The 120,186-nt window shown below is 40.2% G+C and overlaps 1 protein-coding gene, 1 long non-coding RNA gene and 1 pseudogene across 5 annotated transcripts; 1 reads left to right on the forward strand and 2 right to left on the reverse strand.

Annotated features, from left to right (window-relative positions):
* The first annotated feature begins 1,158 nt into the window (after positions 1–1,158).
* LOC117020065 (archaemetzincin-2-like) lies at positions 1,159–14,986 on the forward strand (annotated as a pseudogene).
* A 5,886-nt stretch (positions 14,987–20,872) lies between these two features.
* On the reverse strand, positions 20,873–110,875 carry SAP130 (Sin3A associated protein 130). 4 transcript variants are annotated; one of them, XM_033102313.1, is made up of 21 exons: positions 109,915–110,076; positions 109,001–109,118; positions 102,123–102,358; positions 101,223–101,381; positions 99,974–100,085; positions 98,821–98,945; positions 97,074–97,198; positions 86,836–86,983; positions 86,577–86,667; positions 86,267–86,371; positions 73,855–73,996; positions 71,361–71,482; positions 67,243–67,545; positions 66,416–66,593; positions 63,692–63,796; positions 43,695–44,053; positions 38,436–38,684; positions 38,150–38,275; positions 26,571–26,674; positions 25,375–25,488; positions 20,873–25,143 (listed from the first exon to the last, which is right to left on the reverse strand). In XM_033102313.1, the coding sequence occupies exons 1-21, from the start codon at positions 109,984–109,986 to the stop codon at positions 24,985–24,987; spliced, it is 3,252 nt and encodes a 1,083-aa protein (XP_032958204.1). In that variant the 5' UTR covers positions 109,987–110,076; the 3' UTR covers positions 20,873–24,984. The 4 variants fall into 4 exon arrangements, with proteins under 4 accessions (XP_032958204.1, XP_032958206.1, XP_032958207.1 ...); XM_033102315.1 differs by lacking the exon at positions 109,915–110,076 and adding an exon at positions 110,729–110,875 and having other exon boundaries at positions 24,222–25,143; XM_033102316.1 differs by lacking the exon at positions 109,915–110,076 and adding an exon at positions 110,729–110,844 and having other exon boundaries at positions 24,229–25,143; positions 66,416–66,590.
* A 4,984-nt stretch (positions 110,876–115,859) lies between these two features.
* On the reverse strand, positions 115,860–119,374 carry LOC117020062 (uncharacterized). The gene is made up of 3 exons (XR_004422621.1): positions 119,326–119,374; positions 116,760–117,008; positions 115,860–116,043 (listed from the first exon to the last, which is right to left on the reverse strand). It is a non-coding gene; the product is annotated as an uncharacterized LOC117020062 (long non-coding RNA).
* Positions 119,375–120,186: the final 812 nt, after the last annotated feature.

Here is a 120,186-nt window from a genome sequence, read left to right on the forward strand (position 1 = left end):
ATGAAAACACTAATTCTAAAAGACAGATGCACCCCTATGTTTATTGCAGCACTATTTACAATAGCAAAGATATGGCGCAACCTACATGTCCATTGATAGATGAATGGATAAAGAATGGAGAATATATATATATTCTGATATATATATAATGAATATTACTCAGAAATAAGAAGAATGATATCTTGCCATTTGTGATAACATGGAAGGACCTAGAGGGTATTATGCTAAGTGAAATAAGTCAGACGGAGAAAGACAAATATGGTACGATTTCACTTATATATGGAATCTAAAAACAAACAAAACAAAGCAAGAGGTGACTCATGAAACAGAGATCTAATTGATGGTTGCCAGAGGAGAGGGGGTGGGAGAGAGGCGAGGAAGGGAAGGGAGATATAGTCAGTAATGGTGTAATGACTGTCCTGCGGGAGACCCTGCTCACTGCGCCATTTGTTGTGCGGGGCGGCCTGTGGGGCCTCTGGTCCCGCTCCCCACTCCATTAGAACGCAGGACATGTCTAGGCCAAAAAGGAACACCCACGGAGCCACAGATAGGGGAGTCACACCACTATATTCTCTCTGGCAGCCGGGCAAGACACACCCAGTAGTAGCCACACAATCAGCAGTCCGCCATTCACTTCTCTGCCTGCCAACCAACCAACCAATCAAAGCAGCCCCGCAGTTACATCAGTAGCCAATTGGCTAACCGGTTACAGCTGGCGGCCAACCAATCACAGTCAATGGTCATTCACTACCCGAGCCAGCAACTCCCCATGCGAGGCCTGAGAGCCTGGAAACTGCACTCCGGGACTCCGTCCCCATAGCCTTTGCATGATGACAGATGGTTATTAGACTTTAGTGTGTCCAATTACTCTGTTGTACACCTGAAACTAATATAATATTGTATGCTAACTATATTTAAATAAAAAATAAGGGCTGGCCCGGTGGCTCAGATGGTTGTAGCACCGTGTTCCTAATGTAGAAGGCCACTGGTTCGATTCCCACATGGGCCAGTGAGCTGCCCCCTCTACAGCTAATTATGAACAACAGCTCTCCCTGGAGCTGGGCTGCTGAGAGCAGCTGGAGGTTGGCGTGTGTTGCGGTGGGCAGCTGTGTGCTGCTGCGGACTACAGTGTGTCGCCATGTGTGGCTGGTGGCCATCATGAGCGGCTGGCAGCCGGTGAGAGCTGCTGTGAGCGGCCGACCGAAGTCTGGCGACCGGCTGCCTCAGCCGGGGTGGAGTGCAAGGCTCATAATACCAGCATGGGCCAGGGAGCTGTGTCTTACACAACTAGACTGAGAAACAATGGCTTGAACTGGAGGTGCAGAGGAGGAAGAAAGGGGAAGGGGAAGAAAACAAAATAAAACCCTTACATATGCTGCCTACAAGAGACTCACTTCAGAATGAAAGACACACACAGACTGAAAGTAAAGAGATAGAAAAGGATATTTCATAAAAATGGAAACAAAGAAACAAAAGCTGGGGTAGCTATATTTACACCAGACAAAATAGACTTGAAAACAAAGGCTATCAGAAGAGTGAAAGAATGGCCCAGCAATTCCACTTCTGGGTTTATTAAAGAAACTCAAAACACTACTTTGAAAGGACATGTACATCCATATGTTCATTGCAGCATTATTTACAATGGCCAACATATGGAGGCAACCTGGGTGTCCATCAATTGATGAATGGATAAAGAAGAGGCGATACATCTCTATAATGAAATGTTACTCAGCTATAAAAAGGAATGAAATGTTGTCATCTCTAACAACATAGATGGACCTAGAGGGTATTGGGCTGAGTGGAGTATGTGAGACAGAGAAAGACACATGCCGTATGATTTCATTTATATGTAGAGTCTAAAGAAGAAAATAAGTGAACAAACAAAACAGAAACAAATTCATACAAAGAATATTTTGGTGGTTGCCAAATGGTAAGGTGGTTGCGGGTGGGTGAAAAATATGAAGGGATTAAAAATACAAATTGGTAGTTTTTACTAACAACTGTCACCCCAAGAAGCACACAAAGAAGAAAAGTACAGAGCAATATATTTTATAAATATGTACTTAAAAAAAAACCAAATAGCGAATCAAATCCTTTCCTAAATAAAAAGGGGTATACACCATGACTAAATGGGATATAACCAAAGGAATGTATGGTTGGTTTAACATCTGAAAATAATGTAATACACCACTTCAACAGGATAAAAGACAAAATCCACATAATTATCTCAATAGATGTAGAAAGAGCATTTAACAAAACCCAACACGCTTTTCATGATAAAACCACTCAACAAACTAGAAACAGAAGAGAACTTAACCTCATAAAGGGCATCTATGAAAAACCGACATCTAACATCATACTTAGTGATGAAAGACTAAATGTTTTCCCCCTAACATAAGGAAAAACACAACAAAGTTCTCTCACTACATTTACACAATATTTTTGAAAATTATAGATAGGACAATTAGACAAGAAAATGAAATAAAAGTTGTCCAGACTGGAAAGAAAGACGGAATAACTATCCTTTTTTGCACATTGCACAATCTTATATATAGAAATTCCCAAGGAATCCACTTAAAAACTGTTAGAACTGATAAACAAGTTTAGCAAGTTTGCAGGACACACGATCAATATACAACAACCCACTGTCATATCAAAGATGGAACTGTAGGAAGCTCCAGGAATCCTTCCCTCCACTGAACCATTTGCAGGAATTGTCTGAAGCAACTACTTTGTAACTTGTATGTAGTAGAACAGTTGCAACATCTAGGAGAGAGTTTGATGAAGGGGCTGGTAAATTTTTGTCAATTTCAGCTTTGGTGAAATTGGGGGCTACCATTCTCTATCTTCCAGTTCCAGAACAAGCAGCTATGGCTACAGAAGCCCACGTTCCTGGCTGGAGCCAGAGTAGGCAATAAGGACTTTGTCCCTCAACAGTCAGGTTTGTGGTTTCTGATTGCTAGGTTTTTGGTTTGTTTTTTTTTTAAATCAGTGAGTGGCAGGTATGGAGGTTGGCCATTGTCTCAAACCTCATGGGCCAAATTGCCTCCCAGCCATGAAAGAACTTCAACAGACAGGATGCATTTTGTTCTCTCTCTCTTGGGAACCAAACATTTAAGGAAAACTTTGTCAGGCTAACTGTAGTGAAAACAGAAGAGAAGCTTCAGTGAACACACACAAAAAAGAATACACACTTTGCAAAAATAGAATGGAAAGCCAGAAGCAGATGCCTCCAACCATCAACAAACTAAATGCAGCAATCCCCGATGAGTGGGAGAATTACATTTTCTTAGTTTATCACAACATGATGCTCAGAATGCCCACTTCCCAAGAAAAAAATTACAAAACATAAAGAAATAGAAAAGTACGGCCCATTCACAGGAAATAAAGAGTTTGACAGCAACTATCCCTGGGGAAGCCCAGATATTGAAATTATTAGTAAAAGATATTACATCAACTGTCTTAAATGTGTTTAATGAGATAACAAAAACCATGGACAAAGAACTAAAGGAAATCAGTAAGATGATGTCTTAAAATATCGGTAAAGAGATGAAAATTATAAAGAGCAACCAAAAAAGAAATTCTGGAGTTGAAAAGTACAATAACTACAATAAAAATCTCACTAGAGGGATTCAACAGTAGATCTGAGCAAATAAAAGAAAGGATTGATAAACTTTAAGATTAGACATTAAGAAATTACCCAATCTGAGGAGCGGAAAGAAAAAATGAATGAAGAAAAGTGAACAGAGTCTAAGGGGCCTATGGGACACAATCAAACAGACCAACCTAAGCATTATAAGAGTCCCAGAAGGAGAAGAGAGAGAGAAAGGAGCAGATAATTATTTGAAGAAATGATAGGCAAAAACTTCCCAAATATAATAGAAGACATGAATATACACATCCAAGAAGCTCAACAAACTCCAAACAGGATACATTTAATGAGATCCACGTCAAAATGTATTATAGTCAAATTGCTGAAACTCAAAGAAACAGAGAATGTTGAAAGCTACAAGAGAGATGTCACTTTTCATGTACAAAGGATCCTCAATAAGGTCAACAGCAGATTTTTCATCAGAGACCATGAAAACCAGAAGACAGGGGATGACATTCTTTTTTTTTTTTTTTTTTTTTAATTTATTGGGGTGACAATTGTTAGCAAAATTACATAGATTTCAGGTGTGCAATTCTGTATCACATCATCCATAAATCACACTGTGTGTTCACCACCCAGAGTCAGCTCCCCTTCCATCAGCATACATTTGATCCCCCTCACCCTCATCCCCCACCCCCCAACCCCCTTACCCTCTGGTAACCACCAAATTACGTTCCCCAGATTAATTTTCAAACCCGTGGCCATCCTGTGGTCACCAACTGCCCTCCAATCCCCTCACCCTCCCCCCCACCCCCCACCCCTCCCGCCCATCTAGCAACCCTCAGTTTTTCCTCTTTGTCTCCAAAACTGTTTCTGATTAGTTCATTCACTTATTCTTTTCTTTAGAATCCGCAAATAAGTGAGATCATATGGTACTTATCTTTCTCTGTCTGACTTATTTCGCTTAACATAATGTTCTCTAGGTCCATCCATGTTGTTGCAAATGGTAAGATTTCTTTCTTCTTTATGGCTGCGTAATACTCCATTGTATAAATGTACCACAGTTTCTTAATCCAGTCATCTACCGATGGGCATTTCGGTTGTTTCCATGTCCTAGCTATTGTGTATAGTGCTGCAATAAACATAGGAGTGCATAAAGATTTTTGAATTGAAGTTTTGGGTTTCTCCGGATAGATACCTAGGAGTGGAATTACTGGATCATAGGGTAGTTCCATTTTCAGATTTTTGAGATACCTCCATACTGTTTTCCATAGTGGCTGCACCAATCTGCAATCCCACCAACAGTGCACAAGCGTTCCCTTTTCTCCACATCCGCGCCAGCACTTGTTGTTTGTTGATTTATTGATGATAGCTATTTTGACTGGGGTGAGGTGGTATCTCATTGTGGTTTTTATTTGCATTTCTCTGATGGTTAGTGAGGTTGAGCATTTCTTCATATGTCTGTTTGCCATCTGTATGTCCTTTTTAGAAAAATGTCTCTTCAAGTCCTCTGCCCATTTTTTAATGGGGTTGTTTGTTTTTTTGGAGTTGAGTTGAGTGAGTTTTTCATAGATTTGTGATATTAATCCCTTATCAGGTATATCATTGGCAAATATCTTTTCCCATTCAGTAGGATCCCTTTTAGTTTTATTGATGGTTTCCTTTGCTGTGAAAAAACTTTTTAGTTTGATATAATCCCACATGTTTATTTTTTCTCTTACTTCCCTCGAGCGAGGGTATATATCAGTAAAAATCTTACTCCGGGTAATGTCTGAGAAGTTTCTTCCTATATTTTCTTCTAGGTATTTTATGGTTTCAGATCTTACATTTAAGTCTTTAAGCCATTTTGAATTTATTTTTGTATATGGTGTAAGGAGGTGGTCCAGCTTCATTTTTTTGCATGTGTCTGTCCAGGTTTCCCAGCACCATTTATTGAATAGACTGTCATTACTCCATCGTACATTCTTCCTTCCATTGTTGTAGATTAAATGGCCATATAGGCGTGGATTTATTTCTGGACTCTCTATTCTGTTCCATTGATCTATGTGTCTGTTTTTATGCCAGTACCATGCTGTTTTGATTACTGTAGCCTTGTAGTATAATTTGAAGTCAGGTATTGTTATACCTCCCACTTTGTTCTTATTTCTCAAGATTGCCTTTGCTATTCGGGGTCTTTTATGGTCCCATATAAATTTTAGGATTATATGTTCTATTTCTGTGAAAAACGACATTGGCAGTTTGATAGGAATTGCATTGAATATGTATATTGCCTTAGGCAGTATGGGCATTTTAACTATATTAATTCTTCCTATCCATGAACATGATATGTGTTTCCATCTATTTATATCTTCCTTCATTCCTTTCTTCAGTGTCTTATAATTTTCTGAGTACAGATCTTTTACTTCTTTGGTTAAATTTATTCCCAGGTATTTTATAGTCTTTGGAGCGATTGTAAATGTTTTTTTAATTTCTCCTTCTGATGTTTTATTATTGGTATATACAAATGCCACTGATTTCTGAATATTAATTTTGTATCCTGCTACTTTACTAAATTCATCTATCAGCTCCAACAGCTTCTTGGTGGAGCCTTTAGGGTTCTCTATATATAGTATCATATCATCTGCATACAACGATAACTTTACTTCCTCCTTACCAATCTGGATGCCTTTTATTTCTTTTTCTTGTCTGATTGCTGTGGCTAGAACTTCCAGCACTATGTTGAATAGAAGCGGAGATAGTGGGCAACCTTGCCTTGTTCCTGATATTAGGGGGAATGGTTTTAGCTTTTCCCCATTGAGTATGATGTTAGCTGTGGGTTTGTCATATATGGCCTTTATTATGTTGAGATATGATCCCTCTATTCCCACTTTCTTAAGGGTTTTTATCATAAATGGCTGTTGGATTTTATCAAATGCTTTTTCTGCATCTATTGATATGATCATGTGATTTTTATTTTTCATTTTGTTTATGTGGTGTATCACATTAATTGATTTGCGGATGTTGAACCACCCTTGCATACCAGGGATGAATCCCACTTGATCATGGTGAATGATCTTTTTAATGTATTGCTGAATTCTGTTCGCTAATATTTTGTTGAGGATTTTTGCATCCATGTTCATTAGAGATATCGGCCTGTAGTTTTCTTTTTTTGTGGTGTCTTTATGTGAAGATAAACTGTTGATTAGTGCTGTTTCTTGTTTCTTTAGGTAGGCCTGCAAAGCTATGAATTTCCCTCTTAGGACTGCTTTCGTGGCATCCCATAGATTTTGGGTCGTCGTGTTTTCATTTTCGTTTGTCTCGAGATATCTTTTGATTTCTTCCTTGATCTCCTGCTTGACCCATTCATTATTTAGTAATAAGTTATTCAGCCTCCATGAATTGGTGTGTCTTCCAGTTTTTTTCCTGTAGTTCATTTCTAATTTCATAGCATTGTGATCGGAGAAGACAATTGGTATGATTTCAATTTTCTTAAATTTATCAAGACTTGTTTTGTGGCCTAACATATGGTCTATCTTGGAAAATGTTCCATGTGCGCTTGAGAAAAACGTGTATTTTGCAGCATTGGGGTGAAATGTTCTGAAAATATCGATTAAATCCAAGTGGTCCAATGTATCATTTAAGGCTGTTGTTTCCATATTGATTTTCTGTCTGGAAGACCTGTCCCTTGTTGTCAGGGGTGTGTTGAAGTCCCCTACTATACTAGTGTTACTGTTGATCTCTGTCGTTATGTCAGTCAGTACCTGTTTTATATATTTAGGTGCTCCTATGTTGGGTGCATAGATGTTTACTAGGGTTATGTCCTCTTGTCGGATCGATCCCTTTATTATTATATAGTGCCCATCTTTATCTTTTAGTATGTTCTTCATTTTAAAGTCTATTTTGTCAGATATAAGTATTGCAACTCCAGCTTTTTTCTCGTTTCCATTTGCATGAAATATCTTACTCCAACCCTTCACTTTCAGCCTGTGTGTGTCTTTTGTTCTGAGGTGAAGTCTCTTGTATACAGCATATACAAGGGTCTTGCTTTCTTATCCAGTCAGCCACCCTATGTCTCTTGATTGGAGCATTTAATCCATTTACATTTAAAGTGATTATTGATAGGTACATAGTTATTGCCATTTTTAAATTTGTAGTTAGGTTGTTTTGATCTTTCTTCTATTTACAGAAGTCCTTTTAGTATTTCTTGCAATGCTGGCTTGGTTGTAATAAATTCCTTTAGCTTATTTTTTTCTGAAAAGCTCTTTATCTCTCCATCAACTTTAAATGATAGCCTTGCTGGATAAAGCAATCTAGGTTGTAGGCCTTTGTTTTCCATCACTATGAGTATCTCCTGCCACTCCCTCCTGGCCTTCAATGTTTCTGTAGAAAAATCATTTGATAGTCTTATGGGAGTTCCCTTGTATGTAACCCTCTGTCTTTCTCTTGCTGCTTTTAGGATTCTCTCTTTGTCTTTAAGCTTTGCCATTTTAACTATAATGTGTCTTGGTGTGGACCTGTTTGGGTTAATCCTGGTTGGAACTCTCTGCACTTCCTGGACTTGTATGTTGGTTTCCTTCATCAGGTTGGGGAAGTTTTCAGACATTATTACTTCAAATATGTTCTCAATCCCTTGCTTACTCTCTTCACCTTCTGGTATTCCTATGATGCGCATGTTGTTGCGCTTGATGTTATCCCAGAGGTCTCTTAGGCCATCCTCATTGTTTTTTATTCTTTTTTCTTTCTGTTGTTCCGTTTGGGTGATCTCTGCTACCTTGTCTTCTAAGTCGCTGATTCGGTCCTCTGCTTCATCTAGCCTGCTGGTAATTCCTTCAAGTGAGTTCTTAATTTCGGTAATTGTGTTCTTTAGTTCTAACTGGTTGTTCGTTATGATTTCTACATCCTTCTTTATGTTTTCTCTAAGCTTGTTCGTTATGATTTCTACATCCTTCTTTATGTCTTCTCTAAGCTCCTTAAACATTCTTATCACCAGTATTCTGAACTCTGTCTCTGAGAGGTTGGTTACGTGTGCTTCATTTGGTTCCAGTTGTGAAGGCTTCTTCTGTGCTTTTATTTGGGATGTGTATCTTTGTTTCCCCATTCTGGCTGACTGTGTTTATTTTGATATATTAGGTAGATCCCCTAGCGTTTTTAGTTCTTGCTAGGTTATCTTATGTAGTATGTGTCCTTTATATTTGACTCGCACCACGTCGTCCTCCTCTGCATGTGCTCCAAAGGTGACTCTTGTGTTGTGTACACTGCCCCGTTCAAGAAGATCTTTAATTGCTTTTTGCTTGTAAGTAGGTGGGGTTAACTCCTGGGCTGACCCGTTATGAGACTTGGCTCTGCCCCCCGCAGGGCACTCTGCTGCGTGAGGGTTGACCACCCTAATGTGGTTTGGCCTCTATGAGCTCCAGTGCCTGCAGAGAGCCCCCTCTGGGTGTGTGACCTGCAGGTCAAACCCGGCAGCACTCCGGTTTGGTCTGGAGTTGGCCCCTGGATATGCTGAGTCCCGTGCCTCTCAAGCTGGGCCCCGGCAGTGCAGCCTCAGAACAAAGCAAATCACCAAGCACAACAGCAAGGACAACAGCAAAAAAAAGAAAAAAATCAAGTACATTCACATGCAAAAAAAACAGCCGATAACCCCCGCTCGACACAGGCAAAGATATCAGAGATATAAAGACAAAGCAAAACAAAACAAAGCAAAGCAAAACAAAAAGCAGCGACCGTCTCGGCCTGAGCCCACCAAGCAATGTCCAGGTTGTCCTCTGCTGTACCAAAGAGCCCCCTGCTTATTGCGCAGGCAGAGCTGGTCACCTGGTGCCCAGAGTGACTTTGGGACTGCAGACTTAAATGCGTGGGCCTGAGGCGTCTGGATGATAGTTTTTACAAAGTCAGTGCAGTTTCTGCCCTTGTCTGCACTTATGCACACTGAGAGTAGCACCACCAGCCCCTTGTCCAGAACTCCTGAGTCCTAGGGCACTTCTTCAGTGTGTGTATGTATGGGTGCGGGTGGGAGATTTCTGATCTGCTGACCGTGCCTCACAAGCTGGGCCCTGGCAGGGCAGTTTCAGAACAAAGCAAATCACCAAGCACAACAGCAACAACAACAACAAAGAAAAAAATCAAATCAAATACATTCACATGCAAAACCATCTGATAACCCCCACTCGACACAGGCAAAGATATCAAAGATACAAAGACAAAGCAAAACAAAACACAACAAAGCAAAACAAAAAGCAGCGACAGTCTCGGCATAAGCCCACCAAGCAATGTCCAGGTTGTCCTCTGCTGTACCAAAGAGCCCCCTGCTTATTGCGCAAGCAGAGCCGGTCACCTGGTGCCCAGAGAGACTTTGGGACTGCAGACTTAAATGCGTGGGCCTGAGGGGTCTGGGTGATAGTTTTTACAATGTCAGTGCAGTTCCTGCCCTTGCCTGCACATATGCACACTGAGAGTGGCACCACCAGATACGTGACCAGTACTCTTGAGTCTTAAGGCACCTCTTCAGTGTGTGTGTATGAGTGCAGGCGGGAGATTTCTGATCTGCTGAAAGCCCAGAGCTGCGCCTGCCTCACTGCTGATCTCCGGGTGTGTCTCTGCAGCTGCACCCGCCCCACCCTAGGCAAGCCAGGAAGGGTGGGGGCTGGGGATGGAGGGGTCTTCACTCTCCCAGCCCAGCCGTGCGTCACCCTCTTCCCGAAGGCCAGAAAAGGTGGTGGCTGGGGGTGGAGGCGTCTCTTCTCTCCTAGCGCAGCCAAAATCACGCACACTTCCCAGTCTCCCTGGGTCAGGGCTGCCCGACAGGATTCCCAGAGCCTGAGAAATACGGCTCCTCTGTAATCTGACGCCACTCCTCAGTTCAGGGGCCAGTTTAAGTCTCTGGAAGGACGGAGTAGGATTGGAAGAGCGGGGCGGGGGAGGGGCCCAGGTATGGAGTCTGTGCTCCTTGTTCGCCGCAGGGCGCCCTGGCCGGTTCCCCGGTGGGAGAAATCAGCCGTGGGACGCAGGGAAAGAGCCCCCCTCCTGGTCCCTGCGCTCTCCGTTCCACCCTGGGATCCCGTGCGTGCCCGGCACAGCGGGTTCCACCGCGGTTTCCAGTTTAAGTCTCTGGAAGGGCGGGGTAGGATTGGAAGAGCGGGGCGGGGGAGGGGCCCAGGTATGGAGACTGTGTTCTTTGTCTGCGCTATGGCCCTCTAGCTGCCCTCCCGGCGGGAGAAATCAGCCGTGGGACGCAGGGAAAGAGCCCACCTCCTGGTCCCCGCGCTCTCCGCTCCGCCCTGGGATCCCGTCCGTGCCCGGCACAGCGGTTTTCGGTTTTCGCTCCCACCAGCTGAGGCTCCATTGCGGGCTGGGCTCTCCCGCCGCTGCCGGCCGGCCGGCCGGGCGTTTTCACTCCGCTCCTCTTTTTCCTTCCCCTGCTCGCCCAATTAGCGCACCTTCAAGTACTCCTTAGCTTCAAGTAATCCACGAATCTCCCCGCTATTCTGTGTGATGAGCGAAAAGTTCTTTGATGGGTTATAGGCCTCGTTTGCAACAAGATCCGGAGGAGAACTCAGAAAGTGCGCCCTGCTGCCGCCATTCCTATGACGTCACTCGACATTCTTAAAGTGTTGAAATAAAAAACTGTCACCCAAGAAGTCTATATCTAGCGAAACTATCTTTCAACAATGAAGAAATTAAGGCATTTCCAAATAAACAAAAGCTAAGAAAGATCATTACGAGTGTACCTGCCACAAAAGAAATGCTAAAATGAACTATTCAGGCTGAAATGAAAGAACACTAGACAGTAACTGAAAGATATAAGAAAATATTAAACAACACTAGTAAAGGTAACTTTATGGATAAATATAAAAGCTAGTATTATTGTACTTTTGGTTTGGCTTATAATGTCCCCATTTTCCTATATTATTTAAAAAAAATGCATACTGTAATTATAAATCTACAATAACAGGTATACAATGCATAAACATGTAACCTGTGGTAAGAACAGCGTAAGCAGGAGAGATGCGACTGTATAGGAGCAGAGTGTTTGTATGCAACTGAAACTCAGTGGATGTTACTCAAAGCATATTGTCATAAATTTAGGATGTTAATTGTAATATGCAACGTAACTCCTAAGAAAATAACCTAAGAATATACAGAAAAGGAAAGAATAACGGAATCAAAATGGTACAGTACAATAATCAAGTAACTACAAAAAAGGCAGTAATGGGAGAAACTGAGGAACAAAAAAGCATAGAAGACACCCAGAAAGCCAATAGCTAAATGACAGAAGTAAAACTTTCTTTATCATTAATCACATTAAATGTAAGTGGATTAAACTCTTAATAAACAATAAGAGAGGCTGGCCCTGTGGCTCAGGCGGTTGGAGCTCCTTGCTCCTAACTCCGAAGGCTGCCGGTTCGATTCCCACATGGGCCAATGGGCTCTCAACCACAAGGATGCCGATTCAACTCCTCAAGTCCCACAAGGGATGGTGGGCAGCGCCCCCTGCAACTAAGATTGAACATGGCACCTTGAGCTGAGCTCCCAGATGGCTCAGTTGGTTGGAGCGCGGACTCTCAACCACAAGGTTGCCAGTTCGACTCCCACAAGGCATGGTGGGCTGCCCCCCCCTGCAACTAGCAACTGGCAACTGGACCTGGAGTTGAGCTGCGCCCTCCACAACTAAGATTGAAAGGACAGCAACTTGAGTTGGAAAAAAGGTGTGGAAGTACACACTGTTCCCCAATAAAATCTTAAAAAAATTTTTTAAAAAAAGATAAGAGATTAGCAGACTGGAAAAAAAAAAATCAAACCAAAACAAAAACCCCAGAACCAATCCATATGCTATCTATAACTCATTTTAGAACAAAATAAAGAGCTTGAAAGTAAAAAGATGGAAAAAGATATTGCAAATAATAACCAAAAGAGAGCTGTGGTGGCTATATTATTGACAGAAATAAACTTTAAGTGAGAAAAACAAAAGATTGGAAGAGACAAAGAAGGCCATTTCATAGTGATAACACTTTCAACACAGCAAGAAGCTATAACAATTATAAACATTTGTACTTAAGGATCCCCAAAATATATGAAGCAAAAATCAACAGAATTGATGGGAAAAATAGACAGTTCTACAATAATAGTTGGAGACGTCAATACCCTACTCTTAATAATGGATAGAACAACCAGATAGAAGATGAACAAGGATATAGAAAATTTTGGGGGCTGATGGTGGCTCAGTTGGTTAGAGCACGAGCTCTGGGTAACGGGGCTGCCGGTTGGACTCCTCGACTCCCGCAAGGGATCATGGGCTGCACCCCCTGCAACTAACAATGGCAACTGGACCTGGGGCTGAGCTCCACCCTCCACAACTAAGATTGAAAGGACAACAACTTGACTTGTAAAGTCCTGGAAGTACACACTGTTCCCCAATGAAGCCTGTTCCCCTTCTGCAATAATAAAAAAAAAGAAAAAAAGAAAATTTGAACAACACTATAAACCAATTAGACCTAGCAGACGTATACAGAACACTTACCAAAAGAGAATACACATTCTTCTCAAGTATATATGGAACATTCTACAGAATAGACCATGTATTAGGCCTCAATACATTTAATCAGATAGAAATCATACACAGTATCTTTTCCAATCACAATGCAATTGGAAATAACAGCAAGAAAACTAGAAATTTCCACAAATATGTGGAAATTAAACAAACACTCTTAACCAACTAATGGGTCAATGAAGAATAACAAGGGAAATTAGAAAGTTACTTGAGACGAAAAGAAAACATTACAGCAAACTTGTGGGATGAAACAAACACAGTGATTACAGGGGAACTTGTAACTGTATATGTATATGTTGAAAAAAGAAATATATCCCAAATCAATAACCTAATTGTACATATTATAGAGGTAAAAAAAGAAGAGCAAACTAAACCAAAACTAGCAGAAGGAAATATTAACAGTAGAGCAGAGACAAGATAGAAGAAGATAAAAATCAATGAAATGAAGAGTTGGTTCTTTGAAAAGATCAACAAAATTGACAAACCTTTATCTAGATTGACTAAGAATGAAAGAGAGAAGATTCAAATTACTATAATCTAAAATGAATGTAGGGACATTACTACTAATTTTACAGAAATAAAAAGGATTATAAGGTAATACTATGAATAGTTGTACACCAAATTAGGTAACCTAATATAGATGAAATGGACAAATTCCTAGAAACATATTCTACCAAAACTGACTCAAGAAGAAATGGAAGTGTGCAAGGGCTACCACGGGTGGTGACAGGGTGGCATTAGGCCAGTGGGGGGTGAAGGCACTCCACATAATTGTTCAGCCAGGCCTACACATTCCTGTTCGTGTAACATAAAAACTTCAACAAGAACCCTTCTCTGTAAAGACACAAACAGTATGGCTCTCTGAAAAGAAATTTGAAAGAGCTCTCACCTCAAAGAACCCAGTACCTGTGTAACAGTATGAAAACTTAGATGCTGGTAAACAACATTTGATGAATGAATCCTTCCACCTAGAGAGTGATTTTTTTTGGACTTAATACTTTGCATTTGCAATCAGATTGGATCTCTTCCCATCATAAGTCTCCCAAAGACTTTGAATAGGTTTTTAATGATCCGTACAGAGAAATGCAGTATTTAATATACAGTTCATTGTTATATACTGGATCTCCAGGGAACACCAGAATTCCCAATGAAGAACGTATTAAATGGCACAAGGGTTACTATGAAGCATTTTTCTGTGGCTCTTAGAACTGCTGCCTGTCTCTGCAATGAGGTGTTCCTTTAGAGTCAACAATAACACAACAATAACATCATGGATGGCATATCCTGTAGTTTTTTTAAAAAAAATCTGAAGGTACATTCTGTTTTGTGGGGATAAGAATAATTATCTTTACTCAAGATACTCTTGGAATTTCTGGACAGGACTCTGACAGATGGTGTGAGAATATTCAGCTTTGTCAGGTATGACAATGATTTTGAGAGTTCACAAATACAAAGTGGAGAAGCTCCAAAAAACATCAAGTGAATATTTAACTTCTATTACATTCCTGAAACGACTAATACTTTGCTACAAGTCTTGGCAGACTTTAACCTATGAGACTGGACACATATTTGGATGCAACATGGTCAGGCCTTGGATGCCTAACGCAAGGGTCCAACCACTTGGAAGAAGCCATCGGTGATCCCCGGAACTTTGCCCATCCATTTATTCACGTTGCAGTGTGCTGCTGGCTTCAGCATATTGTGGACAGTTAAAGTGCTGGTGAGGTGGACTGATGATAAATCTGCTGATGGACCTGGACTCAATCTGAAATATGTTTGTGAGGATAATGTGAATTTGCCAAAACTTGTGGAAACCTTTAAGGAATAAAAAAAGTGGTAATAAATGCCTTACAATCCTCCAAAAATAAGCACCATATAAAAGTAAAATACAACACTTACACATTTAAAAAAAAAGAAAATCTGAATAATTTATTCTATGAACTGGATGTTTGTTTCCCCCTAAAATTCATATATTGAAATTCTAAGCTCTAATATAACAGTATCAGGAGGAGGGGCCTTTGGAAGGTAATTAGGTCATGAGGTCAGAACCCTCAGAATGGGATTAGTGTCCTTATAAGAAGAGACACAGAGAGCTTTCTTCCCTTTCTGCCCTCCCCCCTGTGAGGACACAATAAAAAGACGGTCATCTGGAAAGCAGGAAGAGTGGTTTCATCAGACATCGGTATGGTGGCACCTTGATCTTGTACTTCTCAGTTTCCAGAATTGTGAGAAATAAGCCTCCCAATCTATGGTATTCTGTTACAATAGCCTGAATTAAGATAACCTATCATTGCTAAGGAGGTTAAACTATTAGGTTGGGGCAAAAGTAATTGCGGTTTTTGCAATTATTAACCTTTTAAACTGCAATTATTTTTGCACCAACCTAATAGTTATTAAAAACCTCTTTAAAAAGAAAATCACAGAACCCGATGGTTTCATTGGTGAATTCTACCAAACCTTTAAAGAAGAATCAATACCAATTATTATCAAACTCTTCCAAAAAAATGAAGAAGAGGGAACACTTCCTGACTCACTCTGAGGTCAACATTCCCCGATACCGAAACTATACAAAAGTACTACAAGAAAAGAAACTGTAGATGAAAATCCTTTATGAACATAGATCAAATATTCAACAAAATACTAGCAAACCAAATTGAGCAGCATATCAAAAGGATTACCACATGACTAAGTGGGATTTATTTCTGGAATGGAAGAATGGGTCAACATACTAAAATCAATATAGTAAATCACATTACTGGAAGGAAAAATAAAACCACATGATCATCCCAATTGATGCAGAAAAAAGCATTTTAATAAACTTAATATAAAAACATTCAATAAACCAGAAATAGTAGGTAAATTCCTCAACATGATAAAAACCATCTATAAAAACCCCACGGCTAACATCATACTCAATGGTGAAAGACTGAAAGCTTTTCTTCTAAAACCAGGAATAAGGCAACAGAGTCAGCATTCACCATTTCTATTCAACTTAGTTTTGAAATTCAAACCAGAGCAATTTCATAGGTAATAAAAAGAAGTAAAAGACATCAAAACTAGGAAGGAAGAAGTAATGTTATCTTTGTATGCAGACAACATGAGCTGATATGTTAAAAAAGAAAAAAAAATGATTCCATAAGAACTTTTAGAGCTAATAAACAAATTCAGCAAACCTGCAAGATACAAAGTCAACACACAGGAATCAGTTGTATTTCTAAACATTTGCAATGAACAAGTCAAAAGCAAATTAACAAAAAAAAAAAACAACTCCATTTACAATAGCATCAAAAGAATAAAACACTTAGCAATGTAAAATTGTACACCTGCAATAGGAAATAGTATGGGGGTTCCTCAGAAAGCTAAACACAGAATTATCACGATTCAGAAATTCCACTCCTAGATATATATCCAAAGGAACTGAAACCAGGTACTTGAACAGACACTTGCATGCTAGTTTTCATTACAGCATTATTTACAATAAGCGAAAAGTAAAAACAATCCAAGTGTCCATTAATTAATGAAATAAAATGTGATACATACATCTAACGGAATATTATTCAGACATAAAAGGGAATGAAGTTCTGATGCATGCTGCAACCTGGATGAACCTTGAAAAGCATATAGAAAGTGAAATAATCCGGACACCAAAAGACAAAGATTGCATGGTTCCACTTATATGAGGCACCTAAAATAGGCAAATCCATAGAGACAGAAAATGGTTTAGAGTTTATCAGAGTTTGGGGTAGGGAGAATGAGTTTTTGCTCAATGGTTAGAAAGGGGTAATGAAAATACTTTGGTAATAGATAATGGTGATGTTTGCATGTTTATAATGTAATTAATGCCACAAATTATATACTTACATGGTTAAAATGGCAAATTTTATGTTACACCTGGTTCCAAAAAAATGTAAACACATTATAAGAGATGTTATCTATGTATTACTTTTCGAAGTTGAATTGAATTACGGTAGCAATGTGTAGTATGACGTTCGCTCAAAAGATGGCCTTAATCAAAGAATGCTAGCGTCACCATGCAACAGGCAGGGCTGTCAAAGAAAATGGCAGAAGCACGGTTGTCATTCCAGGAGCAAGACCATTTTGAAGTGGTATTTGAAATGAGAATGTTGTTGAAATACAACAATGGAGGCATAAGTATGCATCAGAACCGCCAACACATCTAACAATTGCACGCATTCGTGATAAGTTTGACACGCATGGCACTGTGTGAAGAATCGAAACAGCATGCACAGCGATACAAGTGGACACTTTGGTCAACGTTGCTCAAGCAGTTCACCGTAATCAGAACGTGTCTGAATGCTGATAACGACTTTGAGCACCTCTTGTAATTACAGAAGTCAAACGTAACTTGTATTCATCTTTTGTTATCAGTATATATTATTACAATTTTAATAGTTTTTTCATTTCTTAAAATGTGTATACCTTTTTTTGGCATCCTCTGTATATTTTTTACTACAATTAAAAAAATTAATAGTGTAATATATCAAAAAATCTTGAATTATGTACTTGAAGTGGGTGAATTGTGTGGTATGTAAATTATATTTCAAACTGTTCCAAAATAAATAATACAATATTTAAAAAATAAATTATCTCTATACAGTAGTAATGAACAAAAAATGAAATTAAGAAAGCTATTCCATCTATAGCAGCATCAAAATAATAAGTTAGGAATGAGTTTAACAAATGAAAAACTTTTACTCTGAATACTACAGAAAACTGTTGCAAGAAATTAAATTAGTACTAAACTAATAGAAAGATAGGCTATGTTCATGATCAGAAGACTTAATAATAAGATAGCAAATTTCCCCAAATTTACCTATGGACTCAACACACCTATCAAAATCCCATATGACTTCTTTGCAGAAATTGATAATCTGATCCTAAAATTCACCTTGAAATTTAAGGGACCGAAGACAGCTAGAACAACCTTGAAAAAGAGTAACAAAATGGAGAATTCACACTTCCCAATTTCAAAACTTCAAAATTTCAGTAAATGACAGTGAGGTAGCGACTTAAGCTAGACATGGACGAGTGGACTATAACTGAGAGTCCAGCAATAAGCCTTCACATATACAACTAACATACCTTCAACAAATTGCCAGAACAATTTAATGGTGAAAAAATCTTTTCAACAAATGGTCGTGAGAAAACTGGCTAGCCACGTTCAAAAGAATAAAGTTGGATTCCCCTACAATAAATTAGATACAAACATTAAAATGGATTAAACTTCTAAATGGGAATTACAGTTACAGGTTGCAGGCCTTGTTTTGGGGGCAATATTCTAAAATTGACTGTGGTAATGGATGCACAACTCTGTGAATATAGTGAACGTCAATGAATTGTACATTTTAAGTACGTGACTTGTATGTTTTGTGAATTTTTATCTTTTTAAAAATGAAAGAATGTTCTCACTACTGATCCATGGACATGAAGAGGATAATAAAGGAATACTATAATCAAGTCCATGCTGACTGATTTAATAACTTAGATGAAAATGGCCCAATTCCTTGAAAGATAGAAATCTACCAAAGCTCACACAATCTGAACAGGCTTGTATCTATTTAAAAAATTGAATCAATAATTAAAAATTTTCCAAAACAGAAAGTACAGGATTAGATGTGAATTTGACCAAATATTTAAGGAAGAAATCATATAAATTCTCTACATTCCTTTGCAGAAAATAGAAGCAGAGGACACTTCCTAACTCATTGTATGAGGCCAGCATTACCCTGACAATAAAACCAGACAAGTACAAAAAAGAAATCACAAACCAATATTGCCCATAAACATACATGCAACTAAATATTGGCAAATTGAGTCTAACAATGTGTAAAAAGAGTAATACACCAGAACCAAATGGGATTTATTCCAGGTATGCTGGTTTGGCTGGTATAATAATAGAAAATCAATGAATGCATTCTATCATATCAACAGGCTAAGGAAAACTCAGATCATCGTTATCAGTTATGTAGAAAAAGCACATTGACAAAATCCACCATCCACTTTACGTCAACAACTCTCAGCAAATTAGGAATAGAGGAGAAATTCCTCAACTTGATAAAGAACATCTACAAAAAAACCCTTATAGCTAATGTACATAATGGTGAGAAACCGGACACTTTACTCCTAAGATTAGGAACAAGACAAGGATATTCCCTCTTACCACTCCTATTCAACATCTTACTGGAAGACGTAGCTAGTGCAATAAGACAGGAAAAAGAAGTAAAACTATTCAGATTGAGAAAGAAGAAATAAAAGTGTATTTGTTCATAGATGGCACTGTTTATATAGTAATTTCCAGAGAACCAACAAAAGGACTTCTGTGAATATAGCAACATCACAACATACACGGTTAACAGTATATAAATGTTGTTGCTCTCAACATACAAGGTTAACAGTATATAAATGTTGTTGCTCTCTCATCTACTACCAGTGAAAAATTAGAATTTGAATTAAAAACACAGTACCATTTGCAATAGCACAAAAATATGAAATACTTAGGTATTAATCTAATGAAATATATACAGAGTATATATGAGGAAAACTACAAAACTCTGATGAAAGAAATCAAAGATCTAAATAAATGGAGAGTCCATGTTTCTGGACTATAACACTCAACATTATTAAGATGTCAATTCTTTCCCAACTTGACCTATACATTCCTATGTAATACTAATCAAAATCCTAGGAAGTTATTTTGTAGCTATTAACAGATTCTAAAATTTATATGAAAAGACAGAAGACTCAGAATAGCCAACATAATAGTGAAGAACAAAGTTGGAGAACAGACACTGCTCAATTGTAAGACTTACTATGAAGCTACAGTAATCAAAACAGAGTGGTATTGGCAAACAAACAAGTAGATTAAAAGAACAGAATAGAGAGCCCAAAAATAGGCCCACACAAATATAGAAAACTGATCCCTGACAAAGGAGCAAAGGCAATTTAATGGAAAAAGATAGTCTTTTCAACAAATGGTGCTGGAACAATTAGACATCCAAATGCAAAAGAAACAAAATACTTACACACACCTTACAACTTTCAGAAAAATTACCTCAAAATGGATCATCGTAGACCTAACTCTAAAACATGAAACAATAAAAACTCCTATAACAAAACACAGGAGAAAATTTAGGTGATTTTGGGTTTGGTGATGAGTCATTAGATAACCCAAAAGCACAATCCATGAAAGAAAAAAGTGCTACTGTACTTTATTAAAAACTTCTGCTCTTCAAAAAGCACTATTAAGTAAATGGAAAGATAAGCCACAGAATGTGAGAGAATATTTGCAAAACACATATCTAAAGGACTGGCATCCAAAATGTACAAAGAACTCTTGAAACTCAAGTCAGAAGACAAACAACATAATTAAAATATGGGCAAACATCTGAACAGATACGTCATCAAAAACGATATAAAAACAGTAAATGAACATATGAAAAAATGCTTAAATCATGTATCATTAGGGAACTGCAAATGAAAACAATGATACCACTACACACCTATTAGAATTGATAAAATAGAAAACACTGACAACACCAGCTGTTGGCAAGGACGCGGAGCAAGAGGAATTTATTCATTGCTGGTGGGAAGGTAAAATGGTGCAGCTGCTTTGGAAGACAGTTCAGCAGTTTCTTACAAAATTAAACATAGTTTTACCTTATGATCCAGCAATCATATCCTAGGTTTTTACCCAACTGATTTGAACATTTATTTCCACACACGAACCTCCATGCAAATGTTTATAACAGCTTTATTCATAACAGTAAAAAAATGGAAGCAATCAAGATGTCCTTTAATAGGGAAATGGATAAACAGTTGCATATTCACACAGAATACCACTCAGCAGTACAAAGAAACAACTTATGATACATACAACAAATAGACGAATCTCAACTTGTTGAGCAAAAAAGCCAGACACAAATAAGTGTGGATGGTATGATTCCATTTACATGAAGTTCAAGAACAGACAAAAGAAATCCGTGATAGATCAATGTTTACTCTTGTGGGGGAGGTGTGGGACAGAGGTATACCGACTACAAAAGGGCACTCTTTCTGGGGTTATGGTAATGTCATGTGTCTTTATTCAGATGTTAGCTATGGTTGTATATATTTGTTGAAACACATAAAACTGCATATTTAAGATTTGGGTATTTTACTTTATGCAATTATTATGTAATAAAGTTGGTTATTTAAAAAAAAAATTGAGATACTGGTTATTTTGGAGGGATGTAGAGGATTGTGATTGGGATGGAGCAGTTGCAGGGCTTCTAAGGTGACTAGTGTGGCCCCAATAAGAGTGTATCTGCCAAAAAGGATAACTCATGGTTACTTGAGCTCAAATTTACAACCAAAATCTAGCAGCCATTGTATGCAGAGGTGTTCACACACTCTGCACTTCAGGGAAAATCTATAGACTGGGCTACCAAGCCTCCTGCACAGTGCTCCTGCCATCTGAGTTGACCCTTATGAGAGCTCCTAGGAAAGAAATTTGACCAATCAGAGCTGTGCAGCTATGTCCTCATTTGCATCTTCACTGACAAATCAGAGCAGCTCCATTCGGACCAGTCAGGATGGTGCTATTTGGACTAACCAAACTGTGAGGATTTGGAGGCCTCATTTTCATAGAAATGGACCGATCACGGACCAGGGGTGGGCACTCTTCTCTATATAAGCCAGCTTCACCTCCGCCTCAATGGCACACTTTCATCAGTTTCTATTGCACTCAGTTTCTCAGGCTGGAGCTGTTACATTTGATTGGAGCAGAGTGGAACTGTCTCGCCGGAGCTGAGCTGTGACACCAGAGTTGTAACACCAGAGCCTTCTCACCCAGGTCGCCTTGCCAGAGCTGTCCCACAGTCGAACTGTTCCACAATTGAGCTATTTACACTGAATAGTTTCTTCCCTCACTGCACCCCAAATTGCAGACTCTTTGTTGACAGTGAATTGGCGATGACAACCTTCTGTTGCCAGTAGCCAAGCTCTATTTCTTACCCTTCATGCTCATTTCAAAGTTGTTCTTTTAAGAATTTATGAAGCTACACTTTTGGTTCATGTAGTTTTGTGTATCTGTGCCATATTTGACAAGAAAGTACGAAAAAATACCTTCCAAATGTGCCCATTTCATCACAGGTTGGGTTGGACTATATGACCTCTAAATAACTTTTAAAGCCTAAAATTGGGTGAGTCTATATTACAATGATAAAATCACTGAAAATGAATATAAGGCATTTTCTATTTAATATTTAAAACATCTAGGTTTAAATAAATAATATGAAAGATTTTCTAGACCAAACACACACATGGGATAACACTTTCCCCCCAAGTTTATGCTTCTTTTATTTCACTATAAAGAACAGAAACCAAATCCGAGTCTTAACCTCAAATATATTTCCAATTCTTTCTAATCTTTAAGTATATGAATGATAGTTTTTTGGACCAAGAGCCACTAAGTCTCTCAACTCCTCAGCACTATCTCCTGGTCGTAACTTTCTGGAAAGCACAACTAACATAAAACCACCAATTTAAAAAGTTGTGTACAGGCATATGTCCATACAAAGAACAGCAATGTGCCAAGCAGTTGTACCTGTAATAACCAAAGCTGCTAACAACCAGAACGCTTCCTAGGTGAATGGATAAACACCTTGTGGGATATCTATACAGTGGGATGCTTGCTAACCAGCAATTAAAAAAAACCAGAACTATTGAAACAAGCAACATGAATCTATCTCAGCATAAAAATTCCATTATGCCAAGTAAAAGAAGCCAGACTCCTTCCATTAAAAAAGAATACACTGGATGATTTAATTTATATAAAATTCCAGAATATGCAAATTAGAGTGACAGAAAGCAGATTGTTTACCGGAACATGGGAAGATAGATAAGGGTGAGAAAAATCAGAGGCACAGGCCACTTTTGGGTGTGACAGATGTTTACTGTCTTGACTGTGGTGATGGCTTCAGGGGTGTACACGTATGTCAAATCTTATCAAAACGTATACTTTGAAATGTTTACTGTGTGTCAATTAGTTTCCAATAAAACTTTTTAATGTTGTGCACTAGGCAAGAGTCATCTCCCCCTGCCTCTCCTAACTTCTAATCATATTGTCCTCATAAGGCGAGAGGAAACTGAAAACACTATTCTTCTAACCTCACTGACAAGCTTCCCTTGACCAGGCTTACTTAAGTTTTGTTTAAATGGAGGTCGTGATACTTTGAGGGAGAACGGGTTTGCAGTGCAGGATCCCCAATGTCTGACCCTGTCCTTCACTAGGCAGGAACACAGGATCACTGGGGCAGTACACACAGACGAGACAGGCAAACCCACGGTCCCAGCACTCATACTGCACTGGCACCTCGTAAACAGTCAGTGATCTTCTCAGTTGGCTCCACGCCCCAGTGAAACACTAGTGGCGCAGCCCGACTGTCACGGCCCTTAGGACGAGGCTATGCCGGCCTGCATCCTAAGCAGAGGAAGATGAAGCCTGCTTTCATTCTCTCCACCAGTCCTTTACCAGGTGAGAACTTTCCATTTTAATGTGAGGAAGGCGGTCACAGGTGAGCCAGTCTACAGAGCAAGAGCATTGGTCCCAAAGGCCGTCAGAATTGGCAGATCCCATCTCAAATCTGTTCAGATCAGGGCAAAGGGAAGAGCTCTAGCCCAAAGTTGGCAACTGGAAATAAATGTGTAGCTGGAAGGAAAACATCAGGCAGAAGGGAGATATGTGGCCCCCTTTACCCAAAGCAAGCAGGCCTGGCTACCTCAGCACACCTGACCAGGCTGAAGGAGTAACTGTGAGGGAAACCCACCTTCCTGGAAGCTCCCCCACTACTGCAGCCTTCGTGGTCCTATCTAATGAATTTATACCTGCAATGGGACACAATAGTCTTGTATTTACGATAACCACGAGCCAGCAGACTTCACCACTGTGACACCTTCAAATACCAGGTAAGCAGAACTCTTTCTGTGGAATAACAGAACTTTAACAGAGAAGACTCTCAACAATGTGTGAGAAACCCCGGCAGGGTCAGCACTCAGGTCATGTCCTGCACAGCGCGGATCAACTTGATGAAGATGCACACCGCTCATGTACAAAACCTCCGAGTCCTTTATTAGTACCTGGAGATGCGCAGTACATACACTTACCAGCCTCACACCAGCTACCGAAGTACAGAGAAGCGAGACTGCCCTCAGAACAAGGCTCTCAGAGCAATTTACGGTGCTGTCTGCTCTGAACTTCCACAAAACTGAACTCAGACGCACGCAGGACAGACAACATAATAATTTCACTTTGAAATGGTTCTTAAGCAATGCCATTAATTGATAATTCAAACTTTCCAGAGTGTGAGACGCGGCAGGTCTCTGGGTGCCATGGCACTGCCATAAAAGGCCATCAGGCATTTGAAGGTCAGACAGTAAGAACCGGCGGGCGCGGGGGGAGGTTTGCCTTTCAGTGTAGATAACAGATGGTCCAAGTGGATAACTTCAGTCCAGGCTCAGTATGGGTCCTACAGAAATCCACCAGAGAAACACAGTTTATAAACCAGAAAGCTGGAAAATGCCAGCTATCACTTGTTACTGACTCCTACTGGTAGACACGGAGGCACTGGGAGTCATTTACAACACAGCAAGTTTAAGAGGGAGATGCCTGGAAGAAAGAATGGAATTCACTGTGTCAGATCCACTCTGATCCTCTCGTGACACGGTGCCATGAGTCCCTCTGCTTTCACATGTGAATTAAGAATTGCTTCCTTTATTTCAATGTTCCATTTTGAAAATAACCAAACCCTTCCCCGGACCCCCATCATTCTTCATAAATTCTGTTTGCAAAGTCCTGATTCTTCTGGATCTAGACTTTTTCCTTTCGCTTCAATTTTGATACCTTCTTGACTGTCCCATTCTTATTCAGAAGCTTTAGGACACGGTCTTTATGATCTAAAACCTTAAGCATGGAGTCTCTGGCCTCGCTGATTTGATCCATCACAAGTTTACACCTCTGCATATTTCCCTGAAACAAAGACATGAAATCAGTAATCAGTAATCTCGACTGTGGATTGAGGCCATTTTGAGGCTTTGACATAGATAAACGTTTTAGTGTCTCTTGCTAATGTAGGCTGAAGCAAACACTCGGTTTTTACTTGAAGGTATTAGCAGATGAGGGAGGGAAAAGGAGAAGCAAGATTTTACAGTAAACAACTCCATACAGTGGATGATCAAAAGGGGAAGGGCTCATTCAAACCTGGATTAGCTCATTTATTCGGTGAAGGTCATCATCGGTTGCTGCCTTTTTCTTTGGGATAATACCTTCCTGCAGGTTGGTGAGTCTTTCATAAACATCATGTTCAAGATTCGTCTGCAATACACAAGGGGAAGGCATCGTGACCTCAGAGATACTTTTCTTTCTCAACTGCAGGCAAATACACCCACTTGAATTCCCTTGTAAACCAGTATGAGGGCTATTCGGGTGATGAAATCCTTCTTCTCAATGACTAAGGTTATGGAAGCTTCAGGAACGGAAACTGATCAATAACAATTCACACTACAATTTGCTGTAATTCAGAGCCCATCTCCAAGGGTAAATTTTAAATCCTGCCCTGAATTTATAATTTGTCTGGAAAACAAGTCAAGTTTCACAGAAATGTGCTTCTCTGATAAGTATAAACCTAGCCATGGCACTACTTTTTAAATTTTTTAAAAATATACTTGTAACAAACAATGTTTTTCAGATCACAGCTACTCCAAAAATAGAACTTCACCAGGTTGTCTTGATCGTCTCACCTTCACCTTGCTGATGAAGGCCATTCCTGCCCTAGGGTTCTGGAAATGGTTGAGCCCCCACTGACACTGGAGAGATGAGATCAATCTCAGCTTACTAGCCAGTGTGCTCACAGCCCAAGGGAGGGGGACACTCCATGCCCTCCGTGGCCACGGGCGTTGTATTCAGGAACAAAGTGAACAAGCAGGGGCTCCAGGAGGCAGGCTCTGCAGTGCCAAGAACGAGAGGGCCCCTGGTTCCCAGGAGGATGTGACTTGCTTATCTGAACATCACACGTTGGCAGAGAACTGAAGGCTAACGCTCAGCGAGAAGAGGGAACTGTGCCTGGTCCCCGGGGTAAGGAGAAGAGTGGGTAGGCGGGGCTTCCAGTGAGGCCAGCCGAGGCTCTCCGTTTCACAAGGCCTGACAACGCATAACACTGAAACTTAACTGTAGGTCTCACACCACAGGTATTCAATATATTTTGGTTCTGGGTACCAGAACTAAGATGTATTTAGAGGATAATTACATATTACATAGCACACGTAAAAATTCTATCATCACCCATGTTAACTGGGAATGTTTCAGAATTATTCAGAAGACAATGCTCTGTGAATTCAGAAAGCTAGAGCATCTGTCCCTCTCTTCAGCAGGATGTAACAACTCTAAACTCCACCTACCAGCTGTAGCAACTGGGCAGCACAGAGGTGGACTTTCCAGCCTTGGGCACGACAGGACACTCCTTTCTGATTAGCTATTTCCTGCAGCATAGCTTTCTTCTCCTCTGGAACCACAAAAAAATACAAAGGACAATTCAATTTTTAGAAAGCTAAATGCTTAGTGTTCAAAAAGCCACTGAAGCACTACTATTTTATCAAGAATTTCTTTACTGGGGTCAGCCTGGTGGCTCAGGTGGTTAGAGCTCCATGCTCCTAACTCCGAAGGCTGCCGGTTCGATTCCCACATGGGCCAGTGGGCTCCCAACCACAAGGTTGCCGGTTCGACTCCTGCAAGGGATGGTGGGCTGCGCTCCCTGCAACTAACAACTGGAAACTGGACCTGAAGCTGGAGCTGAGCTGCACCCTCCACAACTACAACTGAAAGGACAACTTGACTTGGAAAAAATCCTGGAAGTACACACTGTTCCCCAATAAAGTCCTGTTCCCATTCCCCAATAAAAAAAAATCTAAAAAAAAAATAAAAAACTAATTAAAAAAAAAAAAGAATTTCTTTACTTAAGTATCTTTAAATAATTGCTTTGCATTTAAGTCATGAGGAATAGAGGTCAACATGAACAAAAGCTCTCTTTTTTTGTGCACTCCAGAGGAATGCTTTAAAGACATGCTGATAATCTAGTGAGTTCAAAAGACAGCGAGTTATTAGTCTAACCTCTTAAAGGAGGGAAAATGATCTTTAGTGGGTAGGAGCCCTGCTCATGTGTGATGCTTGTTAAGCATGTGGAGAGTTGGGCATTAAGTCTTAAAAACTCTTTGGTGTTATCTAGATCTTGGAGAAATCACAGGAATCAAATCTGAATAACGTTTAATCAGGATTGTAGAATATACCGTGTTTCCCCGAAAATAACACCGACCCGGACAATCAGCTCTGCGTCATTTGGAGCAAAAATTAATATAAATCTTATATAATATAAGACTTATCTAATATATAAGATTTATATTAATTTTTGCTCCAAATGATGCATCAGAGCTGATTGTCCGGGTCGGTCTTACTTTCGGGGAAACGGTATTTGAAATGGATCATTTGTGCTAGAGAGAGAGAAAGTAGATTTGAGGGGTACTTGTCAAAAGTGAGTTTAGCTATACCTGGGAAGTTTTAATTATTGTGTAATTAAGACTTAAAATATGTTTACACACTACATGGACAATTAAAAATTATTTTTAAGAATTAAAAAATTATTTTATTATTTAAAAAATTAATCTTTAAAAAGCCAATCTGATTTGTCAAAACCCATAGAATGTGTATCACCCAGACTGAACCCTAGTGTAAATGATGACCTTTGGGTGATGTAACAAACGCAGCACCGTGGTGGGGATGCTGACAGTGGGGCAGGCTGTGCGTGTGGTGGCGGGGCGTGTACAGGAAATGTGTGTATCTTCTGCTCAATTTTGTTGTGAACCTAAAACTGTTCTAAAAAGTCCATCAATTTAAAAAAAAAAACCCCTATCTAGCAGGCAAATATTAGCATGAGTATGATTAAGCAATCTTTAAACTTTCTGAGGTAACTGTGGTCTTTCATGCAGTTGTATGAAATAACAGAGACCCAGTGCGCCCTTAACCCAGTTCCCCAACAGCAACACCCTGCAAACCACACACAGCATCACAGCCACGACACTGACAGTGCGCTGACCTACGGATTTCATGTTTTAGATGTACTGTGTATTTTCATAAGCATTAAAAACACTTTTTAGTTTGAAATAAAGATTCATAGGAAGTTGCGAAGATAATAGATATATCTGATAAGGGACTTTTATCTAGGAATTCCTACAACTCAATAATAAAAAGACAAACCACAGTTAAAAGGGCAAAGAATCCAAATAGACATAAAGACGTTCAATATCATGAGGCATTAGGGAAATGCCAATCAAAACCACACTAAGGTACCACTTCCCACCCACCAGCATGTGGTAAATCAGAAATCATGTAAGTCATGGTGAGGATGTGGAGAAATCAGATGCCTCATGTATTGCTGATGGAAAAGTAAAGTGTATTCACTTTGGAAAAGTCTAGCAGTTCCTTGAAGGTTAAACACAGAGTCACCAAACAGCCCAGAAATTTCATTCCCAAGAGAAATGAAAACAGATATCCACACAAAAATTTGTACACAAATGCTCATAGCATCATTTTCATAATAATTAACACGTGGAAATACACAAATGCCCAAGTGATAAGTGGATAAAATGGGTATATCCATAAACTACATTATTATTTGGCAAGAAAAAAGAATGATGTACTGATACATGCTACAACATGGATGAACCTTGAAAACATTATGCTCAGTGAAATGAGCCAGTCACACAGACTGTGGATTACGATTCTATGCATATGAAATCTCCAGCATTGGGAAATCAAGAAATGGAAAGTAGGTCAGATGCTGCCTAGGGTTGGGATGAGGAAGGAGTGAAGATGGCGGGACTGAGACTGAAGGCTAAGGGGTATAGAGTCTCTTACTGGGATGATAAAAATGTTTTAAAACTGTAGTGATGTGCACAACTCTGTGAATACACTAAAAATGGAATTGTACATTTTAACAGGTGAATTGTATGCTACATAAATTATACCTCAATAAAGGTATTAGAAAAAGACAGTAAAGAGAGGTCAAGTTTGCCCCACTAGTTACATCTTACCTCCTAACTACAGTACAGTTCAAACCCAGGAAATCATTACTGATGTGAAGTGTGAGTGTAGTTCTTTGTAATTTATCATGTGTGCAGATTCATGTGACCACCACTGCAAGAGATTCAGAACTAGTATACAGCAACACAGCGGTCTCCCATGCTACATCTTACGGTCACACCACCCCCTTCCCACATTATCCCCGATCATTCTCCATCTGTATCAGTTTGTCAGATAGGACTCTCATTGTGGGTGTCCCTTAAAGGCAGGCTTTCCCCACCAAGCACAAGTGTATGCCCTCGAGACCGACCCAAGCTGTCCCACAGCAAGTTCTTCCCTTTGCATTCCTGAGTAGTGGTCAATGGTACCAGGTGGTTGAATCATTTGCCTATTGATGGTCACTTGTGTTGTTTTCAGTTTTGGGCTATTACAAAAAGTTGCTATGAACCCCAGTGTACAGATTTTTGTGTGGACACAGGTTTTCTTCTTCTCGGATAAGTGCTCAGGAGTGCAACTGTTAGATCATATAGTAAGGGTATATTTTGTTTTTATGAAACCGCCAAAGAATTTCTAGAGTAGCTCAGCAATGTATGAGAGTTCACTTGCTGTACGAGAGTGCTCTGCTAACTTGCTCCCCAGTGAGACTGGTGAAAATTAAAATAAAAAACCCATCTAAACCCTGGGGAAGGTCCTAAGGGCAAACAGCAAATGCAGAAACATGCTAAAATGTGGTAAGAACAGCAAGTCTGTGGTGTCTGGACAGACTGTTCCCTCTCCTCCTCCCTCCCAGCTCAGTGAGGCAGAGCCCACTGCAGGCAGCTACGCAGGGCACCCCTCCCTCCAGCTGGGCGGAGGGCTTTCTGCCCAGGAGGAACAGCACTTCTTATCCTGCCTCCACTGCATGTACGTCACAGGTGAGTACAATCAAGATGTAGGGGCTCCCTTCTGCTCAACCCCCACTCGTGGAATGGACTGTACCTGAGGCAAGATGTGCTGAGAACACTGGGGCGCCGGGAGCCCTCTTTCTGGCTTGTGAGGCAAGCCGGGAGGCTCCCAGCTGCTCAGTCCTCTGCACCTGCACTCATCACTCACTCACCATCTAGAGAGCTGGGTGTTTATTACTCAGAGAAGGTGACCAGTGTCTCCACCCCCATCTCCATAGACCTAGGTTCAGAGAGTCTGCCTGTGGGGAGAAACAGGCCATAAAACTGGTAGCTTCTAATCTCTTCCCAGAGGGATGGACTCCATTTGCAAAATGGTGTGAAGTTCAAACAGAAAGGTGCTCCCAAGAACAGTGGGAGGTTGTAGTGAACACACAGGAGAGAAAATTCTTAGATCTAATGAAGACACAGCCTAGACTGTGGGCTGACTAGTTTGCAGGAGAAAACAGAGTGGGGAGTGGGAGAAGCCCTCCCGGGGTCAGAACAAATACCAAACACCAACCTCACAAATTACTGTGGCAACCAGCCAGCATCGGACTGGGTTAGTTTGCAGGGGAATTTAATTTGTGTTACAGGGCAAACTCCAGCATGTGCTCTGTTCTAGTAGAGCAAATGACAAGCAATTTGTGAAGTTTATCAGCTGGGTGGAATCCGGAGAGTGGGAAAGAGCCCTCCAGTTCCACTCTTTCCCAGGACGACTGTGGCCACAGCGGATGCTACGACTCCCTGAGGAGGAACATTAGAGGCTGAACACTGGGTGGGGGGGTAGAGGTGGTAAGACTTCATTAAAACAATCCCAGCAGTCACTAAACAAATAAACAGGCAAATAGTAACAATGGGGGGGGGGAGATGAAGACCAGTACCCAGAGATGCTATAAAATTATCTACAGTATTCAGTTTCCAACAAAAAAGACGCATGCAAAGGAAACAGGAAAAGCATGACGCATCCATGGGGCGGGGGGGGGGGGGGGAGGGGGGAATGAATGCAACAGAAAGTGCTTGTGAGAGTGACCACTGTCAGACTTACTGGAAAAAAGATTTGAAAGTAGCCATTATAAATCAATTCAAGGAATGAAAGAAAAGCATGAGTGAAGTAAAAGGTATGATGATGATGTCACATTAAATAGAAAATGTCAAAGAGAAAGGAAAAAAAACAAATGGAAATTCTAGAATTGAAAAGTACAATAAATAAAAATTTACAAAATCCACTAGAGGGGATCAACAGGTCTGAACTGGTACGAAAAGGAATTAGCAAAGTTGAAGACAGATGGACAGATATTATGCAAGCTGAAGAGCTGAGAGAAAAAGACTGAAGAATAATGAACAGGGCCTCAGACAAATGTGAGACACCACTAAGAGCACCAACATATGTGTACTAGGAATACAAGAAGGAAAAGAGAAAGGAGAAGGAAGAATATTCCAAGAAAAAAAATGGCCGAAAACTTCTCAAATTTACTGAACCCCCCCACCCCCCCCACAAAAACAACTTATATATCCAGGAAGCTCAAGGAATTCCAAGTATGATAAATGCAAACAGACACATCATAGTAAAAATCTTAAAAGTAGCAAGAGGAAAAATGATGCACCACTTACAAGGTAACCCCAGTAAAATGAGTTCTCAGGAGAAATAATGGAGGCCAGCAAGCAGTGGCATAACATATTCAAAAAGCTCAAAGGAATGTATGAGAGATCTAGTTTCTCCATATCCTCACCAGCATTTGGCACTATCAGTATTTTATTTCAGCTGTTTTGATAAGTAGTGACATCTCAATTTAAATTTCTCTAATGGCTGGTGAGGTTGAACTTAGGGAAAAACAAAAAAAGAGGTTGTTTTCTGTTCCCGAATCCAATCCAGACACCTCATTACATTTACTTATCTCCCTAGACTCCTCTTGGCTTGATTATTTCTCCGACTTTCCTTGCTTCTGATGACTGACAGTTTTGAAGAGTACTGATCAAGTATTTTGTAGGATGCGGATGTGTCTAATGTTTTTCTTAGGGTTAGACTGTAGTTATGTTTTTGAGAGACATACGGGGAAGTACCATTGCTCTCGTAGCCTGTGATGGGTGCATACTATTTTCACAATTCATCACTATGGATACTGACCAGATCACCTGGCTGAGGTGGTATGTGCCAGGTGTCTTCATTGTAAAGTTACCCGAACCCCAACCTCCTCCACATAGGACAACTTTGCAAAGCCCACACAAAAAGACTATGCTTTAGTTCCCTTGAACATCTCACGTGCTTGTCAACGGTGTATCCTCTTTGGTGAAATATGTCTTTATGCCTTCCTCCATTTCTAATTGGATTATTGTTTTTATTTACTGTTAAGTATGAAGAGTTCCTAATATATATTCTAGATATGAGTTCTGTACGAGATATGTGGTTTACTAATATTTCCACACAGTTTATAGCTTTTCTTTTCATCCTCCTAACAAGGTCTTTCACAGATAAAGTTTTTATGAAGCCCAATTTATTGATTTGTTTTTCCCCTTTATAGATGTTTTTAGTGTTATATCTAAAAACTGTTCATTATGTCCTAGGTCCAGGCGACTTTATACCAGGTATTCTTCTAAAAGTTTTATAGTTTTACATTTCATATTTAAACCTATTCATTTTGAGTTCAGTTTTGTACAAGACGTGAGGATTAGGTGGAGGCTGTGGATTTTGTTTTTGAACTTACAGGTGTCTAGCATCATTTGTTAAAAAGACTTTCCTTCACCACTGAATAGCTTCTGCACTCTGGTCAAAAATCAGTCAAGCATGTTTGTGTGCGTCTATTTCTGCATTTTCTATTCTATTACAGTCATATAAACATCTGTCCCCTGCAAATACCACAAAGTTGTGATTACCGTAGCTGAATCACAGGCTTTAATATTGGTAAGAATGATTCATTTTTTATGATTATTTTACTTATTCTCGCTCCTGTGCCTTCCCACATAAAGTTTAAAATAAGCTTTACCATGTTTACAAAAACCTTTCTGTGATTTTGGTAGGAACTGTATTAAACCTATTGATCAATCTAGGGAGAACTGACACCTTTATGCTGAGTTTTCTAATCCATGAACATTGTATGTCTCTTCATTTATTTAGATGCTTTTTTGTTTCTTTCATAGTATTTTGCAGTTTTCAGCAAACAAACTTTGAACATGTTTTACTAGATTCATACCTAAGTATATCATTTTGGGGAGAACTATAAATGGCATTATGTTTTCAAAATCATAAGGTCATTCCAAGTATCTAAAATTACAACTGATTTTTGTGTGTTGATACTGTGTCCTATGACTTTGCTGAATTTACTAGTTCCTAGAGTTTTTTCAAAGAATCCCTTGGGATTTTCTACAGAGACAATGATGTCATCTGCAAATCAAGACAGTTTTATTTATTCCTTTCCAACCTGTATAGTCTTTTATCTTCTTCTTGCCTTACGGTGCAGCTAGAACTTCTAGTTCAATGTGGAGTAAGAGTGGCGAGAGAGGATAGCCCGGTCTTTTTGTTAATCTCAGGTAGAAAGCATTCAGTCTCTCACCAATAAGTGTAATGTCGACTACGTTTTTTTATAGACTTTATCAAGTTGAGAAAGTCTTTATCTTATTTTTCAGAGTTTTTATCACAAAAAAGTGTTGAGGACCGGCCCGGTGGCTCAGGCGGTTGGAGCTCCGTGCTCCTAACTCCGAAGGCTGCCGGTTCGAATCCCACATGGGCCAGTGGGCTCTCAACCACAAGGTTGCCGGTTCAACTCCTCTAGTCCCGCAAGGGATGGTGGGCTCTGCCCCCTGCAACTAAGACTGAACATGTCACCTTGAACTGAGCTGCCTCCAGGATGGCTCCATTGGTTGGAGCGCGGGATGTCAACCACAAGGTTGCCGGTTCTACTCCCGCAAGGGGGCTGCACCCCCTGCAACTAGCAACTGGCAACTGGACCTGGAGCTGAGCTGCACCCTCCACAACTAAGACCGAAAGAACAACAACTTGACTTGGAAAAAAGTCCTGGAAGTATACACTGTTCCCCAATAAAGTCCTGTTCCCCTTCCCCAATAAAATCTTAAAAAAAAAAAAAGTGTTGAATTTTGTCAAATAATTTTTCTGTATCAGTTAATATGATCATGTGATTTTTCTTCTTTAGCTTTTGTTGTAGGATGAATTGTGTCCCCTGCAAAAGGTATGCTGAATTCCTAACCTGTGGTAGTCATGAATGTGACGTTATTTGTAAGTAGGGTCTTTGCAGATGTAATCAAGTTAACAAGGAGCCATACTGAACCCTAAATCTAATGAGTAATGTCTTATGAGGATGGAGAGGGCTTAGATACACAGGGAAGAACACTGTGTGGAAATGGAGGCAGAAACTTGAGTGATGCAGTTGCAGGCCAAATAATACCAAGGATTGCTGGCAGCCACCAGAAGCTACAAAAAGGTAAGGAAGGATTCTCTTCTATAGGCTTCAGAGTATGATTCTGCTAACCTTGATTTTGGATTTCTAGCCTCCAGAACTTCTATATTCATGAGAAATATTGATAATGTAGGTTTCAATATTTGTATTCTCTTTGATTATCATATCAGGGAAATACCGACTTCATAAAATGAATTTGGAAGTGTTCCATTCTATACTTTGAAAGAGACTGTGAAAACCTGATGTTGACTGTTCATTTAAACATTTGATAGAATTTCCCAGTAAAAGTATCTGAACCTAGAGATTTCTGTTTGGAAGTTTTTAAATAATGGATTCAATTTATTTAATATATATAGGGTTATTCAGATTTTCCATTTGCTTATGGTGAGTTTTGGTAGTTCGTGCTTCTGTAGGTACTGGTTGATTTCATCTGAGTGAATACGGACATAAAGGTGTTCACAGTATTTCCTTATTATGCTTTTAATGGCTGCAGCACAATCTATAGTAATATCCTGTTTCATTCCTGATAGTCATAGTCTGTCTTCTATTTCTTCTTTCGGCAGCATTTAGTGCTATAAATTTCCCTGTTGGCACTGCTTTAGTTGCCTCCCACATATTTTGGTATGCTGTATTTTATTTTCATCTTCATTCAGTTTATGTATTTTTAATAATTTCTCGAGAGTTCCTCTTTGACCCATTACTTAAAAGTGTGCTAATTTTCATGGTTTGGAGATTTTTTTTGGTTATCTCTATTATTGGTTTCTAATTTGATTCCCTTATGGTCAATGAAGACAACTCTGTATGATTTCAGTTCTTTTAAATCTGTTGGTTTGTTTTATGATCCAGGACACAGTCTGCTGCATGGGCACTTGACAGAATATGTATTCTGCTGCATTCTACAAATGTTTATTAGATGTTGGTTTGTGGTATTCAGTTCTATATCCTTGCTGGTTTTGTCAAGTATGAGGTGTGATTAAAAAAAAATATGGTGAATGTTTGTATTAATAAAATTTATTACAGTAAAAGACACAGTGCCATCAATCCCCTTCAAAATACTCCCCCTCACTTTGAACACACTTATCCCATCGTTCTTGCCACTTTCTGAAGCAGTTCTGGAAGTCCTCTTTCATGAGTGTCTTCAGTTGCGCTGTCGTGGCTACCTTGTTGTCCTGAATCGATTCAAAACATTTACCTTTCATGGTCATTTTGACTTTGGGGAAGTGCCAGAAGTGTCAGATCCAGTGAATAAGCACACACTGTGATGAGGACACACTGTAATGTTTTTGACAGAAATTGCTATATACCAGAAATGATGTGTGACACGGTGCCTGTCCACTATGATCAAAAGATACAGTGAATGCTGCTGCTGAGTGCCATCCAATGGAAAGTCAGGGATCTTCAATACGGGAAGCAGCATGTCAAACCTTAGTAACAGTGTGTGACAAGTTTCAACTTGTTCGGCGCAGTCGGGTGTGAGCTACAGTTGAGAGAAGGTGTGTTTTAAAGTGTGCCCTAAATCATCCTCCATCATGACAATGCTCCGTGTCACACATCACTTCCGGTATACAGCAATTTGTCACATAAAAATATTACAGCATGTCCTCATCCACCTTATTCAACAGATCTGGCACCGTGAGCCTTCTGGACCTTCCCTAAAGTCAAAATGATTCGAGGCAGCCACAACAGCACAACTAAAGATACTCATGAAAGAGGACTTCCAGAACTGCTTCAGAAAGTAGCAAGAACAATGGGATAAGTGTGTTCAAAGTGAGAGTTAGTATTTTGAGGGGGATTAATGGCAATGTGTCTTTTACGGTAATAATTTTATTTAAACATTCCCCATATTGTTTGATCACACCTTGTATTTCTACCAATCGCTGAGAATGGATTGTTGAAGTTCTCACTATAAATGTACATTTACCTATTTATTTCTTCATCTCTACTGTTTTTTGCTTCAGGTATTCTGAAGCTCTTGATTTTTGTTGCCTCTTACCTTTTTAAACAGTATATAACGTCCTTCTTTGTCTCTAGTAATTTTCTTTCTTCTGAAGTCTACTTTTACTTGATATTAATAAAGCTACTCTTGCTTTTTTTGATTATTTTTGCGCTGCCTATATTTCTCCATCTGTCAGTCTACCTAAGTCATTAAATTTGAAGTGAACTTCTTATAGACAGAATATAGCTGAATATTTTTTTCCATCTACTCTGCCATTTTGTTTTAATTGGTATGTTCAGACTATTTACATTTAAGGTAATTATTAGTATGTATAGCTAAGTCTGCCGTGCTATTATTTGTTTTCTGTGCCTCTTGATCCTATTTTTCTTTTCTTTCCTGCCTGTGAATTACCTGACCAATTTTTAGTAGTCCATCAGGATTTATTTATATGTGATTTTAAAGCTCCAGCAAAGTAATTCAACTAAAATTTAATAGTCAACAGACTTGGCGCAAAGGTGATTAGTATGTATATATCCAAATGTATAAGATTTAGGAATCATCAATAGTTTCAGTTGTCAAATTACCCTTCTTGATATAGTTATGAAGAGTGAGTCCCAATAAACAATGAGAATTTTTTAGTATGGCTTAACAGGGATGTTACCAGGGAAACCTTTAAATATTTTACTGCTATGATATGGAATTCTTGGGGTGTGAAGAGATGTTTAGTGGTCCATATCCTGCTTCCACCAAAGGTCAACACTCCGTGACCTTTGGTAACCTCACCCTCTTCTCAAACCTCAGGGTATACTTGTCAGACATAAAAGCTGGGAAGTGCTGCCAGCTCTGTATTTCCATTAACTGTCAGGACCTTCAGCTCTGCTCACAGGCAGTCATCAGTCCCTTCCAACTATGACTCAAAATGAGGTTACAAGGAAAACTTCAGAGAAGTTTCCAAGTAGAATTTATGTGAGGGGGTGGGAAATATGACCAAGTCTCTGAAAACTCACACTTCTTTATGCAATGACCATATCTGACACTTCAAGTCCATCAGTAGAAATATTTGCAAAGTACTAGCAGCCATTTTCATTATATGTGGGTTTATTAAAATGTTATTCTTAAGTTCAACAACAAGAACATGTATTGAGGGCTTGCTCTGGACCATTTCTAGAGCTACACATATGTTAAGCCAAAGGTCTTTTGGAAAATAAAATTTCTGAGGGCTTACGATGCATGCACACTGGAGTATCCTAGGGACGAATATGTACTATGCCAAATAACAATCTAGTACAGCTCTTCCCATAACTACTCTGGGGGCTAAGGAGGTCATCTGCCACCACTCGGGGAGCTGGTAACACATGAATTTTACTAAAAACAAGGTTTTAACTTATTCATTAGACTGGGTTTCCAATAAAGTACACAACTTTCTGAAGCAGAAGATAATTTTCCAAATTTTATACTCAAAAACATATTTTGCCTAAGTTAAACACCAAAGTCTCAAGACTTTATAACAAAATAATGATGTTTTTTGGAAACTAGAAAGTTGTGATTCTGTGTTTCTATTCTACTGTGATTGCTATATAGGCAAGTGAAAGACCAATTTCATGCATTAAGAGTGGATGTTTCTGGGGGGAACTAACCTTTCACACGGACGTCACTGTATCGCTGAAAGTGATGGTAAGCAGCTTTCCAAGGATTCCGATAGTGACGGAGCAAAGTAATGGGAGGTCTTGGACGCACTGGGACATACCTCACACCCTCCTCATCTATTCAAAAGAAAAAGAAGACGTTACAAAGCTTACTACATATTTGCAACAATCTTCCAGGTACAGTTCCAGTAAGTGAGCTGTAAACAGCTTCAGGGATGGACTCCCAACTTAAGTGGGAAAGCTGCACATGACAACAGTTAGCCTAAGTGACCATTACCGATATATTCCTTGGGAGGAGACTTGCGCTTCTCAGCCTTCACCAAAAGACTTTTGGCAGTGGACTTCTCATCATCAGTGCTGTTTGTCTCCATCATATCCCCTTCTTCTGTTGAAATCACGTGCTGCTGCTTTCGAGGCTTTTTCCTTGGGGAGGCACCAGGTGGTAGGTCACTTGTAGGCATGGACAGGTTGTTAGCCAGCAGTGCAAGAGATGGAGACATGGTGTTAGCAGCCAGTGGAGGAACTGCTGTCGTAGGAGAAAGAGCACACGTGTGAGAACCCCGACACAATGGAAAGCTTCACTTGATGCCCGGCAATGAGAATGATTAGTTAGACAGAACACAGAGATAACATGTGTTGACTTTTCTTTGTGTTGGGCACTGCGCTAAGCACTCTAATTGCAGCAGAGGCTGCCAACTGCTTCCTAATACCTCAGACCTTCACCTTTGTTAGTACAAGGACCCTCACATTTAGATGGGCACACTGTCACTCAGCTGAAACACTGTATTTACTAGCCTCCCTGACAGTTAGGTGTGACCATATGCAATGAAAATAGAAGTGTTTTGTAGCACTTCCAGGAAGTTTCCTTAAAAGAAAGAAGGCATGATTTTCTCTTCCTCGTCTTCGTTCTATGACTCTGGAACTCAGATGTAATAGCTGGAGTTCTAGCAGCTATCTTGAATCAAGAGAATGAGGGTTTTCTGACAATATAGATTGACCTACAGGGTACTGTGATAAGTGAAATTAAGTCAGAATGAGAAAGACAAATACCATATGATCTCACTTATGTGTGGAATTTAAAGAACAAAATAAATGAACAAAAAAAACCAGAAACAGACTCATAAATACAGATGATGTTTACTAGATGGGAGAGGGGGGTTGGGAAATGGGGGAGAAAGGCAAAAGGTTAAGAAGTACAAATTGGTAGTTACAAAATAGTCATGGAAATGTAAAGTAGAGTACGGGGAATATACTCAACAATGTTGTAAAAACAACGTATTACTGTCAGATGGGTACTAGACTTCTTAGGGGATCACTTCATAAATTATATAAATGTCTAACCACAATGCTGTACACCTGAAACTAATATAACATTGAATGTCAACTATAATTAAAAAAATAGTCATGGGGATGTAAAGTATAGTACAGGGAATATAATCAATAATATTGTAATAACTATGTACAGTGTCAGATGAGTACTAGACTGACTGGATTATCACTTTGTGAGGTACATAAATTTCTAGTTACTATATTGTTTTGTACACCTGAAACAAAAAAAAAGAGCATGATGGTCAAATGGCAGGAGTGGTAGGAGCGTGGGGCCCTAATGATTTTATGGAGTCCACATACCATCTCTGGACTGTCTGCCTCAGGATTTGCTCCAAGGGAGACAAAAATCTTATGTTCAAGTCACTATTTTTCAAGGCTTTTTGCATTAATTCCTAGCAGATAACCTATTAAATCACATAATCTTAAAAATAATATGAAGAAGTAGGCACTGTTTTATTATCCCCAATTTAAAGACAAGAAAATGGTACAAATGACACAAGTAAAGTGGCAGAGCTGGGAGCGGACAGAGGCAGCAGAGCTCGCCCTCTGACTACCACAGTGCACGGCCTTCAGATAAATGGTACTCACAGTATGAAGTAAACATTTGTTTGGGCTTGTATGGATCATACATCCGGGGACTTAAAAATCATGATGAAAGTTCACCTCAACTCTGATTTTCACTCTGTCACTTCCTTGTGCCATCCTTTTCCTCCATCCTACCTCGGCCACCCACTCCCAGTAGGCATACCCTAAACATTGTCATTACATCTCAATTTCTAGAATCTGAGTGTCCAGCCAAAACCAACTCATCTTTCCAGGCCACTTTTCTTAGTAACAAGTCTCCAACAATCCGTAGGCTCCACTAGGAACTATTATTCATTAATCCTTCCTTTTTTTGCTGTCCCTTATTCCTGTAAGTTCCTCTATCACTGGGTTTTGATTCTACCAGCAAATGTATTAGTTTTATTCATCCTTTGTCCCTCCTCTTGCTTCACTGTATTCACTAAGCAAAAGCACAACAGGTGAAAGCCAACTCTCTAACTAGCCTGCACCCATGTAGCTGAATGCTGCCTGAGAAAGATGCACAGCAAAGCTGACTGGTCTCATGAACACGCTCACCAACCACAAGTAGGCCCCTACTGCTATGGGACAAGCCTACCAGATGGGCCAAGTCCACTCTCCACGTGATCATTTCACACTTTCTCCTCACACCTTCAGCACATCCTATACCATCCTTACTCTCAGCTGATGACCTTGCTTTCAACTTTACTGAAAAAAAAAACAAACAAACAAACAAAAACAAACCCAGGAACAATCAGAAGAAAACGTCCACAAATTTATACTACCACATCTACCTAGTTTCTTGCATGGTGACCACGCAATTCCTTTCTTTGTGCTTTCAGCAAAGACTGATCCTTTCACGTACACAACAGATCCCACATACTGTCACCTCCTCAAATAGTGCCCTAGGAATCCTTCTCCTGCATCATCAGTTCTTTCCTCTCTACTGGATTGTTCCCATTAACATACGACACTGTCATTTGTCCCATCTTAAAAATAACTTCCTTTTGACATCATTTCCTTTCAGATATTGCCCTTCCTTTTCCTATCCCTTTATAACAAATTCCTCCAGTGTTGTTTATACTCATTGTCTCCAATACTTCTCTCCAAGTTTCTCTTGAACCAACTCCCAGTCATACCGTGTTGTCCTGAAAATAAGACCTAGCCGGACAATCAGCTCTAACGTGTCTTTTGGAGCAAAAATTAAGACCCAGTCTTATTTTACTATAATATAAAACCAGGTCTTATATAAGACCAGGTATAATATAATACTGGGTATAATATAATATAACATAATATACTGGGTCTTATATTAATTGTTGCTCCAAAAGACACATTAGAGCTGATGGTCTGGCTAGGTCTTATTTTCAGGGAAACACAGTACTCTAACTGATATCATAAAATGAAAACTGCTCTTCTCAACATCTCCAAGACCTCCACATTGCTAAATCCAATGGTCACTGTGAGCTCAGCCCTTATCTTAACTGATCTCTCAGCAGCATGTGACCTGGCTGATTACTCCCTTTCCCCTGAAATATGTTTGTCCTGGCTTTCCAGGACACCACATACTCTAAGTTTTATTTCTACCGCTCTGGCCCCTCCAGTCTCCTTTGCTTGCTTCTGCCTCCTCTCCCTCCTCACAAAGTGCAGTACCCTAGCGGAGCTCCGTCCACAACTGGTTCTGTTTTTCATCGGCACACATTCCTTAAGTGATCCATGGCTTTAAACATAATTTATATATATAAAATTACAACTCCCAAATTTATGCCTGCGACTTCACTTTCTATTCCAAAAGCCAGGCTCATAGATCCAAACTCCTAAATTTTTGACGTCTCCATTTGGAGTTCTATCAGATACGTCAAACTTACCATATCAAAAACTAACTCCTAATTTTCCCTACAAAATGTGGTCCTTCTGCAATCTTCCCTATCTCAGCTGATGGTAACTCCATGCTTCCAGTTACTAAGACCAAAAATATTGTAGTTGATCCTGATGATATTCTCTCACACTCAACATCCAATCTTAAATGAAACCCTCTCAGTTCTACTTTAAAAACATTCCTAGACTCCAACCACTTCATACCACTTCTGTGGCTACTAGCCTAGCTGAAGCCTTCAATGTTGCCTGCAAAGAAAGCAGCAGCCTCTTCCTAATTCCATCCTTGCTCCCAGTCTTTCCTCTACACAGCAGCCAGAGAGGTCTGTTCAAAAGGGACGTGAGCTCCAGCCCCCTCTGCTCAAAACTCCCTAATAGCCCCCCGCCCTCCGAAAGCCCAAGTGCCCCCAGTGGCCCATGGGCTCTCAGTCAGGCTTGATCCTGTTTCTGACCCTGTCATCTAGTGCTGCCTCACGCACTCAGCGCCGCCTGCCTCTGCCCTCTGCTATTCTGTGAGCACACCAGGCACACTGCTGTCTTAGTCTCACACTTAGTGCTTCTCTTCTGGTCCGGAACGCTCTTTCCCCACATAGCCTCACACTCAGCACTTCATCTCTTTAATGTCTCTCCTCAAAGATTACACCCTCAGTAGGCCTTCAAGTCTTTTGGAAATCACAGCTCCAGTCCTACCCTTCCCTTCTGTTTTGTCCCTGCTTTACTGACTGTGTGCCGCCTGTTAGGGTGTGAGCTCCAAGAGGATGGAGGAGCGCCTGTGTACAAGGTTGTGTGAGCAGAACCTTTGCAGCGCCCATAGTTTCAGGCGGGGTTACCATCAGTGCGCTAGAACTGAGAGGCAAGAGGAACAACCCAAAATGAGAGACAAGACGAACAGCAAACTTGAGAACGTTTCATTTCCCCTTCTGGGTTATTCATGGTATCTTTCAATGGAAGTGCTGAGGCAAAGAATGGGTACCACAGAAGGATATTTCATGGCATAATAAATGAAAACAAACAAGCGAAAAAACAGCAGGCTTAGAAAGTGTACATACCGCACGACCACACCTCTCACTGAACAAAGGCAGGAGACACAAAGGCCTTCTCGCCCAAGTGCTCAAAAGGGTAACACTGGGTTACTGGCAAACGAATGACTTGCGTCCCCTTTGGTTTTGTCCGTACTTTATAAATTTCTCACACTGAATTCTACTTTTGTAGTTATGAAAAACAAGATCCACATTAAAAAAAAAAAAAACTCTCCCAAGTGACCTGCCTTTCACAAACTTGAAGTTTACAGTCGAGAAGAAGAGAGAAAAAGGGTAATGAATAGCTTTAAGATTTTACTAATCACATGTAAGTTTACCAAGAGAGTATTTTCAACAACATAAATCTTACTTTATTGCATAACAAGGCAACAAAATTGGCAGGGAATAAATTGTAAATAATCAGAACTTAGGTATGATCGTATCTTGACCTCTTTTACATGGAGATATTTTCTTAATGAATACAAAGAAGTTGTATTTAAGGATATCCTTGGGGAAATACTAATCTTTTTCATGATTTTGGTAAGAAATAAAAATTATAAAAGGGCAGCAAACTGGTTTTAGTTTTCAAAAGGAGCTTCCATTTACTAAAAACTAATGAAACGCAAATTTAAAATGGGCCTGGAGGAGTCAGGCTTCCTGGCTAAGGGTAACACAAGAGCTTGGACTCTGAGGAGAATCAAGAAAAGGGGAAGCACAACCATCAATAGAGAGTATTCGGTGAATGAACTTACCAGAAACTGGCCTCATGATATCCATTGGTTCCACTTCTTCTTTAACTTTTATCTCAGGTACAGGAGGGCCCAAAACAGAGGAGAGACTGCTACCCACAGCTGCTGATGGCGGGGGGGCAGCTGCAATGGTAGTGATGGGTGGAGTGATGGGAACTGCTCCAGGAATGGTTGAGAGGGTGACCGCTGGTTGTGATGGGGGACTAGCTGCTGCAATCATGGTTGGAATGGTTGGTGGAGGCTGCTGAGTGGTGGGAGGGACTGCAATGGTGGGCTGATCATTATTTTGATTGGACACGGTCTCCATGGACACAGTGACTGGAGTGGCCATTGATACGTGGATTTCTGACTTAGGTTTGGCACTAAAACACAAAAGCAAAGATAACGTAGCAAACAACAGAAAAAGGCCTTAATTTGTAACATTTCAGAGGATGCGTATTTGTCCAAACCTTTTTGTAAAACACACAGCAAAACTAAAACAATATAACTTGATTCTAAAAGTTGAAGTTGAAAAAGTAAAAGGAAATTCAAATTTTAAAAGGATCCCCTCCTTGCCCTATACCCATGTTTTTATAAGCAGTAATAAAATTAATTTAGAAAACCAAGAACATTTCAAAGAAATCAAAGTCACATCATCAAAAGACAACCACATTTCATTACATTAGTGTATTTTCCTCCCAGAATTCCTTAAAGCATGTGCTATCTTAGGTTTTTTGATATTACAATTGTACTCAGACTTCATACGTAGTTTCTTCATATATATATATTTTTATGAAAGGAAACTCATGCACATGGCAAAGATACAAAAGAATACAAATTGAAAAATAACTTCCTTCCACTTTACACACTCAGCCCTCTACCCAGAGGCACCACTCAAACTTCCAGTATATTTTACCAGAGACACTCTAGGCATCTAAAGCAGTCACAAATACAGTGTTCAAAAATGTATACCCTATTTTTTTTCAGTTTTATAAGAACAATTCATTCATGTCATTACAAATTCTTAAGCATTATTTAAAAATAAAGTTTCATTTAATAGCTATAAAGGTTTACCTATTTACATTACTACTGCTGAAAATTCAGGATATCAAAAGCAAAACAAAACAATACCGCTCAAGGTGAAGGCCCAAAACAACTTCCATAGGCAAAAAAATTCAACACCAACCTAAACTTCATACCATATACAAAAATGAACGCAACACGAATCATAAAGCTAAATGTAAAATGTAAAACTATAAAACTTTTATAAGAAAATACAGAAGAAAACCTAGATGTAGGTGAAATACCAAAAGCATAATCCATAAAGGAAAAAACTAATAAATTGAGTTTCATCAAAATTAAAAACTTTTGCTTTGCTAAAGACCATTTCAAGAGGTTGAAAAGACAAGGCACAGATTGAAAGAAAATATTTGTCAGACATATCTGTCAGAACAGAATGTACCTGGAGGACATTATGCTAAGTGAAATAAGCCAATCAAAAAAAGACAAATACTGTGCAATTCTACTTATATGAGGAACCAAGAGTAGTCAAATTCATTGAAAAACAGGTGGTTCCCAGGGGCTGGAGGGAGGAAAAATGGGGAGTCCTTGAATAATGGTTACAGAGTTGCAGTTTTTCAAGATGAAAAAGATCTGGAGATTGGCTCCAAAACAGTGTGAATATGCTTAACGTTACAATGTACCCTTAAAAATGGTTAAGATGGTAAAAAAAAAAAAAACACCCAGCAATGACAAAAAAAAAAAAAAAAAGCCACCAAAATTTCTGAAAAAGGAATTATATTCAAAATATATGTATTACCACACACCTATCAGAATGGTGAAAGTAAAATTTAAAAAGCCCAGTAACACCAAGTGCCTGAAAGGAGCAATTAGAGCTACAAAAAAATTGTTAGCAGTAACGAAAGAATTTATTTAGCCAGGCTGCAGGGTGAAAGGTCTCAAATGGTGGATGTGGGAATTTAAAATGGTATAGCCACTCTGGAAAACAAGTTGAAAGTACTTCGTAAATGAAAAATGAAAAATAGATGTACCAAGCAACTCACCAACTGCATTCTTGAGATTGACCTTAGAGAGATGAAAATGTGTGTCTATCAAGAAAGGTGTACATGGAATGTTTGTAATAGCAGCTTTATTTGTAATAGCCCCAAACTAGAAACCCCAACGGACTTCAGTAAGCAAATAGATAAAGAAATTCTGGCACATCCATGTAGTGCAGCACTACCCAATCAAAAAGAACACACTAGTGATACACGCTACAATGAGGATGGGTCTCCAAAGTACTACGGTGAGTGAATATAAGCCAGTATCATTATGTTATTGTATGTAAAATGTTATATATGCAATGCATGTAGTATGTATGTGATAGTTATGAGATTTCACTTACATAAACTCTCAAAATGACACAATTATAGTGGTAGAGAAGAGCTAAATGGCAAGTCACTCGGGTTGGGAAGAGAGTGCACATGAGAGAATATCTCTGTGGTAAATAGTTCCATACTCTGATTATGACACTGGTTTTACAAATCTCTTCATGTCATAAAATTTCAAATTAGTATACACCAAAGGAAAAAGTGCATGTAAAAACTGGTGACATTCTAATAATTCTGTAATTAAGTCAACAGTATTGTAGCAATGCCAATTTTTTCATTCTGAAAATGGACTAGGGTTATGTAAGATGTAATCACTGGGGGAAGCTGGGTAAAGGGTACATGGGAACTTTCTGTACTACTTTTGTAACTTCTTGTGAGTCTTAAATTATTTCAAAATAAATATTTTAAAAATAAGGGTGGGGTAGAGGTAAAGCTTAGTCTGGAATTAAAGTGAATTAAAAGACAAAATAACCAGTCACCAGCAAAAAAACAAGAGTAAGAATCTTTGAAAACTCTCTTTCATAAAAGCAACAAAAATCTGGCAAAAAAGGGCCAGAAACAACTTTTTCTGAACTCTGGAAATCAAACAAAGGTTGCCAACAATACGGTAAAATTATTTAAGAAAATTGGCTGAACCTCGGCAAGAACAGTCAACTTCATTATGTGTTTTAACTTGCCCCATTTCCATTCCTCCATCTCCAACTTTATGGTAGGCTTGCAAACCAACAGTCCACACTCAACAGTGAAAAGCAGCAGCTTGGCAGCTACCAGTGTTAGAGCCACTTCAAACCCTCCTTTTACCAAAGAACTATCATTATATGACATGTCTGGTACTTATTTGCAAGACTGTCTTATTTGACCTGAATTGGACTTTGTCCAGTGCAAACACCCTTTTCCCATGAGGTGTTTGTTGGAAAAATATTAGAGGCAATTGCTTAGCTTCCCAGCTGACTGAGAGGATGGTAACAATTGGAGCAAACAATAAGTTTCCCAAAAAACTTTAAAGGAAAAGCTGGAGAATGAAATACCCATAGGGGCTTTGAAAAGCACCAACATATTTCTGGCCATCTAGGAAGCAACGCGTAGGTAGGACTGCAGGCACCCCCGGGGCTTTGCGGCCCTGCACAAGCCGGAAGAGCCGGGGGAGGCAGAACTGTAAAGCTGCCTGCCCCAATGTTGATGGGGTACGGCAGGACACACACAGAGCCCCTTTGCAAACACAGGGAGACTTATTGGTTCCAGGCTTTCAAGGAAATCTGTTCCATCATCAGCCGACTACAAAGTTATCCAAGTAGAGAATTCAGTGGTCACACAAGACAAACATATAGATTTTTAAAGAATTAATTTAGAAAAGTAAACAAATAACCATAACTACAAGCAGCAATAAGAAATCCCACGGACGGGGGGAAATCTGATTTTCAGAGCTGGTACATGATATAGTTTAAAACGTCCAGTTTTCAACAAAAGATTCTGAGGTATGTAAAGAAACAAGAAAGCACTGGTCAAACACAGGAAAAGAAGCAATTAATTGAACCCCATTGAGGAAGCACAGATGTCAGACTTACGAGAAAAAGAATTTAAGTTAGCTGTTTTAAATATCTTCAAAGAACTAAAGGAGAGATCTAAAGAACATCATGAAAATGATGTCTCAGCAAATTGAGAATATCAACAAAGAGACAGAAATTACAAAAAAAAAGATCAAATAGAAATTCTAAAGTTGAAAAGTGTAAAAGCTGAAAAGAAAAAGTCACTAGAGGGACTCAAAAGCATATTTCAAAAGGCATAAGAAAAAAATCAACAAATATGAAGATAGGTCAATTGAGAATATCCAGTCTGAGAAACTGGAAAAAAAAAAAGAAAGAAAAGAAAAAGAGGGAAAATAAACAGAGCCTCAGAGATCTCTGGGACAGCAATAGAAATACCAACATATGCATAAATGGGAGTCCCAGAAGGCAAGGAGAAAAAGGGGCAGAAAGAATATCTGAAGAAATAATGGCCGCAAACCCCCCAAATTTGATGAAAATCATTAATCTATACATCCAAAAGTTCAAGAAACTCTAAATAGGAGAAATTAAAAGAACCGACACCTAGACATATCATAATTAAATTGTCAAAATGCATAATAAAGTATTTAAAAAGTGAAATTCTGTAATTTAATTGTACCAAGAAAGGTAATAATGGCAAAATGTTAAAACAATTAAATCTAGTTGAATAATATTATTTTCTCTATTTTCCTTCACATTTATAGATTTTCATATTAAGGACTTAAAAATAGAATGCTATTAAGATAAAGTTGAAGATGTCACCCAGAAAGAAAAAGAGTGTTCCAATTTAAAATTCTCCTAGCCATTATACCATGTTTCCCCGAAAATAAGACTGGGTCTTATATTAAATTTTGCTCCAAAAGACGCGTTAGGGCTTATGTTCAGGGGATATCATCCTGAAAAATCATGCTAGGGCTTATTTTCCGTTAGGTCTTATTTTCAGGGAAAGACATTATCATTTAAGAGTGTGGGCAGGACTTACATTTATGGAAAGATGGCACAGATGTACTTTTTCCTATTCTTCCTGCTAAACATCATGAATGTTAATCATGACTATTATATATAAAACAAACAAGCAAGCTGAGGAAAGGTGAAGAGTAGACAGACTTGGCTAGGAATCCCAGGACCCAAGGAATGACACAACAGCGAGTTCCTTGGGTTTCCTTTTTGCCTCCTGTGTCCCACACTGTATGCTAGACAGCAGGCAACCCAGAAATATCAAAGGGCACTGACAAAAAAAAAAGTCCCAAGAAAAGACTGCTCTCTGCAGCCAAAGGAGCAGCTTAGCAATGAAAAGCTTTTAGACAATAACTGCTCTACTCCAGTGAAACACATTACAATTGTGATCCCACCCCACGCCCTCCAGCAGAGGCTGTGGAGAAGGAAGGTACATTTACACACTTGCCGGGCTGTAATGTGGTGCCCCAATCAATTCCTAACCCCACTACGAAAGTGGCATTAAGAGAGACCAAGCAGGGAATGATGACTTCAGCTCCCACATGGCAGTAACAAGACAATGCTTTCCCTTCCCCAGCTGGGTAGTGTGAAAGGGGGACTGCTAAAACAAAAACTATATAAATAAAATTCCAGTCTCATAATACCTAAAATGTCCAGGTCCAAATAGAAAACCACTCGTCTAAAGAAGATTCAGGAAAACTACAACTTGGAAATGAGTGATGTAGGAATTAGCTGACAAGGACTTTAATGCAGATGTCATTCAAACAAAAAACCAAAAATCTCAGCAAAGAAATCAAAGTTAGAACCAAATGGAAATTACAGAACTGAAAAATAAAACGGAACAAATAAACTCAGTGGATATTCCCAGCAGTAGAGATGAGAGAGGACAGAATCAGTGGACTTCAGGACAGATCAGTATAATTTACCTCATCTCAGTAACAGAAAAATAGACTGAAGAGTGAGGGTAGAATAAACATTTTCCTGATATGCAAAGTGTCAAAAATTGGCATCTTATGTACTCTTTCTCTGCTACAAAAGAGCTGTAAGAAATCAAGAGTAAACCAAGAAAAAGGAAGTGTGTGGGCTCCAGGTGTTGAGCTGAAGGGAAGTCAGAGCTTTATGGAAAAAGGACGTACCAGGAATAAACAGCTGGGCATCAAGTCCAAGAGCAACCAATGCAGACTGGAGTAGGAGGACACAAGGCTTCAAAGAAGGATTTGATCCAGGAATAATGGAACCGACAGAGATCTGCTAAATCGGCCTGTACTTAGAGTTCTACAGATATGGTGAAGTTTGAGAAAGAATTAGTGTGATTGGCAGGAAAAACCAAAGAAAACATTAGCAGTAGCCTTGTAGTACTATGTGACTTCTTTTAAAATTCAATTAAAAAACTTATTTTGGGCCGGCCCGGTGGCTCAGGCGGTTAGAGCTCCATGCTCCTAACTCCGAAGGCTGCCAGTTCAATTCCCACATGGGCCAGTGGGCTCTCAAACACAAGGTTGCTGGTTTGATTCCTTGAGCCCTGCAAGGGATGGTGGGCAGCGCCCCCTGCAACTAAAATTGAACACAGCACCTTGAGCTGAGCTGCCACTGAGCTCCCGGATGGCTCAGTTGGTTGGAGCACGTCCTCTCAACCACAAGGTTGCTGGTTCGACTCCCGCAAGGGATGGTGGGCTGCGCTCCCTGCAACTAACAACTGGCAACTGGACCTGGAGCTGAGCTGTGCCCTCCACAACTAAGACTGAAAGGACAACAACTTGAAGCTGAACGACACTCTCCACAACTAAGATTGAAAGGACAACAACTTGACTTGGAAAAAAGGCCTGGAAGTACTCACTGTTCCCAAATAAAGTCCTGTTCCCCTTCCCCAATAAAATCTTTTAAAAAAAAAAAAATTTATTTTGACAGCTTCTGGACTTACTTTTAATATCTACTGTTTTCTAATTTAAAATATTTTAATTTTCCTGAATTTTTTGTTTGTTTTGAATTAGTAATATATTCACACTTTAAAAGTCTCCTCTGTTCCTGAACCAATCCACAACCATCTCCCCACAATACCACTCTATTGCTATTTTTCATTGAACTTGTCTACAAATACACAACACACCAATAGTGTGTACTACCTAACCATAGATTAATTAATGATAGAATATTGACATGCCATTAATTTTAAATCACATATTGATTTCAGAAACATGTATATGCTGATCTTACCTGTATCATACTATGTTTTGCATGGTTTTTATTTGTTTCTTTTAAAATTTTTCTTCACTTTTTTCTTTTCTAGCCTCCGTGTCCACATTGTTTTGTTTTAATTTTGGCTTAATTCTGTGATGGTTTCTTCTAGATCACCTTCATATTGATCCTCTTATTACTCATTGGTGAATGAGTTGGGCAATTCCTAACAACAGCTAGCTACTTACATGAAATTCCTCTTACGTGGGCGTGGGGTGTGAGGAGACTGCTCTTTCAGCTTTTTGTCACTTCCTTCCCGTACCACAGAAATAGACTGCCTACTACGAATAACGTCAACCTGGGTGTCGGGTGGGACCCTACGTCCAGTTTCTCTGAACCATACTAAGGCCAGGAAAGATTCTACAGATAGCCCCTCTGTACCCCGATTTCTACACGTTATTGTGCACAAGGGACACAGTTTTGGGCTTCACAGTGTGTTCTTCATCTTCAGGAACTATATGTTTTTTTCTAGCACTTTAGAAGTTAACTCCATGTGCTACTTAAAAAAAAAGTATTTTAAAGAACAAAAAATAATATATTACGTTTGTAAAAGTTACTATCTAATGTTGGCAAAAATGTGGAGAAAATGGGAACACATATTTCATGAGGATGTAAACAGATATAGTAATTGGAAACCAGAATTTAAGGGCACATTTACCGTAATCCAGCAATGCTACTTCCAGAAATAGAGCCCAGAGAAGTGACTGCTAAAGGACTCAGTGATGAAGAGATCCACTGTAGTATTGATTATGACAGTGACAATGGAAATTCCAAAAGTGTTCATTAACTGAGGACTAATTATGGCACCAATACATCTGGGAAAATCACACAGCACAGGAATAGTCTCCTCTGGTTTTCCACTTCTTGACCTCTAAAGATGGCATGTCCTAAGGCATGGTCCTTGTACCACTTCTATTCACACTCATTGTCAATAGAAGTGGCATCTCTTCCACTGGGATCTCTTCCACTCTCATGATCTTAAAGAAGGTCTACCTGTTTGCAATTTATAAACCTTAATCACCAACGTGGACCTCTATTTTTAATTCTAGAACTGTACACACTTCAGACTTTTATATCCAATCATGCAAATGACATCTCCACTAGGGTGTGTCTAACCACTTGGCTATCTCAAAAGTAAACTGTTTAAAATCAAACTTGATTTCCTCCATTATCCTCATTTTAGAAGGCTAATTCCTTATCTGTAGTTGCTCAGTCAAAACCTTGTAGCTTTCCTTGACACCTCTCTTTCTCTCCACTCTATCAGAAAATTCTGTCAGCTGTACCTTCAATACATGTCCAGAATCTGAACTCTTCTGAACACTTTTACTTCCTCCAAGCTGGTCCAAGCCTCTGATAGACTGAGATACTATCATCTCTCACTTGGGTCTACCTGCTTCCACTCTTGCCTTCTTGCAGTTTATTTTCACCTCAGTAGCCAGAGTAATCCTTTTAAAAATGAGTCAAATCATGTCACTCCCATGCTTTAGCCCTCTGATGGCTCTTACCCAGAATAAATTCCAAACAATTTTGAACGGTTCACAAAGCCCTATAAAATCTGGCCCTCTGACCATCTTGTATAACTCTCCCCTTGTTCTAGGATGCTCTCCCTTGCTGTCCTTTTGAGCATTCATAATACAAAGGCAGTCCTCACTTCACACGATGTTGATGTGTGAATTATACAAACACACACACCACCCTAGATTATACAAATACCCCACCGACACCATTCAAATTTCAGTTACCACAGTGTATTAACTGTAACTGCATACATTGCAAACTTTGCTGCTAGCTCTTCAGTCCACAAATCAGTGTGTAACTAACATACCGTGCTTTATGATCTGTGACCAATCACATCACCTCTTTTGAAGTATGTCACTGACTGGTTACTGCACATCTGTTATTTAGTTCATGCAGACAGCAAAGCATGCATTTGGACTGTCTTGTTTCCCAGTGAAAGCCCAGGTGAAATTTTACAAAAATGGATGAAAGAGAACTGGCCAACAAAGATGAAAATGCACTAAAAAGGGGGATAGTTCTGGAAATAAAATTGGACGTGATTAGAAGATTTAAAATGGTAATAGCAAAGAGAATACAGGAACAGACCTAGGCTCGTATGAAACCATGGTATGGACCACACTGAGAAAGTCCAATTAACATGGGGAAAAAAAAAAGGTAAAGTCGCTTCACATCACTTCTTAGTTTAAACTGTAGTATGAACAGACAGCCATGATGGTGAAATGAAGTATTCACTTCTTCTTTGAAGATTGTTAAAAAAAAAAAAGTCCTAATGATTCAGGCCAAAGTGCTGAAGGCAGCTTCCACACTGAAAGAAAATGGCAATACTAAGGAACATGAAAAACACCTCCTGCTACTAGAGGATAGTTTTACTGTTTTAAAAGTTAGCATGAATTTGGTTAATATGAAACTATCTGACGAAATTGCTAGCTCAGATAAAGAAGTTCTGTAAAATGTGCACCCAGATTCCAAGGATTAGTTAAGGCAGGTGGTTTTGATGAAACAGATGATGTCCCTGGAAGTGGTGCTGGCAAAAAACCTCATGATAAAGGAGCTCTTGGAGATATTTTTCACAACAGTGAAAGAGAAAAGCTAAGATGCCAGAAGCAGAGGTGGGTCCAAGATGGTGGTGTAGGAGAACACTGATTTTGCCCCTCCCAAGAGCACATAGAATGTATACCTGTATTTAGAGCAATACCTCCTGAGACACAACTGAGGGCCAATTAACAGCTTACGCACAACTAACGAGAGAGAGAGAGAGACAGACAGACAGACAGACAGACAGACTGATTGCACAGAGAAGGCTAGGGAACAGCAAAAGCTCTCTTGGGAGCTGAGGGAACTCTCTTATGGACCAGAGGCACAGTGAGTGCCTTGTTCGTATTTCCCCTGAACTTGGATAGCAGGCGGTATCTCTATCTAGGTGGTCAGGCTGATCTGCAGAGCTGCTGTATTGCAGCCCCAGGCAGCCCTTCCACAGCTAGCTCCAGCAAGAAGAGGAGCGCACGTCAGACTGCACGCACAGGGCTTCACCCAAATCCGGATCCTGGTGTCACTGTGCACACCCACTGGGATGCACGTGCCTGCGGGGCCCCCACAGGGAGAGAGTAGGAAGTAGCAAAGCACTGTGGTGTCTGCATGCAGTGCTGCTTTGTCTGGAGAAACTGCGGAGACAGTGGGGTGCTGCTGCACGCACACGTGGGGCTGTGCCTTCCGCAGAAAGTGCAGAACCACTGGGGTGCTGCTGCGAGCCCACAGGGTTGCCCCAACTGGAGCACTCGCAGAACTAGAAAGGCACTGCAATATGCACGCTCCGGGCAGCCCCACCGAGTCGTGGTTGGGCAAAAACTAAAGCAACAGGGCTCCGTCCAAACAGAAGGGCAAGCAACTGTGCACACATCGGGCTGCCCAACTCCAACTATGTTGTGGCCGTGGACAGCAGAACAACAGGGGCGACTGCACACATGTATACCCAGCTGCCCCACATGAAACCCACTTCTCTGTCCATGTGGCATACCAGGCACTGCGAGCGCCTACTCCAGCTATATCCAGCCTGCCAAAAATATCTGCCACACACTCTACAAAGAGGCCACTTTTTTAAGACTGGGAGAGAGCTATTTTATCTACCTCCTAGGAACACAGAAAGTCAAATACAATGGGTAGACAGAGTATGTCCAAATGAAGGAAGAAGAAAATACCCAGAGAAAAACTCTAATGAAATGGAGATAAGTAATTTATCTGATAAGGAATTCAAAGAAATGGTCATAAGGAAGCTCAACAAACTTGACAGTAGAATAGAGGAACACAGAATTTCAACAATTAGAAAATATAATAACCAATCACAGATGAAGAATACAATAACTGAAATGAAAAATACATCATAAGGAACTGACAGCTGATTAGTTAATAGCAAAGAACAGACTAATGTCCTGGAAGACAGAATAGTAAAAATCACACCATTTGAACAGCAAAATGAAAAAGAATTTAAAAAAATGAGGATCGTATTAAGGGACCTCTGTACAACATCAAATGCTCTAACATTCGCATTATAAGATTCTAGGAGGAGAGAGAAAAGGGCAGAAATATATTTAAATAAAAAATTGGCTGAAAATTTCCTTGATCTGGGGAAGGAAATAGATATCTAAATTCAGGAAGCACAGACAGTTCCAAAGAAGAACCCAAAGAGGCCCACACCAAGACATACTGCAATTAAAATGGTAAAAATCAAGGACAGAGAGACAATCTAGAAGGTAGGAAGAAGGAAACAGGTCACATACAAGAGAAATCCTATAAGGCCATCAGCTGATACCTCAGCAGAAATTTTATAGGCCAGAAGAGAGTGGTAGGAAATACCTGAAGTGCTGAAAGAAACCTACAACCTAGAATATTATACCTGGCAAGATTATCATTCAGAATTGAAAAAGAGATGAAGACCTTCCCCAGACAAGGAAAAACTAAAAGAGTTACCCACCACTAAACTGGCTTTGCAATAAATGTTAGAGGGTGTTCTTTGGGCAGAGAAGGCCATAACCAGAAATAAAAAAAATACAAGAAAGAAATGTCACTGGTAAAGGCAAATATATAATGAACAGTGAACCAACCACTAAAAAAGTTAACATAAAGGTTAAAAGACAAAGTAGCAAAACTAACTATAACTAAGGAGATATACAAAACAGAAATATATAAAATATGCCATCAAAACCATAAAGCATGGAGGAGGCAGGAAAAATGTAGACATTTTTTAATGTGTTTGGAGTTAAATGACTATCAGCTTAAAATAGACTGCTACAGATACAGATGGATATATACGAACATCATGATAACCAGAAGTCAAAAACCTGTAAGACATACACAAAAAATAAAGGTAAAGGAAATGGAAAAAAAAAAACTAAGGAAAACCAGCAAATCAAAAGGAAAGATAGCAAGAGAATAAGAAAGGGAACAGAGAGAACAAAAACAACCAAAAAAAAAAAATCAACAAATGGCAACCTATCGATAAGTAATTTAAATGTAAATGAACTAAATGCTCCAATAAAAGACAAAGGGTGGCTTAAAGGATAAAAAATGAGACCTACCTAGATGCTGCCTACAAGAGACTCACTTTAGATCGAAAGACATACACAGAAAGTGAAGGAATGTAAGAAGATAGTCTATGCAAACAGAAACAAAAAGAAAGCTGTGGTAGGTAGCCATACTCAGACAAAATAGACTTTAAAACAAAGAATGGAAAAAAAGAGAAAAAAGGACATTACATAATGATAAAAGGGTCAATCCAAGAAGATATAATAATTGTATATATATGCACTCAACATAGGACCACCCAATTATAAAAAGCAAAAATTAATGGACATAAAGTCAGAAATTAACAGTAATACATAATATTTGGAGAATTTTATACTCCACTTACCAGAATGACAGATCATCCAGACAGATAATTAATAGGGAAATAATGGCCTTAATGTCTACTAAATTAAGTAATGATCTACTTAATTTAGAGTAGATCAACTTAGTAAACATTTATAGAACATTTCATGCCAAAACTACAGAAGGCACATTTTCCTCACATGCACATGAAACATTTTCCAGGACAGACCACATATTCGGTCACAAAATCAGCCTCAACAAATTCAAGATGGAAATTACATCACAATGGTATGAAACTAGAAATTAACTACAGGAAGAAAACAGTAAAAAAAATAAACCAACCCCAAAATACATGGAGATTAAACAACATGCTACTAAAAAAACAATGTATCAAAGAGGAAATCAAACAGGAAATCCAAAAACACATTGAGACAAATGAAACCACAAATTTCCAAAATTTATGTGCCAAAATAAAAGCAGTTTTAAGAAGGAAGTTTACAGCTATTCAGGCCTTTCTCAAGAAACAAGATCAACCCCAAATAACTTAACTTCACACCTAGGAATTAGAAAATGAATTAAATAACCATCTAAAGTAAAAGGAAAAAAATAATGATGATCAGAGCAGAACTAAGCAAAATAGACTAAAAAAATAAAAATTAGAAAGATCAATGAAATGTACAGCTAGTTCTCTGAAAGGATAAAAAAAAAACTGATAAACCTCTAGTGAAACTCATCTAGAAAAAGAAAGCGAGTTAAAATTTAAAAAATTTGAAATGAGAGAGATTACAGAGATACACCTGACACCACAGAAGTACAAAGGATTGTTAATCAATACTATGAACAATTATATGCCATCAAAATGGACAACCTAGAAAAAATGGGTTAACTTTCTAGAAACATACTACCTTTAAACACTAAGGCAGGAAGAAACAGAAAATCTGAACAGACCTATTACTGGCAATGAAATTGAAGCAGTAATCAAAAATCTCCCAACAAACAAAGTCCAGGACCAGATGGCTTCAAAGGTGAATTCTGACAATTATTGAAAGAAAAATTAATACCAATGCTTCTCAAACGATTCCAAACAACTGAAGAGGAAGAAACCCTCATTTTACAAGGCCAGTATTAGTATGCCGATACCCCAACCAGACAAAGACACTACAAAAAGGAAAATTATAGGTCAATATCCATGATGAACACAGATGTAAAAATTCTCAACATAATACCAGCAAACTGAATTGAACAATCCATTAAGACAATAACAACATGATAAAATGGGATTTATACCAGGGATTAAGTAAGGATGGTTCAATATCCACCAAGCAATTAATGAAACATTACAGCAACAAAACCAAGGATAAAAATAGTATGACTGTCTCAACAAATACAGAAAATTGAACATTCATTTATGATAAAACTCTCAACAAGGTAGGTACAGAAGGAATTTGTCTCTACATGACAAAGGCCATATATGACAAGTCCCCAGCTAACATCATACTCAATGGTGAAAAGCTGAAAGCTTTTCCTGTAACATCAGGAACAAGATAAGGATGGTCTCTCTCACACGTGTTATTAAATATAGTGTTGGAAGTCGAAGCCACAGCAATTAGACAAGAAAAAGAAATAAAAGGCATCCAGGTAAGAAAACCAAGATGTAGGTAAACACTGTGTTTACCTTCTCTCACAACCACATCAAAATTACAACTAATCTACAAAACCACCATTATTCAGAATTGCCTAAAATCAAGCTGAACTGAAGCCTTTCAACTAAGGTGAAGAAGCAGCCACCTCCAGACTGGTGGAAGGGGAATAGACATGGAATGGGCTGGTCCCACACCCACGTGTGACCATTAAATATCAGAAGGGATATTTCGGCTGTGTGTGTGGGGGGGTGCCACCCCATTCCCTAGAGGAGCAAAAGATCCCCATCCCACCCCATCCCAGGGTTCCAGTAACAGAGAGAGAAGTCCCCATAATTTTTGGTTGTGAAAACCAGCGGAAATTGTGACTGAGTGAGACAGAGCACAACCGCACTCCCAAGCGCTCCTCTTTAAGGGACTGAGCACGGACGTACCCACCAATGGAATCACTTGATTTGAGCTCCAGCCCTGAGGCAGCAGCTGGAGAGGCGGCACAGACATATGGTGGGGAACTAAGTCATCTGGCTTGGGATGGGGGATGGAAGGGCGGCTTTCTCCTGGACGGGGGAGCTGGCGGAGGCCACTTTCTTTACTGAGCCCTCCCTCTCCCCCACATGTGAACACAGGCAGCCAACACAGACTGTGCCTTTTGTTTGCCAGGCCCTGGCGATTCAAGACCCCCCCCGTCCAACTTTCGGGCACACCCAGGCTGCTTTCAGTGGCTTTTTCGTGCAGAACGCCTGCCCTAGCTCAAGCTACAGACTTTTCTAGGGTCTCTCAAAGGTTCGCAGAATCCAGAAAAGCAGCATCTGGCTTGAGCGTGTCCTGTACCTCTGGCTGAGCAGCCCTAAGCCAGCACTAGCGCAGCCAGCCTTGGTTCACAGCTTGGCCTCTCAAGGTACTTCCAAGCACAGCACGGGCGGCAGCCATCTGCGGATTTCTTTCTGGCTCCCACTGGGTGGCCTTGGGTGGGACACAGGCTTTGACTGAAATAGACCTACAGCAAATCCCCTCCAACGTGGCCTTGGGGCTAGTGCCCCAAGTGGCCAGCTTTAAAATGAACTGGAGCATCACCTAGCAGCCTCCAAGGACGACACACCCAAGGGGCGGACTGGGCAGGGGACCCTGTATGATCAGCCCCTGCACAACTCTTCCACTATAGTCACAGCCTGTCCTCATAAACAGTAAGCCCAAAGGGTCAGTCCCTCCCATTGATGTGCAATTATCAACCAAGACTCAATTGTAAGAGGAGAGCACACACAACCCATACAAGGGACACATCTGGAGTGCATGGCTCAGGTGACCAGAAAGACTGCGTCACTGAACCCCACAGCACACCTACTATATAGGGCCACTTTGCTAAGACCGGAAGACATAGCAGCCCTACCTAATACATAGAAACAAACACAGGGAGGCAGCCAAAACGCGGAGACAAAGAAACATGTCCCAAATAAAAGAACAGAATAAAACTCCAGAAAAAGAACCAAGAGAAAAACAGAGATAAGCAATCTATCAGACGTACAGTTCCAAACACTGGTTATAAAAATGCTCAGTGACCTCAGTGAACTTCAACAGAGAGATAGGAAGCATAAAAATGGAGATGGAAACCATGAAAAAGAACCAGTCAGAAATAAAGGATATAATAATGGAAATAAAGAATATATTATAGGGAATCAACAACAGATTAGATGAAGCAGAGGATCCAACCAGTGATATAGAAGATAAGGCAGCAGAAAACACCCAACCAGAACAGCAAAAAGAAAAAAGAATCCAAAAGACTGAGGAGAGTTTAAGGGGCCTCTGGGGCAACACTGAGTGTACCTACTTTCACATTATAGGGGTACCAGAAGGAGAAGAGAGAGAGCAAGAGATTGAAAACTTATTTGAAGAAATAATGACAGAAAACTTCCCTAACTTGGCGAGGAAAATAGATATACAAACCCAGGAAGTGCAGAGTCCCAAATAAGACGAACCCGAAGAGGCCAACACCAAGACACATCATAATTAAAATGCCGAAGGTTGAAGACAAAGAGAGAATCTTAAAAGCAGCAAGAGAAAAGCAGTTAGTTACCTACAAGAGAGTCCCCATAAGAATGTCAGCTGATTTCTCAACAGAAACTTTGCAGGCCAGAGGGGTTGGCAGGACATATTCAAAGTGGTGAAAAGCAAGGACCTACAACCAAGATTACTCTACCCAGCAAAGCTGTCATTTAGAATAGAAGGACAGATAAAGAGCTTCCCAGACAAGAAAAAGGAAAAGGAGTTACCTTTTACAAGGAATCTTAGAGGGACTTCTTGGGGATGGGTGAAAAGGGGAAGGGATTAAGAAGTACAAATTGATTGTTACACAGTAGCCATGGGGATGTAGGGTATATCAAAAGGAAAACAGTCAATAATATTGTAATAACTAGGTATGGGGCCAGATAGGTACTAGATCTATCAGGGTAATAGATGGGAATGGGGTTGGGGACAGGGTGAAAAAGTTGAAGGTATTAAGAAATGTAAGTTGATAGTTAATACAGTGTGGGGAATATAATCAACAATGTTGTAAAGATCATGTAAGGTGCCAGAGGGGCACTGGACTTATCGGGACGATCACGTCATAGACAGTGTAGATGCCTGACCAATGCACTATACACCTGAAGCTTTAGTAGAGTAATATCGAATGTCAACTACAACTAAATACATAAATATATATAGTCATGGGATGTGGAGTACAACATAGGGAAGATAGTCGATGGTACTGTAATAGCTATATAAGATTTCAGAGGGCAGTAGCTTGGGAGGTGGGTTATCACTTCACGAGAGGTTTAAATATCTACTACTTTGCTTTGTACACCTAAAACTAAAAAAATATATAAAGAAATAAAAATAAATACATAAAAGGCATCCAAATTGGAAAAGAAGAAGTAAAACTGTCACTATTTGCAGAGGACATGACACTATATATATAGAAAACCCTAAAGACTCCACTAAAAATTGTTAGAATTACTAAATGAATAAGTAAAATAGCAGGATACAAAATTAATATACAGAAAACTGTCACATTTCTATATACTAATAGGGAGAAATTAAGAAAATAATCCCTTGGAACAAGACAAACAAATGAAGAAACAAAAACTCATAGAAACAGACAATAGTTTAGTGGTTACCAGAGGGTGGGGGGAGGAAGGTGATAGATGAGGGTAAGGGGGATCCAATATATGGTGATGGAAGGAGAACTGTCTCTGGGTGGTGAACTCTCAATGTGACATATAGATGATGTTATTACAGAATTGTACGCCTGAAAACAATTTAACTTTACTAACAACTGTCACCCCAATAAACTTTAATTAAAAAAAAATAATAATCCCATTTACAACTGCTTCAGAAAAAATAAAATACCTACCGTGTTTCCCCGAAAATAAGACCCAGCCAGACCATCAACTCTAGTGCGTCTTTTGGAGCAAAAATTAATATAAGACTCGGTCTTATTTTAATATAAGACCGGGTATAATATGATACATAATTAATACAATACAATATAATATGATTAACATATGATATAATATAATATAATACAATACAATATAATATCAAGTCTTATAATAATTTTTGCTCCAAAAGACACATTAGAGCTGGTGGTCCAGCTAGGTCTTACTTTCAGTGAAACACCGTACGAATAAATTCAATGAAGGAGATGAAAAACCTATGCTCTGAAAACTATAAGACACTGAAGAAAAAAATTAAAAAGGACACAAATAAATGGAAGGATATACCGTGCTCATGGATTGGAAGGACTAATATTGTTAAAATGTCCATACTATTCAAAGCAATCTACAGATTCAATGTAATCCCTATCAAAATACCATAACATTCTTTTCAGAACTAGAAAAAGTAATCCTAAAATTTACATGGAACCATGAAAGATCACATATAGGCAAAGCAATCTTTAGAAAGAACAAAGTTGGAGGCATTAGGCTCTGTGATCTCAAACTATCCTACAAAGCTATAATAATCAAAACAGTATGGTACTGGCATAAAAACAGACCCATAGATCACTGAACAGAGAGCCCAGAAATAAACCCTCATTTATGTGGTCAAAGGAGGCAAGAATATACAGTGGAGAAATGACATCTCTTCAATAAGTGGTGGTGGGGAAAATGGACAGATATATGCAAAGAAAAAAAAAAAGAAATAAAACAGTAAATTAAAGGCTTAAATGTAAGACTTGTAACCACAAAACTCATAGAAGAAAACACAGGTAGTAAACCCTTTGACATCAATAGTATCTTTTGGATATGTCCCCTCAAGCAGGGAAACAAAAGCAAAAATGAACAAATGAGATTACATCAAACTAAAACGCTTTTGCACAGTGAAGGAAATCATTAACAAAATGAAAAGACTCAAATATGTGGTGATGGAAAGAGAACTGACTCTGGGTGGTGAATACACAATGTGATATATAGATAATGTATTACAGAACTGTACACCTGAAATCTATGTTACTTTGCTAACAATTGTCACCCCAATTAACTTTAAAAATTAAAAAAAATTTTAAAAATTTAACTAAAAAATTTTTTTTAAAAAAGTAAAAGACTACCTACTGCAACATATACTAACATAGGGGGGAATATACTAACAAAGGAGGGGCTAATACCCAAAATACATAAGGAACTCATATAACAAAGAAATAAACAATCCGATCAAAAACTGGGCAGAGGACACGGAGAGACATTTCTCCAGAGGACATACAGATGGCCAACAGACATATGATAAGATGCTCAACGTCACTAATCATCAGGGAAATGCAAATCAAAACTCCAATGAGGTATCGCCACACCTGTCAGAATGGCTACTATCAAAAAGTCAACAAATAACAAATGTTGTTGAGGATGTGTAGAAAAGGCAACCCTAGTGCCCTGTATGTAGGTGGGAGTGTAAATTGGTGTAGCCACTATGGAAAACAGTGTGTAGAGTCCTCAAAACACTAAGAATAGAGCTGCCATATGAACCAGCAATTCTACTTTTGGATTATTTATCTGAAGAAAACGAAAACACTAATTTGAAAAGATACGAGTATATTCTCTTCACACTGCTTTCTTTTTCTTCACACATTTATTCATTCTCTACACTCACTAGAAAGTAAGCTTAAGCAGAATGGACACTTTTTCTGTTTTAATCACTGTTATATAACCCCCAAATTCTAAAATGACACTTGGTATCCTCAAGATATTCATAACTTCTTTCTTGAATGGTTTATGAAGTAGATCTAAATATATTACCATGGTAATATTAGGTTAAATTAAAATTATACAGAAAAATAAGTTATAGAATAATCACTCAGCAAGATCTTGTTTGTAGAACCTAACCATCTATGTATATGTTGGAAAAGATATGGAAAGATACTTGACAAAACTGTTACCCATCAGTATTTTTCTGGGCATTGGGATTGAAAAGGTGGGTGGAGACTAGGACAATGATTTTCACTGTATATTCACTTTTAAATTATTTTTCTGTTGTCTCATTTTTCCCCCAAAATAATTTCACTTTTGGAATTCAGATGATAAAGAATAAAAAAAACGCATGTATTAACTATTGTCGTGAAGCCATTTTTAGCAACAAAAACAACGGGTTGCTTACTATGAGGCAGACTCTGTTCTAAGTATTTTTAATGCATCATTTCATGTAAATACATAAGAATCCCATGAGGTAATTGTTATAAGTATGTCCACTTTATAAATGAGGCAAATGAGGGTCAGAGAGGTTGAAAAATGTGTCCAGGTCATGTAGCTAAAAATAGCATATAAAACATGTGAAATTCATGGTATGTATTAGTATTTCTCCTCCTCGATTACAGCAGGTGGAAGCGAGAGTGGGAACCATCATGCGCTCACCTTGCAGGCCTAGGTGACCCGGATGTAGTGCGCATAGTGCTCTCCACTCGAGGACTCGCCACTTCAGGAGGCTGAGGAGGAATGAGGGTTTTCCGAACTGCCATTCTGAAAGAGACAAGAGGCAAACCTGGAAAACAGCAGTCTCAAAGCCCTAAAAAGATAAGTATGAGACACATATTTGCTAGGCATAGCTATTGCAAAAAAAAGCACTAAACTGAATTTTTAAATTAATTTGTAATATTTAAAATTTTATCAAAGCAATATAGGCATGTTATTTAAGAAGTCAAATAGTACTAAAAGCCTTTCAACAAAATACAGCAGGTCCCTTCCCTATCCCTCCCCACTTCGTGCCCAGAGCTCTCCAGAAAGCCATCACTGTAACTCTTTTAGTTGCTTTTACTAGCATGCCACATCTCCTTTTCACTTAAAATTTAAATCCATATTAAATGTCTACAGTCATTATAACGCCTATGTATTTATATTGACCCGAGCAAGTTCCTGGAAGCCAAGTGAAAAAGGCTGATCTAGGTAATTAGTGACCAACTCTGCCATGCGGTAGAGAGACCATGTATGGCTCAGACTGAGAACTGATCATTGGGCTCAGCAATGTGGAAGTCATGAGCGACCATGACATGTTAGTGCAGGCAGAGTGGTGAGAGCGAAAGTTAGATGAGATTAGGTATGAGAGAGAATTGCTAGAACCAGAATACATCATTTTGCAATGCCCAATAACAAAGGGACCCAGATACTGATCTTCAAGACAGGTAACAGCTCCAAAAGGGTGACCACCAGACACCCTGTCTCCTGGTAAAAGACTAAACCATAGACTTATGAAGTAGTCTTGACAAAACAAAAATTTAAAAACTGAATTTAATCAAGCCTTCAGAGTCAAGTAACAACTAGAGAAAATGGGGAGGAGAGAAGAACAAGTAACACTACCCTATAAGGTTAGTGGTTTGAATTGTGTTCCCTAAAAAGATACATCTCAGTCCTAATCCCTGGCACGTGTGAATATAATAAACAGTCTTTGCGAATGTAATTAAGTTAAGGATCTTGAGCTGAGATCACTCTAGATTCAGGGAAGGCCCTAAATCCAATGACTGCAGTTATAACAGAAAGGAGAGGGAGACCTGAGAAGGGAAAGCCACGTGAACATGAAAGCGGACTGGAGTGAGAAGTCCACAGGCAGGGAATGCAGAGGACTGCCAGCAGCCTCAGCAGCTGAGAGACAGGTACAGGATGGCATGCAGAAGACAGCATTCTGACAGCATTCTGATAGCATTCTGATAGCATGCAGAAGAAGCGACCCTGCAAACACCTCGAATGCAGACTTCTAGCCATCAGAATCCTGAGCATAAATTTCCGTTGTTCTTAGCCACTAAGTTTGTGGTGATTTGTTACAGCAGTTCTAGGAAACTAGTACAAGGTGGATACAATCAACAAAATCCAGGGGAGGGCCGGCCGGGTGGCTCAGGTGTTTAGAGCTCCGTGCTCCTAACTCCGAAGGCTGCCGGTTCGATTCCCACATGGGCCAGTGGGCTCTCAACCACAAGGTTGCCAGTTCGATTCCTCCAGTCCCTCAAGGGATGGTGGGCTCCACCCCCTGCAACTAAGATTGAACACGGCACCTTGAGCTGAGCTGCCGCTGAGCTCCCAGATGGCTCAGTTGGTTGGAGCACGTCCTCTCAATCACAAGGTTGCCGGTTCGACTCCCACAAGGGATGGTGGGCTCTGCCCCCTGCAACTAGAAAACGGCAACTGGACCTGGAGCTGAGCTGCGCCCTCCACAACTAAGACTGGAAGGACAACAACTTGAAGCTGAACGGTGCCCTCCACAACTAAGATTGAAAGGACAACAACTTGACTTGGGAAAAAAGGCCTGGAAGTACACACTGTTCCCCAATAAAGTCCTGTTCCCCTTCCCCAATAAAATCTTTAAAAAAAAAAAAAAAAAATGCAGGGGAGAGAGGGAGGGACTCCACAGGACAAAAGACAAAGTTTCTTCAACAAATAAATTCCAAGGAAAAAAGATGGAGGAAACCTATGTATTAGAAGAGTCTTAAGAGACATATCAACTAATCATAACGTGTGCACCGCATCAGAATACTAATTCAAGTAAATATAAACCAAAACAAAACTTGTGATATTTGAGATCAGTGGATATTTAAACAATAACTAGATATTTGATATTAAGGAGTCATTGTATTTTTTTAATATGTTATCTCTCAACAGACATGCTAAAAAATATAAAAATGAAACGATGTGCTGTTTGAATTTGCTTCAAAATAATATGGTGGCAAGGGGTGGGTGGGAATAAAGATAAAATTGGCCATGAGCTGTTACGTTGATAACAGAAGCTGGATAATGGGTACAAATTCATATGTTCAAAATTTGATTATGTTTAAACTTTTCCATAAGAAATAAACAGAAAAGAAAGATCAACTCCATTACCCACTCCCCAAAAGCAAAAATAAACAAAACAACCTAATGAGATACAGCAGTATAAACACTGAATGACTCAACTTTAAAAAAGTGCCAATAACAAGAGCGGGTAATAATGAATGCAATGATCCCCACAGCTGGCAAGGGTGTAAACGGGTATGAGCACCTGGAAAAACGACTGGCACGATGTACCAGAGCTGAACATAAGCACAGCCTACAACTGGATTAGACCACTCATACCCAGCATGAGCGGTGGCATCTGGCACAACTGGGCCTACTCACCCATCTGTGGTGGGTTTCTTCCGCAGTATACTTGGCCGGGGCGATGAGCCCTGGGCTGGAGCGCTGCTGCTAGCACTCTGGCTGTGGGTCTGCACCACCGTGGTTGCGGCTGGGGCAGCACTGAATGGACTGCTAATGGGGTTGGCTACAATTGTGGCTCCATCTGCCAGGACCACTGCTGGAGGACAGGGAGGGGCAGGGAGAACAGTGAAGAGAGGGAAACGAAAGAAACACTACTAAAATGTCACATAACAAATAAAAAGCAATCAGATCACCAGAATCAGAGCATATATGCTATGACTGTCCAATTTCAAGAAGATAAGGGATAGGAGTCTTTTGGTATGTAATCAATAACCATTTTTCTTTGCTCTATGATCATCACTCCTAATAAATGAGGTAAGATACATAAAGTACACAGTATACTTCAAGAAATGTTCTCCCAGTTTTCGTAAAACACAACTGCCTCTCAATCCCTAAAAGTGGTATGAACAATTCAGTCAATCTTAATTTTACAGCTTTACATACAGCTTAAAAAAATCTTAAATGGAATGAGAATATTACTATTATAAGGTGAATTTGCTCTCTCAACTAAGAGTCCTTTACAGAATGCAGTTCTCACCACGTGTAAATGGCTACTAGGTTGTTTATGTATTTCTAATGCTTACAATGACCCTGACAGGAAAGTTCTAAGCAACTCCTGTTCCAACGAGGAAATGAAAGCCTGGAGAAATTACCTGAGACAACAAAGCCAGCAAGCGGCAGATCAGGATTTAAACCCAATATATCTCTTTTCTTCACACCAACTTCCACGCAGAAAGTAAAATTACCTGACGTCTTTCCTTCGGGTGGAGGCTGCTGAGTACCTACTGCTGCGGGCTGAAGTCCCTGTGTGCTGAGTGGGGTTGCTGAGTGAATTCCCTGTGTGCCAATGGGTGCTGGCTGCATGCCTGGTGTCCCAATGGGGGCTGGCTGGATCCCCTGGGTACTGATGGGCGCAGGCTGGATCCCCTGGATATGTCGAGCATGAGATGCATCCACTGTCATCAACTGCATGGGGTTTAGGTGGACTGTAGATGCCACCCCAACACCAGTCTGAGCTGTTATGGCAGAGTTTGGAGCCTGAGCTGAAACTAAAAACAATGCAAAAAGTGACTACAAGAGTGTTAGCTCTGATTAGACACAGTCCACATAGGAGAAAAGCACTAAAATGAAAATAGAACTGTTCTACTGTACAAGATATAAACCCTCGGTTAAAAACAAAAAAGCACTATACAAAACTACATATCAAGGCTTTTTTCTCCTTTTCGCTTCCTATCAAGTTGCTATGACCTTTCTACAGATTACTAAAAATAGCATTAAAACAAGAAAAAAGCAATCACCTACTAAATTCCAAATGTGAGCCATGCAATTGTGCTAAATAATTAATATAAAACTTCTGAAATACACTCATGGCTCCCAGGTCAAGAATCTTTGTTTTACTTGATAGAACCACTATCATAGACAGACACTTCTGAAATATAAGTCATGAATTTTAAATTCCATATATCCCCTGAAGAGACAGTACGAGCAAGTTTTCTTGTTTCTGTCAAGCAAACACATCATCTATGTGCATATCACGCGCGCACACAGTAGTACTCAACCATACAAAAGGAAATCTTGTTACTTGCAACATAATGGACCTTGAGGGTACCGTGCTAAATGAACTAAAGACAGAGAAAGACAAATACTGTATGATCTCATTTATATTGGAATCTCAGTAAAAAAAAAACAACAAACCAAGCTCACAGATGCAGAGAACAGACTGCTTGTTGCTAGAGGTGGGGCGTTTGGGGGTAGGGGATGAGTAAAATGGCTAAAGGGGGTCTAAGGGTACAAATTTCCAGTTATAAAATAAATAAGTCAAGGGGGTGTAATGTACAGCATGGTGACTATAGTTAATCATAGTGAACTGCTTATTTAAAAGTTGCTATGAGAGATCTTAAAAGTTCTCACTTCACAAGAAAAAAATTATTTTAACTATATGTGGTGATGGATGCTCTAGACTTATGTGGTGAGCATTTTGCAATAAAGACAGATATCAAATTATTATGTTGTACACCTGAAACTGATATGTCAATTATACCTCAATTTAAAAAAGATATAAATGAAAAAGTTTTATAAACCATATAAGATCAATTTTTATTTTGAAGGAGAAAAGTAGAGTGAAAAGTTAGTACATGCAAATTTATACTCACTGCTATATTGCAATTTCCCCCTTGATAAATAAGTAAATAGTCCCAGAGCATTAGTTTCCTCCTGAGAAGTGTACTTCTGTTCAATAATAGTTTTTGGTAGCTTGTCTGTTGTAGACCATGCAGTCTAGTCACCATTCCATGCCTTTTCAAGATCCAATCTTGAAAGGACTACATCCTCACTCACACTGTGCTCCAGCCCAAACCGAACCACTCTGTTCCAAAAACACATTCTATGCTAATACTTGATTCACAGACAGAAATGTGCTTTTCTCTGATCCCACCACAGCTCTGTCCTGTCCATTCTAAGAGATGCTTTCCAAATGCTACTTCCTTTAGGAAAATCACTCCTGACCTCCAACCTTACCCTGTCATGTAGAAATAACCTCTCTTACCTCAGAAGGAGAAAGGCTTTCTTTGCTCAAGCCTCTCTTCTGGGACTTATTATTCTGTCTACTATAATATCTCTTCATGTCTTACTTCCATACTAGACTCTAAGCTTGTTGAAAGCAAGATATGTTTAACAGTCAACTTTAATAATAGAGCCTGGTATAGGACCTTACATACAGTAGGGTGTCAATAAATATTTGTGGAATTAATAAATGCAGGAATGAATAAATGAATACATAAAATGGAAAACACCTCTGAAACAAGTGAAATTTTGGGAACAATTTGAGAGAGATCAATCACTTATAAACTGTAGATTACATATATTCATAATTACATATTCATATCTATATTTAACTAATAAATAATGGGTCAAGATTCCACCTTTATAAGCAACCAGAGACCATGAACAATTAGTCTAATCTGTCACGATCTATGTATTAGAGTAATCCCATATTTGGCAAGATTGGAGCCTACTATATAAAAATTTTTCTGTCCTCTTCCTGATTTGAAAAACATCTGTTTTGGAATTATTTGAAATGAGCCACTGAATCTATAATGCTTGAAACAGGACATTGTAAGCTGGTTCATAAATCATTCCTTCAGTTGTATTCATCCATACATGGGTTCATATGTCTGACAAAGAATGTATTACCTCTCATCTGCACCAACAATGGTGCAGATATTGGTACTGGAAAAAGTAAGTTTTGCTGACTGTACCATTCGTTTTTCTGTGTTAGGATCCATCAGTGCTATTGTCGTGGTGAAAGACACTTGGAAGAATGTAGAAAACCAGGTGATTGGCAGGATCCCCAACACTTCTGATAGTGCTGGTATAATGGATTTTTACAAATGTTTATAGAAAATGACTGGGCTAGCTCAGGAGACACTCTGCATATTCTTTTCAGTTGGCTAGCATTCAGAGAAATAAATCCTGGTCATGAGTCACCTTCTCTAGAAAGGCAAATTGACTGCACTGTTACTGAAGTTTCAATTGGTCAAGGTAGTTGAAGGAACATGAAAGTAAGAGCTGTCACTGATAACAACTTAAGGATTTAGAGCAAAAAGTGTAATACCTTTGGTGACAATCAATTACACACTTTTATCTCTATAAGATTGTCAATAAGGAACACTGCTAGGAATTTCCTTTAAAAAGATGGTATTAACGTATATCAAAACATGGCAGAATATTCAGAACAATTCAGCTATTTTCCCACATTAGAGGTAAAAATTAAAAATAAAACTTGGAGAAAGTTTTGCAAAAAAAAAAAACCCAAAACAAACAACAAACAGAGATAAAAGAACCTGTTTTCAAAGCTATTTAAATACTTTCCAGTGTTTCAAAGTTTTAGACCAGCACTCTGTAAATAGAAGCCACACATGTAATTTAAAATTTTCCTGTAGCAACATTAGTAAAGTAAAAAGAAACAGGCCAAATTGATTTTAATGATGTATTTTGTTTAATCCATATATCCAAAATATTATCATTTCAAAATATAATCACTATAAATGTTTTAAATAACATCTTTTACATTCTCTTTCCATGCTATGTCTTCAAAATTCAGGGTATATTTTACTCTTAAAGCGTGGCTCAATTTAGATACTAAATTTTTATCACAAAAATTATATTTGTATTTTGATTCCATAAAATCTACACTTTGATAAAGTAGTTCCACACCACTAAGTTGTTTCAAACATATGTGAAGTTTCTCTAATTTTAAGTAAAACAAAAAAATTCAGTTCTTCATTTGCACCGGGTCCCTCTTCAGTCCTCAATAGTGACACGTGGCCTGGGCTGCAGCCCTAACCGGCACAGTGGAGGGCAGTGTCCACTAGCTGAACAATCTGTCTTTCTCATGCCTACAGTGAGGTGAGGGTTCCACAGGAAAGTATGACACAAATGCTGAGGGGCTTAAGGATCATTCTTCCTGGATTTTCAAAAAGAATACTATTTACAAGAATGGTGAGTGTTCAGCATAAGTGAATTAACATGAAAAACAACACAAAGTTCATAAAATAGAAGCCCTGTGAGAGTACAGCTTTACTTATTTTAACTGTATTACAATTTTAAGGTATAATAAAAATTGTTAACATAATTATCCTCACAGTGGGATAAAATCATGCTAATGTCACTAATAATACTAACCTTTTTATGAACAAAGAGATGGTGATTTAACACCGTAAAGCTTCAGATTTTAGCTTTATGTAAATTTGAAAATAGAAGCTGCAGTAATTAAATCCGCACTAGGAATATTCACTGTTCAGTTTTTATCTCATTGCTACAAAAATTAAAATTCTAAAAGTCATCTTAACAGGGGGGCTCATACCTGGATACTGTCGGATGGTGGACACTGAGCTGGTGATTGGGGTGTACGTGTGAGCAGCCAGTGGGTATGCAGAAGGTGGGTACGTTGGCAAAAAGTACTGGAACTGAACTGGAACAGATGGTCTATAGATAGAACACAAATAATTTGAACCAAAATGGTCTATTTTCTTCTTTATCTTCAAATGATCCTATCCCCCAGATCCTCTTCAGACTCTTAACTGCCACACTAACATTTCCCAAATTGTGTCCCAATTAGATGAAAGGATACAGATAGACAGACTAAGATTTTAAAATAAATACTATAAATACTATATCATTAAATGTAAAACACATATGGGATAATAATTACTAAAACTGATTCAAAAAAACCTCAGCAATCAAAGGTCTTCTCTGCTCAATTCCACTTGAAAGACTCTAAGCTCTGATTATTTTTACTGGCAAATTTTATCAAACAGATAATCCCAAGCTTATACAAGCTGATTCAGAGGCCAGAAAAATAAGAAAAGTAATCTAATTTATTTTTTGAGCTTAACTGGACAGGAAGTGTACGAAAAAAATTATAAACATATCTCTCTGTATTGACACAAAAATCCCTAGATGAAATTGAATCAAGTACTATATGTAAAATTAAACACATCTTGATAAAATAAGGTTTATTATAAAAAGATAGGAATAATTCAATCAGAATTTCTATTAATGTTTTAGATATTAAACAAGTAAAAAAAATCATTTGAAACTTTGCAAAAGCTAAACAAAAAATATTTAATAGCTCTCAACACTTACTCATGACATGAATACCTAAGAAAACAGGATTATTACCCCAAAATCTATCATGAAATTTCAGAAGAATTCCCACTCAGGTCAGGAATAAAACAAGGATGCTCACTCTCTCTCCTCTATTCAACATCATATTGGAAGCTCTAGCCAACAAGATAAACAAAGGTATACAAAGCAGAAATGAAAAAACTCCCTCATCCCTCAAAAAGCTGTCCTTATTTGTAGATGAAATAAACATCTACAGAGGAAATCCAAAAGAATCTACAAACTTTTAGAGTTAACAGTCATGTTCAGAAAGATGGATGGACACACAATCAACATATTAAAACCTGTAAGCATTCCTATCACCATAATAGTTAAACAAGATCATTTAAAAATGACCAAATTCTGAACTTACTTTATGTGCACCTACCAGGTTCTCACTGAGGGAGAAGGGAGATACAAACATGAAATGGGGGAGCTAATGGGACTGAACTTGAGGAGTAAGTACATTCTAAGGAGTTTATAAAATGTTACATGCTCCCTACCTCTGCCTGCTGAAAGGGCCTAGAAGAATTGACAATCCAGTAACAATGAACAAAGCCAATGCCTACATCTTGGTTTCTAAATGATGAAAAGGAACCAAGACTTCTTGGAGAAATGGCAGATTCCAAAGCTCAGACAAAGTTCAGGAGGAGCTTGGAGAATCTTGTTGTGGTAGGAAGGTCTAGAATGACCAAGACATGGCAAAACCACAGGAACTTGTCTGAAGGGGTTCCCAAGGACCAGCCCAAAGACAATCGGAGCATCAAAATAGATGACAATAATGGATTTATTATAATAATGAATAAAACCAAATCCGTGAGCCTGTGCCGATTCTAAAAAATAAAATACACAACGAAATAAGTAAGTGGGGACAGATAAATTTCGTTATATCAGAATGCCAACTGATACAGAAGAAATTACGGTTTAGAAAAAGTCACTACTTTTGCAAACATCATATTGCAACCATTGGTTCAGCCAAGAATAATCAATAGGCACTAAAATTACTGAGTGAAAGCTTATTGGGGAACAGTATATTTACAGTCTCAAAGTATTTCCACACAGATCACTTGTTTACAAAGAAGAAAAATAACCCTTTATACAAGAATCTGGCAAACATTACCTTCACTAAGTCATTAATGCTGACATAATTAACAATGGGACAGAGGGGTAGCAGGAGCTCTCTGATGTAATAGCAGTGAGAAGGACGTATCACCTAGATGGTATTAACTCCAAAAATACATAACCTGAATCTATGAGAAAATAATCTGACAAGCCCAAATTGAAGAATATTCTATAAAAACAACTGGTCTATCTATACTCTTAAAAAATGTCAATGTATGAAAGAGAATGGAAAGCTAAAAAATCGTTTCAGGGATAACTGTACTGCGCTTAACAAAGTATCTGTTCTTTGGAGATGAAAATTGAAGTACTTTGGGATAAAGGGTAGCGATGCTGCAACTGTTACTCTCAAAATAAACACAGAAGCACACAAATAAAAAAATGGTACTAGGAGAACATCCATCAAAAGAAGAATTTTCACAAAATTAAAAGAGAAATAACACAATATATTATTTTCAGGAAGAAATTTGAAAATAAGCAAATATATGCCATATTTGTGGGACATTTTGTTTTACTGAAAATTCAGAACGATTTATGACATCATGGAGCAATGTAACTGGCATATTCCCTCCTACCTGTTGTCACTGCGGGTTTCCATGGCCACAGGATTTGGAGAGGCCCGATGTCCTGAAATGGGAATGAGGCTACTCCTCTCCGCGGGGTAGTCAGGCTGGATCCGAGGAGAAGTGTGTGTGATCTGCTGAGGCACCACCTTAGCTACAAAAAGCAAAACCCACTTACATCACCACTCATGTGCTTTTACTGGCATGCCAAATCATTCTTGGCCAACAATAACCTTACCAATGTAAATCATAAGAAGTAGTCTGGATTTTTAGTTTTCATCAAAATAAAAAATGAAAGATAAGGTTCAACTGAATTGCTCCAATCCAATGATCCACTAATAGTTTCACACTGTTATATGTCAAAACAGGGTTAAAATTAATACTTTAACAAAACTATCAGCAACCAGCCCCTATTCCCCTGACCTGGTTTCTTTTGAGATCCTTTTTTTTTGAGACCCTTTTTTTAAAAGGAGAAAACTTTTTACTTAAAAAAAGAAAAAAAAAATCAACAAAAATATGTATACAGAAATGACAAAGACCTTAGATTCTATTCCATAATTAGTTGGATCCATAACTACTTAGTAACATGTAGCTAATTAGTAATTAGTAGATCCTTTTAGTTTCCAAGTCTCAGTTCCACATCTCTGAAGCCTTCTCTAAGTAATGACTTAATTTTGAATCTCCTGATTTTGTACAATACTTCATAGCAAAATCAAAATGACCACAGAATTTTCAAATTTACCATGAGGCTCAAAATTTGCTTTCCTCTACTATTTGCCATCAAATTTTGTTCAGAAGGTATTGCTCAACTGGGCTGTACTTTATAGTTCTTACAGACCTGTGAGTTAACTCTACGCCTGGGAATTTGGAAAGAAAAGTGTGATCTCAGAGATATAGAGAGACAGCTTCCATCCGTGTAAAGACCCAAGTTACACCAGTGACAGGCAAATAACCACTAGAGACTAGGATGCCACCACGTTACCCAAAGTGCAGCACATGAAACACCAACCGTAAGCAGCACAAACCCACCACGATGCCTGGCTATTTCCTGAGGGAGGCAGCCGGAGAAGTTTCTGCAGGATGATAGCTGAGATGCCCAATGTGACCACTGATGATGGCATCTATTGGCTAATGCAGAAGGAAGCTGGCATGACACGTTTTCCATCAGTAGTGAGTGTTGAGTTAAAAGCAATTATGCCTAGTTTTTTCACTGTGCCCATTAAAAGCAGGACAAAATAATACTTCTAATAGGAACGCAGCTGTCATTTGGCAGGGCAACTAACCAGTGCTTGCTAACCACACACGTACCCAAGAGTTTGTATCAAATTTGTATCTTTACTTTTTCAAAGTAAAAAAGCCATATTCTCAATTATTTAAAATAAATAAAACCTAAGAAAAAATGTAAAGCAGAAATCCCACGTTGGCCACAATGCTAACACCCAAGATAATTCGTTTCTGAATCCTGTGACTGTCTGATTTTGCTTTTTCTAATTCTAAGACCACTGTCATATGTGGGCCAAAATATGGAGAAAATAAGGATGGGGAGAAGGTATAAAATGGCAGATTAGGTAAACGCTATGCCTGCTGCCTCCCAGGATCATACCAAAATTACAACTAAATTACCGAACAATCAACCTCAGGAATCATCTGAAGTCTACCTGAACAGAATCCCTATAATTAAGGATCTAAAGAAAAAGGGCACATCGAGACTGGTAAGAGGGGCTGAGATGCAAAATGGGCTAACCCCAAACCCACAGGTAGTGGGTAAGCACCTGGCGGGAGGGAAGGGACACCAGCTCATACCGGGCTCCCCAGCCACTGGGTCCTGTGCCAGGAAGAGGAGTTTCCATAACACCTGACAGTGAAAACAGCGAGGACTCTGTCTGCCCATCCCAGTGAGACAGAAGGCGGCTGGAAACCACCCAGACGCCGTCATAAAGGGCCTGCACACAGACTCACTCGCTTGCAACCATTCACCTGGTTTCCGGTGGAGGGGCAGCCACTCGAGAGGCACTGGACACATCTGAAGAAGGACTGAGTTTTGTGGCTACAGGGTGAGGACTGGAGGAACAAGCCATTGTCCTTATGGGGAGCCTGCCTCATGTGTAGCATAGAGGAGGGCTCCATCTTTTCATGTTGAACCCTCCCGAAGCAGCCAAATCTGAGACCACATTGGTCTGGTAAAATCTGTGTGTGCATACCACCTTGGTGACACCTTGGGTGCCTCCCCCCGCCCAGCTGTAAGGGTATTGCCGGGGACACTCAGGCTCCTGGACTGTTGGCCCTTCCCCACATGCTGCCCAAGTCTTCTACAGCAGCAGATAGCCCCTGGTTGCCAGGGGAAATTTTGGTGATGGGCAGTGTGCCACAACGCACCCTGCAGCCTCTCTTGGGCTGCTCTTGGGGACCTGCAGGCCTGAGGCAAGGGGTGGCAGGCTAAGGTGTTCTCAGGGTGTTTTGCAAAATGTTCATGAGCCCAGCACTAATGCAAGAACCGAAACTGCATTAATTTTGTAAAAACCACTGCCCACACCCTGTAACTTCCTGGAACCCAACCCCGCCCACCTAGTACTGCATTACTGGGACACTCTCAATTTAAGGTCAACCAGCCTGGCCAGCACACCTAAAGAGGCTTTTTCAAAACCGGAGACATACAGGCAGGTGGCAAAAGGCCTAGTGAGCCCTGGGCCTTTTGCTAAGCTGCCAAAGGCCCAACTGGTGGTAGCTGGCCTCAGTTCACAATGTGCGGTTCCCACGTAGGCCTATTTCAGCCTTGCCTATTACTAGCCTGTGGCTATCTGGTAGGAGCTGCACAGCTCAATGTGGTTGGCTGCTGCCTCACATGCTCCCAGGTCCAGCACAGGCAGCAGCCAACCACGTATAGCTGCGTAGCTGCTACCAGATAGCTACAGGCAGGTAAGAGGCAAGGCTGAAATAGGTCTACGTGGGAACCCCTCCCAAGAGACACCAGAAACCAGAGCACTACCTGGTTAGCCCCACAAGCAACACACCCAAAGTGTGGTCTTAACAGGCACAAGAACTCACAGTGGTGAATCCCTCTCCAAGGGCTCAGCCCACACACAATAGCTCATACACTGTGGGCGCAGCCAGTCCTCACAGTTAGTCAGTCTGGGAGTCAATCCCACCCACTGATACACCAAAAGCAATCAAGGATCAACTACAATAGGAGAACACACACAAGGGACACTCCCAGAACATTCGCACAGGAAAACAGGGAGACTGCACCACTGGAACACACAGGACACATACTACATAAGTCCAGCCGGCAAAGACTGAGAGACATAGCAGAACTACCTAATACCTAGGAGTAAACACAGAGTGGCAGCCAGAATGAGGAAACAAAGACATATGTCCCAAATAAAAGACCAGAAGAAAACTCCAGAAATAGAACTAAACAAAATGGAGGCAACCAACCTACAAGTGACAGTTTAAAACACTGGTTGTTTGAGGAAATCAGTGAGACCTTCAACAAAGAGATAACAAGCATAAAGAAGGACAAAGAAATCATAAAAAAGAACCAGTCAGAAATAAAAACTACAATACCTGAAATGAGGATACATGAGAAGAAATCAACAGATTATATAAAGCAGAGAATGGAATCAGAGATTTAGAAGACCAGTAGAATAAACCACCCAACTGGAATAAAAGGAAAAATGAATAAAAAACACAACAACAGCCGAAGACAGTATAAGGGACCTTTGGGACAACATAAAGCGTAACAGCATTCACGTCACAGAAGTACCAGAAGGAGAAGAGAGGGCGCAAGGGATTGAAAACCTATTTGAAGAAATAATGACTGAAAACTTCCACAACCTGGTGAGGGAAACAGACAAGTAAGCCCAGGAAGTTCAGAGAGTCTGAAACAAGATGAAACCAAACAGGCCCACAAAAAGAAACATAGTAATTAAAATGGCAAACATTAAAGACAAAGAGAATCCTAAAAGCAGCAAGAGAAAGACAACTAATTACTTACTAGGGAGCTCCCATAAGACTATCAGCTGATTTCTCAACAGAAACTTTGCAGTCCAGAAGGAAGTGGCAGGAAATATTCAAAAGTGATGAAAAACAAGGGCCTACAACCAAGACTACTGTACCCAGCAAAGCTATCATTTAAAACTGAAGGACAGATAAAGAGCTTTCCAGACAAGAAAAAGCTAAAGGAATTCATTACCACCAAGCCAGTATTACAAGAAATGTGAAAAGGACTCCAATTAAAGAACAAGGGGAAGAACAAACAAAACAAGATCAAAAATATGAATAATAAAAGGACACCAACTATATACCTATCAATAATTACTTTAAAATGTAAATGGATTAAACATTCCAATCAAAAGACACAGAGTAGCTGAATGAATAATTAAAAGACCCATGCATATGCTGTCTAAAAGAGACCCAACTCAGAGCAAAAGACTCAACAGACTGAAAGTAAAAGGATGGAAAAAGATATTTCATGCAAATGGAAATGAGAAAAAAAGCTGAAATAGCAATACTTCATCACACAAAATAAACTTTAAAACAAAGACTATACTAAGAGATAAGGAAGGACATTACATAATGATAAAGGGATCAATCCAACAAGAGGACATAACTCTAGTAAACATCTAGGCACCCATCATAGGAGCACTTAAATATATGTAACAAATATTTACCGACATAAAGGCAGAGATGAAGAGTACCGTGTTTTCCTGAAAATAAGATCTAGCTGGACCATCAGCTCTAATGCATCTTCTGGACCAAAAATTAATATAAGACCCAGTCTTATTTTACTATAATATAAGGCCGGGTCTTATATAATGTTAATGTAATGTAATGTAATTAATATAATACCAGGTCTTATATTAATTTTTGCTCCAAAAGACACATTAGAGCTGATGGTCCGGCTAGGTCTTATTTTCGGGGAAACATGGTAACACCATCATAGTAGGGGACTTGAACACCCCATTGACAATAATAGACAGATCCTCCAGACAGAAAATCAACACAGAAATAACGGCCTTAAATGACACACTAGACCAAATGGATTTAATAGGTATTTTTAGAGTATTTCACCCCAAAGCAACAGAATATACAACTGACAATTAAGTTTGCGAACTCATCCTAGAAAAAGTGCTACATATCTCATTGCTGAGTATCACTATGGTCACCTTTGAAGTACTCCCCTTGAGAAGCTATGCGCCGACGCGAGTGCCTATTCCACCCTTGAAAGCAATTCTGGAACTCTTTTTCTGGAATGGCCATCAGAGCTGTCGTCATATTACCCTTGGTGTCCTGAATGTCATCAAAATGTCTTCCTTTCAATATTTCCTTTATCTTTGGGTAAAGAAAGAAGTCATTGGGGGCCAGATCAGGTGAGTAAGGAGAGTGTTTCAATACAGTTATTTGTTTACTGGCTAAAAACTCCCTCACAGATAGTGCTGTGTGAGCTGGTGCATTGTCGTGATGCAACAGCCATGAATGGTTGGCAAAAAGTTCAGGTCATTTTCGTCTTTTTCACGCAGGCTTTTCATCACTTCCAAATAGTAAAGTTGGTTAACTGTTTGTCCAGTTTGTACAAATTCATAATGAATAATCCCTCTGATTTCAAAATGGTTAGCAACATAGTTTTGACTCTTGATTTGGACTGATGGAACTTAGTTGGTCACGGGGAATTGGCTGACTTCTACTATGCGCTGTGTTGCTTTGTTTTAGGGTTGTATTGGTACACCCATGTTACATCACCAGTGATTTCATGATACAAAACATCATCTTGCCGGTCAAAAAGGACTTGGCAAACTTCAACTCTTCCTCACTTTTGTTCATCGGTGAGCTCCTCTGGGAGCATTTTTTGCACACACCTTTCTCATGCCAAGATTTTCTGTTAAGATTTTCCTAACTGCTTCTCTATCAATGTTTAGTTGGTATACAATGCTTCTCACAGTTAACCAACAATTCTGACACACAATTCAATGAATTTTTTCAATGTTTTTTATCAGTTCTGCTCGATACTGGCTGCCATGACCTCTCTTCATCAGTGATGCGTTCTCTCCCCTTTAAAAAACGTTTAATCCATTTGTACACTGTTGTCTTCTTCATGGCATTATCCCCAGAAACTTAGTGTGACGTGATTTCACTTCCACTTTTGCCAAGTTTAAGAGGAATTTTAACGTTTTTCGTTTCTCAAATTCAAGCTCAGACATTCTCACAACAGCACACAAAAACACACAATAATGAATGCCACTCAGCAAGACATTGCCACGTCGACATGAACACAGCTGTGAGACACTGATACACCAAGGTTATGAAACCTTACTAAGCTGTTTGTACAGTGCTGCCAATGTAAGCGCACGGTGGCAGGTTTGTGGCTTGTCAAACTTCGTACATTGTTTTCAAGTGCATATGGAACATTTTCCAAGACAGACCACATGCTAGGACACAAAACAAGTCTAAATAAATTTATGAAGATTGAATTCAAATCAGAAATCTTCTCCAACCACAGTGGTATGAAACTAAAAATTACAAGGAAAAAAAACCTGAAAAACACATACACATGAAGAATAAACAACATGCTACTAAATAATGAATTGGTCAACAATGAGATCAAGGAAGAAATCAAAAGATTCCTTGAGACAAACGAAAATGAAAACACAACAACCCTAAATCTATGGGACACAATGAAAGCAGTCCTAAGCTGGAAATTCACAGGACTATAGGCCTAACTAAGGAAAGAAAAATCTCAAATCAATGTTCTTTTTTGATACCTAAGGGAACTAGACAAAGAGCAGCAGAATAAGCCCAAAGTGAGTGCAAGAAAGGAAATAACAGAGACCGGAAATAAACAAAATTGAGACCAAAAAAACAATACAAAAGATCAATAAAACCAAGAGCTGGTTTTTTTGAAAAGATAAACAAAACTGTCAAACCTTTAACCAGACTCATCAAGAAAAAGAGGATCCAAATAAATAAAATTAGAAATGGAAGAGACGTGACAAATTTGACACCACAAAAATACAAAAAATGTAAGAAAATACTACAAGCAACTATATACCAAGAAATCAGGCAATCTTGAACAAATGGATACATTCCTAGAAGCATACAATCTTCCAAGGCTGAATCAAGAAGAAACAGAAAATGTGAACAGACTGGTTACAACTAATGAAATCAAACCAGTAATCAATAAGCTCCCAGCAAACAGAAGTCCTGAACCAGATGGCTTCAGAGGTGAATTTTACCAAACATTCAAAGAAAGAATTAACTCCTATTCTCTTCAAACAATTTTAAAAAGTCCAAGAGGAGGGAAGGATCCCAAGCTAACTTTGAGGCCATTACCTGATTCCAAAACCAGACAGACATTACAAAAAAAGAAAAAATATAGGCTGATATCCCCAATAAATAGAGATTGCAAAAATCTGCAACAAAATATCAGCAAACTGAATTCAGCAATACAGTAAAAAGACCACACATCACGATTAAGTGGTATTCATTCCTGGTATGCAAGGTTAGTTCAATATCCACAAATCAATTAGCATGATACACTACATTGGCAAAATAAAAACTAAAAATCGTATGGTCATGTCAATAGATGCAGAAACAGCATTTGAGAAAATCCAGCATCCATTCATGATAATAACTTTCAGTAAAATGGAAATAGAGGGAAACATAGTAGAGGCCATAGAAGACAAACCCACAGCTAACATCACACTCAACGGAAAAAAGCTGAAAGCATTCTCTTTAAGATCAGGAACAATAAAAGGATATACTCTTTCACCACTTTTATTCAACATAATACTGAAAGTCCTAGCCACAGCAATCAGACAAGAAAAAGAAACAAAAGGCATCCAAATAGGAAAGGAGGAAGTAAAACTGTTATTATTTGCAGATAACACACTATATATAGAGGATCCTAAAGATTCCACCAAAAACCTGTAAGAACTGATAATTTAGTGAAGTAGGATACAAAATTAATATTCAGAAATCAGTTGCATTTTTATACCACAATAACAAACTATCAGAAAGAGAAATTAAGAAGACAATGCCATTTACAATTGTATAAAAAAAATACTTATGAATAAATTTAACCAAGGAAGTAAAAGACTTGTACTCAGAAAATAAAAGAAATTGAAGAGAGAAATTAAAGAAGATACAAAGAAATGGGAACACAAACCACGCTCACGGACAGGAAGAATATAATTAAAACATCCATACTACCCAAAGCAATATATAGATTCACTGCAATCCCTATCAAAGTACCAATGGCATTTTTCACAGAATTATAACAAATAATCCTAAAATTTATATGGAATCATAAAAGACCCTGAATAGTGACTGCAAGCCTGAGAAAAGAAAAACAAAGCTGGATATCATGCTACCTGATATCAAATTCTACCGTGTTTCCCTGAAAATAAGACCTAGCCAGACCATCAGTTCTAACGCGTCTTCTGGAGCAAAAATTAATATAAGACCGGGTCTTATATAACATAAGACCGGGTCTTATGCTAAAATAAGATTGAACACGGCACCTTGAGCTGAGCTGCCACTGAGCTCCAGGAAGCTCAGTTGGTTGTAGCATGTCCTCTCAACCACAAGGTTGCCGGTTCGACTCCCGCAAGGGATGGTGGGCTCCGCCCCCCGCAACTAAGATTGAACACGGCACCTTGTGCTGAACTGCCACTGAGCTCCTGGATGGCTCAGTTGGGTGTAGCATGTCCTCTCAACCACCAGGTTGCCGGTTCAACTCCCACAAGGGATGGTGGGCTGCACCCCCTGCAACTAACAACAATAGTAACTGGAACTGGGGCTGAGTTGCGCTCTCCACAACTAAGATTGAAAGGACAATAAATTGACTTGGAAAAGTCCCAGAAGTACACTGTTCCCCAATAAAGTCCTTCCCCGATAGGGACGTTCCCCTATCCCCATAAAAAAAAAAAAAATCTTAAAACCACAATGAGATACCACCTTACTCTGTTAGAATGGCTATCATTGATAAATGAAAAACCAACAATTGTTGGTGAGGATGTGGATAAAAGGGAAGCTTCGTGCACTGTTGGTGGGATTGCAGATTGGGGCAATCTATGGAAAACAGTGTGGAGGTTCCACAAAAAATGAAAAATAGAACTATGTTATGACCCAGAGTATAATTTCACTCTTGGGTATTTATCCAAAGAAATCCAAAACACTAATTTGAAAAAATATATGCACCCCTATGATTACTGTCACGTTATTCACGATAGCCACGATATGGAAGCAACAGAAATGCCCATTCATAGATGATTAGATAAAGAAACTGAGGTACATTTATACAATGGAATCTTTATTGTGCTATAAAAAAGAACGAAATCTTACCATCTGCAGCCAAATGGATGGACAAGGGGGCATTATGCTAAGTGAAATAAGTCAGACTGAGCAAGACAAATACCGTATGATTTCACTTATATGTGAAATCTAAAGAACGAACAACAAAACAGAAATACTCAGATGCAGAGAACAAATAGACGGCTGCTAGATGGGAGGGGCGTATATGATAAAGGTGAAGGGATTAGGAAGTACAAAGTGGTACTTACAAAATAGCCACAGGGATGCGAACACAATATGGGGAATATAGCCAATAATGTAAAAACTATGTATCCTGTCAGATGGGTACTACTTATTGAGGGGGATCACTTCACAAATTATAAAAATGCCTAACCACTGTGTTGTACACCTGAAGCTAATATAAACTAATACTGAATGTCAACTATCGTTACAAATAAATATACAGTCATGGGATATAAAGTACAGCATAGGGAATAGTCAGTGATGTTATAATAGCTATGTAGTGTCAGATGGGTAGTAGACTTGTTGGAGTTATCACTTTGTGAGGGTGTAAATGTCTAATTATGTTGTTTTGTACACCAAGAACTAATTTAAAAAAAGGAAAATAAGGATGGTATTCTATTGGATATAAGTGTTCATTCAATGCGAAAACCCACTGGTCATCGTTTATCAGGTTTTTCCCTCTCATCCAACAAGCTCTTATCAGCAACAATGGCTGAATTCAATATTTAATCTCATCTGGAGAAATCAAGTGTCACTTGGAAAAAGCCACTTAAGTGATTTTATCTCCTATACCTGAACTTGAAAATCTGTGCTCAGGTTTCCCTTCTCAACATTATTATGTCACAAAGAAGTATAAAACTAGAGCATAAATCTGATGGACCTTACATGAATCACATTAAGTGGCAGATGTTAAATTTGTTTGGACACTTATGTCAAATAATTTTCATACCTAGAATTTGGTAAATGGTTAAAATTCAAAGATAAATGAGCTGGGGAGATATAGAATAGAGTAATACAGTAACTTAGGACAAGTAAAAAGTTGGTAGTTTTAGCCAAATGAATGAAGATATTAACTTCCACAGTGGAAGTCAGTGGAAAATACAGTGACATTAACAAGAACTAATCCCAAAATAATTTTTCAGAAAGGGTTCAAGATGAAATCAGGGAACCCCTTTAAGGTACACTGCCCCCTCTTTACTGGTCTGAGTTTTCATTATAGCTGCAGATTCCCTAGTGGGATTCTCAACTGCAAAAATCTAAACAAGAAATTATACACTGGGCCATAAGATAGTTCTATTTTTCATTTTTTGTGGAACCTCCACACTGTTTTCCATAGATTGCCCCAATCTGCAATCCCACCAACAGTGCACGAAGCTTCCCTTTTATCCACATCCTCACCAACAATTGTTGGTTTTTTATTTATCGATGATAGCCATTCTAACAGGAGTGAGGTGGTATCTCATTGTGGTTTTAAGATTTTTTTTTTTTATTGGGGAAGGGGAACAGGACTTTATTGGGGAACAGTGTGATGACATTGTCATGTACAGCCAGAAATCGGTTTGAAATGACTATATGGAACAATCAATGATCTTTTTCAACAAAGTGCATTACTGTGAAACCCACACAAATATATAAGAAACTTCTTTCTGTGTAAGTGAAATTAAATTCAGACGAATCTGAGAGAAGTTTGGTGACTAGTGGCAGTGAGCAGTCATATGAGAAAGACCAAGCAACAGTGTTTTCTCTGCTAAAAGTCTTCTGTGGGGCTTAGGACCAGTTTAAGGGCTGGCATGGCCCAGGTACCTAGATGAGGAATAAGGGTGTCCTGGGTCCAATCATTATTCTGGACAAGTGTCCTCAAAGTTTGCTGAGGGCTGTGAAGCTGCAGCCTGCCTCGCTCTTTAAAGAAGGAAGTAGGGAGAGACCACCACACGGCTGGAACACAGAGGTAGGGAAGCCACCCACACTTCTGTGTCTGGTCACCAGATTCTGATGGTTCAGTATGTTGAGAATCATTTCACAAAAAGCAGTCTTACTTCTAAGAGTAGAGTATGTTAAAAAATATGGCAGCCATCCCAGATCTTTGGGAGTGGAGAACAGGATGATGACATGTTCATCATTACAGAACCAAGGCAAAAGGAACCCTGGAAACTGAAATCTGTGGCTTATAGATTAAAGAGAGCAATGTTCTGCCTCATAGGTCCCAATCTCTGTTTTGGGAATTGTGACAATGATGTATCAGCCCCTAGGATAGGCGTTGGCAACGGTGAGACAAATCCTGCCTGATGCCTGTTTCTCAGGCCTGTGAGGCACAGGTGCACACTTTTAAATGGTTGGGAGGGGGGAGGGGAAATCAAAGTATTTCGTGATACATAAAAATTATATGCAATTCAAATTTCTGTGTCCATCAAGTATTCCTGACACATAGCCACACCCACTTGTTACTGTACTGTCTGCCGATGAGTAGTTGCCACACAGAAAGGAGGCCTACAAATCCATTTACTATCTGGCCCTATAGAAAATGTGTGCCAGTCCCTGCTCTTGATGACTGAAGTTGGGCTGTCAGAAACTTTTTAAAGATTTTTTATATTCAAAGTATACACACATTTAAAAGGGAGACAAAGCATAGAAGAAATTTTAGGATGATTATGAAGTATCCTCAGGCAGCACTCAGACGAAAACCCAGGGTAATCAACTCGAGGTTTAGCATTCTTCCCATTGTTTCATCACCCAGAGATTTTTCCTGAACAATCTATGAGTGTACAAGAGCTCTTCAATCCAGATCTTTGCTTCTTTCTTGCTTTTCCTGTTGTTCTTATCTATGTCAGTAAATTTACTTCTTTAAAAGGTACACATAAAAGAGATAAAGTTTGATAAATGAGGAAGTCAAAAGTAGAGTTAAAGTTTACTTTGAGCTCTCAAAGATTACTATCTTCTCTTTCCCCTACCATCAATGTCAAATCTACATGACAAATATTTTTAAAAGTTACATTCAGTGTTGCTTTGAAAATAAACAATAAAAAAATCACTGCTAGCCATCTGTATGAAGAGCTAGTCAGAAGGGCTGAAAAATTCCTTTTAAGATTCCGTCTGAAGGCTGCACAACACTTACCGACTGGGATGTTTGAGGTGGTCACAGCGGTAGCATGGGATGAATGTGAGGGCATTGTCATGGTAACAATTGTACTTGTGGGAGCTTGTGTGTGTGACACAGATCCTGAAAGGGAAGAAAAAAGGAAAATTTTCAACAATGGCCTCTCTGAACACATCACAGATTCTTAAAAACCTGAGAAAAGCTCTTGGGAAAAGTTAAAAGAATTTTTGTAGCCTATTCTTTTTCTCTGACTGAAGCTGAGAAAAAATTAACTCACCACTTACGTTTCATTCTTCCCTGGCAAGCAAGCACAGAGCTGCCGACTTACCAGCTGTAGTTGCTGAAGAAATGGTGTTGGTTGCCAAAATAGGTGCTACTGTTGCTGCAGCCACTGGTGTGCCAGTACTGAAGATAGTTTTCTGTAGAGGTGAAGAGGAATCACACAGTACAGAATTATAAACAAGACCATTTCCCACTCAAACCAGGTTAAAAGCAATCACTGCCTTCAGTGTTGCAGGTGCTCGGCACATTGGCACAGTTCTGGTTTTAACCCAGAGTACACAGGTGGTGTTCACCTCTATTTTTACCTGAGCCATGGTATGAAGCTGCTGTTTTGGCGTCCCCAACGCAGGGTGAGATGGCAGTGTGATTCTCGTCGTTACATCCCGGGCCTGGGCAGGACGCTGAATACTAATTGCTGCAGATGGTGGATGCTGGATAGACAAAGTCGGCCGACTGAAAAGCCAGAAAGGACATTATGATTTATAAGATGTCTCCAGACGCAATGCAGGCAGTCAAGGCCGTTTACTATCTAGTGCTAGATTACATAGTTGTATTTTTTCATAGGTTTGTGAAGTCCACAGTTGAACCAATGAAGCAAATGGCCCATTGAGTTTCTCTCAGAACTGCCATGAGCTTCATGTTAAGAGGTATCAATATGTACCACGAACTAAATAAATGAATCCTTATCATTCTCAGTACCCTCCAAAGAGTTAATCAGTGTTCTACGCGAATCCAGAGTAAGCAGTACTGTAATGAACACTCTTCACTCTGTGGACAAAGCTGAAGATAGACACCAAGGTTCTCACCGTTCTGAGGGAAGATTACAGACAACCTCGATTAACAGCAGCTTAACTTATGACCCTTGAAGTACCGACCTGCCCCCACCGCAATTTTATATCATTTCTCACCAACTGATAAAAAGTTAGTTATGGCTGCCTAATGATTGAAAGGGATATCAACACAGATAGCCTATTAATTCAACTGGCAACGAGCTACTGAACTGCAACAATAGCAAGAACACCTGACAGTGTAACAAAGTTGGCATCTCATGTTGGGGTGTGGGGGGAACTATTTAATAAATTATGCTGCGAAGATTGTATAGCTATTTGGAAAAAGTAAATTTAGATCCATACAGTACACCAGGACAAATATAAAAATGATCAAAGACTTAATGGAAAATAAAAAAGTACATGGAGAGAAGATAGGAGAATTTTTTAATAACCTTGGAGTAGGAGAGCGCTTTCTATCAAAAGCTTTCAAAATCCCCAAGCTATTAATATAAAAGACCAATAAATTTGACTCTGAATTAAGTAAACTTCCTACATAGCAAAACATACTATGGACAAAGTCAAAAGACTCATAGGTAAAAGTGTAATCTTCTGAATATATATTAAGAGCTCCTAGAAATCAATGAGAAAAATAACAACCAAATAAAAAACAGGCAAAGAATAAGAATAGTTTACTAAAAGAAAACACATATGGCCCCTTAATAAAGAAAAGATGCGCATTCTCACTCAAAGAAAGAGAAACAGAAGTTAAAATACACTGAGATATCATCATTAACCTATCAGATTGGCAAAAATCCAAAAAAAGACAGCCTACTATGTTGTTCAAGCTGTAAGGAAACAGGCACTTTTAAACATTTGGGAAGGAGTGTAAAATGGTATCAAGCCCAAGAAACACAATTAGACAGACAGGAGGCATCAAAATAGTCACACATACCCGCTGATCAATTTTGGGAATTCATAATACAGATATTCTTGCACACATGACCTACATATAAGGTTATTCACTGCAATATTATTTGTGATAGTAAAGTGCTAGAAACAACCTCAAATCCATTTACACAGTGAATCACCATACTGCTAAAAGAAAAATGAAACTCTCTAGGTACTGAAATGAAAAGCTTTCAATATATGTTACTATGTGAAAAAAAGTAAAGAGGAATATATGAATTAAACAATCTTTTGGCTAAGAAGGATAAAAGTAAGGATTGCATTTGCGGGGCTGGCCCGGTGGCTCAGGCGGTTGGAGCTCCAAGCTCCTAACTCCGAAGGCTGCTAGTTCGATTCCCACATGGGCCAGTGGGCTCTCAACCACAAGGTTGCCGGTTCAATTCCTCGAGTCCTGCAAGGGATGGTGGGCTCCACCACCTGCAACTAGGATTAAACACGGCACTTTGAGCTGAGCTGCCGCTGAGCTCCCAGATGGCTCAGTTGGTTGGAGTGCGGACTCTCAATAACAAGGTTGCTGGTTCGACTCCTGCAAAGGATGGCGGGCTGCAACCCCTGCAAATAGCAACGGCAACTGGACCTGGAGCTGAGCTGCGCCCTCCACAACTAAGATTGAAAGGACAACAACTTGACTTGGAAAAAAGTCCTGGAAGTCCCCAATAAAGTCCTGTTCCCCTTCCCCGATAAAAAATAAATAAATTAAAAAAAGAAAGAATTGAATTTGAATTTGACTGTATTTAAGAAATACTGGAAGGATTCTCCGAAATAGCTATTAACAGGTTACCTTAGAAAGGCAAAGGGAAAGGAACATAGGAATCTCATGGGTGGGGGAAAAGGAGAGATGATACTCCTTATTGTGTACGTTTTTATGCTTTTGTATTTTAGAACTATGTAAATATGAAGTAGGAAGAAGAAAACTTGGTAAGTTGGGCTGGAAGGGTGAAAACGTGATTGAGATGTCAAGTAAGCAGTGATTTCACAACAAGGGTCTTTCTCAAAATGCTTTAAGATCAGACTTGGTGGAACATCTGTGAATAAAGTTTATAAACTGAATAAAGGATGGTTTTCTACCTGCAGAAAGAACTAAATGGCATATCACTCAAGTTCAAAGGATAGCTGAAAGCCTGGCCGCAAATGCAACTACTGTGTTTCCCCGAAAATAAGACCTAGCTGGACAATCGGCTCTAATGCAGCTTTTGGAGCAAAAATTAATGTAAAACCCGGTCTTATATAAGACCCGGTATTATTTATATATTATATTATATTACATTATATTATATTATACCCGGGCTTATAATAAAATAAGACCGGGTCTTCCATTAATTTTTGCTTCAAAAGCCGCATTAAAGCTGACTGTCTGGCTAGGTCTTATTTTCGGGGAAACACGGTAGGAACAAGAGAAGAAAGCCCACTATTGGAGATTGGATTTTTATTAATTGACGATGTACGTCACCAAGTACAGTGCCATGAAAGCCCCATACTCCCGGCACTTACAATATAAAACATTCAGAGAGATACATGTATACACAATTAAAACAGTTACAAATTTTAGGGTAAATAAACCTAATTATGGACATAATTTTGAAGATCCTTGAAACAAAGAATGCCAAGAGAATCACCTGGGAAGGGTTTCCTTAATTCAAACTTAAACACGTTCATAATTTAAGAGGTCCAGATCATATAAAAATAAACCCTAAAAATAATATTTATATTAAGTATTTAATGTGTTTGTGTTTCTGAAAGCACAGAATATAGTAATCTTTGATTTTCATTTACTCTAATGAAAAATAGCAAGTGTTGGGCTGGTCCGATGGCTCAGGTCACAGGTCGATTCCCACAATGGGCCACTGAGCTGCGCCCTCTACAGTTAAGATTGTGAACAACGGCTCTTCCTGGAGCTGGGCTGCCGTGGGCTACCGTATGCTGTCAAGAGCAGGCAGCGGCCAGCGTGAGTGGCCGGCAGCCAGCGTGAGCGGCCATGGGCTGCTGTGTGCTGCCAGAGGTTGGCGTGAGCTGCCGAGGGCTGCCATGAGCTGACATGTACTGCCGTGGGCTGCTGTGAGCTGCCGCGGGCTGCTGTGTGCTGCCGCGGACTACCGTGTGCTGCCATGAGTGGCCGGTGGCCAGAGTGAGTGGCTGCAACCAGCATGAGCCGCCGACCTGGGGTGGGAGAGAGGGGCGCAAGGCTCATAATACCTGCATGGGCCACGGAGCTGTGTCCTATACAACTAGACTGAGAAACAACGGCTTGAACTAGAGTGGTGGTGGGGGGGAAGAGGGGGACAAGGAAGAGGTGGGGGTAAAAACAAAACAAGTGTTAATATATATATTATGTACATTACATACCAGTTACGTTTTAAGTGCTTTATATATATTACTTAATTACTCTTCATAATGATTTCTGAGGTAGGTAATATAACTGCCATTTTTTAGGTGAGGAAACAGGCATTTACTCTTTGACCTAGCACTCCTACTCCCATAAATATACCTTGAAGGTATACCATCACAAACACTCAATAGTATATGCCAAAACATCTGTCAGTACCCCATGAGCTGGGGTACAATGCAGCCTAAAAGAATGACTGAGATTCTCTATGGGCTAATTTGGAGTCATCTACAGAATATACTGTTAAGAGAAAAATGCAAGGTATGAAACAGTGTATGTAAATATAACATACTATATTTTCTATTAGAAAGGAATGGAAAAAAGGAAATGTGTGTGTTTATCTGTGTGTATACTTATTCTCATGGAAAGAAACTCTGAGAGAGCACATCAGAGAATGATAAAATGGAGCCTCCCAACAGCAGATGGTGACTTGGGAGGGGACAGGGGTACTCTTGAGTTCATCTTTACATTGGCTTTGACTTTTGAACCTAATCAATATTTTCCATGTTTAAAATAGTTAAATTGAACGCAAATCCTAAAATTAAAAACAAATTTAAACAAATATATAACTAGTATATGTTAAATTATAATAAACACACACACTGGAAAGAAACCGAAAAATTAACAGGTTACTTTAGAAAGCAAAGGGATAGGAACACGGGAAATTGGTATCTGCGGGACAGATATGAGAGTGACACTCCTCATTGTATATATTTTTTAATATGTTTGTATTTTCGAAATGTGAATATAAATTAGGAAAAAAAATCCCACAGAGAAAAGAATTACTTTAGGTGACTTTTGAACACATTCCTACTCTACTTAGTGGGTTCTAGTCTGAGGACAAAAAGAATGTGAAGTAATCTTAAACTTTACTCAGTAGTCTTATTGTTAGTAGTAACCTACAGAAAATAAGGGATTAATTTATGACAAGTGGACTTTGGACTCTGAAACTATTTTTGTATGTATTATGGAGGAAAAAAACCAAGTAGTTATATTAATGTCTTTAGGAAACAAGGCTTTCGATGTAAGAGAAAATATGCACAAAGATAAAATCTAAGCAAGAAAAACACCTGCATGTTAAATTTCATTTAGAAATATTGGTATGACAGCATGACTGTCTTTCCTGCATTGACCACCTCTTTCCACAGAAACAATCCAAAAGCAATGATACACGAGAAGCATGGTGTACCCCTAGCACTAAATACTATTCTCCACTAACATGAACCAGGAATCCATGGTGATATGGTTGATTTCAAGACTAGGGAAGCAGGGAAAGTAAAAAAGAGCCTGAGTCATCATGTTCTAGAAAGAAGAAAGTATTCAAAGACTTAACAGGTGTTATCAAAAGGACACCCGAGCCAGTTCAAAGGGGTTCTCAGTAGCCAAATTTGAGGCAACTGGGAGAAAAAGAAAGGTGTTTTGATTAAAACACTTTGAATAAATCAAACATCCTTGAGTCCATAGTGGCAACTCCACTCCCCACCCCAAGCATCAAAATGATCAAGTTCAGCCAGCTAGAAAGTGCTCCCAAATATGCTATCCTAATCACTATACTATTTCTCCCAATGATCAGATTTTGTTTTTAATGGCCTCAAAGGTAACTCTAGGGATAGAGATACAATTTAGAAACTGGACATATACAGAAATCAAGGGGTTAATTTACAAGTGGACACTGACCACCTACAGTGTTTAGCTGGGTCCTTGTATTGACTTTTCTGGAGTTAAGGACAAGAATTATTGCAAGTAGGGACTTCCAGTTTGATACTTTCTCCTCCTTTCGGAGAGCAGTAACAAGGAAAACTGAAAATAAGAATGCAGTCTCCATCTCTGGCAAAACTAGGAGACACCTGAAACCTCAACCCACAGAATAGGTAGCAGAATTGTCAGAGGTAGCAATAACCAAGGGACACATGAACCAATGGAGAAAGGATTTCTGCAGCTATAATGTAAGGGGTAAAAATCCAGCAAAGTATAATTTCCCAAAGTGAGGAGCACACTGACATAGGAGACCAACATCTTGCTACAGCAGTGGGAGCTGGCAGTGAAGCCGACCCAGATAGGTTCTAAGATTGAAGTGGCAAAGCAGGACTAGGAATCACACAGATGCAGATTAAGTCCCATGCAGGAAACTGTGTGTGGTGGGATCCAGCGAAGAGAGAAACTCTGCCATTTTGAGCAATCTATCTACGCCAGCAGGAGAAAAATAATGGCCCCAAACTGCTCAAGCACAGGACTGTGAGTCAGGAAAATTTCTCCTAATGCAGTACAGTACACAGCCCAGCCTACAAGACCAATTATAAATAGCTGATCCAGAATAAATTCAATTCATTCAGAGATGAGCACTCAGAAAGGAACCAGCACAGGATCTATTTAAAGATGCTACAAGAAAAAAGGTAGACAGAAACAGAGAAGTTCACTAGAAATGCTTTCATGAAGCAGATGAAAATCGTGCCATGAAATAAAAACTTAAATAACTGCTTCCATGAAATGAAAACACAAAGATGCAAACGTTCACTGGAAGTGATGACAAAACAATGGGGACAAACTAAATGCACAAACACAGCTCGAGAGAGACAGAAGAAAAGCATTCAGCTGTTTCAGGAATGAGGCAAGATTAAATGCAGAACAAGGGAGACAATGCTAAAAATGCAGTAAGAAACACAGATCGGGGGAAAGAAGATTCTGAAGGGGATAAAAAAAGTTAAAAAGGATCAGAGAAGGAAGTCATGCAAAAATATCCAAAAAACACATAATTGGATGCAACAGAATGAACATATAAAGATACAACTCAAGAAAAGTTTTTACAAATATGGTTTTATGCTGCACGTTAACAAGGCACACCATGTTACGGACAAAACGATACATAATGGTCACTACAACACAAATCCTAGTGAAGCTGCTGAAATTCAATGATCAAGAATCTTAGGCAATCAGGAAAAAATATCAAGGTCCTTTAAAGGGATTTAAAAAAAAAAATCAGGCTAACCTCAGCCTTTTCTGTACAGTATTACCCAACCCTAGAAGGCAGAGGAAAATACCTATAAAGTGCTCATGGAAAGAACACAGAAACCAAAAAAATTCTTTATCAGCCAAACTACTACTTAAGGACATCTGGGAAACGATTTTAAGCATGTGAAAAAAAATATTCGTTCTATAAGCCCTTATTGAAGAAAGTAACAGAGAATAAATTGCATTCCATAAAATAATGAACAAAAAAAAAATCGAAGAACTGTAGACAGGACTGAATCTACTTAACAGAAGGAGTAAGACTTACCCCTTAAATTGTTTTTTTGATCTTTCCTTCTTTTTCTACGCCTTAAATATATACATACACACACACACACACACATATATATACACATATACGTATACATATACATATATGTGTGTATATATATATACATATATACATATATGTGTGTGTGTGTATATATATACACACACACATGTATATATATATAATATTTTTATTTTATATACGTGTGAGTGTGTATATATATACACACACACATGTATATATATATAACATTTTTATTTTATATACGTGTGTGTGTGTATATATATATATGTATATATATATATACACACACACACACGTATATATATATAACATTTTTATTTAAGTGTGTTTTTCCAGGACCCATCAGCTCCAAGTCAAGTAGCTGTTTCAATCTAGTTGTGGAGAGCGCAGCTCACATGGCCTGTGCGGGGATCGAACCGGCAACCTTGTTAAGAGCACCGCGCTCTAGCTAACTGAGCTAACCGGCCTCCCCCGAATCAATTTAATTATTACTGTTTTATCTGGTCATTGGGATTGTAGTAGAATTCAGTGAAATAGCCTGGGCCTGGTGCTTCTCTGGGAGAGACTACTCTGAAATTTTTTTCTATTTCTTCTATGGAAATTAGTCTGTTTAAACTTTCTATCTCCAGAATTTAAAGGGAGTAAGATATTAGGAATTTATCACAGTTACATAAAAAGAAAATGAATTTATGTTATATCTGACATTAGTGTTTTTGTCTGTTTAATTCACTAATGTATTTCCAGTGCCAAGAGCACTGACTGGCACAAAAGAGGTAAACAGTGACTATGTGTTGTATGAGTGAATGTTGAAAATATATCAGACAAAATTGATATATGTCTGAAAAATGTGTTTTTCATTAAAAACTCAATATCCTGGAAAAGACAGATACTTCAATAACATAGTTTTAAAGTTTTCAGTGTATACACACCTGTACCTTTTGAATTTCATCCTACCATCTGAATATATTAACTTTTTAAAAGCACTCTGAAGTTAAAATGACAACACACACTCTATTCCATGTTGGGCAGTTGTGTCTCACTGTACCTCAGGCAATACATTCTACTTACCAAAAAGTGTCCTCATTTTATTGAAGAGGGGAGTAAGGATCAAGGAAGCTGAGAAAATGGCCTAAGGTCATACAACTAGTAAATGATAGAGCTAATGGTTGAAGATGAGTCCTGGGCACTACTCCGCATTTCAATGTTCTCTGCTTCAGATTTTGGTGCTAGGCACTCTTTTCATTCTACACATCCCCCCAGACAGACTCAGACACCTCACCACTTTAACTGCAGGCCGTGTGTTGGTGACTTCTGAACCCGCATCTCTGGCATAGACAGCCCTTCAACCACCTGTTGACCACAACCACTTGATGCTCCACAGAGAAACTCAGTATCCCCAAATGCAACTGTCTTTCTAAAACCTGCTTTCTTTCCCTTGTTTCCTTTCCATGTACTTGGCCAAGCAACAAAAAAACAGAGGAGGTGTCTCAGACTCCTCCTTCCACTCTGCCCTGCCTCCCGCTTGTAATCACATGTTCCAGAGGGCCTCTAGGTTCTTACAGCTCTATCCCTCATATCCACTACCCCTTCTCTTGTTTAGTGAATCACTTCTTGTTTCTCTTGTCAAAGGTTTTCCCTGGCATCTACATCACCAACGGCAGGAATCAAGCAAGACCACTGGAACTGTGTGCTCCTGACAAGGCTCATATCCCATGGCCTTCCCCAACCACACTTTCATAGCCTCACCACCCCAAATGGCTTGGGGACCATGAGGACAAATCCTATTACGTCTTCATCCCTGATTCTGTCCCTCATATCTGAGGTCATCCCTCATCTACCAGACTTTATCCCTGTCTGGCTCCATAAATCTCTTAATTACACTATCTTCCTTTTCAAACACCCAACCCTTCCTCCATACCTTCTGGACTTACAATACATGTTTAACAAAATCGCCCAAATCCTCAACCTCTTCTCTGAATCAGCCTTACCTTCCTGCGCTAATGAATCCTGGTTCTCCCCTGAGAACACTGCTTTCCCCACAGCCTTCTAAACGGGGAGCTGTTTTCTGTCTCATAAACCTCTCCCCATTTATACTGTCTTTCTACATTAGCTCCCCCAGAACTCTTTCCTGGATTCCACACTCATATAGTAACTTATCTCAACACCTCCAATTGGGTGCTCAGAAGTTAGCACAACCTTAAAACAGTCCAAACCAAAGTCTCCATGGAATTCCTCTCCAAAACCAACTCCTCCAACTGTTCTTCATCTCGAGTTAATGCAACTCTCCTGCTAGCTGAACAGACCAACTCGTCTCGTTCTCCCACAGCCCTCTATATAATTCCTCCAAAATCCTCTTGACTACCTTCAAAATTCTATTCAGAATCTAAGCACATCTTTCTACCTCCAACAATCACCTCTCCTGGATTTCTGCCATGCCCTTCTAAACAATTTCTCTGTTTCCAACTTTCCCTCTCTACAGCCTACTCCACCTAGCAACCAGGCTGATCCAACCAAAACTTCAGATCATGGCACTGCCCTGCTCCAACTCTGCCAAGGCTCCCTACTGCACCCCAGCAAGTCCAAATCCTTGGCGTGGTCTGTAAGGCCCACGTGATCTAGGGACCCGGTTACCTCCCAAAATCATCTCTTGCTGCTCCTTCTATGTGGCAAACACACCCGTCTCAGGGCCTTTGCTGTGCCCACTGCCGAGAACACTCCTAACCCAGACAGCCATATGGCTCACTTCATCATGTCTTTCAATTTTCTGCTCAAATGTATTCTTATCAACAAAACCCTCCTGATCAGCTTATAGGAAAAAGCCCCCCGTATTGCCTACCCTGTCACTCCAAATGTCATTCACTCTACCCTAATTTTCCCTCAAAACACTTTCATTATCTAAAAAACTCAATTTTTTTACTGTATGTCTCTAGACCCTAAAAATAGAAACTCCAAGGACAGGAATTTGTTTGTTCACTGCTATCCTCAGGATCTAGACCACCAAACAGCTCATTAAAAAAAGGACTCAGTAAGTTAATTATTGAGTTAAATGAAGGAATGAAGAAAGGAGAAGGGGAGAGAAGATGGATGGATGGCAGATGGCTAGGGTCCAAACCCCCTATGTACCTCAGTGCTGAGTCGGTAGCATGTGCAGCTGTTGTAGTGATGACTGGAGACTGAGCTCTGGTGGCTGAGACAGTTGCGACCACGGCAGGAGGGATGGTATTAGAGGTGGTCACAGGCGGACGAGACTACCGAGAGAAGAGAAAAACGTTTCACATCAAGCAAAAGGCAAAATAAAATATAGTAAGTCAAACACTGAAAGTATAATCGGAAATGTGGGCCTTCAAATAAGTATGTTAATGTCCAAATGATAGTAAATTCTCACCATTCTGATTAAGGAATTCTCTTTTCAAAGGCTGTTATAAAAATAAGAGTCAGAATAAAAAAAAATCTGATTTTGTCTGAATATACAAATCCCTCCTTTCCAAATACAACTGGATCAAAAATTCTGTCATACTATTAGTACAAACTGGGATCTAACCCCGAGATCTAGAATTCCCCCTGATCTGCTGTGGTCCTGGTGGTGACATTTACACGATCACACAACCGAGTGCTGTCCACAGAGGACCTACTCAGCCCCTGGGCAGAGAGCTGTGGCTCTCAGGCCATTCAGCATGGCACACTGAACGCAGCAGGCACACGCTCCTATGCTCTTCGCTGGTGGAAGACTCAGGTGCCCACATACTTTCCGGATGTTTTCATGTGGATATACTTCCCCTACCACCAACTACATCTGTGTGTAAAATTTTCACCTGACAAACTAGTTCCACATTGAACTTCATCTGCTTGTCCACTGTCAATTCTTCCATCCAGCTGTGCTTTGCGTAGTTCCTTTCCTGACCTTGTTACATGCAGTTAAATCTGCAAACTCTGCCCATTCCTGACCTGTCACTCCCTCACCTACTGCACCTATCGTTGTAACCTGATGTCTCACAGGAGGGCTGCTGTGCCATCTTCCTCTCTAGAGCTCCTTGTCGTGGCTCTCCTTTCTGTAGTCCTTCCTATGCACCACATATTGCTGGGGGCCTTTCGGTACCCGAGGATGTCCTGGTAGCAGCAAGCTCTTGCACTTTGAAGGCTCTGGGTGGACATGTACTACCCGGTGTCATCAGCACTGCTCTTACTGTCTTAAACCCAGCTGTTTCACACACACTACCAGTCTGGCCACCAAATGTGTTTCATACCACCTCCTGTATGAAATTTAGCTAGATTAATGTTTCATAGGTATTTCACTGATCATACGTTACTGTGTTCAAAAAATGTAGTGGCTCTCTGCAGTGTACAAAATCCACTTACACTCCGTATCTAGAGTTCTGAATTTAGAGATACAACACCATCTAGTAATGCTTTATACTTCGAAAGTACTGGCCACAAATTTCTTTCAAAAAGCATATATAACATGCTTATATATAACATGCCATCCAAAAGCATATATATGTGTGTAAAACGTTTAGGGGATTCATAGCTCCCTGTTCACATTAAAACTCCTCAGTTTTAACTAGCCTTTACTAAGCATTTTGCATAATCACCACTGTCTTCCTTGCCACAGTTCAGAGTATTGCCCCCCGACTTCCTCTTCACTTCTCTGAATCCGCATTACCACATCCATCCTCACAAAAAGCCTTCCCTTACTACCGCTTCGAAACTCCTACAGCAGGTCAGAGGACTGGCTACAATTCAATCTTCCCCACATCTTAGCAACTAGACTAAAAGTCACTTCAGGCCCAAGGTCTGTCACAGTGCCCAGCAGAACGAATGACTGAGAGCAGGCCCTCGATTCTCGCCGGTCGATCCCACACCCTGGACATGCCTGGATCGGCTGGTGAATGATGTGCTGCACCGCTGGCTGAGCTGTGGCAGCATTTGGCAACTGGGAAGTCGGCCTCAGGACAGTGGTCACTTTAGAACTAGACATCACAGCAGCAGCAGCTGCACCTGGAAGAATAATTCTTTGCATGAGTATGGCTCACAATTTAAATACGTCCAATTATAATCCCTAGGAAAATCATCGGAATTTCTAAAACTCCGTATGTCAGTGTTCACCTGAAGTGCTTTATGAATACCTATTTCATCACACAGAAAATTAAGATAACACTCACTCAAGGGTTGAGATTTAATAAATCTGATAATCTATACTGCTTCTTTGAGGACACTCTTAAATGAAAATGGCTACACGTGTGCAGCCATGGGCACACAATGAACACCAGAGCGTGGGGCCGCTGGCCTGGGTCCAGCCAGGGTCCACCACTTTAACCCCGAGAGTGAGAGTTCAGTGGAACCATCACTGCTTCTGCACCACCAGTGCAAATGCCAGCACTGTGAAAAGAAAGGCAAACGACGTCTTAGTGTCATCATGAAAATAGTTTTGACCTTACACAGACCCGCTGTGGTCTGCGAACCTCACTCTGAGACTCCGAGTTCTGTTATGACCGAGTTAACCTGCTTTTGTATTTGTTAGTTTGATTTCACGAGCAATGATTTTATACTCTCCAACAGAAGATAACAATTTCTTATCAAGTAGTTGAGAAAACTCATTACATTTAATACTTCTTAACCTATTAGAACTGAATTATAAAAATAAACTCATTTTATTGCTATGCGAGTAAAAATTTTTGAGTAACCATTATTGCTAAACTTAAAAAATATTCAGTATTAACATTTGTGACTTTTATTTTTTAAAAATGAAGACCATGTTCAGGCTACCATAGCCTTGAGGAGTTCCTCATTAAAAGGGACGATCTTTAGGCCACACTAAAAATTTGAATTGCTTTAAGTTTAAACACACATATATACACTTGCTGTAATGTATCTACAACAAGCACATACTAGACCCCTCTAAAAATGTATATTGCGCTTACTTCTGCTGTCCTGCAGCTTTAGTAAGCTGGATGTGGTTTGTGTTACCGTGTCCTCTACCAAACGTACGTTGCATTGCAAGAGTTTGAACAGAATAGGCAGTCTACCTCGAGGTAAATGAGAAGCTCCGATGTGCAGAGGGGGCCCGGGAGCACTGCTGCGGATAATAGACATCTGTACGTTTGTGGTCATGATGTGATGCAGGTTACTGGGGTGGCCCTGCAACACAGCGGGGGGGGGGGGCAATGTCATCTTCTTGGGCTTGGCCAATGTGCTTAGCCATAGCTTCTAAGAAGTCCACTGCCTCCAAATGTGGGTTAGGTTGTTCCTTTCATACAGTGAGTAACCCAAGGAAAGCCCTTCGGCTTTCTTTACACAGCACCCTGTATGACAACTGTACCAGCAGGCAGGTGTAAGACTGTGAGGATGCACCAACCGCCTTGAGCACAGCAAGGTGCTAGATCCCTGTAACAGACGACAGAAGTGGCTGTCCACTTTTGGACTCTCATCTTTAATTATCAGTCTTTCACACTTGTTTTCTTTCTTGGCCAAAGTTATCTTTTTCCTGTCCTCACTATTTCCTTTACACGCCACTGCAGTCATCCATTCTGTATTTCTAAGTAAATGTCAGGTAGCATCCAGTAGGTACCCCCGTACCAGTTCCTCAGCTCAGCCCTGAAACATACCTTCCTCACACTCTCCCAACCCTGCTGCCAGTGCTTCTCAGGTATGTGTGTTGCGGGAGGGTGGAGAAGGTTCCCAGTACTTCTGAGAGTACTCAGCAGTACGACAAAAGGAAAACAACACAGCACATCTTTTTGCAATACCAATGCTTTCTTGAAAACTTGAAGGGAAAAAGTTTTGAGATTCAGTTGTTTTGACAGGTAATTTAAAATATTTAAATAAATCAAATACATATTATGCAGTAGGACTATTATTTCAATTTTTTTTTTTTAAGTTAAAACACAAGACTATAAAATAAATGTTCATGATTGGTGGCTGCCTGAGGGAACCACTGAAGAGATATACCTTTGCTCTCTGAGAAAAATGACTGTGAGGTTGTTCTCAACCCCAAGGACGTGGGCTGTCTTCTCTAGATCTGCAGCATCTCACACTGAGGGTGGAGCCGCAAACACAAGACAGGCTCAGGGCCCATTGGCTAAACGACAAAGACTACTGCGCACACTGGTTTACTTCCAGTAGCTGTTCTTTCCTCTCAGACCTATCTTCCCCTTGTAGATATCAGTGACCATTTTTTACTTAGTACAGAGCCTAATGTACTGCTGGCATACAATAAATAATGATCGACAGTTTGGCATCTCAGTTTGAAAATCAGCAAATTAAGAGGAAAAAAACCTGTTGTCCACTGATTGTTGCCACAGGAATGGCTGAAGCTTGAGGGATGCTACTCTCCATGGTAACGGTAACCTGCCCTGGAACCTTGGGGGGAAGTGACAAGGTAGAAGGTGGAGCAGGAGCAATGGGACGGCTAGGCATGGTGGGCTTCGGGGGCGGCTGCAAACAGAAAACCACACGAAATATATCAACAACTTTTTACTAGTGATGCATTTCATTCTATAGTTAAAAGTACACAAATCAACCCTGAAGAGTGCCAGGAAAGATGCCAGGAGCCTTATGTTTGATCTCTCAGCATCACAGCTTTTGCACTAATGTACTAGCATTTCCATTTTACAGACAAATGAGGAAATGTGCAAAGCAAGGCTAAGTCACTTGCTCAAAGACACACAGACAGTAAAATCTAGACCTGGCAATAAAACCCATATCTGTATAGCTCCTAGCTCACAGTCTTTCTTCTATACAACGCTGTCCCTCTCCCCAAGTTTGGGAGGAAGTAAACAAAACTTTCACTACCTGAAACATAACCACAAGGTAATACACAAGGCGATATTCTCAGATACCCCAAATTAGCAAGCTACTGAAACAAAACCTTGGAGAAGAGTGCCATTCCAAGATAAAATGAGTCAGCAGACCCACAACACAAATAAAATCAATGTCAAATGGATATCAGAAAAGATCCTGTGATGCCAACTGCCCAGAGGCACAAGAAAAAGCACTGCAGAACAGCAGAACTCTGAATTACAGAGAAGAGCTGAACTGACAGGTCAAAAACCCAAACCAACCAAACCAAAAACCTATGAGCCTAGGGGACAGCCTGAGACTTCGTGAAAATTATCAGGAACGTATTAGCCAGTCTTCAGCTTTTGTTCAATGTGAAATTTTAAACCTCGCCATTACCTTCATAAGTCCCTCCGAAAATGAGAGTGGCACTGCTGGCGTCAGATGTGCTGGTGGGGCTGTCACTGTGACAGGTGTGCCCGAGGCCACAGCATGGTGTGTAGACAACATCTGCACCTGTGGGTAGGGCCTTACCACGACAGGCTCTTGCTTCTCTTCACGGGGCTGCAGGGAGCTGCTGGAGCCCAGGTGCTCCCTGGCTGTGACTTCAGCATCTCGACTAGACTCATCATTGACTATAAAAGACATTAAAGGGAATACAGCATGTCATATCCTTCCAACATTAGTTAATACAGCAGCACATACAAGAGTAGTACTTGCAGTTAAGTTTTGGAGTCAATAAACTAACCATGTTCTTGTGAGATTTTCTTCAAAAGGAGAATTTGGGCAGTAGATTCCCGATGGACATCAAATCCAAGAGTCCCACACGTGGAACACAGGACTTGCTTGGAATACTGTGGCTTTCCCACTCCTCTATGAACAAAGGACCTCACAGCTATCTAAAATGAGCTCAAATGGTTCAAAGTGCAATACAAGATACAGACAACTTCATTTGAAATTTATTTAAAAAGTTATACAAACCTAACATTAAAAGATAACTTAAGTACAGTCTTAAGTCCAAGAACATATAATTTTTGTAAACAAATTTCTCAGTCCAAATCCCTACAGAGTGAACATGGCAACCTCTATCATTATTGCAACCCACACACCCTCTGAGGCTCAACAAATCCACTTGCAGGAATGTGTCCTATCGATACACAGCATATGTGTAAAAACAGTTATGTACACGTCATTTGTTTCAGCATATTTATACTAGTAAAGAAAGTGAAAAAAACATACATGCTCAACAACAGGAGACTGGCTATGTTAATTACGTATACTCCCACAACAGACTACCGTGCAACTATAAAAATAAAACAAGGAAGGGTTTTAGGTACTCTTACGGAAAACTTGTAATATAAAGAGGATGCCAGGGTGGCCGGATGGCTCAGTTGGTTAGAGCGCGAGCTCTCAACAACAGGGTTGCTGGTTCAATTCCTGCATGAGCCAGTAAGCTGCGCCCTCCACAACTACATTGAAAGACAACAACTTGCAGCCGATGGGCCCTAGAGAAATGCACTGTTCCCCAATATTCCCCAATAAAAAATTTAAAAATAACATAAAATAAAGGGGATGCAAAAAAAAAATATTTTAAGAAAGGAAAAAACAATTAAAATTGTAATACTCAATATATACCGAAAACCAAAGATAAATACAAGTCATGTGTACACATATTTTTGGCACCCCCGGTATATTATGAAAAATTACATAACATATAGATGACAAGAACAAAATTCAGAACTGTGAAAAAGTAAACAAAATGCACACAAAACATACATGCATGTATATTTGTATATAGATAAAATATCTCCAAAAGCACCTTGGCTGCCTGAAGAGAAAGAAAGTAGACAGGGGGACAGGGATGGGAGAGATACTTTTCACTGTATATTTTTTTTCATTTGGAATTTTGGACCATGAGCACACGTAACCTATTTAAAAATCAAGTTAAAAATCAAGGAACTCATGTAATGATGGAAGAGAGTCTGTGAAAATATTAACTCATTCTTATCCATCACTTTTCCAAAATAATATTATTTTTCTGAAAAAAGAGATTATACTTACGGAAAAAAATTTAATTGTTTGGGAAAGTATAACGAAAGTAAAGCTGCTCCCAAAGGCATCAGCAGTTAATATTTTCGTAAAAACTCAGATGCTTCTCACTTCTTTAATTTTGGGTGGGTTTTTATTTAACTTTTTAATTGAACTATTTAACTTTTTAACTTTATTTAACTTTTAATTGAACTTTCATACAGACAAGTGCACAAATGTTAATTGTGCAGCTCAATGAACTTTCACAAAGTAAACACACCTAAGTAATCAGCATCCAGCTCAAGAAGCGAAACATTACTGGTTCCCCAGAAACCTGTTCCGCCCAATTCCAGTCCCTATCCCTCCCAAAGATACTAACTTCTAATACTATAGATTGAACTTTATGTAGTCTCGTAACAAATGTATCGCCCCATTGTGTCTTGTCTCTTTCACTTATAGGTATGATATTCATCCATGTTACTGCACATAGCTATGGATCTTTCATTCTCAGTACGCCATTGCGTGAATAAACCAAATTATCTACTTTACTGTTAATAGGCATTTCCCAGTTTTCTGTTTTTTTGCTATTAGACATAGAAGTGCTAGTAATATTTTTGCACGTCTTTTGGTGAACATACGAGGTGTGATCAAACAATACGGTGAATGTTTAAATAAAAAATTTATTACAGTAAAAGTGACATTACCATTAATTCCCCTCAAAATATTTCCCCTTGCTTTGAATACACTTATCCCATCGTTCTTACCCCTTTCTGAAGCAGTTCTGGAAGTTCTCTTTCATGAGTGTCTTCAGTTCAGCTGTCGAAGCGAGGGAGAGTATTTTGAGGGGGATTAATGGCCATGTGTCTTTTTACTGTAACAAATTTTTTTATTTAAACATTCACCGGTATTGTTTGATCACATCTACATAGTATGTCCCATTTCTATTTGATATATCTCCAGAAGTGGAACTGCTGACTAATATAGAATACACACTGCATCATTTTTAAAATGTTAAATGGAATTCCACTGCATGGACCACTGCATAGCTTTTTAAACCATTATATCATTGATGGGCTTTGGGGTTGTTTCCAAATTTTTGCTATTAACAAAAACTCTGGGATGAATATCTGTATGTACTTATATTGAGTCCTTGTTCAACGATCTCCTCAGGAAAAAAATTTCTAGAAGTGGTGAGTGAAAAAACGGACGCATATTTAATATTTTGCTATATATTGACTTTCCTCCCAGGTCAAATTTTTTAAAAGTTTGATTTTTTTTTTAAACTTTAGTTAAGTGTGTTTTTCCAGGACCCATCAGCTCCAAGTCGAGTAGTTGTTTAAATCTTGTTGTAGAGGGCGCAGCTCACAGTGGCCTAAGTAGGGATCAAACCGACAACCTTGTTGTTAAGAACACCGTGCTCTAACCAAATGAGCTAACCAGCCACCCATAAAAGTTTGATTTTTAAAACCATGTTACTGATGTATAATTTACATACAATAAAATGGCTACTCTAAGAGTAGTTTTCAACTTTACACACACACGCACACACACACACAAATACATATATATATATACATGTATACACATACACACACACATACACACACCTATACATATACGAACAAACTTTCTCACCAATAACCTAGGAGGATGGTTGGGTCAAATGGTGAGTAAATGTATAACTTCATATGAAACTCCAAGTATTACACTTTCCAAAGTAGTGGTATCACATTATGTCCCCAGCAGCAGTGTATCAGTTCCAGTTGCTCCTCATCCTCACCAATTCTTGACACACACACATTCTAGTGGGTGTACAAGCGGTCACCTCACTGTGGTTTTCAGTAGCATTTCCATGATAACTGGTAATGCTGAACTCCTTTCTATGTGATCATAGGCCACTTTCATATGTATCTGCCTTTGTGAAGTGTATGTTCCTGTTTTTCGTCCATTTTTAATCAGCTTTACTGAGGTACAACTTACACAAACTCCACTAATTCCTTGTGCAATCGGTTAAACTTTCACAGAAGTACACAGTACTAGAACCACACCACAAGCATGATACAGAACATTTTCCATTCCTCTAAACGTTCATTCATGCCCCCTTTGCAACGAATTCCCTTCCTCCCACACCTACTCCTTACAAACCATTGATCTGCTTTCTATCACTACAGCTTTGTCTTTCTGGAATTTCATATAAACAGAATCATACAATATGTGGTCCTTTGTGTCTGGCTCTTCTCTTAGCATAACGTTGCTGAGGTTCATCCATGTTGTTGTGTATACTGGTAAGTTTTTTCCTTTTTATTGCTGAATAGTATTCCATTGTATGGATAAATCAAACTTTGCTTATCTAGTCACTAGTTAATAAAACGGGTGGTCTCCAGTTTGGGGTTATTATAAACAATGCTTCTATGAACACTGAAGTGTAAATCTTTGTATGTACGACATACATTTTCATTTATCTTGGAGTCAATACGTAGGAATTGGATTGCTGGTTTGTATGGTAAATTCATGTTTTAGAACGTACTGCCAAACTTTTCCCCATATTTGCCAACAATGTATGAGTTCTACTTGCTCCACAGACACATCAAAATTTGGCATTGTTGGTCTTAATTTTAGTCCTCCTCACTGTGGTTTTAATTTGCACTGCCCTTAGGATTAACAATGTTGAGTATATTTTAAGTGCTATTTGGCATTTAAATAGGGTCTGGTGAAGTGTCTAGTCAAATATTTTGCTCAATAAAAGAAATCAGCCTGTTTATGTTTTTTACTATTGAGTTACAAGAGTTCTTTATATACTCAGGATGTTAAGTACTTGGAGGATATATTTATTGTAAATGTCTTCTCTCTCTGTCTGTGGCTTGCCCTTTTGTTTTTCTAATGGTGTCTTTTGAAAAGCAGTCATTTTTAATTTTAATGATGTACAATGAATGTATCAGTTGTTTCATTTATAGTGTTTTTTGTAACCTAAGCAATTTTTGCCTACCCCAAGGTCACAAACAGCTTCTCCAATGTTTTCTTTTAGAAGTTTTAAGTTTTATATTAGGTCCATAATAATACATTTTAGTTTTTGTGGATGGTGAAGGTAAAGGTCAAGGTTAATTTTTTTCCATATGGATATTCTGGTGTTCTAGCACTATATTGTTGAACAGACTATCATTTCCCTGTTGAATTACCCATGTACTTTTGTCAAAAATCAATTGACCATTATGTGTGGGTCTATTTCTGAATCCCTCACTTTGTTCCAATGATCTATATTTCTATCTTTATGTCAAAATTACTATCTTGATTAACATAGTTTTATAGCAGAGTCCTCCAACTTTCTTTTTTTGATCAAAATTACTTTGATATTCTAGGTCCTTTGGCTTCCATATAAATCTTAGATTCAGGCTGTTAATTTTTACAAAAGAGCCTGATAGGATTTCTCTGAATCTGTATGATCCCTTTGGTAGAACTAGTGTCTTAAAAATACTGGGTTTTCCAATCTATGAACATGACAGATCTTTCCATTTATCTAGGTCTTTAATTTCTCTCAGCAATGTTTACATAGTTTTCTAACTCCAAGTCTTATACATATTTTGTTAATTTGTCCCTAAATTTTCTGGGTTTTTTTTTATGCCATTGTAAACACTTTAAAAATTTCACTGTTCATTGCTAGTATTTAGAAATAGAATTGATTTTTTTTATATTAAATCTTTATCCTGCAACCATTAATTTCATTTATTAATTCTAACAGCTTTTTACATTCTTTAATATTTTCTGCATACTTGATCAAGTTGTTTGTGAATAAAGACAGTTTTACTTCTGTCTTTCCATTATCAATTTATTTTTAACTTTCCCCAGTTGTCCAAACAGATTTCCCCTAATTAAGTTTTTAAGGGAAATGGACAATTTCATAACTTCCCTCTAAACTTATCTGTCCAGGAAGACTTTGATTTCTGACAATTTCATTAAGATATAATGTTCTGACCACCTCCTGTGAAGTTCTTTTTGGAACCATTTATCATTTCTTTCCAGACATTTTAAGTTCTCGATTTCAGTTTATTTTTACCAGAAAAGAATCTTGAAGCAGCAGTTAAGAGAAGTGATTGTAACCTATTCTTCTGAACTTTGAACATATACTTGAAATCCTCACGTGCTTAGGATCCCAAGTTACTTCTTCTGATAAGAGCAATAGGAAATATAAAAAACATCTAACTGCTTACAGAAAATTTTTCTTTCCTTTTCTTTTTTTTTTTTTTTTGAGCCACTGATGAAAAAACACACTATTCAGAAGTAAAATTATACACAATTTTGGTCTAACTCAATGATTTCCTTTTCAACAAAATTTGAGGGCAATTATTGATGGCTGACACCTTTTTAAATGGGCAAGTTTATTCTTTGCAAAGAACAGATGTTCAAAAATATTCTCTTTAGCTATGCTTTTAAATTATTCTGCTGTGAACGTATACCAAAGACAAAATAGTGTCAAAATATTTAAGGAGTAAGGAACATAAGTGGCTTTACAAGAACTAGTTGACTACTACTTTGTGCATTACACTATATAGCAAGCATAATACATACAAAGGTGCATGAGACAGACAAGCTCCTGGCCTTCACTGCAGGGGGTTGCAGGGCCATCATTTTACTGGCTATATATAGAGAAAGAGACTATTTGGAGTTCTTCAGCTTGCACATTGTAGGATGGTCAGCAGCATCCCCAGCCTCTAAATATCAGATGCCAATAGCACCTCCTAGTTGTAACCACCAGAAATGTATTCAGGCATTGTCAAATATTCCCTGGGAGGCAAAATCATATGCCACTGAGCACCACTGATCTGCTGCACTCCAAGGGTCTACAAGTAAAAATCAAGCTGTACATATGTGTATACATACTGTTTTTAGCCTCTTTTCCTAGATAGTAAAGAAGGCAAGACCTATGCCTTACACACCTTTGGGTTCGCTCATGGCATTGATTACCATACCTCTGGCCTCAACTAACTGAGAAGACATTAATATATTTAAAAAATAGCTCTTCCTGGCATGCTCACCGTAACTTTCATGTATATTCTAGTACATGTAAATGAAGTGATTAAAACAGGAATGAAAAAGCCTTGTTTAAATTAAAATTGCCATATGTCTTTTCTTTAAATTTGATAACCTATTAGTATTTACTAAAATCCCAGAAGGAATTTGCTAATTTTTAGATTAGAAAACTGACAATATTTTTTAAAGTGGAAAGCAATATAGAAGAATGTCACATATCTCACCTGTAGCTGCTGGGTTTATCAAGCCTGCAGCACCACTGTTTGCAATCTGTGAAGGAGCCTGGCTTAGCCCAGTGGAAGGAGTGCCTAACCGAGGAAACTGTTGAGAACTCATTTCCACCTGCAGAGCATACAGTCATATGGTTATTACTGGATTCTGAGATTAGAATCTATAATGAGAAATTAAAGCATCTTTAATACCTATATCTTCCCTCAGAAAAGCAAATGCAACATCATTTATCTAAAACAATTACTTGTGATCAATATACAGTTCAGAAATGATCTAAATTCTTTAGGTTTTTGATGGAGATAGGTTCAATTAATAGTAAAATCGTTAACAGGTAACATGGTGGGGGGATACTATGACCCTCCATAAATACTTGTGGATTGCCACAAAAATCAATATTGAATCCTACACAACAGCCACAATACATCAACACAATACGCATGTGTCTGTGTAAAGTTTTATGGCAAATGTCATGTCCCTTTGAAAGACTTAACCCTCACACCAAGGTGAACATTGTCATCAGTAAGTCATAGGAGGGATCAAAAAAGAGATGTCCTGTCCTAAGAATCAGAAACCTTACATTAAGACCTGATCCAAGAATTCTCAAATGCTTTTTTTTTTTGCATAGGCCTCCCCTTACCCATTTCCCTTCCCCCCATTTTTCACAGCCCTCCACCCCCAGTGAGCCAGAGGGACCCAAGATCTTCACTGCCTTCTCTAAAATCGACCGCCCACTTTTCCCTCAGGAGCCAGGCTATGCCGATATCCCCGATTCGCCCGCAACCCCACCCCCACCCACCCCAGTTGAGATCGGAGAACACAGGTTTCCAGACACTTCGGGTATGAGACTCCGTCTGGGGGCCAGGGACAGGCGTTCCGGGGAGCCCCAGGACAAGCAGTGAGCCTTTACCTGCAGCCGCCGCCCGCCGCCCGCCCCTCCCGCTTCCATCTCGCCTGGTTGGGGGTGCCGTGTAGGGCCCATTTCGGTGGTAGCGCTAGATTCCGGGGTCGTGGAGAGGACTCGTGCGGAGCGCGTTTCAGGCCCGCCGCTGTCCAGCCCCTCGGCCCCGCTCACCCCGCCGCCGTTCTGTTCCAGTCCTCTTCTCCCGAACCTGCCCCTACCTCCACCGACCGCCCATTGGCCCCAGGACGGGCGCGTCACTCCAGGGCCGGCACCAATCCGCCGCGGCCTCCGCGCTCTGATCCCGCCCCACCCTCCCGCCGACTGCCAACCTATCAGGCACGAGCCTTGTCCGCGTAGCCCAAACTCCTCGAGATGGAGCCAATAGCAGAGAAAGAGCAGCTCTCCCGGCGAGGGGGGCGGAGAACTGGGAGGCCCCGCCTCGGTCGGGGTCTAAAAGCGGCGGGCGCAGGGCCCGGATGTGGAGAGTCACTTTAAAGTCCTGTAGGAGCCAAACTCTCAGGGTGTCCGCCCGCCCGCGCTCCCCAGCAGCTTTGCTTCCCAGCCAAGGCCCACGCCCGCCACGCCCCCAAGCCCGAGTCAGCCCGACGCCTCTTCTTTCCTTGCCGTAGGACACCCGGCCCCTGCCACTGGCCCAACCGTCATGCCCAGCTTGCCACAGAGCCTAGGTCTGAGCCGCCGGAGACGCGGCACCGCTGCCCTTCCCCGGGGACGCGCAGCGGGACGGACGCTGCAGCCCGGCTCTGCCGCCCCGCCCCCTCGTCTCCTCCCCTCCCCTCCCGGGCGCCTGTCCCGCCATTACCTGGGTGCTGCGCCGAGTGGCCACCGCGCCGCCTCGAGCTCGCTGCCGTGCGCTCTCCGCCTGTGGGGCCGACGTCCTCGGCTCCGGACCCGCCGCCGCCGCCGCCGGGGCGCGAGCACTCTGCCCCCCACCCCTCAGCCCAGCGCCGCTGCTTCCGCCGCCGTAACGAGCCCCTCACCTATTGGCTGTAGTAGGCACCTCCCTCACCCAGGAAAGCCAGTCATCGCTCAGTCTGAGCGGGAGAGCGGACGGGCCCGCCCCCCGTAGTCGCGGAGGCCTCAGGGAAATGTAGTCCCGGCGCCAAGAGGGCGGGCCTGGGCGGGGCCTCCCGGAGACAACACCGCCTTTTGCTGTCTAGAGTTGTCCCTGGCTTTTCTCTTTGCCTAGTATAAAGATAATGGATCCCGCCCCTTTGCCTCAGCGGACAGCGATGCCTTTCATTTTCCCGAGGGAAGTGCGGCGCGGGAACAGGGTAATGGAGAAGGCTGGTTGCAGCGGGGAAGGGGGTCATCGCAAGGCCGGCCGAGGGTTTTCTTAACTAAGCTCGCTTCCCCGCGCTGCGAGTGGGCCTTAATACACCACCGAAGGCCACGGACCGCAAAGCCTGCGCACCGTGGGAGGATCAGGGTGCCGATCTGGGGAGACTCCATCGGGTTTGCCTGCCCCAGAGCCGAGCACCCTCTGGTTAAACCAGGCCGGCTCGGATAGCGGTTCCTGGCACAGGGCTCGGGTACTGTGCACCTGCTCAGTTTTTCCAGTTGCAAAGAAGCGAAGGGGGGATGGTGTTGATTTGTTGTTATTATTTTGGGGAGATTTAAGGGTCGGAGTTTATACACTTGTAGAAGTCTTAGACAAAGCTGCTGAAGCAAACTTTGGGTCTGATAATAAAGATTACGTCCCCCTTCCTGCCTTCCCAAGGTAACAATTTAGACCAGGAGTTTTGTGACTAGTTAAATAAACGGGGCGTAAATCCCTTCTTTCTATCGTGCCCAGCTGTGTAAGATAACGGCTTGCTAGAATGAGTGTCAAATACCCATCCTCTTTCCTCAAGCCATTTTCCTTTCTTCCCTTACCAAATTTCTTCTGAAAGAGCTGCTGCAATACACTTTAGCCTCGTCTCCTTAGGCAGTCTCCACCCTTGTTGGATTCTGCTCCTGCCGCCCTTCTCAAAATGCTCCCTAAAAGTTGCCAGTGACCTACTCAACTTCACCCGGTGGTCCTTAGTTGTCATCTTGTCTAGCTTACTGACGGTAATTCCTCTTTACAGTGTTCTTCCCTTGGCCTCTATAACCACCCTCTCACCTGGTTTTACTCTTATTCCTATCAATCTCCATTATCCCCCCTCCTTCACAGATACTGTATAGCATTTTCTAAGACTCCAACCCTCTTTTAATTCTATACTGTCTTCCTAACTTGTTTAACACCCTCTTACACTTTCAAATATAATTCTTGAAAATGACAAAATTTTATGTACACGGTGACTCTCTTTGAGTTGCACACTGACAGTTCCACCTGCTGTACCAGTCCATATGTGTCTTACAAGTCCCTGGAATTTACCACATTGAACACATTGATTTGCCTCCTCTCTGCACTCCTGACTTCTGGTTTTTGTTAATGGCATCACCATCCTCTCTGACTTTAGTTTTATTCTTGTTTCCACTCTTCCATCTCCCAGAGTCACCATATATACCTCTCTACCCCCTTTCTACTCACTTCCATAGCCTCGGCTCAAGCTTTCATTATTCTTGTCTGGATTATAGTAGTGCTGCCCCAACTCAAATCGCTTCCTACCCTCAATCTGTCCTCCACAGAGTTCTTTTTCTGAAGCATTAAACTGAGCCTGTCCTTTCCATCCATGATGTTGTAATAACTTTGGAATATATTCCAAACCTCTAAGCCCTGTATTCAAAGGCCTTAATAATTTAGTCCCTACTGCCTCTCCAAACATTGGATGCTCTCTCAACAATAGTTTCTACCAATGCTCCACACAATTTGGCCCTAGGGGTTTGCTCAAGTCTGAAGTTCCTTCTATAGGCCTCAACCTTCAGCAATCAGCCAGCAGAGTGCTGCCAGTTCTACGATGCCTACCTGGAAAGAAAATTATTTATATTCTCCAGGAAGCCTTCCTTGAATTCCTCGCCTTCCCCTGCCCTGCGGGATATTTTCACGGAACTTCTCCAGTTCCCCTGTCACAGCACCACACTATCTGCTCTGTATTCCTCCTGGAGTAGGCAGAGAGAGAAATCACTCTTTATATCTCCATCAACAGGAAGGATTAACAAATGTTTACTGAGTGTAATCACAAGCACATCATAGTACATGAATGAAGTCTGAGTTTTCCTTACTAACTAGGGACAGACAGTATCACCCAAGTCTCCAGTCCCTCAGATAGTGGACTCTTGAAGGAAAATAGATGTTTCACCCACGGTTGTGTTGCTAGGGCTGAGAATCCCCATCCACTGAGCTTGGTGTGATGAAGACAGCCTCCTTGTGCCCCAGCCAGGTTGAACCTTTCACACCTCTCAGGTTTTGAAGTCCCTGACCAGTTTCAGGGGCTTATTAGTATCCTAGGTTCTTCAAAACGATGTTGTCCACACAAGGTAGTTTGAACGGATTGAACAGACACCAAAAGGCATCACACCTGCTGGGTGATTATCTAGAGAAAAGCAAATAACTAATTCTTTGTGGTTCCTTTACGTCCAAATCCCACCCCCCCTCGCCCCGGCCAGTCCCCAGTCAGGGAAATCCTAGTCTCGTCCAGTTCACTCATCTGTAAAACAAGAATACTATTACGTATCTTGACCTGATTGTATAGATTAAATGAGCTACACATATAAAGATTGTGAAGTTTTTGAACTTGCTTATATCCATTATTTTTATAACCTTCACCTGTCTGTTACCCAGGCCAAACTCAGCATGTGTCTCGTCTGGGCACCACATTCTGTACCACTGTCCTCACCCCAAATGCATCTATGCTAGGTGTGGTATGTTGTGGACAGACCCTAGGATGACCCGACATGATTTCTCTCCTGATATTCATGCCCTTGTATAATTCCTTTTCCTTGAATATGGACAAGACCTGTGACTTTTTTCTAACCAATAGAATGTGGCAAAGATGAGAGGATGTCACTTCCTTGACCATGTTACATTATATAAGACTGCCTTGCTGCCAGACTCACTCTGGAGACTCTACTGGCTGGTCTGATGAAGCTCCTATGTGGCTCACATGGCAAGGAACTGCAGGTGGCCTATAGGAACTGCAAGCAACCTCCAGGAGTTGAGGGTGGCCTCCAGCCCAACACTTTCAAGAAGCTGGAGCCTCAGTTCTACACACCAAGGAAATGAATACTGCCAACTGAGTGAGCTTGGGAGCTGATGCTTCCTTAGTTGAGCTTCCACTGGAGAACCTAGTCCAGCTGATACCTGTCCAGCTGTAGCCTGTGATACCTGGGCAAAGGACCAAGCTGAGACAGGCCTGAACTCCTGACCCACAGAAATGGCGAGATAAGAAAGGTTGTTGTTCTAAGCTGCTAAGTTTATGGCGATTTGTTACACAGCAATAGCTAACTAGTACACCAAGAGTGGGATGGCATCTGATCCTAGGGTAACTCTTCTATAGGCTGATGGAAGGAAATTTCTGTCTGTACTAGAATGAATGCAGCTAACCAACCTTCTCAAATCTCTCTAGACTTTGAAAGTGATGTAGAGAGATCAGAAGGAGCAGTAGCTGAAAAGCCTGAGCCCCATGAATCCCATAAGAAAGCTGAGCCAGGAATAGGCTGAAGCTGTAAGACAGAAAAGTACACCATGGAGTTCCCAGGGACAATGGGCAGTCAGGGCCACATGCAGAAGCAAAACAGGGAGGGGACAATTCACCAGGCAGATGGAGAAACACCTCTTAAGCCAGAGACCAGCTACTCAGTGTCTGAACTGATCAGGAGCCTCATGAATCTTCATCCACAGCCTGCTAATTATGAGACAGAATGAACACCCATCTTTAAAGCCATGCATAACTTTTTGATAAATTCACATTAACTTGAGTGTGTCTGGTTGTGGTAGCCAAAAGCTGTGAAGTTAAAGTGTGATATCTGAAGGTAGGCAGTGCAGCATTTCTATGGTGGCTGCACAAGCTAGAAGGATCCAGATCACTATCTTCTGCACTGCCAAATTTCATCGGCTGCCTCATGTTCCAAGTTGGCCACACCAGCTCTAGCCATCTACTTACTTTGTTTCCACCCCAACTGGTATAATGCTAACTGGACTGCAATTCAATCCTGACACTAACCACCCACTTAATGCAGGGGCCACAGGTTGAGGGCAGAGTCCTCCACAAAGTTGCCCTCACTTCAGATGCCAACCACAAGTCTCAGGTGATCCCCAGGCCACCTGCACTTCTGACTGACTGGCTACAAATTTGGGGATTCTCACGAATCTATTCAGTAATTCGCTAGAATGACTCATAGAACTCAGGAAAGCACTATGCTTACAATTACAGTTTTATTATAAAGCATACACACAGGGTGATGTCTGAGAGGGACCACAGAGCTTCCATGCCCTTTCCTCTTAGAATTGGAATGTGTCACCCTCTCAGCACTTCAATGCGTTCACCAACCAGGAAGCTCCTCTGAACTTCAATGTCCAGAGTCTTCATTGGGGTTTCACTATGTAGGCATGCTAAATTAACTCGTAGCCACATGATTGAACTCAGACACCAGCTCCCTCCCATCCCGAGGTTGGGCAGCTGAAAATTCCTACCTTCTATACCCTCTAACTAGAGGCCCACCAGGGTCACCTCATTAGCATAACAAAGACGCTCCTTTCCCCCAGGAAATCCCAGGGGTTTTTGAAGCTTGATGCCAGGAACTCAGCACAAAGGACCAGAGGAATTATTGTACTAAACCATTACAGCTGCATTCTAGTCAGGAATAAAAGACAAAGAAGGCCCTATATCTTTCCTTCAAAGACATTTACTGGAAGCTGCATGGACTATTTCACTTACAGCTCAATCACCAGAACACAGACACTGTGCTGCAAGGGAGCCTGGGAATGTATGTCTTACCTTGACAACGATGTATCTAGCTAAACAGAGAGAGAAACACAAAAGGTAGAAAGAAAGTTTTTTACTTCAGCCTCTGTGGGAAGTTGACATGTCAGGAACGACTACTAACACAGCTGTGAGCAGTTTCCATGGTAACAAATGCCAGCGTCCTGGCCCCCAAACCCGAGATCTAGCTGTTGCTGCCAGCAGCAGAGCTGAGAGTGCCCACATCAGCAGTTCCTGTCTGTGGTATCAGCAGGGACAGGAGAGATCACCCCTGCAGCCAGAGAAAACAACAGCACGTGTCTCATGGAGCAGACAGGAAGAAGGGCCACTCACTTGTCAATAGACTGGGTGACAGGCACCTCACAGAGGTTAGGTATACAGAACAAGCAAACAGACCCATCGCCATCCTCAGGGAACATTACATACATACAATAAAACTTCCCTGCAGAGAAGGAGGCAGAGTCAAAGAACTAATAATTTGTGACCATTATTGTGACAATATTTTTACTTCCAGGTCTGTGTGGCTATGGAAATCTGCTAAAAACACTTGCTCAAATGTTTTTAATAGAAGAACCCTGATTGAATGTTGTAGTGAGCAACTGCTGTTTGGCTCATCCATAGTCCTTTTTAGGAACTCCTTATCTCCACAGCCCCAAGTGAATTGAGGACAATCACGTGCCCTGTCCCCTGAACTCTGGTGGGTGTGGGCTCCTACTGGAGGAGTGAATCCTCTCCCCCGAACTGAAAACCTGTGTTATAGAGACACACAGAGACTGAGTGTGCGTGGAGCCCTGTCACCCATGGCAGCCCTTCCAAGGTCTGGTGCACAGGACGCTGCACATTCAGCTTTTGCTTTGGTTCTGTGTAGCTCTATAGCATGTATCTGAATTAGTTTTCCATTGCTGTAATAACAGAGCACCACCAACTGAAAAAAACCCACGATTATTATCTTACTGTTTTGCAGGTCATGTCTGATGTGAATCTCACCAGGTATCGGTGGCTACTTTCTTTTCTGGAGAATCCTGGCTTATTTAGGCTGTTGGCAGAAATCAGTTCCCTGTGGTTGTACAACTGAGATCTTTGTTTTCCTGCTGTTCTCAGATGAGGGCTGTTTTCAGCTTCTAGAGGCCACCCACATTTCTTGGTTTCGTCTCCTTCCTCCACTTTTAAAGCAACCGGTGCAGGTTAAGTCCCTCTCGTGTTTTGAATCTTCTCTCCTTCTTCCATATAATTTCTCTGACCAAGGAAAAGTTCTGTATTTAAGGACTCATGTGATTAAACTGGGCTCACCTTGCTAATCCAGGATAATCTCCCCATCTCAAGGTTCATACCCTTAATTACATCCGGGAATTAGGCTGAGGGCATCAGTGGTAGGCTATTATTCTACACACTAGCACACCACACATCTGATTAATCCCTGGGGGCCAGGGGATCTGATTTCTATCTCAACTCTGCTTCTAGTCAGCTGTCTGACTCTGGGCCAGACACTTCCTGTCTTTGAGGAAGGAGGTCATGTCCTGGTAAGCCATGTTGGTCTGACTCAGGGCATACGGAACAGGTCAGTTCCCTGGAAGCATCAGGGCAGACTGGAGGGAAGCAAGGCTTCTCCTGAGGAAGAGAGCCAGGGGCCTACTGGAGAAGCTGGAGAGGCAAAGTGGGAGCACTTGTCTCCAGGAAGAGGCTGGGCTACCGGAGCTCACAGGAGTCAGTCAGCATCAGGGCACAGCCAGGCCGGCAGGGACCAATCTTATACCAATGCCCTGGCCCTGGGTCCCTGCCAACTCCATGGGCCTTTGGAGATGCTCAGCTTGGCCCCTTTTGACTGTTGGTGGCCTTGTATCCTCAGACCCTCTGAGTAGTCGGGATGTGATCTCACTCATGAACACAAGCCCACTTCCCCCCTCTTCACACAGTGGCCTTGCGCCCCTGAAAGTCACTCTCCTGAGGTGCAGAGACCGGCTCCACGCCTGCCTCCCTCCCCGTCTATAAGGCTTTGTCTGGCAAATCGCAGGAGTTCCCCAGTGCCTAGCTACTTCTTCTGATTGTGCCTTTGGTCAAAAAATCCTTGAGTTGGAGTCCAGCCCCTTCAGGAAGTAGGTGATACACGAATAGACTTAGGGACTACTGCATCTTCTTTTGGATCTGGGATACGGAAAAGCCAAGTGGCCAGCCAGACACACTGATCCAGGCCATTTCCCCTGCCCTGATTCACTTATCTCAAAGTCACCTGACTTTCTCTCACAATAGTTTGAATGGTCCAGCTCAAGGGCCTCTGTTCCTGGGCCCCTTTTTCAGGAAGCTAGCCTTGAGGAAAAAACCACCTGGTCGCCTTTGAGGCCTGACTCCGTGGGGTCAGCGTTCTTGTGAACAGTTCTCAGATGGCTCTGGATCTAGCAGTGATGCTTTTCAGGATTTGAGCATACCTTGCTCTTGGCTTTTTTTTACCATATCTTTACGCCAATGGCGACATTTTTGCGGATGTAATACCATTAATTCCAATATTGATTAGCTGCTCTGTTTGCCCTTCTTAGCTCCGTCTCCAGTCCCGTCACTGTCTCCTAATCATCCCTGATGCTCCCCTAGTTCCTCTTTATCCCTCAGCTCTGACAATTTCCCAGCCCCTCCCATCTACTATGGCTCCACACACATGAAAAACTGAGCAGCGACCCAGCAGGGGCATCCTCTGGGCATGGGGAGGCTTCAGAATACGTTGAGCCAGATTATATCCCAGAACAGCGAGAGAAAAGTGGGAACTGCTTCAGGTCAGTCCCTGGCCATGCTGGAGGTGCTGCCCCATGGAGAGCTCCTGAACTGTGCTGAGGGGGCCATGCAGAGAAGTGGAAGAAGCCCCCAACCCCAGGAGCGAGAGCTCCTAGGGGACGCTTTGGTGGAGGGACTAAAGGCAAAGGAGGCAGCAAATTCTGGAGGGGCCAGAGAGGTTTTTAAATATTTTGTAATATTTCCAAATGTTTATATTTGAAAATTTTCTTGATTTTTATGAATTCTGTACACTTAAAATAATGTAAAAGGCCCATTCTAACATTGGTGTTCCTATATTATCTGTGGGGACAGAGTCCCAGAGAGCAGTTTCCAGGCTCTCGGCCTCGTGTGGGGGGTTGCTGGCTCGGGTAGTGATGGCCATAGGCTGTGATTGGTTGGCCGTTGGCGGTCGCCAGTTGGCCAATTGGCTGCAGATGTAACTGCCGTGACTGCGTTGGTTGGTTAGCTGGTTGGCAGGCAGCGAAGGGACCAGCAGATTGCGGATCCTGTGGATCCTGCTTCGAGCGCCTGCCCGGCCGCCAGCGAGAGTGTAGTGGTATGACTCCCCTATCTATGGCTCTGTGGGTGTTCCTTTTTGGCCTCACCATGTCCTGCGTTCTTACGTGGGGAGCAGGACCAGAGACCCCGCATGGCACCCTGCATGACATATTCCAAATAAAATGACAATACTGGATTTGTCCTCTTGCTTCACCATTGCCATCACTTGATTACTGCAGCCTTGACAAGCTAAGATGGCCCCAGAAAATTGGCACACGTGGGACCAGGGATCTACCTGCTTCAGGTGCCTGCAGGCCAGGAAGTGAAATCAATGAGGCCCACATCCTGGAAAACTAGAGAACAACAAAGTAAGTGAATGTAGCAAGGTCATAGAGAATAAGTTCAGTATCTAAAAATCAATTGTGTATCTATATACTAGTAATGAGTTTTCAGAAAAGGAAATTTCTAAATAATACTCTTTACCATAGTGGCAAAAAATGAAATACTTAGGGATAAATTTAAAATATGTTCTGTAGTCCCCCCCTTATCTGCAAGGGATACACTCCCCCAGTGATGCCTGAAATCATGGATAGCACTGAACCCTATATACACTATTGATTTTTCCTATGTATATATACCTATGTTAAAGTTTAATTTATAAGTTAGGCACAGGAAGGGATTAACAGCAACAGCTAATAATAAAATAGAACAATTATAATAATATACTGTCGTAATACTTATGTGAATGTAGTCTCTCTCTCTTTCCCTCTCTCTCTCTTTCTGCCTCCCAAAATATCTTGTACTATATTCACCTTTTCACTTAATGGAAATACTTCATGGCTTCTCTTTGGCATATCCAAATCGTCAGCGTCACTACCCTTGCTCCTTGAGGCCATTATTCAGTAAAATAAGAGATACACAAACACAAGCAACTGTGATACCACAACAGTCAGTCTGATATCTTAGACATCTACTAAGTGACTAAACCGTGGGCAGCATATATAGTGTGGAGATGCTGGGAAAGGGATAATTCACATCTCGATGGGATGAAATGGGAGGGTGCGAGATTTCATCAAGCTGCTCAGAACAGCACACAATTCAAAACTTATGAATTGTTTATTTCTGGAAATTCCCATTGAATATTTTTGGACCACAG

This window comes from Rhinolophus ferrumequinum, unplaced genomic scaffold, assembly GCF_004115265.2.
Source record: "Rhinolophus ferrumequinum isolate MPI-CBG mRhiFer1 unplaced genomic scaffold, mRhiFer1_v1.p scaffold_84_arrow_ctg1, whole genome shotgun sequence".
NCBI classification, from domain to species: Eukaryota; Metazoa; Chordata; class Mammalia; order Chiroptera; family Rhinolophidae; genus Rhinolophus; species Rhinolophus ferrumequinum.

Bases quoted from the DNA above. Each gene is read 5' to 3' on its own strand.
- SAP130 (XM_033102313.1), bottom strand. From the start codon at position 109,986: ATGGGCCCTACACGGCACCCCCAACCAGGCGAGATGGAAGCGGGAGGG. The intron at 98,946-99,973 runs GTAGACTGCCTA...TTATTCTTCCAG, and splicing joins AGCTTCTCATTTACCTCGAG to GTGCAGCTGCTGCTGCTGTG. The intron at 86,372-86,576 runs GTAAGTCGGCAG...CTTCCCTTTCAG, and splicing joins TTCTTCAGCAACTACAGCTG to GATCTGTGTCACACACACAA.